At 30.5% G+C, this 135,358-nt stretch overlaps 7 protein-coding genes across 12 annotated transcripts; 3 read left to right on the forward strand and 4 right to left on the reverse strand.

Moving 5' to 3' along the window:
* Nucleotides 1-32,934: 32,934 nt before the first annotated feature.
* On the forward strand, nt 32,935-46,854 carry LOC119689721 (ras-related protein Rab-9B). The gene is made up of 4 exons (XM_038104610.1): nt 32,935-33,158; nt 33,322-33,530; nt 45,960-46,154; nt 46,213-46,854. The coding sequence occupies exons 2-4, from the start codon at nt 33,339-33,341 to the stop codon at nt 46,570-46,572; spliced, it is 747 nt and encodes a 248-aa protein (XP_037960538.1). The 5' UTR covers nt 32,935-33,158; nt 33,322-33,338; the 3' UTR covers nt 46,573-46,854.
* A 6,638-nt stretch (nt 46,855-53,492) lies between these two features.
* On the reverse strand, nt 53,493-87,671 carry LOC119687994 (alpha-tocopherol transfer protein-like). 5 transcript variants are annotated; one of them, XM_038102582.1, is made up of 6 exons: nt 72,475-72,628; nt 67,963-68,083; nt 65,473-65,652; nt 57,731-57,825; nt 54,598-54,751; nt 53,493-54,524 (listed from the first exon to the last, which is right to left on the reverse strand). In XM_038102582.1, the coding sequence occupies exons 2-6, from the start codon at nt 67,964-67,966 to the stop codon at nt 54,031-54,033; spliced, it is 927 nt and encodes a 308-aa protein (XP_037958510.1). In that variant the 5' UTR covers nt 67,967-68,083; nt 72,475-72,628; the 3' UTR covers nt 53,493-54,030. The 5 variants fall into 5 exon arrangements, with proteins under 5 accessions (XP_037958510.1, XP_037958509.1, XP_037958511.1 ...); XM_038102581.1 differs by having other exon boundaries at nt 67,963-68,101; XM_038102583.1 differs by lacking the exons at nt 67,963-68,083; nt 72,475-72,628 and adding an exon at nt 87,528-87,671.
* A 17,773-nt stretch (nt 87,672-105,444) lies between these two features.
* On the reverse strand, nt 105,445-108,200 carry LOC119661979 (heparin sulfate O-sulfotransferase). Its single transcript, XM_038071505.1, has 7 exons — nt 107,732-108,200; nt 107,413-107,672; nt 107,252-107,337; nt 107,049-107,187; nt 106,885-106,982; nt 106,692-106,814; nt 105,445-105,804 (listed from the first exon to the last, which is right to left on the reverse strand). The coding sequence occupies exons 1-7, from the start codon at nt 107,877-107,879 to the stop codon at nt 105,561-105,563; spliced, it is 1,098 nt and encodes a 365-aa protein (XP_037927433.1). The 5' UTR covers nt 107,880-108,200; the 3' UTR covers nt 105,445-105,560.
* A 630-nt stretch (nt 108,201-108,830) lies between these two features.
* On the forward strand, nt 108,831-111,197 carry LOC119661980 (ran GTPase-activating protein-like). The gene is made up of 6 exons (XM_038071507.1): nt 108,831-109,084; nt 109,145-109,826; nt 109,892-110,093; nt 110,162-110,431; nt 110,498-110,740; nt 110,805-111,197. The coding sequence occupies exons 1-6, from the start codon at nt 108,976-108,978 to the stop codon at nt 111,123-111,125; spliced, it is 1,827 nt and encodes a 608-aa protein (XP_037927435.1). The 5' UTR covers nt 108,831-108,975; the 3' UTR covers nt 111,126-111,197.
* Nucleotides 111,198-116,203: 5,006 nt separating this feature from the next.
* On the reverse strand, nt 116,204-127,735 carry LOC119661982 (DNA topoisomerase 2-like). 2 transcript variants are annotated; one of them, XM_038071510.1, is made up of 5 exons: nt 127,645-127,735; nt 127,463-127,550; nt 116,751-116,911; nt 116,326-116,682; nt 116,204-116,269 (listed from the first exon to the last, which is right to left on the reverse strand). In XM_038071510.1, the coding sequence occupies exons 2-5, from the start codon at nt 127,533-127,535 to the stop codon at nt 116,219-116,221; spliced, it is 642 nt and encodes a 213-aa protein (XP_037927438.1). In that variant the 5' UTR covers nt 127,536-127,550; nt 127,645-127,735; the 3' UTR covers nt 116,204-116,218. The 2 variants fall into 2 exon arrangements, with proteins under 2 accessions (XP_037927438.1, XP_037927437.1); XM_038071509.1 differs by having other exon boundaries at nt 116,751-116,899; nt 127,451-127,550.
* A 196-nt stretch (nt 127,736-127,931) lies between these two features.
* On the reverse strand, nt 127,932-130,453 carry LOC119661981 (heparin sulfate O-sulfotransferase-like; the record flags this gene model as incomplete). The annotated part of the gene is given in 8 exon segments (XM_038071508.1): nt 127,932-128,020; nt 128,595-128,717; nt 128,788-128,885; nt 128,952-129,090; nt 129,155-129,240; nt 129,316-129,575; nt 129,635-130,068; nt 130,331-130,453. Coding segments are annotated over 7 exon segments (882 nt in total). The 3' UTR covers nt 127,932-127,992.
* A 271-nt stretch (nt 130,454-130,724) lies between these two features.
* LOC119689152 (ran GTPase-activating protein-like) lies at nt 130,725-133,112 on the forward strand. The gene is made up of 6 exons (XM_038103916.1): nt 130,725-130,987; nt 131,048-131,729; nt 131,795-131,996; nt 132,065-132,346; nt 132,413-132,655; nt 132,720-133,112. Exons 1-6 carry the CDS (start codon nt 130,879-130,881, stop codon nt 133,038-133,040), a joined length of 1,839 nt encoding a protein of 612 aa, XP_037959844.1. The 5' UTR covers nt 130,725-130,878; the 3' UTR covers nt 133,041-133,112.
* The last annotated feature ends 2,246 nt before the right edge of the window (nt 133,113-135,358 follow it).

The following is a 135,358-nucleotide window of genomic DNA, read 5'->3' on the forward strand; positions in this document are numbered from 1 at the left end:
TAATAGTTATGTATTTGTGCAAATACTCTATTAATACAGTTAATAGTTATGTGTTATACACAATGTGCTGTGTAAGTTCCCGTTTTATAATCATCAACGCTTTCTTTATCTTTATAAGTAATGAATATGGAGTATGGAACATGAATAATGTCTCCGATTGGAGTTTATTATTCTGCTAATATAATCTATAAAAGATATCCTAGAAATCAATGATCGCATCTTACGGATACAGTGGGTGAACGCAGCGGTTAATATTATTTAGTTATCATCTAAATTAAATTTAACTAACGAAGAACAAGAAACATATACTCTATTACTTTAGTTAATAGTTATGTATATTGTGCAAATGCTCTAGTAATACAGTTAGTAGTTATGTGTTATGTATAATGTGCTGTGTTAGTTCACGTTTTAATCTTCAATGCTTGCTATATTTTTATAAGTAATGCATATGGAGTATGGAACATGAATAATATCTCCGATTCGAGATTATTATTCTGCTAATATAATCTATAAATAATATATAATCTTTAATAGATATCGTAGTAATCAATGATCGCATCTTACGGGTACATTGGGTGCACAGTAATAGCACTTAATAATATTTAAATATCATCCAAATTAAATTTATTTAACGAAAAACTAGAAACAAATACTCTATTACTACCGTTAATAGTTATGTATATAGTGCAAATGCTCTATTAATACAGTTAGTAGTTATGTGTTATGCATAATGTGCTGTGTTAGTTCACGTTTTAATCTTCAATGCTTGCTTTATTTTTATAAGTAATGCGTATGGAGTATGGAATATGAATAATATCTCCGATTCGAGTTTGTTATTCTGCTAATATAATCTATAAAAGATATCGTAGTAATCAATGATCGCATCTTATGGGTACAGTGGGTACACAGTTTTAGCACTTAATAATATTTAATTATCATCTAAATTAAATTTTACAAACGAAAAACAAGAAACATATACTCTATTAATACAGTTCATAGTTATGTATATTGTGCAAATTCTCTATTAATACAGTTAATAGTTATGTGTTATGCATAATGTGCTGTGTTAGTTCACGTTTTAATCTTCAGTGCTTTCTTTATTTTTATAAGTAATGAATATAGAGTATGGAACATGAATAATATCTCCGATTCGAGTTTGTTATTCTTCTAATATAATCTATAAAAGATATCATAGAAATCAAGGGTCGCATCTTGCGGGTACAGTGGGTGCACAGTAATAGCACTTAATAATATTTAATTATCATCTAAATTAAATTTAACTAACGAAAAACAAGAAACAAATACTCTATTAATACAGTTGATAGTTATGTATATTGTAATGGAAGAATGGAAGAATGGACAATATTCAATCAGTAAGTGAGGTAGGTCCACTACAATATTGTGCAAATACTCTATTACTACAGTTAATAGTTATGTGTTATGCATAATGTACTGTGTTAGTTCACGTTTTAATCTTCAATGCTTTCTTTATTTTTATAAGTAATGAACATGGAACATGGAACATGAACAATGTCTCCGATTGGAGTTTATTATTCTGCTAATATAATCTATAAAAGATATCCTAGAAATCAATGGTCGCATCTTGCGGGTACAGTGGGTGCAAAGTAATAGCACTTAATAATATTTAATTATCATCTAAATTAAATTTTACTAACGAAAACCAGAAACATATACTCTATTAATACAGGTAATAGTTATGTATACTGTGCAAATACTCTATTACTACAGTTAATAGTTATGTGTTATGCATAATGTGCTGTGTTAGTTCACGTTTTAATCTTCAATGCTTTCTTTATTTTTATAAGTAATGAATATGGAACATGGAACATGAACAATGTCTCCGATTCGAGTTATTTATTCTGCTAATATAATCTATAAAAGATATCCTAGAAATCAATGGTCACATCTTGCGGGTACAGTGGGTGCACAGTAACAGCACTTAATAATATTTAAATATCGTCTAAATTAAATTTAACTAACGAAAAACAAGAAACATATACTCTATTAATACAGTTAATAGTTATGTATATTGTGCAAATACTCTATTACTACAGTTAATAGTTATGTGTTATGCATGATGTGCTGTGTTAGTTCACGTTTTAATCTTCAATGCTTGCTTTATTTTTATAAGTAATGAACATGGAACATGGAACATGAACAATGTCTCCGATTGGAGTTTATTATTCTGCTAATATAATCTATAAAAGATATCATAGAAATCAAGGGTCGCATCTTGCGGGTACAGTGGGTGCACAATAATAGCACTTAATAATATTTAATTATCATCTAAATTAAATTTAACTAACGAAAAACAAGAAACAAATACTCTATTAATACAGTTGATAGTTATGTATATTGTAATGGAAGAATGGAAGAATGGACAATATTCAATCAGTAAGTGAGGTAGGTCCACTACAATATTGTGCAAATACTCTATTACTACAGTTAATAGTTATGTGTTATGCATAATGTGCTGTGTTAGTTCACGTTTTAATCTTCAATGCTTTCTTTATTTTTATAAGTAATGAACATGGAACATGGAACATGAACAATGTCTCCGATTGGAGTTTATTATTCTGCTAATATAATCTATAAAAGATATCCTAGAAATCAATGGTCGCATCTTGCGGGTACAGTGGGTGCAAAGTAATAGCACTTAATAATATTTAATTATCATCTAAATTAAATTTAACTAACGAAAACCAGAAACAAATACTCTATTAATACAGGTAATAGTTATGTATACAGTGCAAATACTCTATTACTACAGGTAATAGTTATGTGTTATGCATAACGTGCTGTGTTAGTTCACGTTTTAATCTTCAATGCTTGCTTTATTTTTATAAGTAATGAATATGGAACATGGAACATGAACAATGTCTCCGATTCGAGTTAGTTATTCTGCTAATATAATCTATAAAAGATATCCTAGAAATCAATGGTCACATCTTGCGGGTACAGTGGGTGCACAGTAACAGCACTTAATAATAAATAAATATCATCTAAATTAAATTTAACTAACGAAAAACAAGAAACATATACTCTATTAATACAGTTAATAGTTAACTATATTGTGCAAATACTCTATTACTACAGTTAATAGTTATGTGTTATGCATGATGTGCTGTGTTAGTTCACGTTTTAAACTTCAATGCTTGCTTTATTTTTATAAGTAATGAACATGGAACATGGAACATGAACAATGTCTCCGATTCGAGTTTATTATTCTGCTAATATAATCTATAAAAGATATCATATCGTAGAATCAATGGTCGTATCTTGCGGGTACAGTGGGTACACAGTAATAGCACTTAATAATATTTAATTATCATCTAAATTAAATTTAACTAACGAAAAACAAGAAACATATACTCTATTAATACAGTTAATAGTTATGTATATTGTGCAAATACTCTATTATACAGTTAATAGTTATGTGATATGCATAATGTACTGTGTTAGTTCACGTTTTAATATTCAATGCTTTCTTTATTTTTATAAGTAATGAATATGAAACATGGAACATGAACAATGTCTCCGATTCGAGTTATTATTCTGCTAATATAATCTATAAAAGATATCCTAGAAATCAATGGTCACATCTTGCGGGTACAGTGGGTGCACAGTAATAGCACTTAATAATATTTAAATATCATCTAAATTAAATTTAACTAACGAAAAACAAGAAACATATACTCTATTAATACAGTTAATAGTTATGTATATTGTGCAAATACTCTATTACTACAGTTAATAGTTATATGTTATGCATAATGTGCTGTGTTAGTTCACGTTTTAATCTTCAATGCTTTCTTTATTTTTATAAGTAATGAATATAGAGTATGGAACATGAATAATATCTCCGATTCGAGTTTGTTATTCTGCTAATATAATCTATAAAAGATATCTTAGAAATCAAGGGTCGCATCTTGCGGGTACAGTGGGTGCACAGTAATAGCACTTAATAATATTTAATTATCATCTAAATTAAATTTAACTAACGAAAAACAAGAAACAAATACTCTATTAATACAGTTGATAGTTATGTATATTGTAATGGAAGAATGGAAGAATGGACAATATTCAATCAGTAAGTGAGGTAGGTCCACTACAATATTGTGCAAATACTCTATTACTACAGTTAATAGTTATGTGTTATGCATGATGTGCTGTGTTAGTTCACGTTTTAATCTTCAATGCTTTCTTTATTTTTATAAGTAATGAATATGGAACATGGAACATGAATAATGTCTCCGATTGGAGTTATTATTCTGCGAAGATATATCTATTAAAAATATCCTAGAAGATCCAATGGTCGCATCTTGCGGGTACAGTGGGTGCACAGTAATAGCACTTAATAATATTTAATTATCATCTAAATTAAATTTAACTAACGAAAACTAGAAACAAATACTCTATTAATACAGTTAATAGTTATGTATATAGTGCAAATACTCTATTACTACAGGTAATAGTTATGTGTTATGCATAACGTGCTGTGTTAGTTCACGTTTTAATCTTCAATGCTTGCTTTATTTTTATAAGTAATGAATATGGAACATGGAACATGAATAATTTCTCCGATTCGAGTTAGTTATTCTGTTAATATAATCTATAAAAGATATCCTAGAAATCAATGGTCGCATCTTGCGGGTACAGTGGGTGCACAGTAACAGCACTTAATAATAAATAAATATCATCTAAATTAAATTTAACTAACGAAAAACAAGAAACATATACTCTATTAATACAGTTGATAGTTAACTATATTGTGCAAATACTCTATTACTACAGTTAATAGTTATGTGTTATGCATGATGTGCTGTGTTAGTTCACGTTTTAATCTTCAATGCTTGCTTTATTTTTATAAGTAATGAATATAGAGTATGGAACATGAATAATATCTCCGATTCGAGTTTGTTATTCTGCTAATATAATCTATAAAAGATATCATAGAAATCAAGGGTCGCATCTTGCGGGTACAGTGGGTGCACAGTAATAGCACTTAATAATATTTAATTATCATCTAAATTAAATTTAACTAACGAAAAACAAGAAAAAAATACTCTATTAATACAGTTGATAGTTATGTATATTGTAATGGAAGAATGGAAGAATGGACAATATTCAATCAGCAAGTGAGGTAGGTCCACTACAATATTGTGCAAATACTCTATTACTACAGTTAATAGTTATGTGTTATGCATAATCTGCTGTGTTAGTTCACGTTTTAATCTTCAATGCTTTCTTTATTTTTATAAGTAATGAATATGGAACATGGAACATGAACAATGTCTCCGATTGGAGTTTATTATTCTGCTAATATAATCTATAAAAGATATCCTAGAAATCAATGGTCGCATCTTGCGGGTACAGTGGGTGCACAGTAATAGCACTTAATAATATTTAATTATCATCTAAATTAAATTTAACTAACGAAAAACAAGAAACATATACTCTATTAATACAGTTGATAGTTAAGTATATTGTGCAAATACTCTATTACTACAGTTAATAGTTATATGTTATGCATAATGTGCTGTGTTAGTTCACGTTTTAATCTTCAATGCTTTCTTTATTTTTATAAGTAATGAATATAGAGTATGGAACATGAATAATATCTCCGATTCGAGTTTGTTATTCTGCTAATATAATCTATAAAAGATATCATAGAAATCAAGGGTCGCATCTTGCGGGTACAGTGGGTGCACAATAATAGCACTTAATAATATTTAATTATCATCTAAATTAAATTTAACTAACGAAAAACAAGAAACAAATACTCTATTAATACAGTTGATAGTTATGTATATTGTAATGGAAGAATGGAAGAATGGACAATATTCAATCAGTAAGTGAGGTAGGTCCACTACAATATTGTGCAAATACTCTATTACTACAGTTAATAGTTATGTGTTATGCATGATGTGCTGTGTTAGTTCACGTTTTAATCTTCAATGCTTTCTTTATTTTTATAAGTAATGAATATGGAACATGGAACATGAATAATGTCTCCGATTCGAGTTTATTATTCTGCTAATATAATCTATAAAAGATATATAATCTATAGAAGATATCGTAGGAATCAATGGTCGTATCTTGCGGGTACAGTGGGTACACAGTAATAGCACTTAATAATATTTAATTATCATCTAAATTAAATTTAACTAACGAAAAACAAGAAACATATACTCTATTAATACAGTTAATAGTTAAGTATATTGTGCAAATACTCTATTACTACAGTTAATAGTTATGTGTTATGCATGATGTGCTGTGTTAGTTCACGTTTTAAACTTCAATGCTTTCTTTATTTTTATAAGTAATGAATATGGAACATGGAACATGAATAATGTCTCCGATTCGAGTTTATTATTCTGCTAATATAATCTATAAAAGATATATAATCTATAGAAGATATCGTACGAATCAATGGTCGTATCTTGCGGGTACAGTGGGTACACAGTAATAGCACTTAATAATATTTAATTATCATCTAAATTAAATTTAACTAACGAAAAACAAGAAACAAATACTCTATTAATACAGTTGATAGTTATGTATATTGTAATGGAAGAATGGAAGAATGGACAATATTCAATCAGTAAGTGAGGTAGGTCCACTACAATATTGTGCAAATACTCTATTACTACAGTTAATAGTTATGTCTTATGCATGATGTGCTGTGTTAGTTCACGTTTTAATCTTCAATGCTTTCTTTATTTTTATAAGTAATGTATATGAAACATGGAACATGAACAATGTCTCCGATTGGAGTTTATTATTCTGCTAATATAATCTATAAAAGATATATAATCTATAGAAGATATCGTAGGAATCAATGGTTGCATCTTGCGGGTACAGTGGGTGCACAGTAATAGCACTTAATAATATTTAATTATCATCTAAATTAAATTTAACTAACGAAAAACAAGAAACAAATACTCTATTAATACAGTTGATAGTTATGTATATTGTAATGGAAGAATGAAAGAATGGACAATATTCAATCAGTAAGTGAGGTAGGTCCACTACAATATTGTGCAAATACTCTATTACTACAGTTAATAGTTATGTGTTATGCATAATGTGCTGTGTTAGTTCACGTTTTAATCTTCAATGCTTTCTTTATTATTATAAGTAATGAATATGGAACATGGAACATGAACAATGTCTCCGATTGGAGTTTATTATTCTGCTAATATAATCTATAAAAGATATCCTAGAAATCAATGGTCGCATCTTGCGGGTACAGTGGGTGCACAGTAATAGCACTTAATAATATTTAATTATCATCTAAATTAAATTTAACTAACGAAAACTAGAAACAAATACTCTATTAATACAGTTAATAGTTATGTATATAGTGCAAATACTCTATTACTACAGGTAATAGTTATGTATATTGTGCAAATACTCTATTACTACAGTTAATAGTTATATGTTATGCATAATGTGCTGTGTTAGTTCACATTTTTATCGTCAATGCTTGCTTTATTTTTATAAGTAATGAATATGGAACATGAAACATGAATAATGTCTCCGATTCGAGTTTATTATTCTGCTAATATAATCTATAAAGGATATCATAGAAATCAAGGGTCGCATCTTGCGGGTACAGTGGGTACACAGTTATAGCACTTAATAATATTCAAATATCATCTAAATTATATTTAACTAGCGAAAACTAGAAACAAATACTCTATTAATACAGTTAATAGTTATGTATATAGTGCAAATACTCTATTACTACAGGTAATAGTTATGTATTTTGTGCAAATACTCTATTACTACAGTTAATAGTTATGTGTTATGCATAATGTGCTATGTTAGTTCACATATTAATCTTCAATGCTTTCTTTCTTTTTATAAGTAATGAATATGGAGTATGGAACATGAATAATGTCTCCGATTCGAGTTATTTATTCTGCTAATATAATCTATAAAAGATATCCTAGAAATCAATGGTCGCATCTTGCGGGTACAATGGGTGCACAGTAACAGCACTTAATAATATTTAAATATCATCTAAATTAAATTTAACTAACGAAAACTAGAAACAAATACTCTATTAATACAGTTAATAGTTATGTATATAGTGCAAATACTCTATTACTACAGGTAATAGTTATGTATATTGTGCAAATACTCTATTACTACAGTTAATAGTTATGTGTTATGCATAATGTGCTGTGTTAGTTCACATTTTTATCGTCAATGCTTGCTTTATTTTTATAAGTAATGAATATGGAACATGAAACATGAATAATGTCTCCGATTCGAGTTTATTATTCTGCTAATATAATCTATAAAGGATATCATAGAAATCAAGGGTCGCATCTTGCGGGTACAGTGGGTACACAGTTATAGCACTTAATAATATTCAAATATCATCTAAATTATATTTAACTAGCGAAAACTAGAAACATATACTCTATTAATACAGTTAATAGTTATGTATATTGTAATGGAAGAATGGAAGAATGGACAATATTCAATCAGTAAGTGAGGTAGGTCCACTACAATATTGTGCAAATACTCTATTACTACAGTTAATAGTTATGTGTTATGCATGATGTGCTGTGTTAGTTCACGTTTTAATCTTCAATGCTTTCTTTATTTTTATAAGTAATGAATATGGAACATGGAACATGAATAATGTCTCCGATTCGAGTTTATTATTCTGCTAATATAATCTATAAAAGATATCCTAGAAATCAATGGTCGCATCTTGCGGGTACAATGGGTGCACAGTAATAGCACTTAATAATATTTAAATATCATCTAAATTAAATTTAACTAACGAAAAACAAGACACAAATACTCTATTAATACAGTTAATAGTTATGTATATAGTGCAAATACTCTATTACTACAGGTAATAGTTATGTATATTGTGCAAGTACTCTATTACTACAGTTAATAGTTATGTGTTATGCATGATGTGCTGTGTTAGTTCACGTTTTAATCTTCAATGCTTTCTTTATTTTTATAAGTAATGAATATGGAACATGAAACATGAATAATGTCTCCGATTAGAGTTATTTATTCTGCTAATATAATCTATAAAAGATATCCTAGAAATCAATGGTCGCATCCTGCGGGTACAATGGGCGCACAGTAACAGCACTTAATAATATTTAAATATCATCTAAATTAAATTTAACTAACGAAAAACAAGAAACATATACTCTATTAATACAGTTAATAGTTATGTATATTGTAATGGAAGAATGGAAGAATGGACAATATTCAATCAGTAAGTGAGGTAGGTCCACTACAATATTGTGCAAATACTCTATTACTACAGTTAATAGTTATGTGTTATGCATGATGTGCTGTGTTAGTTCACGTTTTAATCTTCAATGCTTTCTTTATTTTTATAAGTAATGAATATGGAACATGGAACATGAATAATGTCTCCGATTCGAGTTTATTATTCTGCTAATATAATCTATAAAAGATATATAATCTATAAAAGATGTCGTAGAAATCAATGGTGGCATATTGCGGGTACAGTGGTTCGAGCATATGAATTTGACACATTGCTCATTGTGTAGTTTAAAATAGCCTGAGAATAGAGTTTACTTTATTAGGTTATCTCCAATTTTGAGTAAATTTCACTACATATGCTACTTGGAACACACTCTAACAGCACAAGAAATATTAGATGCATTAAATGGGGAGAACTTGGCCGCTCTCTCTGGCTTTGACAAAGATGCAATTAATTACAGGCAAAGAATAATAGATGAAAGTTTTTTGATTTAAATAAAGTAGAATAAGAAGTAAGCATTAAAATATAGTTAATTAGTTCAAACCGTGCCTTTAGTTCAATATTTAAGAATATTTAAATTTTTATTTTACTTTACAATATTTTAAATTTATTTATTTATATCATAAATTAACGTGCAAAATTAGTTGTAAGATTGAAATATTAAATGGTTTTTGAACTAAAATAAGAAAATACTATACTATACTGTATTTAGTTTTTAGGTCGTGTGCGAGTTAGGCTAAGTTGCGTTCTAAATGAGGGAAATTCTAAGTTGTGCCGATAATGTAGTGATGTGTCGATACATGTTGATAAATGGCTAAATGTGTGCAGTGCAAAAAATCCCAAAAAATGTCCCATTTGGTTTAGCATCAACTTAGCCTAACTCGCACACGCCCTTAATAACATTTATAGAATTTTTGAAGATTGGGATATAAGAAAGGTGACAGAAACTAAGTTTACAAGATGTGTTTTTTTGTACGAAATTCCTACTAGCTAGACTGCATCAATAGTTTAGAATATTGAATATGAACTTTATTATGCATTGAAGAGAAATTTGAGTTCTTTGGATTGTATATTGGTGAAGTACAAACAAATGGATAAATATTTATCTTCTGTTCTCGTGCACAGCGATTGTTGTAGGCAAGAACTAAACAATACCTTTTTCTGAATTTTCCGTAGCAGAAAAGGTCTGAAAATTTAATCCAGTTAATATTGTAAAATTAAGAGACTGAATTCATGTTGGAATAGAAAGCTTTCTCCTAAGATAGCAGAGATAGATGTTATTCTGCACTATGCACTATTATGGCTTCTAATTATATTATTATAATTTGTTTTCAGAACACACATTTATTTTTTAGTTTATTTTAGTTTTTGAGTTTAGTCTTTCAGAAGGCAATTATGGACCAAAGTTTTGGCAAAAGATATAACTTAAACTGCTTTACAGATGTATTAATATTATATTTGGCTACGTGTTTATGCTATGATCTAACAGCAAATAGTTTAAGATGTGCAAATTTCAATACTAAATCGAGAAAGTTTAATAGTAAATTTAAATTTTTTATTAGCAAAATAATGCAGTAATTTTAAAATTTTATTGGAATTTTATTCATTTGATATCGAGAATTTTACAAAATTTTGAAGACTGTGGTATATGCAAATAAATGAATAATGAAAATTTTCATTATTCTTAGAAAACAGTCATATTTATTCAAAAATAATTTCATGGCGATAAATATTTTTCGTTTCTCTAGTTTTTAAATTGCTCATTATATGATATAATAAAAAAATTACAATGAAATAGTTTTATTCAAATGCATTTTTAGTCACGCACTTATTTTCAACTATTTCTGATGCTTACTTGTTGTTGTTGTTAAAGCAACATGTTTATAAGTATTTGATAAGGTCATTCGATAAGCAAGAGCAATTATTATTGAATTGAATAGTCTTCCATTTTGCATGTGCAGATAAATCTATACAGTACAGAACCCATTTGCCTATACCAATTTGACTTTCTAACAGACAAATTAACAATTGATCAGATCTTCACACTTAGCCAGGCGATGAAAAAGAGCATTCCGTTTCACCATACATGGAGATTAGCCTATGATAGCATAGGCATATACACAAAGTAATATTATACAAAGCCATCCAAAAATTCGGAATTCCTAATAAACTGCCACAACTATCCAGGTTAACTATGACCAACACGACAAACCAAGCGAAAACTACCGCATTACTAATCAAGAATATAGCTTGTCAATATATCTATTTACTATTCAATCTGAATATTATTCAGATTATATATTCAATATATTCAATATTATTAATATCAATGGGAGGTAACGGATCAGTTATACAATTACCCAATAAAGTAAGCGGTACGCAAAAGAAGCTACACGTCATCAAATGAAGGATGAATATATGGTTATATCGTCTGCAATAAGAACATCTAGAGTGGTCAGTCAGTGCAGTAACACATTAATTTGAAGTTGTGCAATTCATCAACTAATATAGATCGATCAGGATATATCAGGATGCTAAAGGCACTCAACTAACCAAACAATACCGAATATCGGCTGTAGTGCTGACAATTTGTGATTTTTACTTAACCTTCTCTGCATTGTTCACAGATGCTTTATTAAGTTATCTTTCTAAAATTTTATTCAAAATTAAACTACAGACCTTGTTAATCATAGCGCTTTAACACTGCATTACATTATATTGAAGAGCGTAGTTGAATATATGAAAGAAGGGTGAATCAAAGCCTGTTGCCTGAACTTGAAAATGTAATTAAGAATTAAGAATAATTAATTAAGAATATATAGACACAATAATTTGTTAAGCTGACCATTAAAATGAACAGAAATATAAAATATTAACACATAAACCATTCAAGGTAGTTATTTTCTGCTTTCTTCAGTATCAAATTGAAAATTCACTGCTTGCCTTAGTGTCTTCGAAACCCTAAATATATATTACATATATATAAACACAAGCCCTTTTTAGCCGTTCTACTACATTTTTCTCTTTTCTTCCTATTTTTTGCACTCGACTTTTTTGTCATTTTCCTATAAAGTAACTTTCTACAAACAACATAAACATACATATGTATATGTATAAATACTGACTTCATGCAGCTTTGTAGATACTCGTATTGCCTTTGATATAATTTCGTGCTCTCTTTTATACGTCATCTACTCAAGAGTTGAAAAACGGTTTAAGACATAATAAATTCTAAGTTATTCGACTTCCAATAATTGTAAGGCCATATCAGACTGAGGTGTTCTTAAGTATAATTTTGATTCATTCGTTCATTCGTTCATTCGTTCGCTCGTTGGTTATTCTTCTTATATTCAAACCGACTTCGAATCCATGTAACGAAACTGTTTCAAGGGAACTCGTTCTCGTTTGTGTTTTCTTTTAGCTTGGATTGTTGCTTTCTTGTTATTATAGATACACGTAATCTACGTCAGTTAAAATTTTGCGGCTAGTTCTGCTTATGCGTCATACAAGCCACTATAACATATTTACTCATATAGGTGAGGTGTCCAGAGTGACGACAATCTGCAAGCTAAAACAACAATTTACCTTGTTAATGTTGTTAAAACAAATACGACGTGCTTGCAATTCATATAAGAAATTATTGCAGTTATACAAGGAATTCATTTAAGCCCGTACCTCACCGAAAGAACCACACAAACGAAGTCATAAGGCCAATTTCTATGAGAGATGCGAATGTATGCATTGTGTTGTGTGCTGCTTATATTTTTTGTATTTCTAACTGTAATGACATCTACATTGTATGTTTACACCCACTTCGCTGCAGTCAACTACAGTTTCAAGTTGCATACAAATAAGCTGCACATAAGCCCAGTGTGCACGCGGCCTAGAGTGAAACACGTTTTCACCAGCAGGCAAACAATACGAGAAGAGACCATCAACTTTGTAAAAAGTATTTACCTTAACTTACTTTACCTTACCTTAACGAAGTCAGTCGTTAGTTGGCAACTTTTTATTTATTTTGTTATATAAACATTTAATGTACTCGTTACAGTTGCCTTTTATTCTTGAAAAACGGCAACAACAGCAGCAACAGCAACAGCAGCAACAGCAACAGCAAATCAAAGAGCAACCATTTTAAGACGATTAGTCATCAATGCCGTCGTGTTTTTTTTTTCTCTTCTAATGTTCAGAACATGTAAGCTTGGCTTTGATTTGCCTCATTCGCTGCAATTTCAAGGAAATGTGAAGAAGACAGCTTCCCTTCATATTTTTGAACATTGAAGGCTTCGAAGCAATTAGTTTACCTAATGCAAGTATTTGTTTATAGGGAATATAAAAGTAAACTTAAGAAGATTTTTCAATACGATATTACGATCTCAATCCAGATACAGTTACACGGGCAATCGAACTTTAACCTTAAATGTTAACATATAAACATTTAGAAATCTTAGAATCAAAACCTATGGAGCTATTGTTGGATGTGTTGTAGGCGACACGACTTAAAGACGTAATTTGATAAAATCTATTATTTTGTACAACTTTTTCACTACTTTCTACATCGATATACGATGGTTCTTTGATATCGGACTTTAGAATTACATATAATTTTTTTTTAAATTAAAAACACCAACAATATTAAGATCTCGTGGCTCTTGCCATTGTTAATGGTCAACGCATTGATATTGATAATAATTCGTTTCTAAATTTTAGCGGAGCAGAGATTTTAACCCATTAAGTACCAAGCAATTTCAGACTTGAAATTTTACGGTGAAATTTCTATAGTAAATACAAAATAAAACAAGTTTAAATAAATGAGAAGAGTTTAATATTTATTTGAAAGTTTACTCCCACTTTCTGTTTACCTTAAAAATATTAAATATTGTTTGAATATTAAAAAATATTCAAAACCAGCCGTGCGGTCAACCACACGGTGGTCCGAAATGGATTAAGACCAGGGAACATTTTGTTAGAGATGCACATTCTATTATATAATCTAACATTATTAATATTAAATATATATATTTATGTACGTATATATTATAAATAAATTTTATATAATATATAAAATATATATAAAATCAATAATAATTATATAAATTTTTATACAATTCTGCTTCCATAACTCGAACTTCTATAACTCGAATTTCTCTATAACTCGAACAAAAATAGAAATAGAAATATGATAGAAATATGGGAAAGTGCATTCCATAAGTCGAATTTTTGTTTTAAGTATAAAAGTATTTTGCTGTTAGGGGTAGTCCCTTTTTCCAAATCAAATGTTTAAGCGCGGTGTAAAGTAAATAAAATAACTTCCAATGCTACTCTTAACGTTTATAATGACCTTGACAATGAAATGTGTACATCAAACTTTCCTACAGATGACGATAGTATTGGGCACTATAGCTCTAAATTACTGGATCCTATTCTAAGCGCAACGCAAAGTGATGATGAAGGTTCCGTGGATGTAATTGTTTATCAATCTTCCAAGTATGAAGTAGAAAACTCATTCAATATTCGGAATTTATATTTGCAAACGAATGATACTACAACTGATGATCACTATAAGGCTTTAAATAAAATGGAATATCTTTTTATTGAAAATAACAAAAAAAAATTAAAATCCCAAACACCAATTTCTCATTATTTTACTTCACTATAACTTCTCTGTTGTATTTGATTTTAAATAAACAAATAAATATCTTCAAATTTAATTCTAATTTCTTTCAAAAATAAAAAAAATTCTCTAACTCGAAGTCTTCATAAGTCGAACCTTGTCTTAGCAAGATTGGACTTCGAGTTATGGAAGTTTGACTGTATATTACTTAGTTAAACACGAAATTAATGTGACCAACTTTAAAATGTATTATTTTTAAATTTTTTTTCTGATTCTCTTATGAGTTTTTATATAAGAATATTTAAACTTTCGTAAAAAGATCGGTTTTCACCTAACTAATCTTAGTTTATACTACATAATATATTTAACTAGCAGTTTATAGTTAACTCAACTTCAATAAACATTATTTTATTCTTTATATTAAACTGTTTTTATTCGATTTTTATTTTTATTAATATTTTTGAAAATGGCAGAACATCGTTAGAAATAGGCGAAAACTCTGATGACCGCAAGAACACATAATTCAGGCTATAACCTAGAAATCTTCAGAAAGGTACTATTCACTTTACAAAATCCTTGATTTTCATTAACTTGATATTTGTTCACTTAGAACACAAAACACATACACACTCACTTTCGACCTGTCCAGGAGTTTCTACAAGCTAGTATCACACTGTACACTAATGATCTCCAAAATGTCAAATCTAGTTTCAACTATACAACTATACCAACTATATTCAGCCAACTATACACATGTATTAGATGGCTGGCTTTAACATTTTTTTATAAATTATCAATATAAGTTATAATATGCCACTGAAAAAAATTGAAATTCTTATAAGGTTCAAGTTTAAAAATTTATATATGTCACACAAAAATGTAAAGAATGAGTTCAATTTAATGTTTTGGCTAATAATGTGGTAAAATTTACAATATTGGTATATAATACTTGTTTAGATAATTGTATTAGTATGTTTGGAGCGGATTTTATAGTCTTAACATAAGTCTTAATATAGACCAATTAGATTTTAATGAAAATATACGCAAATATAATAAAACGTTTAACACATCTGTATGAATTAACAGTATAAGTGCTTAGAATATAATAATTCTCATAAGGTTTGAGTTTAGAAATATATAAATGTGACACTAAAAATACAAGGAATCAGGAACGACATAGGTCGGCTATTATTTAATCTATTAGGTATGTGGTGAAAAAAATTTTATTGGGTATTGAGTGTATAAATTATTGGTACATTTATTGTATCGAAAGCTTTGGAAAAATGCAATAAAAAGAAGAAAATTGATTCATATTATTAGTTAACAAAAATTTGCGACATTTTCACAGTTTTGTAGGTTTTCGCATAGTGCAAAGCATGTATTTTGAAAATTATGTGATCATTTTACATATTAACATCCTTACTTAATACATAATATACATGAGAATTCAACAATTTTTTTCAAGGAACTTCAAGTCAAGTTACAGCCGTACCCTAAAACTATACACGGTGTTTTAATAGAAAAGAAAAGTGTAAACAAACTTAGTTCATGTTATTCTTCTCTAGAGGATTTTTTATTGTTAATCATAACATTATTATTGTTATCATTATTTTTATTATATGGAATTTTTTATACAGTACAGGTCAGCGAGTTAGGTAATCTAGTTGACTTCAGCGAACCGTGGGCTTTAAAGGAAGTTGAGCTCCTGCATATGTAATGTGGTATATGTGAATAAATCTGTCCCCATAAGAGATAACCTTACTGTTACTTAGTTTAAGATATTTAAAGGGAATATGTTCAAGCATTTTAACATCAATTTTGCAGAAACGGATTTTCTTCTTTAAAAGAAAAACATTGTCAAAATGACAGGTTTTCCTAAAGTGTCTTGTTATAAATAATAAGAGAATTTCAATATTCCTGTCAGTACCAGAGTGTTCCACAAAACACACCCTCGCAAGACTACAAAATCGCTCATGTCAAATTTATTGACGTTAAGCAAGACAGACAGCCCTTTTGTTGGGCTTGTGTCCTGCAATCCTCGAATTTCAACACAAAATGAATGACGCACTTGCACCAGATACGTAAGTATTGCAACGAGGACACATAAAATGTGTTCAGGCATTTTTTTAAAGCATTCTTTAAAGCACTCTTTTATTAAATCCCGTTAAACCATGAAATCAGAAATTGTTTCACACGATTGTTCACACCAGAGTTCGTATTTGCGTACCCATGGGCGGCTCTATTCGGCTCATTCTGCCCACGGCTCATGAGCCTGCAAGAAACTCTTTTCATACGATAGCTCACGCCCACAAGCGAGCCCACTTGCAGAGCTCACGCTCGTGAGCGAGAGCCACCATTAAGTTATAAATTGGTTCACACTCGTGAGCCAGACTACGAGCAGAGCTTCATGAGACCTCATGCGCTCCTTACAAGAAGATGGTGCAAGCTAGAAAATGAAAAATATATGACATTGTTGTTGTCTTCATTGCATAATTTGGCACGTGCCACTATTTATTTGAATTTTGTGCATTTACTTAATTAATTAATATTAATTTAAGACTATAAACTATATTATATTGTGTTTCGGAAAATTTGAAAATAAAAAAATAAATATTTCAAAGTTTTACATGAGTGTAATAACACAATTTGCTTAAAATGCGAAAAACAATGTATTATTGTTTCATTATATTGTTTTAATATAAATAGTAATAAGGTAACTTAATTTCAATTTATATATTTTCACATAGCAAGTGAGCAGTTGAGCTCTCGGCTCGTAAGACCTCATGAGCAGCTCTTTAATATGAGCCAATTTTGGGCTCACGCTCATGAGCCAATTTTGGGCTCGCGCTCATGAGCCAATTTTGGGCTCACGCTCATAAACCAATTTTGGGCTCACGCTCATAAGACAATTTTGGGCTCACGCTCATGAGCCAATTTTGGGTTCACGCTCATAAACCAATTTTGGGCTCACGCTCATGAGCCAATTTTGGGCTCATGCTCATAAGCCAATTTTGGGCTCGCATAATAATTGGCTCTTGCTTATGAGCCTGAGCTGTACATTACTGAGTAAATACGAATCCTGGTTCACACGATCCAGAGTGTGCCAGCAACATAAGTGGGCGAACTTCTATAAGTAGTATATATTGGTTATATCCAATATAAAATATTATATTAAATATTATGTATATGTGTATGTATTATCTTATTTAGACCAATAACAAAAGAAATGTGCAGTATATCATGAAAGTTAGAATTTGGTTCCAAAGAGACAAAGACAGAATAGTTCCAAAATATTAGAACGCAGTGAACTAATACGAATGAATCTATAAGAAACTTATTTCAAATTTAATTTTAAAATCTGAAACTCTTTTGTACGTTCATAAAGTTTCTGATTAATTTATTTTGATATTTTTATAAAACTTACAAACAATTAAAATTTATTTACTTCAAAATCGCTGCTAATTTATTAGTTAAATGTTCAATTTTCCTTTGATTAATTTTTTTTTTATAGGAATTATTTATAAATTGCTTGACTAATAGTAATCGTAGATTTGGTTATTGTTATTGTTGCTATTTCTGTTGTTGTTGTAGTTGTTGTTATTGTTGTTATTATTATTGTTAAGTTAAAATTTGACAATTCATTTTTCGGGTTTTAGATTGTTGACTCAGTTGTTTGACCTTCAGTGAAGTATAAATTTCTGTTTGCCAAGATGAGCTGCCGCAACAAGTTTAATAGACATTTTGGAAACATTTTTGGCAGCGTTGGATAAATAACAACAAGAAGTGTTAATAAGATACTTTAGTTGCATATATGTACATACACATATGAACATCTTTTTGGATAAAAGTGAGTACAATTGTCTATATATACATATTTAAAGAACTTATAACTTTTATATATACAAATAAATAATAATTTAGTAAAAACAAAATAAAAACTATTCAAAAATAACGTTGAGATTTAAGAATAGCAAAAAAAAAAAAATAAGAAGAACAAATAAGAAAAGTTGTTAGATTTTTGTTGAATACGTACAGAATAATCGCAGACCACAAGTTTATATGAATAGTAATAGAACTAAAAGTACTTAAAATAAACCCTTTTTTTAAAGAACATATGTTCTTCATGTTCGAAAGTTCTTGCGAAAACAGAACAAAGAGATACCGACTTCGGCAGTTTTTGTTATAGGTTTCTTTTATCTTTGCAACTATAAAATAGTTAATATTTACAGTACTGTGTCTACATGTAAAATTATTGTCAATGTGTAACTTTAACACACAAATTTACTATACTTCATACCACACGTAATTAAAATTACGTGTAAAATTATTGTCAATGTGTAACTTTAACACACAAATTTGCTATACTTTATACCACACGTAATTAAAATTTAATGTATACAATTTCACTTTAAAATGTTTAGCCAACGCTCAAGAACATATTTAATTGGCTCCCTATATAAACATGACCTTTCTAACCACATAATAAAGGTGTAAAAATACTTATAATGGCATTATGAGTAAATTGTTTTACAAAAGTTTATCACTATCAAAAATCATATATAAATTATTAACCCTGACAAATTTTACTCAATCACTCAATTTTTTGTGATTCTTTACAATCATTCTCTCTATTCCAAATCAATTCATTCTATTGCTATTTATTTATAAATTCATTTGTATAAGTATTCCCACATAACTAGTTTTTTTAATTCAACTACAGGCTCTCTGCAAATATGTGCTATTCATATTAAGTATTTAACTGGATTAAGTTTACTGTTTAATACGTTTTTATTTTATAAACAACGATTACAAATAGTCAGTTTCCGGTGGAATCTAGCACAAAATTTGAAAAACAGTCCCCTCAAAGGAGCTACTTCTCTACAATGTGAAGACTTTCGTATTCACTATAAATCCCTATTTCAATGCAGTTCTGACCTTTTCAGCTATCTCTTGGTGTATTCCGCCTTTTGTCAATTGCTTTCTTGACCTTCCTTGATCTTCCTTGACCGCATTCCTTATGAGTTCTACAAAAACGCTCTTCCTGGTTTCCTCAACGAGTTACTAACGCTATATAATTTTTCACACTTCTTCATGGTGTCATTCCATCTTCGTTTTCAAAATCGATAATTCAACCCATGTTTGAAAAAGGATATCCCAATATAGTCACAAATTATCGTGGACTATCATTGCTTGACACTGTCTATAAAATATTTTCTGGTATACTACTTTCGCGTATGAATAGCTGGGTTGAGCTCAATATCATCTTAAATGAGTACCAAGCTAGATTCCGGAGATCTTACTCAATTGTTGATAACATTTTCAATCTGACCTCTATAATACACTTAAATTCAAGTAACAATAAAAAAACATATGCCTTTTTTGTGGATTTATCATGTGCATTTGACACTATACCTAAGAATGCCTTATTTTTTAAATTAGCTAATTTAGGTTTGTCTCACAAGTTTTTGACCACACTCATGAAATTATACTGGAACACCAGCAGTTGCGTAAGGGACGGTAATCTTATGTTTTCTCTCTCTCATTTAAAGTCAATCAAGGTGTAAAACAAGGATGCCTGCTCAGCACGATTTTGTTCTAACTATATTTAAATGATCTGCATGACTTTTTAACGGGTGGAGTATCTATCAACTCAACTCATACAAAAGTGCTTTTGTATGCTCAAGATGTGGTTCTACTTGCGGACTCACCTGATGTATTGCAAATTATGATAGATGATCTGTTTAGATGAGTAAGTAATTCGTTGTCGTGAAAGTTTGGGGAAAGACAAGTAGAAATTGTCAATGAATATAAGTACCTCGGAATATTAATTACGTTTAACTTCTTATACAATAAACACTTGACCTCTAAACTGTCCTTAGGTAAAAGAGTAATTGACTCCACGTGGGTAAAGTACTTGTCTAATCCCAAAATAACTTTTATAAATAAATTAAAAATTTTCTACATGGCGGCACGTTCAATTGTAGTTTACGGTGCCCAAATTTCGGGGTACAAACACTATGATCAAGTGGAAAAACTATTTAGATTTTTTATAAAAAAGATTCTATTTTTTCCCGCTAATACCCCAAACTATATGCTCCACTTAGAAACGGGTTTACCAACGCAGTTTGTAAACACAGTGCAGACACATTTCGCCTATGTAAGAAAAATTCTTGATCTTCCCTCCAAAAGGCTTCTCCGAATGCTAGCTGAACTTACAATTGACAAAGGCATATATTGGGCCACAGATTAAGAAAATATGTGTTTAGAACTGTGTCTTTTAATAACCAGTTGTCAGAGTATGGATCTTAAATTATTGCACAATAATATTATAACTTTATACAAAAGGAGTGAACACGAATCCTTTGTCGCGAATGCTAGGTCAGGATCTCATGACATGTAACCACAGCTGCAATATGACATAACACATAGTTTTTATTACGAAAACACTGGGCACATATCAAGAGTACTTTTTAAATGTAGAGATAGTCTCTTCAAATTGAACGCCAGAAAATTTATTATATCTGAACGTGATTGTTCTTTGTGTAATCGTCATAAAATAGAAAATATATGTCATATGATTGGTGTATGTCCAATTTTCAGAGAACATAGTCCTATTTTTTTGTTTTAAAAGCACTTCTGTCCAAAGAAGAAATTAAAGTCTTGTTAAACGGTAGAAATATTTATAACCTGTACAAATTTATGAAAAGTATTTTAATTTACACAAGATTTATTATTGATGAATTTAGATTTTAAGTAAAATTCTATAATTTCTGTAGGTGCGGTATGAATTATTGAATCAATAAATAATAATAATAATAATTATATATCATAATCATATTTATATATTTGTCTGAAAATACCGATCGCCGATTAAATCCGGATTCTAGAATCTCGATTTTCGATATATGAATAGGCTATTAGTATTTAACGAGTGATAAAGTTATTATATACGAATACGATAGACTTTTAATATAACAAATACTCAATTTTACGAATGTCCAATGTAAGAAAGCTCCTTTGTGGGAGAAAGCTTTTTTATGAGACAAAGCTGTTTTGTAAAAGAAAGGTTCTTTTTTGAGAGAAAGATCCTTTGCGAGAGAAAGCTCCTTTGTGCAAAAAAGAACATTTTAAAAATTGGAAACAGCTTTTATATATGTTTACTTTGGATATTTATATCATTCTGTTATCTGTGGTCTAACACATACCAGAACACATGAAAATGATATTAATCTTTATTGGAAAATGCACCTGTAATCCAAAGCACTTTACAATCTTAAGCTTATTACACAAATGACTTGTTCAGGTTTTTCATAGTTTCAGGTACACATAGATACACATCATACATACGTTTCTGTAATAATTCTGTAAACAATAACTGAAGACTTCTCGCGTTTTCCTTTCAATACTAATTTATTTTAATGTGTTTTATATTTAAATAAAGTTAGATTATACAGTTTAATGCAAAATTTAAGATTATGTGATTACAATCTCAATATATTGTGCATAAAAAAACAACAAAAAACAACAACAAACAAGAACAAGAATGCACATATACAGCAATAACCAGTGCAACTTAGTTTATTGCAAGGAAGTCAGCGATGACAGCGTCATGTAGCTAAGGAAATGACTTAGCAACAAATGTTGCAAGAGTGCTCTGACAAGCAACAAATTCATATGTTGCTGTTATTCTCACAAAATTTAATACAATAAAAACATACATACATGCATAGATATATGAAATGCAATTCAAGCAAATTAAGTGTTAGGCAAGGTAACGGTTCTTGCACTCGTTTGAGGCGCAATTATTTTAGGTAATAAAGTGTTAAGCAAAAAAAAATGGAATTAAAAATTAAAAATTAAAAATTATGGCAAATAGCATTAGAAGAAAACAAACCAGCTGAAAAAATTAATTTTATTGATTTTTCAAATTTATTTTTAATGATGTTTGTTTTTACTTTAATGTTGTTCGGCCTGTTGATTAAAGTATTAAAGTATGCAGGAGAGAATTACAAAATGCAATGCAATAAAAACGTGGCACTTAACTTGATCAAACTGCAACCAGCCACGGCTAATACCTGCCAACCGAAATCGGCAGTTAGCGTTGCGAGTGAGTCAGCTGCATTAACGGTTCGGTTCGGTTAGGTTTCAAACTGAGGAGAACAACAAGAAGAAGAAAGAGTAGAAGAAGAAGAAGAAAGAGTAGAAGAAGAAGTAGAAGAAAAGTGAAGAGACGGCCAAAGCACCGGAAATCATTTGGTTTGAATAAATAAAATAGAAAGATACTGTGAAAATAAAATAAAAAAGTCGCCGCTCTGCTCTCCCTGTATCCAGCGCCAGCGCGATTGACCTAAAAACCAACCAGAAATTTAACAACTTTAACCCGTTGTATGTAGAAAATGTGTAGAAAAATATCCGCAATTTGTATTCGTATGTATATACACCTGGTAGTATCTGTTGCTGTATCTGTTGCTATATCTGTATCTGTGACTGTGTCTGTGTCTGTGATAAATTTTAAATGTTTTTACTTCGTTAAAATTTTAAATGATTTTTGCGGTTAAAGCGTTATTTTATTAATAATATTAACAATACGCCAAAGAAGATACGCCAAAGACGTGCTGGAGTGACTAGCCAAGAAATCGCACAAACCATAAAATTACTTAGACTTTCCTTGCTTGAGGTTAAGAATTTGTTTTCGCAAGCCAACAACAAATAAACCGCAAAGTTTGTGCATTCACATTTTTTTATTATTTCCATTTAATAAATTGGTAGACAAGTCTGTATCTGCTGCACTTCATAATTATGGCCTTTGTGGGCAATAAATTTTGGACCTATAAGAGGCGCACTTGCAGATAGTTTAACCTTAGCGAATTATAAGTGACAAATTCTTATTTGTGGACAGTGCCAAGGGTCAGAAAAGATGTTTGCTTTTCTGATAGCTTTCAGATAAAATACAGTTGCTAAACTACATTAAAATTTGATCTCTCTAATTGCAATAAATAAAAATCAATTTAAAGAAATAAAAGAAATAATTTAAATGAAAAACTAAAACCCGTATAACCAAAAAATAGGTTGTTACGTCAAAATTTTGTGTTTCTGTAATAAAAAATATATTTCTAGGTCACTTTAACGGAAAACCGTAAAACAGTTGTTAGTTCCAGTGCTGACAATCTACAAAAGTACTCAAATTAGATGTGTTGGGTTGTGATAACGTCCAATTAGAGAGGATATTCTCGAATACTCAGTATATTTTGACAGTATTGATGGTGGTAATTACCAGGGAAAAATGACGTTGAGCAACACCACCAGCTCCGTTAGAATTGGAAAGAACCTCTCCGAGCCGTTTGATACCAAACGAGGTTTCAGACAGGGTGACTCCTTGTCGTGTGACTACTTTAACCTAATGTTGGAAACGATAATTCGAGCAGCAGATTTAAACCGTACTGGCACAATATTCTAAAAAAGTGTAATGCTGCTTGCGTATTCCGACGATATTGATATCATTGGTCTGAACACCCGCGTCGTCAGTGCGGCATTTTCCAACTTAGAAAAACAAGCAAAACAAATGGGTCTTGTGGTAAATTAGGACAAAATAAAGTACTTTCTGTCAACAAACAAATCTCCTGAGCGTCTTGGGACCTACGTCACTGTTGACAATTATAAGTTCGAAGTTGTGAAAGACTTTGTTTATTTAGGAACCAGCTTAAACACCAAAAATGACGTCAGCCTAGAGATTCAATGAAGAATTACTCTTGCCAACAAATGTTACTTCGGGCTAAGTAAGCAATTGAGAAATAAAGCCCTCTCTCGACAAACAAAAATCACGCTCTACAAATCCCTTATCATGCCTGTCCTGCTGTATGGTGCAGAAGCTTGGACAACTACCAACAGTGATGAGAAGGCGTTAGGAGCATTCGAGAGAAAAATTCTTCGGAAGATCTATGGTCCCTTACGCGTTGGCGACGAGTATCGAATTAGATGGAACGATGAGCTGTATGAGCTTTACCGCGACATTGAAATAGTTAAGCGCATAAAAATTCAGCGGCTACGCTGGATTGGTCATGTCGTGCGAATGGAAGAAAGTGCTCCGGCTAGAAAGGTATTTGATTCGGTACCCGCAGGTGAAAAACGCGGTAGAGGACGTCCGCATCTTCGGTGGAAGGACCAGGTGACCAACGATTTGGGGGCGCTCGGTACTACCAACTGGCGTCAGAAGGCAACTAATCGGGCTGACTGGCGGAGGCTACTCGACGCGGCCAAGGACGACACACGTCTGTAATGGCCAACTAAGTAAGTAATTACCAGGGAAATTAATGTTCCCAAGTTGTTTTGTATTTGAAAAACTTTTACTGCAGATAGTTTTGAAGTAAATGAGCAGTATTTGTTTAAGAAAAAAATTTGTAAATAAAGATCAAAAAATAATTAAAAGATAGAGCCCTGAAATTATTTGCGAAATCTGATAAACTTACCATTCAAATCTCAGAATGGTTACAGGCTCCTCGAGGAGGTATGCAGATCTGAGGTCAATTATTGCTTAGTCTGATGAAGTGATAAACAATAATCTCGTCAAGGCGCAAAGAGGGGTTTTGAAGAAACCTCGCAGTTAATAGAGAGTAAAAGTGCTCAGGTGCACTGACTCAACTAGCTTCAACATAATATATAAAAATCTAAATTCGACAACATATATTTTAAATTTGAGTTTCTACAAGTGTTAAGGCGCTTTTGGTGTATAATTATTGGTAGTTTAGTTACCAGTATAACTATCGCAGCAGTTTAGCTATAGGCTGCCTTAAGGCATGCTTGAAAACTATATGGATAAGTTTTATTAATATTAAAAAAATTTTTTTTAATCTCCCTAGAAGTGAAAGATTAGTAAACTTCCCTAAGAAGTAAAAAAACGGGTAAAGTTTTCTTACCCGTTTTCTTTTTTTTTTCTTATGAAAAAAAAACAAGATCATGTACTAATCAATTACTCATATCCATATTTAACAAAAGTTTTTTCTACTTTACCATGACTGTTTAAAAACCACTCCACTAGTATTTAGCGCATTCTGAGACCGATTTAAGAAAGCAGACATTACACACAGACTGTTTTATAATCTAAACATACCACATTTGCATTACTTTGCTATGGTTTTGTATATTTTTTAATAACAGAAGTTGTTTAAAGAAAACTAATACTTTTTTTATAGGCAATATGTGTAAACAGAATGTATCTGAAACTGTTTTCGATTTGCTACCAGCTAATCATTGTTTATATTATTTTTATTAAATTCTCAGTCAGTGCTATAAAAAAATTTACAACTATTTAAATGAATCACACATTACATAAAAGGATCAGTAACACGAAAAACATTTGTGCACAATCTTATAAATGTCGATTTTATGTGCTCCAGGTCCAGGAACGTTGAGAGAAAGCCAAGTCCATTACTAACCTCAAATTGATTTGAAAATTTTAGCACTATACTAGTACTAATTGATTCCAGTTCTTATAATTGAAAGTTCATACTTCTACATTTTTTTCTAACATGGAAAACAAGTGTTCTATTATAAGCGTCGGATTCTTCAAGTGGCTGTAAATTCCTTTACATTTGATTGTTAAAGGGGAAGCCTATACTTTTGCTATCTACAATTTTATAGTAGTCTTTTCAGCTGGATGCAATATGACACTGTCAGACCTGCAGATAAGAGTGATCGAAAGTTGGTAATGTCAGGCTTAACTTTAAGTAGTTATTATAATTTATATATTTTACTTTGCTTATTTGTTCTCATAGTTTTAAATTCATTTATTGTGGAAAAAATCAACTTAGTAATTATTCAGGGCATAGGGTTTTAATAGCAGTTAGAAAGTTTACATCATATAATACGATATAGGAATTAAATTAGGAATTAAAAGATAACAATAATAAATCCATTCACATTCTTCATTAAATTTTAATCATCCACAAGTAAAGCATTCAAACGAGCTGTCCTAGAGAAGGTTCGACTGTACGAATCATAACAACAACAAAAAATCATTATACTATTTTATACATCGAAATTTCACTGTTTACGTTTAAAACGAACTAAGTGGGATTTTCAAGGACTATTGAAAGCTTAAGTCGAGTTAAAACAACAGCAAACCTTGTCATTACTAATATAATTAAATGTCTTATATCTATCTTGTTGGGTATTGAATCGACATATTTTTAGTGATATAAGATGTCTTTAAGATATGGAGATATAGCTAAAGACTGGTCGAACTAAAATGTATTTAGTTCGATAAATATTTAAATATTTTCAAACAGAAGAATAAAGTGCTTCCAAAGATATCTTAAGAACTAAAATGTTCAGTGTCATTTTACTACCTAGAATTAATTGTACAACTAACTAGGAATGCAGATAAATCTTGAAGAAGGAGGACAACTGAGTAATACTTTAATATATGTATATGCATTATAATTAAACAATTCATTATCGAATTTCGTCGGCATTACACACTTCTCGAGAAACGAAAATCACATAGCTTACCCCATAAAACATGAGCTATACGTTATTATTATAGACAATATATTAGAGACAATGTGTTCGTGGTTTGGATGAACGCAATCTACAAAAATAGAAACTTTATCAACTTCTTTGATCAATCTAGGTAAGCAAATACCCTTCAGAAACGAACTGAGAAGAAATATATTAGTTTTTTGCAATATAAAATCATTTTTTTTTTGTTTGTATGTCTGTCGAATACCATGCAAACAGACGATAATATATACATAAATATTTTTTAATTAAGTATTTAAAAAACACTTCTTTGCGTAAATTGACTTTCCTAAAAGCGAAAACTTGCACAAATCGTTCTACTATCTCAATAAAAAGCGACCAACCTTATCTAAAGATATCATATGTGCATGTTTTGTATGACTTAGGAAAAATTGAACCCAAAAAAGTATAACAAAATACAGGCACTTATAGTATATGTTATATACATTTCATATATAATAAATGCAATTCAACGATCAATAATATTCTATAAAAAATATATAATATTCACAAAAAAAAAAATACCAATGGAAAATCATTTCCATTGCATTGAAAAGCCAAAATAAACATACTTTCCTAATTATATTTATAGTATTATTTAATGAGATAATATTAATCAAAGACAAAGACACACACAAATTACTATACGGTACCTAATATGGATTCAATGAAGAGTTAAAATTGTTTAACACCCAAATAAAAACTTCCTCCACACCAAAATCTAATTGTAATAAACTGTATTGTATTGTTGTATGAAGATAGTAAAGAGTATAGAAGCAGTATTGCTTCTATTATTTATGTGGACCATCTTGAAACTCACTGATTTGATTGACTTGCTATTATTTTTGTTTTTATCTTGATGTTAGTGTACTTGCGATTAGTATCATTTCACTGCTCTTACGGAATCCTATTAATCAGAAAATACAAATGACTCACGACACACCACAAAAGGGGAGGAACAGATATTAAGGTATGATTAATGGGAAAATGGGCAGAAAGTAGGAAAATGGGAAAGATGTAGATGTAGGTGACAAGTCTAATTACAATAGACAAGTCAGGAATTTCGCCACCGCAATGGAGCTGAGGCAACAAATCTATGGAGCTTAGCTTAGTTTGTGCTATTCAGCAATTATACACATGGATGTTATGTCCTAGATAGAGTTACAGTTGTGAAACATATTTAGAATTTCAAAGGTTATATGTGACAAGTAGCTGTTATACACGTAGCTATACTTTGATCAAAGTTAGATTAAACTAATTTTTCTATCATGGAGAATTTCTCTTTTCTTTTAAAAAGTTTTTTTCACCCTGATAAATTCTGTGGGTATCAGTTGCGGTGCTACGTTATTAGTCGTACGGACTAATTAGCTTATTAAGACTTATTTTGAAATACACGTAGATTATTTAAATTTAAATTCGATTTGATTTTAAATTTGCTCACATAAAACTCATACAAAGAACACTTCCTAAAAAGTGAATGTCCAAAGACACTTCTATATATTCATTAAGTTCTACAGTTGGTCGTATCAGTTGAAAGACATCCTTTCTACCTGATAAACTGTCGGATTTAAATATGTTAAATGTTTCATGGAAAATTTTTTGAATAATCCATCTAATTTTATCGTCTCATTTTAACAAGTTTTTGCGATTTTTTTGTTTGTTTTCGTTTATATATTTTCTAATTTAGTAATAATAAAACTAATAAAAATCTTACCAAAAATCAAAATAAATTTCCATTCTATCAATTTTGTTTAATCGGCATTTCGGTCGTTTTTCTATTTTTTGTTTCTGGAATTGGAATCCAGAGTATGAATTTTTCTGTTTATTAACTGAATTTACAAAATTTGTACTTTGTTTTTACCAATCTTAACGTTGCTTTTTTACCTTTGCAGAGTTTATTGACATTAAAACATTTCAAATACTTATTTAGCGCTCAGTGCCGCCGTGCGCTGCTCTCTCATTTCTATCAATGCAATTAGAATATGCGTGTGGGTATGTATGTGTGTGATTTGATTTTTTGGTTTCCCTTTTTCTTTTCGTATTATTTATGTACCAAAGAAAACATAATAAAATATATGTGGATTTGTTGGCTTTTAAATAAAAGAAATTAAAACAAAACAATACAATGTTTGATATGGTTGTCTTCCTTATACATAATTCAAATCGAAGGGCCTATATTTAAAGAGAAAGAGAGAGCGCGATTTTTTAGTTTTTGTTTACATTGTTAAGTGTTTGAGGTGCTTGCAGTTGTTTTACGCAATAACAATAAAATTTCTCTCCGTATACAAATGCGCGCGATGAAACAAAAAAATAAAAATCGTAATGAAATATAGCACGAAAGAAAACATAAAATAACCTTCAAATTTTTTTCATTTGTTATTTTTATTTTATTCATGCGGCTATGAATATATTTAAAACTTTTGTACACGACACAAATGCACATAATTTTTTCACATTTTTTTATTACAGCACTTAAAACAAGTATTATTTTCTGTTAAGTTAATTAATTATTATTATTTTCATATGGAAAAATCATTTCTACAATGTAGAATATAATTTTGTTGAGCTACTTTTCATGCCACCATCCTACACACAAATGACCTTTACGTTGAAAAGAGATGCAGATACGTGCACAAGAAATCACCCGAAAACTTTCAACAGTCGGTGGTTAAAACCAAGAACAATGTTAACTTAAACTTTTCATATAATTTATATGTAAATATTCACTTTAAATTTCATCAATTAAATTGGACAACAAACGTGTAGGTTTCGAAAAAGACACAGTTAACGAAAAAAGGAATTTCATTTATATATATATTTGCTGAGAATTTTTTCTTCGCGCAATATATTTCACCAAAAACTTCTCAATATTTTTTTGTTTTCGCTTATTGGCGGCGGAATCCTACATTGGACAACCGACCACGGCCAACACCGACGGAATCAAAATATGAAGTGATGATCAACTGTGAGAACACAACAAGAATTGAACATATTGGTGTGAACAGAGCTACCAACTCACAACGTTTAAACTTAGTGTTGCTGTATAATTTATGTCAGAACACGAGTAACCAAAAAATCGTGAATATAATCAATTATTAGAGTTGTTATATTAGTTATAACTGTTATATATCATAAAAATTTACAATAACAACGAAATTTCTCAGTATATCATATTATTATAAAGAAGGAATTAAAACTTTATTATTACCTATGACGAGGATATATGTACCTATGACAAGTACCTATCAGTTCATATCGTATAGTGACGCAAATTCCAATTGAATTATTTAATTTTTAATAGATTTAGTTTTTTGGACTGACCAAACAGTTGTTTCAGATACCGCCAAATATTATTATAAGTGGTTTTTGGAAACATTTATGGCTTTAATTGTCAATAACAAATGTTTGAAATGTTAGTGTTAAAATTTCAAGTGATTGCAAATTATATGTTGATTTTTACGTTTTCTCACTATTACCTCCTTTTCCTCCTTTAAGCAAATTTTATTTTGATGTACTGGTAAAACACCATTTTTTATTTTTATGGTATACCAAATAAATGAATTTAAATTAATAAAACTAAATTTAACATTATAACTGGATTTTATTTTTTTCAAAAACAACTACGAACGTATGTGTTAGTTTCTGTGGCCCTCCAATCTGTGCAGTGATTTATATTGACCCGCTATTGCATCTGGTCTGAACAGCCCTGATATATATTAGGTCTGTTCTACGAGCTACTCGTAGTAAAACTCAAGTGAAACACAAATGAAATTTATGCGAAAATTCGCTGGTGGAACGCACTTGTGTATACACAGTGTTACTTAAAGTTACTACGAGTAACTCGTGGAACAGACCTACTAATTATAACTATTAAGTTTTAAAAGAAATTTAGCTTTTCTCTTTATATTCATAGTATATTTTCAATGTAAAAAATTACAAAGTACCAATGAATATTTACATACATATGTGCAATAATAATTGCATGGCTTTTATTGCCATTCATATTTTCATTCCAATAAATATAGTTTAACTTAACAAATATGCATTAATTAATGCCACTTTTTAATACAAAATCTATTTAAAATCCCTTTAAAAAGATTCGACACTTCCAAGTGTAGATACAGTATGACTCATTCAAAAGAAGTATGTGCTTTATCTTAAAGCTGGATTAGTTAATATAAATATAGACAATGTAGATATTATTAGAATAAATAATTATTAGTGAATCAGTGCTTAAAAAACTATTAGTTGTGCTAATAAGGCATGATATAAACATTGCTACATGTATGCAAACCAAGCATGCGTATTACCAAATCGCACTGTGTATATTCAAGTATGCCTACCAAATTTCGGTCTGCAGACATGTATACGGTAAAATCAAAACTTCAATTATTTATTAAGTGTGCATACATGTCTGCTTATGTATATCGAAGTTTGAAACTTCGCATAATTTGAGAACAAAGAATATTATTTCTTTGAGAATTTTGGTGAGCGCATACTTGATGAGCAGACATGTAGCAATGTCTAAATCATACTTAACATAAGCAACAAAATAAAACGTAAACAAACCAAGTTTTCTCCGAACAATAAATAGCTGGTACACAAAATAATGCATATTCTGATTAAAATTAATGCAATTTAAATAAACGACATAAAGACCAATTTAATCGGTCTTTATATCTTATTGAAATATCATCCTTTTTGGATTATTCATATAAATTAGACATAATTGCCTATGACAAGAAATTCTCTTAGTTTGGTGTTTTTATGCATATATGTAGTTTAACTAAACATTTCATATTATTTCAGTGTTTTAATATTTGTGTTTTTAATATTTAATTACAAAAAGAACTGCCTATGCAAACACTGCATGTGTGCGATATAATACGTGTTCCTACTGCAGCTAAATTAATTTATGTCAAATTAAAATAATATTCGGTCGTTTTCCATTAGAATATGTTGATTTATGTATGTGAAAAAGCTTTATGAATCAGAAAGTTTTAGTAGAGTTTTATTTGTTTACGTTTTAGTTAAATAATATATGATATTGTATATTGATAGCACAAATGTGTTTGATGAATAAAACCATTTATATAAACAATAATTTTAAAAAACTTTTAACTCTTGTTTGTTTGATTTATTGATTTTTTCATTTTCATTTTGGGAAATATATATTACAATGTTACATTCGACATTTCTGGTCTAATTTTTTTTATTTTTTTTAAGTTATAAGCACGTAAGCTCTTCGTATGATTAACAAAAATTAAGGAGTGGAAACATACCATAAATCAAATATTACATGTATTATTATATTAAATAATTATATATTTATTTATATATTTATATATACATATATATATGTAAATAATTATTATATAAAATTATATTAAAAGCGTATAAAAATTGGTTATGACAAATGATATAATTATATTTTTTGTAATATCTGTAATTAGACGTGTTGGCAACACTTTTTTTTGACACTTCACCTTAAATTTGACATATAATTGGCAATGCAATTACGCGACGCTATGTTTTGACATATTTATTTGTTGCGCTTGATAGGCAGTAGTCACTTGCTGGTGCTTGTGCTGTGTGTGTGAATTTGTTTTAAGTCCAAGCTGTTTGAAAATTGTTTTTAATAAAATATAATATAATATAAAAAAGTATTTTCTATTGTACTAATGCAAATTTGAATTTGGACACAAAATAAACCCTACAGTACCTGAAAAGAAAGTAAGTAAACATAGTAGAACACGAAAAATATAATTGAAAAAATGGTTTGTTGTTATGTGTGAATTAAGTGTGAAAATATTATATATGTTGTTGTATTGAACGATAAGTGTTTGTATTTTGTGTGTTTGTTTTGGATTTTTTATGAAACTGAATTTGTTTTTAGTTAAACAAAGTGTTAAGATGACAAACATGAGACCGCCGAATAAAACCATACTTCTGAAGGTGGTAATTTTGGGTGACGGAGGCGTTGGAAAGTCGTGTCTGATGAACCGCTTTGTATCCAATCGTTATGATGAAAATAATTTTCATACAATTGGCGTAGAGTTTATGAACAAGGATATCGACGTCGATGGAGAGAAATACACACTACAGGTGAGGTTGAGTTAGAAGTGTGACCACTATTATTTTTAATAATTTAAACGTTCACTGTTGCTAGGACTACTAATCAAATTTAAAATTTTTGTATATCGATTTCATTAATATTAAATATCCAACATTCTGTGGTTCTTCATGTTAAAGTTGAATATACATTCCGCCTTAAATTTAAAATTCAATATAAACTCAGTATAAAAATACTAGCCTCTTGGTGTTCTTGCTGAAACAGCTCCAGTTTTGGCGTTAATTTATTTCTATGGTAATGTTTAAATAAATAATTTTTCATATCTCGACTGTCGGCTAAAAATCTAATAAAATGGATTTGGTTGTTTCGGTAGAAAAGTCATTAGTTGCGAAGCTTTCTCAGAGATTCGTATTTGCTTTGTGAGCTATTCAATACATATATACGAATAGATAAGTATCTGTAGTATATTTGTATCCGATACAGATATCTATGCTACTCAGTAATTTGAAGTAAACAAAGACAACGAAAAATTCGTTCTAAATTACAGCTTCATACCCGCATATTCCCCTAGATGGACAGCCATGCAGTGCAGGTTGGCAAATAAATTGCAGCAATTGTTTCACGTTTAATGCAAAAAATACTTTCCAATTAAAATGTCCCACGAAAGTATTCAATACAATTTACAATTTCTCATGAATATAGTAGCGGGTATACTTCAATGCAAATGAAAAGCGTGTACTCGTAGACGGGAAAAATATCACCCGGTTTCCATGCTACTGCATTTTTGTATATAGAATTTTTCAAATAAATTTAGTAAATATTGACTAACATCGCTAGCAATTGTTGCTTTATGAATTATTAATCGTAAATATTGAATTATATATATATATATATATATGTATACATGTATATGTGGCTTAGACCTCCAAGGTTGTTTACAGTTTCATACTCAATACACCTTTAACAAAAGTACGATTCTGATATACCCGTCCATATTCTACACTGTAAATACGTATTCAACATTTAAATGACGTACAGTAGAAAGTTCGGGGATTTTATAAATAGTACAGGTAATTTATTCCAGTTTACAAACAATCTATTATTGTCAATTAGAAAACATAGTCATAAGCGTTAATGTTATTGCATATTTTTAATTTAAAATTTATTACATAGTTGGATTAGATTGCATTAGTTTTGAATGTAATTATTTATTTATGTGTGTGCATTGAAACCAAATAATAAATATATTACTAGTAAAATAGCTAAGTATAATAATAAATAAATTTTATATATCTTATATGAGGAAAAATATGTATATTTCAGACCGAAGCCTATATGTCTAAATACACTATTTCAACGACTAGTAATGACATCTGAATCCAAAACAACACAACAATTGTCTTGTTGTCGTTTTATGGTAGATTGAAAGCATCAAAAGCCATAGTTAGAGAGCGGTTGAAACCCTATTCCAGTACTGAAGCGCAAAGAGGACACCATATAGGCTTAGTATTAAGCAAGCTAAATTTATAAAGGTCAAAATAGCGTAGTCGAGCTTGTTTAAGGGAAGAACGTTTATAGGTGATAGAAGAGGGGTTAGCAGAAACTTGTGAAACGACTAAGTTAGGAATAAACTACGCTAGGTTCATAACAATCCCGATTCTCTCTTGAAGTAATATTTATTTTACAAATGTTTAAGATTGACAAATTTTATGTTTCTTTAATTTTTCGTAAATAAATGATAATATACCTTAGAGTTATTAATTTTATACGTCATTAATATATAACATATATAGAATTAATTTTTCGAAATGTTAAATTTTTATTGTTTGAAACCACTTGATTTTTATTCTATGCTCCATTTCCAACAGACGAAAACAGATCTATCGCCAGAGAAGAGCAATGTCTTCCTCCAGCAGCAACAACTGTCCTATCGCAATTAAGGTTAGATTATAGCCATGTGGTAAACAGATATTTATCCGGTATAAATACGTCTCTGCAGGAACAGAACAATATATCTGATATGTAATATACTACGAGGGTGGTTTGATAAGTCAGTGATTTTTTTAATTTCCCGCGCAGTTACTCCAAATGCAACAGTGCTGCCGTCAGCGGTAATCTACCAGTGGGCAACTTTTTAATTTTGAGCAAGCTACGTCGTTCAGTTGATGTTTGATAGACGTTCAAAGCAGACAACCTCGTGAAGGTTCCGACTTCTCATCAGTGTGACTGGCTCCTTTCCTAGGTAGCATGCGTATTCGTTTCCGCGTACGCCAGTATATCCTGGTACCCAGAGAATCATCACCTGATTTAATTCGCCTAGCAGATTTGCATCAGTCTTAAAGTCACCTGATGCGAGTTTAGTGCCTTAATCGTCGCTTGGCTATCTGTCAGTATTGTGATATGTTTTCCCTTATAATTCCATTTAATATTGAAAAGTACGCACTTGAATATTGCGTAGATTCTCTCTTGGAAGATGCTAGTATTTTTCCCCAGTGCTTCCTAATGCTTCTTGCCCGATCCGACTATGCCCGCTTCTATGAGTTAATAAGTCAATGATAAATTACTCAAAAAAGTTCACAATTTTTTATTTTGTTTAACTTTTTTCTTGAACTGCTGTTATTTAATTAGTATTGTTTGCTGCAACAAAAATAACCTATACAGCTTAAAAGATCTGATTCAATCTGTGTTGGTTAACACACTCATTTTATAACTCTTCCATGCAGTTTCTAAAACAAAGTAGATCTCTTCGCATATTAGTTTTATATTTCTTGCTATGTAATTTGATATATTTTATTTATTTTTATTGTTAATTTTATTTGTTTGTAAACAAATAAAATAATTAACCTTAATAATCACCGAAGCAATAATTACTTTTGTAGTTTTTAATCATTTTTGAAGTCAAGTGATTATCTGATCAGTCGTAGAAAAAATTAAGAAACGGAGCCGTTGCTTACTGTCTGGCCTGTAAACAAAATTGTCTTCAAGTTTTTTAATCACATTCTTTAATATATTGGGAGATGTGTTATTGCGGTACTAAGGTAATTAATCTTCTCATTATACAGAAACGACCATTACTACTTGATTATTGTCATATTTTTACCTTATTGGTCTGCAAAACATTCTATCGCAGTTCAGTCAACTTAGGAGAAATCCATGGGTCCATGGAATAGATTCCGGCTCCTGTGCCGCGAACAACTTTTGACTTTTTGGTGTAAATCGCTATCTATTCTTGCATTATGAACAATTCTGTTATCCATTCGTTTGTTTTGAGAGCGTAATTAACTAAGTTTAAACGGGAACTAACTAATGCTGGGAGTACTGGAATGTGATGGAATATATATAATCTCTTAAATTTTATTGTTATTAGACCAATTGACCTATATTTCTCAGAAATTAGAAAATAATCTTATTATTATTAAAAAATCTTTGTATAATATAAATTTTAAATAAATTATTCAAAATGAACTTATTCCTACAATAGTAAAATTAAAGGAAATAAGCTATTTTTTATGGGAGAGCTAGTCGATTTCCATAGTCATATATGTTATTAATGTATTTATATTTATAATTGATGTTTTTTGTATATAATTATGAAGCATTCCAGAGGCAGTGGTCTGATCACTACGTTTGAAATATTTTGTACAACCAAACAAAAGGTTGGTGCGACAAATAGGATTACTTGAAGTTCCAACGAATATCAATTTTTGTATTTCTAATAAAACTGTTGTAATAATTAATCTTGAGAGTGATTACAATTTATTGCTTAAAATATTCGCGTTTTCAATTCAGATTATGTTTTATATTTTATTGGGACAATCTATACATGAGATGAAATAATAAGTGTCAATTTGTACTCTTGCAATTCAGGTCATTTTATGACTTTAAAATCAAGTTTGATTTTGAAATTCAATTTGAAATATAAAATTACAATTCATTGAAAACAATAGACAATATCACTAAAATTATTTTAAAAATTTTGTATATAAGTGTTTCAGTAGATCTCATGATCTCAGAAACAGCAGGGCTTAAATATAGGCTTAAATAGCTAAGACGTCACTCGTCATCACCGAACAATTACTTTTACCAAAACTTTACCATTCACAAGAAAAGTGAATCAAGCAGGCTTCTACAGAAACAGGGAAAATATCCAGACCGCAGTAACAAAGTCTGTAATCTTAGGTTCGTCTAGCTGGTTATGGATGATAAAGTCGGACATGTTCTTTTAAAACAAAAATTTTAACCGAGGAAATTTAATGTATGTTTGTAGTAGCTTTGAAGTAATTGCTGAAGCAGTGATGTATTGGCAGGAGTATAGAACTCTATAATCGATGTTGTAATCCATTGTGGAGTCCCACCAGTTTCATCGAGCCCAAAAAACACACTTAGTATACCATATTAAGTTGAAGTTACAATGATTTTATTTGGAATTGGAATTGACATTTAATAAAGTGTGAAGAAAAGATATTCACTGGCACATTGCCAATAAAACCATGTTAAAGTTACCGACAGGCACGAAAACAAAGTATCAAATTTTTTATATAATATTTTGTATAGATCATATGAGTGTAAATTATGTACACTAAAAGATTCCAAGCTGTCTCTATACTGGGCATAGGCTATCTGCAAATTGCCTCTATCTTTGCCTTCTTCTGGATTGACTGTTGATTTCGTTTAGTGTGCAGCCAAACTTTCTTTTGCGGATATTTATGTTGATGTCGTCTGTATGCGTTCTGTTCCACAGTTGTTCGTTTGAAATTAGGTTTGGTCAAAAGATGCGTAATATTTTCCGAAGGCACCGATTTCCAAACGCACGTACTTTGTTCTAAATTATCTCGGTTACCACAATATGGAAAGCTAGATTTCCATATTGTGTTCATCTTTGTAAACGTGCCAATCGCCTTTGGTATTCTTGCCCTCACATCCTGCATAGTGTCACTATCAATAGCTACTGTCCTACGTAAGTATTGAAATTCATTCACTTGTTCCACAATTTGGCCTTGAAGTTGGAGTCGCACATTGCATGTTCTATTAATTCGCATATTATGTATTAAATAATATACGAAATAAAATTGAATCAAATCTTCTTAGATATCGTCGTATCATATATTAAAAAGCAGGACAACTAACCAGCCCAACATGAATTATACATGATTTTTATAAGTAGCTACGTGTTAAACAGTTTCGTGTCACGAAATAACACGTCTATTTTTGATATGTGCCTCAATGTTACTCTCCACCATATGATGTGGTTTATATGGTATGCTCAATTCGGACACTGCACATACAAATATTAGTTTAATAACTTGGTCAATCCGTTCAACTGTGGTAAATGTCATGGATTTACTTCTACTTCTCTCTGCCCTGTGCTCTCGATGGAGCACAGTATGTTTCTTTCTGTAAGAATTCCCCCAGAACTTCCGGGGATGTGTTGTATGAATACAGTTATGTAAATAGCAATGAAATCACTTAACTCGTATAACATTATCTATGAGTTGCACTTCAAATCTGTGCAGCCCTTACTGGCCAGCCTGATGGACAGACAGACTAACTGTTTGTTCTAGGCATTATTTATAGTCATATGAAAAACTTGAATATTTAAATAATTTGTAGCAAGACTCATCACGTGTAGATATTTTTGTTTTATTAGTATAGGGGATTTGTAGGCCACGCTCATACGTGGTATAATTAGATTTCAAGACATATTGATGTTAACGGCCTTAATATATATAGTGTAGCGTGTACGCAGCAGTCGTTGATAACGATCATTTTAGCGTTGACTGGCGTTGTGAATCAAGCCGTTTGTTAGCGAAATTATTGATAGTAACACATAGCACGGTAGGAAGTTAGTCCATAGCATGTGAGTTTAAATTGTTTGTTGCCGGCTTAGACGCGGTAATTAATCGACAACTTGTTGAACAGTGTAGATGATGCACATCATTCGCGATTTGAAAACGTTTATTTGTTGTTGAAATTATCTCTTGCTTTTGTTTATTTATAATTTAAAGTTTCTCACTACAAATACAATTTTGCGGTAAACAAATGTTTTGTTTATTTTTGTATTTAATTTTTATTTGTACTCGTATTTTGCTTATCTTTTAAGGTTGCTTTTGTTCATCAATCTTTTTTTTAATGTACTATAAAGAAATAGATAATTTGTTTATATTTACCTTAGTAGTACAGATTTTCTGTTGAGCTCCACAAAATTGATCAATATTTACATTTCCATGTACGCTTATACCTTAAAATTTGTGTAAAAAAGTTGCTTTCAATCAATAATACAGTGAAATCTTGCACAAAGGAACGTTTTTAAACGGAGATCTCTCTCTTTACAATGCAATATTGTTAGTCTCAAGTTTTTATTTTTGATACTAACCACGTTCTTTCAACCGGACTGATCTGAGCTTTTATCAGATAAAATTTTCGATCGCTTCTGGTACAATAACCTTTAAAGAACTGAACTATGACAGAAGTTCAGTTCTGTCATTTAAAAAAAAACTTATTCTGTTAACTTAGTCACAACCACGACCGTATATTGCGACTTCGTCCTTTTGTGCTAGCTATCAACCCTAACCGAACAATAAACATCTAGTTCTTGAAGGCCAAATTGTCTCCAATTGAGGGTGTCCTAATATCAAACGAGGATACAGCACTCCACAGCACTAGACAGATAAGATTTACAGTCTTTACCAGCTTCCAAATAGACCCGCTATTCTATTTCCTTACACAGATGTACGTTATGTAGTTGACTATTATTATTTTGATGATATATTTTCAAATAGTCTAAAGTGCACTACAGATTTACAGTCTTTACCAGCTTCCAAATAGACCCGCTATTATATTTCCTTACACAGATGTACGTTATGTAGTTGACTATTATTATTTTGATGATATATTTTCAAATAGTCTAAAGTGCACTACATAGGTAAAAAATTTGTCTCGAAAATTGACTAAGAAAATTTTCGAGACAAAGCCAGAGGGGAGTAGAAAAAAGGGACGACTGCGACGAAGATGGTTACAAGATGTAGAAGGCAACATACGAACGATGAGAATAACACAACACAGAAAGAAAGCGAAATGCAGAGAAAAATGGAGGCGTATTGTAGAGGAGGCAAAGATCCATCCTGGACTGGGATGCCAAAATGATGATGATGACATAGGTAAAATAAGAAACTTGAATAACTTATGCAAAGTTTACATGTATCTCTTACCATAAATCCTAAAGAATTACATGATACTAGTTTCATTTGCCATACTAATCATACATCGACAGTATATTAAAGAAAGTTTAGTTTATTGTGCAGTGTCTGTTGAATTTTAAAACTGGTTATCATTTACTCTCTGGAAGAATGCTTGATGTAAAGAAGTTACTTTCGAGTTTCTCATTATGCTAATTACATAATCTGCTAAAAGTTAATTTTAATATTAAAGAAACTTTCCAAAAATAGTGCTTAGATATTGTTTTGTTACCAAACATCTAAAAATAAGATTAAAGGATATTTTCTAGAACTAACTTAAAAAGTTGATTAACGACTCCTTAGATAGATATTTGGGATGTCCTTCAAGATCATGAACGATTCAATATTGACATACCATAATTTGAAACCAGAGTATGTGCAGCATAAGTGCTCAGTAGTCATTTTTTTTTTAGTTTTCCTCTCTGAATCTTCACAGTTCTGATCGAAGGGAATGTTCAATTTTTCAATAAAAAATCAATCTGTCAGTTATGTGTAAAACAGGCAAAAATCTTGCCACTGTGATATTAATTTTGGATTTTCTTGAAAGTGTTTGGTATAACTAGAAAATAGTTTTAAAACTGTTTTTAAGAACTTTTTTTTTCGCACAATATCCACTATAATTTCATGCATATATCATCATCATCATCAGCGTTACAGCTCGGGGTGAGCTTTAGCTGCATCAACCAGCCTTCTTCATTCTGCTTTGCATGATGTTTTAGATCTCCACCCATTTTCCTGATGTCTTCAGTCACGTTGTCGAGCCATCTTATACGTGGCCTACCTCTGCTGCGGTCAGTATACGGCGTGAAATGGAGTATTCGCTTTTGTGGTCTATCGTCCGGCATTCTCATGACGTGTCCTAACCATCTCAAGCGTTGCAACTTTGCGAACTTCACATGTTGACTCATGCATATATATTGTGTTATAATACTGATGTGTTTCTGTGATTTTCAAATCCAAGTTCAAGTTGATGAACTTCTTAATAATTAAAAATACCGTCTATAGTTCTAAAACGAACAGTCTTTGCTAAATACATTGTGACCGAAAAGTTTCCGGTCACAATGTACAAACGCAAAATTCTTAATCTTCATCAATATTTATTTTATCTCCTTCAAAATATGCTCCATTAGAAGCGATACACAAATGCCAACGTTTCTTCCAATCATCAAAACATTTTTTATAGGCGCTTTCCAGTATGGCTTTGAGTTCCCTCTGCGAATTCTGTTTTACGTCTTCTATGGATTCAAAACGCGTTCCTCTGAGTGGTAATTTGAGTTTGGGAAAAAGGAAAAAGTCACAAGGTGCAAGATCAGTGAATACGGTGGCTGTTCGATGGTATTTATTGAATGTTGGGCCTTAAAATCGTTGATAATGTTGGCTCGGTGCGAGGGAGCATTATCGTCATGAAAAATCCATGAATTATCCTTCCACAATTGAGGCCGTGGTCTCACGACCGATGCCTAGCTCTCGTGCTATCTCTCTAACACTCACATGAGGATTTTGGAACACGATTTCCTTTGCCTTTTCAATGTTTTCGTCGGTGGTAGAGGTCGAAGGTCGTCCAGAACGCGGCATGTCTTCGACGGTCGTACGACCGTCCTGAAAGGCTTTGTACAACTCATAAACTTGAGTTTTCGATAAAACTGATTCCCCATAAGCCTTTTGTAGCATTCGCAACGATTCTGCACACGAAATTTCGTTCGAAACACAAAATTGGATGCAAACTCTTTGTTCAATATTTTTTTCCATTGTTTTTTTCGCAACGCACTACTGAGGTGAACTGGTTTCAACAGCTGCCGTAAACGAACTGTCTGACAGATCGCGCTCATTTTTGGCATAGTAATTAAGGACAGTGCTGCCAAACTACATAAACTTAAAATATCGAAAAATATACAGCGCGCGAATTTTAAATGAGAACTTCCGAAAACCTTTCGGTCACAATGTATGATATCAAGCATTAAACGAAAATCTCTAAGGGAGCAGACAGATGAAACTATCCAGAACAACATGGAACCGATGCTTAAAATAAGAGTTTGCTGAGTGTGAGAAATTGTTGGATGACATTCAAACGGAAGTTAAAAGATCATCATCATCGATATATAAATATAAAAGAGGACTATTTGAATTAGTTTGAAGCATTGCATTTAATTAATTAATTAATGTTTTAACCAATAGATAGTTTGAGCACTTGAAGTTGTTAATTTTTAAAAAAAATTAATTTATTAAGTGAATCACGATAAATTCTAATTAACCCAAACTTAATGATTTTATTGTCAGCAGTAATTAATGCCACAAATGTTTTTTAATGAGATTATTGTGTTGTCTGTTTTTTCTAGAATTTTTTTCTAGTAATTATTTTTATTTATATACGAGTATCTTATATAAGTTTTACAATGCAAAATTTCTCACAATAAAAATATTTTGCACAACACAAAAAAAAAATTTCCCAAAAAGCATATATCATTTATTTTCTTACCATACAAGTACATCATTACAGCTATAGAAACGCGATGACAACAGTCAGTAGTGTCAAGTTGGTTCTTTCTCTTTCATTCTTAAAGAATATTATCTTATTATGTACCGCAAAATTCGCCCATTCTCCCAAATTTTTTTTGTCTCCCATTCAGACAACATGATTTTTTGCTGTTTAACTAAATTCATTGTTACACTATCATTTATATGTATATACATAACATTCATTATGTTCCATCAGGACAAGACCACTGCTAAGTCTGGTTGTAACGACACGGGCTCGTCGTTTGGTTTGCTGAGGTAACACACAGCCGTCGTACGGGTCCTTCTAATAAATTTGTTTATTGATTAGTTCGAAAGTTAAGTACAAAATCAATGAATAGAGAAAAGTGTAGAGAAAGAGAAAGAATAGAGAAAGGTTTATTTTTAATAGAATATGTTTATTATTATTATTATCAATATTTACAGAATTTCTTTCATAAGATAAACCCTTGGGCGTTATGAGGAAGAGAAATATATGTAATGTTAGAAGCTGTTGGTGTTATAAGTTAATTGCTATACAATAAATTCAGCCTTTGGTATTAATATACCGGCACTATGAATCAATGATATACAATATCTTCAGCCTGTATCAGTATCAAAATACTGTTGGCGTTATAAGGTTTCAGTCTGAAGTATCAATATACCGGTGGCATTTATAAACTACTGGTCTACAATTGATCTAGGCTGTGGTATCAAAATATCATTGGCGTAAAAATTTCCATAGAGACTTAGAGATAGCGTGCAGATTGGGTTAGCATTAGACTCCGAGACCAAGATTGGGAACGGGGGTAGAGACGCCTATGAATGCCATGGATAGAATTTACGTTGTTTAGAATGATGCTTATATCATTTATCTCAGGATAAATAATCAAAATAATATATATATATCTATAACTATTATTGTTGTGCTGTTGTTGTTATTAAATTCATATGTAGGACGGAAATGAGTACAAATTTCGGTACTTGCATGGTACAGCTGTAGATATTAAGTAGAAAGAATGGTCTTTCATTGTTGGTTTATTTCGCCAACGATTCCGTACAATACAATATGACAAACAAAATTTATAATACAACATATGGCTTGATGAATCCGTAACATTACACTGGCAACGTCACCAATTAAAAATCCATATAAATTTTAAAAGTTTATATAAAGTTGGCAGATTTCAAGTGATACCATCTGGTAATGATTTCATAGCATTTGAACAATTTTAGTGACGCTATTTTTTATATTTCCAGAGCAATGCATTCAAAGCAGTTTCGTGTCTTAATTTATCATTACTTTTTGATTGAAAAGAATATTACGTTAACTAAATCTTGGCTTGGTAAGTTCTACCCAGACTCTGCTTCATCGAGACAAATGGTAGAAAAGTAGTTTGTTGATTTTTAACGCGACCGCAAAAACACCGATGATGCCTAACGCCACAAAGATATGATGACATGAAAAATATGAAACATCATAAAAGTCCGCAAAACCGTCGGTGTTGGCTTCTTTTCGAATGAACATTTGTCCATGAAGTGAAAGCCCCATTAGCATACAGTGTCCAAAAACAACAACGTGTCTATATTTCTGAGAGCTTTTTGAAGCAGTTGAAGCGAGATAAAAATCATTATTGGCATCAGTGTAATAATAAACGAAACTTAAATCCACCACTTCATTCTAGCTGAATTGACAGCAGTCGAATCGATTCAACTTCCAGCGGAGTGGATACAAACTAGAAGCCAACAGACAGCTGGCATCTATATTTTGGGATCTGCATGAAATTTTGATTATCGACTATTTTCACCTGGCCAAACCTACAATTGCATTTACACCTGCCATAATCGCCAGATTTGGCCCCTAACGGTGAATACTTGTTAGCTGGTTTCAAAAAAATATTCCAGAGAAAGACATTTAGCTGCTATGAAAACGTCTGCCGCAGACGAGACATATTTCAAGATCACGAAAGAAGTATCGCAATGTGAAAGAAGCACTGGAATGACTATATTAGTCTTAAAGAAGACTACGTGACGAATGAATTTAATATTGCCAAAACGTTGTTTTTTGCATGAGAGTTGTCAGTCAATATGTTTTAAAGGATTGATTTTGTTTGTTACGATTAGACAGCAATTGACATGAGGTTGCTTAGAATGATTTTAAATACTTAAATATTAATATTAATGACCAGTGTCATATAACATTTTACCATTAAAAATGTTATTTCTGTGTCTTACTGTGTTTAGTCTTTATCATATTCTCATAGAATATGATAAAGTTAAGCGTACATAAATATGGTTTTTATCAGTAATGTTACCTTTGTACAACCTACATATTTTAAATAATATGTATATAATAGATTAAAGAAGGAATATACAACGACAGATTATGTCAGCATATATCACTCTCAGACCCCTTTCCATTTTCAACCAATAAATAAAGTTGAGCATCAGAATAAATGCGTGGAGTTTCCTTATTCAATCCTACGTCATTATCCTTGAACTGTTGCTTTAAATCTCTTATTCACTAAAGCTTCTATCATTATATTTATAAAAAGATTTTGGAACAGATTTAAGACTAATCCAATTAAAATTAAAAATTAACTGACGTTAGACGAGTTAGTCAATTGTATAGTTTCATAGATCATTAAAGATGTTTGTTTAAGTGCATCTTGTCTTATTTTTCTTATGAATTTTGAATATTTAGTATTAATTTCAACTTATTTGTCATTGCAGATTTGGGATACAGCGGGACAAGAACGATTTCGAGCTTTGCGTACACCTTTTTATCGCGGCTCTGATGTATGTATATTATGCTATGCTGTAAACGATCGCGATAGCTTCCGTGGTCTAAAACTTTGGCGTGATGAATTTCTTGCTTATGCTAATATTAAAGCAGACAAGTTCCCCTTCATTGTAGTTGGAAATAAAGTACGTATAAACAATATATATATTCTTTTTAAATAAATGTATAAGTTTGTTTTGAAAGGTCGATTTGGCATTACACGACCGTCAGGTTAGTTTTGAGGAAGTACAAGAATGGTGCGACAATAACTCAATTTCCAGTGTTATCGAAACATCATCAAAAGCGGCTAGTAACGTAACTGACGCTTTTACCCTGGCTGTGCGGCAATGGAAACATATGGAGCGAGTAGCTGAGATTGAGTTAAAGCAACAAAACGACACAATTGACTTAACGAAAACAATACGTTTAGCACATAATCGACTGTGCTGTACGGGTAATGCAGTTGGTAGCGGAGAATTGGAAGATGAATCAATGAGTTCCTCATCGCCTAGACGTTTTGGACGACGTCAACAAACATCACAACAAACAAATTTTCAACTCTAAAAAATCGATTTATCTAAAAAGCCTTATTAGTTTCAAAGATCACATTGTTAGTTTGAAAATAAAACATCTTATTTGCTTTTCAAATATGCTGTCAAGAAGCACTAAAGAAATTTCTAGTACTACGTATATATATTTTCTATATACGAGTATATAAAAATACCAGCTGTCGATTTTTAACTATTTCTAACCACTCAGTTGGCAGCTTTGATTTTAGTTAATAAGTTAAGCATAAGTTTATACATAAAAGTAATTAATTAAGCAATGTATAAAAAATTTTATGTGAATGATGACGTAAAAATGCTTTTTTTAATGCTACTTATTGTTGTTGTTGGGAATATGTACAACATTATATATAACTAAATACATAAAAATATAGTGCATACAAACGATATTATGATGTAAAACAGAAAAAAATGATTATTTATAAAAAGTAATAATATATTTTTTGTGTGAAACTTTATACATATAATGATGATAAGTGACAACTTTAAACATTCCATTTTTTATTATTTGTTAGACTTCTTGCTTAAACAATTTATAAGTTTAAAATATTTTATTTAAGAAATTGTAAGAAAAAATATATGTTATGTTTTTTTAAAAATTATTCAATTAATTAAACACTTGCATTGGTAGACTTTTCGAAGCCCTGTTTTCTACATTTTCTTCAGCCCTCTTATTTGGCATTTTGGTTGTATTTAATTTTAATGTATATGTTAATCTAAATTGAGAAACTTTACAAGCGAAAGTGACTTCTTAATTAATCTGTGTTGAAATAAAACTACTGTAATATTAGGAGTAGTTTTTTTTCAAATTATAGTTTATAGTTAAAACAAAATATTCCCAAGTAAACCCATTTTCTTACAAGGATATTTTCAATGTAAAGTTTAACTTCTTTGTACACAAATTTGAATGAAATTTATTTGTTTAAGCATGAAGCAATCTTTATCTTTATGTGTTATGGAATAGTGAATATAAATAATTTCTTAAAATTATGATAAACTTAAACTGTTGCAATTTAGTTAAAACCATGATTATAATCTCTAATTTTAAAAATAAGTTTAAGTTAAGTGAGAAGTAACTGCATTAATTGAACTTATTTTTCAAATTTTTAAGAAACGTTTTGATATATTTTATTTATATTCATTTGGCTTAGTATTTTATATACAAACTTTTTAAAATTAATTTATTTTTTTTATATTTTCAATTTAAAATTATAGTCGACATTTAAGTTTGTATAGCAAAATATTAATATTTTTTTTTTCGTATTTATATATAAACGCAAAAACCAAAGAAGACGTTAAAACCAAAGCACATATTTAGCTAAATGTGTACCCCTTCCAGTGATTTCAAAATATTTTATAAATTCGTATATAAAATTATAAAATAATTTGTATTATTTTCAATAAATAATTCATAAATCGGACATTGTTTAAACGAGAATTAAATTTTAAAAAATTTCATTTTTATTTAAAGTGTTTAATAAGCGTTTATTGTTTCAAAATTAACATTTATTGTTATTATTAAAAAATTTAAAAACAAATAAACCAATTTTATAAACTAGCATTTAAATTTAAAGGCATTTTTATAATTCAACGTTATATTTTTATTATTAAAAACTACATTGCAACGTAATATTAATTTTGTAAATTAATACCTACATGAAAAAAATATTTCAGAAACATAAAAATATTTGTATTATATATTTTATGATAGTATCAAAAATGAAACAATAATTTTTTATAAAAAATGTATTATTTGTATTGTACTCTCAACTTATACACATTCCAAGAATTGAATGATATCATAAAATTTAATTTTATTTTTACACAATTAACTCAAGCACACACCTTAAGATATACTAACAGATTTTATATTATTCTATTAGATCCTTCTAACAAGAATCTATTAGTCGTATTTTTATATTGATTTAAGAAAATTTATATTATTTGATTAAAAAAAATAATACTGTGCCTTTCTTTGTCAATTAAATTGTTTAAATTGATTGGTTAAAAAGTTAAAGCTAACACCGAATTAAATCTTTAAATCTTTTAAGAAATGTTGATTTATGTATTAAAATATTATTAATAATTAAAATGTTTATAAAACGCATTAATCTGGCATATGATTTGTTGAAAAATATCTAAAAGCAAAGTTTATTTTCGAACACCAAACACAAAATTAGATAATTAAGCATTTACGAGACTTTTGAACTAAATTGGCACTCAATATAATAATTATTTTAAGTAAAAAATTTTAATAGCTCTTTAATTATTAATTGGTTATCAATATATTGTTATTAATATTACATATAATATATTACGAGCTTAAGCAATTCATTGCACTTCAAACTGTTGCATCAAATTGCACTCAGGAACTCAATAATGATTATAGATATAAACTTTTTTCACATAAGTAAATATTTTGTATAAGTAATTTTGCTTATATAGTACACGTATCACGATGTATAATTAAAAACGATAGAATAACTGAAGGAAACTATGATATTAAATCTCAAAAGATACCACTTTTAAAAATCTCAAATAAAATCTTTGCATAGAATACGAGTTACACCAAGTGAAATTCAAAACGCCAAGAAGAATTAAACAATATAAGATATTGTAAATATTTTTATTTTATTTGCAAAATATCCTATTTGAACAAGAAGTATTTAATTTAATTAATATTAAAACTACAAGAATTAAAGCATTTTATATATCTTAACAACAGTGCGAATACGTTTTATGTGCTAATAATTTTTACACCAAATATATTTTTTTATTCATATAAAACATAGTATATTGAACAAGATTTTGCATTAAGTTTATAGTGTGTAGTGATTTATTTAAATTCAAATAAATGAATATTGTTTAAAATAAACAAAAAGGATTTTTTCTAAATATACAACCTTGTTCTCCTATGTGCTTATAAAAAAAGTGACTAATAATCATTATGAATTTCTTTAGAACCTTGGCATATATTAGCCCATATTGTAATTCTTGCCGATTTACTGGGACGAAGCAAGTTCTAGTCATGTTGCCCCTTAGGTTGCTTCTAATGGCCGGAATTGAACCCAAGCCGGGTTCTACCAGACCAACAAAATGAGAAAAATAATATTTCCAATTTATTTGCATTTGTTAACTAATATATTCACCCCTATTCTGAATCACATGGGAATGTGAGTTTTTTTTCTCCAATTTTGCACCAAATTTTTCGTAAGCAAATTGTGTGAAAGATAAGTTAAAAAAAGTTTAATTTAATATGTAAGTAATGATCAGATAATGATCAGATTTTTGAACATATTTTATTAAAATTATTATTATAATAAAATTATAATAATAAATTTAATATTTTTAAATTTTAATTTTATTCACACGGATTTATCAGTTTTTCGAATATATTTTAATAAAATTATTATAATAAATTTAATATATCTAAATTTATATTTATTTATTTTACCCTCGAGTTTTTTCCACAAATTAAAGCGTCGACTATTGTTGTGTAGTGAAAAAAAGGGATAGTGCACTGTGATCTAAAAGATCTATTGTGATATGGTAACATAGCTTCATCAACTTTTTTGGAAACGTTCGTACTTTGCAAGGAGAAGTGAATTTACAATTTTTAAATCACTGAGTACTTAATCACTTTTATCAAAACACTTCTTCAGAATTTGGGATCTATCGTTTATTTAACACTATTATCTAATATGTTTGCCTTTTCCTGATCGAAGTCTTCTGAATTATCTAGTTTTAGCAATTTCCGATGTGTAAGCTGTTATCTGTCATTTCTTAAAACTGATGGCTGATATCATCTATAATGTAATCAGCAAAACCAACCTCTGTCGCCGTTTTACCAACATCATCTTTTACATTTTTTTAAGAGATAATATTTGTATTTCCTTCCACGATTGATTTATGTTTACTACGGCATCTTTAACGTTATGTCTTTTCCAGAAACTTTTTTTGGCACCTTCAATTATCTGTTAGTTTTATGAGCATTCGAAAAGATTTTGTAAATAATGCGTTATAAAAGTGTATATAGCACCTTGATCCATTGGCTAAAGTAAAGCCGTGGTGTCTTTCGGCAAAAACTGCCATTGATTTTTTAGCGAACTTATGAACGGCATATTGGGTGTCATGGCGCGTTGTCTAAAAGGAGCATAGCTTTGTAAGATAAATTGTTCTACTCTAAATATGTTTTATGTTCTGTATAGAAATATGTATGAAACCATTCTTTAAACAAGTTTTTCCCATTTTCAATTTAGTACTGAGTCAATAGGGTATAAGCAACTTTCAAGTCAAAATCAAGTCATATATACTATACATAAGCAGAATAAAATAAATAAATTGTATAATTTTTCTTCCCCGTTAAACGAGGTATTTTTTTGGTTGTTAAACGAAACATGATCACAAATATGGTTGGGCCGTTAAACAAGACCACCGTAAACCGAGGTATAGATGCATTTTCTCTAAAATCGCTACATAGTATCAATTAATTACTTAAGTACCTCTTGCATTGCATCTCATCGTGACACTTGCTTTAAGGCACAATTATTTATTAACTTTCTTTTATTTCATTAAAAAAAAAAAAACCAAAAAAATATTTAATTTTGCAGGGCAAAATTATTGCCACATTGAAGTTCTAATGAACTTATAGAGATGATTAACGAGTGAAGTAAAACACAACTTTTAATATTAACTTAGATATAGATATTGATTTTGATATTAACTAGGATTTTAGTGCTAGGCGATTTAGTGCAGTTACAGAAGACAAGTGTCGAACATGAGGATTTGATGCGACTTGTGTCTCTTTCGGAATATAGGTGTACATTGGCAAATAACTTCTTCAACAGTTGACAAAAGTGTTTTATATAAATACATCAATATTTAATCTTCTGTAACTTAAAACACTTTTCATAAATTTGTACAGGTTATAAATATTGCTACCGTTTAACAAGACTTTAATTTCTTCTTCGGACAGAAGTGCTTTTAAAACAAAAAAATAGGACTATGTTCTCTGAAAATTGGACATACACCAATAATATGACATATATTTTCTATTTTATGACGATTACACAAAGAACAATCACGTTCAGATATAATAAATTCTCTGGCGTTCAATTTGAAGAGACTATCTCTACATTTAAAAAGTACTCTCGATATGTGCCCAGTGTTTTCGTAATAAAAACTATGTGTTATGTCATATTGCAGCTGTGGTTACATGTCATGAGATCCTGACCTAGCATTCGCGACAAAGGATTCGTGTTCACTCCTTTTGTATAAAGTTATAATATTATTGTGCAATAATTTAAGATCCATACTCTGAAAACTGGTTATTGAAAGGCACAGTTCTAAACACATATTTTCTTAATCTGTGGCCCAATATATGCCTTTGTCAATTGTATGTTAAGTTCAGCTAGTATTCGAGGAAGCCTTTTGGAGGGAAGATCAAGAATTTTTCTTAGATAGGCGAAATGTGTCTGCACTGTGTTTACAAACTGCGTTGGTAAACCCGTTTCTAAGTGGAGCATATAGTTTGGGGTATTAGCGGGAAAAAATAGTATCTTTTTTATAAAAAATGTAAATAGTTTTTCCACTTGATCATAGTGTTTGTACCCCGAAATTTGGGCACCGTAAACTACAATTGAACGTGCCGCCATGTAGAAAATTTTTAATTTATTTATAAAAGTTATTTTGGGATTAGACAAGTACTTTACCCACGTGGAGTCAATTACACTTTTACCTAAGGACAGTTTAGAGGTCAAGTGTTTATTGTATAAGAAGTTAAACGTAATTAATATTCCGAGGTACTTATATTCATTGACAATTTCTACTTGTCTTTCCCCAAACTTTCACGACAACGAATTACTTACTCTAGGATATTTTCTGAAAGACATTATCTAACAACATCTAAACAGATCATCTATCATAATTTGCAATACATCAGGTGAGTCCGCAAGTAGAACCACAAAAGCACTTTTATATGAGTTGAGTTGATAGATACTTCACCCGTTAAAAAGTCATGCAGATCATTTAAGTATAGTTAGAACAAAATTGTGCTGAGCAGGCATCCTTGTTTTACACCTTGATTGACTTTAAATGAGAGAGAGAAAACATAAGATTACCGTCCCTTACGCAACTGCTGGTGTTCGAGTATAATTTCATTAGTGTGGTCAAAAACTTGTGAGACAAACCTAAATCAGCTAATTTGAAAAATAAGGCATTGCTAGGTATAGGCATAATGATTGAATTGCTAGTACTTAGTAATAAATAATAAAATTAATAACAGTAGTCGTGTATTTTCTTTCGCTACCAACTTGATATTTATCAACCTTCATATATAAGTCTAGCCACATCTAAACCTTACGACAACAATTAGAATAATAACAACGGTATAGGCAGCAGTACGTACCGTAGGGTTAGTACTTAGCGTTAAATTTGTCTATGCAGAAGAAATACTTGCAGTCAGCACGGTCATGACTATATTATCTGCCGAGGTTTTGGTGCATATGATGTGGAAGTTTCAAAGGTCATTGATCTATGCTAACCCTGCGGCACCATTCGTAAAACATGCCTTTAAAGATTCGAAAAAATTAAAATTTAATTCTGTAGTATGTAACTTCTAAGACTTTTTCCTTAAGACAATATGTAGAAGATCTTTCTTATCATTGGTGCCATAAAATGATATTTCGAATAAAAAATATTTTACTTCTTTCCTAAACCTGTGCCTTGTTTTCGTTACAAAATAGAGCTTTTCTAAATATAAAAATGCGCTTTTTCATAAATAAAATATTTTTTTATTGTGTTTAACAAAATAAAATCAAATCAAATAACATAAAATAATATAAAATAAAATAAAATAAAATAAGATACAAAATTAAAAATATTAACTTGAGCAAAATGTGTTGCTTTTTTAAGAATGGAATTATTTTGATAAAGCTTACATTTTATTTTTTTAATAACATATTTTTTTAAGTTAAAAACATATATACGAATATGAAATCTACAATAACTCACAAATCTAAATAAACTGTTTCTCCCCTAAATTCTGCACTTTAGCAGTTTAATAAAATCCCAAATATAGCGCATAAAATATATTTGCAGAAGCTACAAATTCACTTAAAAACAAAGGTAATTTACTTAAAATGAAGAGAAGGAATAACTAAGTACCCTTTATATATATTACAATATACATTAAAATATAACAAAACACAAACTTAGTCACTAACATAAATGAGTAGCATGAGATACCGATTGAGTACTTAAAGTGGCAAGGGGCCACAGTGAGACAATTAGGCAATAAGAAATTTGTGCTGATATCAACCAAATCTAAAATAGATAGTTAGATAGTTAACATGGGTTACATATATATTTACAAAAAAAAAGTATCTATTGCATTAATTGATAAATAATACGAAACACCAATATTTTGCAATTTGCATAGACGTTGGTCAGATATGGTTTACTTCTTTTTATTTTTGTAACCGTAAGAATTTATGGCCTCATACTCCAGGTCGCACAAAAGCAATAGCTTGTACCATTGATCGCCATCGACTCGTGGAATCTCCAACACTCCTCCATAAATTGCTGGCAAGCATTTGGCTGATATATGTTTGTGGAGTGAGTCTCTGTCAGTGCCGTGGAAAATTATACGTGAGCGCAGTTTTTCACGTAAGAATGGTTTGAATAAAGCAAATACCACATTGAAGATCTTTGGCTGATTGATTATATGAATGGCTTTAATACGCAGCGGGACCGAATCTTGTAACCAGTCGACAATACGCTTAGCAAAAGGTGGTGTAAATTGCCATGTTTGTTGCAGACTCAAACCATCCATGTCAAATATAACTACGGCTCCACTTATTTGTGTTTCTGGTTCTAACATGGCGGCTTCAAGGAACAAAACTGCACCTTTGAAAACTTCGTCGAGTGTGACTTCCTTGTGTTTCCAGCGTTCTATAAAAAGTAATAACATCATATTATTAATATGTTCTAAAAGAAATATACTAGAATATAAAATAATACTTACTGCCAAGTTCAAGTAGTAGGATACGTCGGCCGAGCTGATCGCGATTAGGAAATACAGTAAGTATATTATGCTTAAAAATGTTAGCTTCTTTAGTCGGACGGAGCCCATCATAAACATCGGCGTGTTTTACTTTAAACGAATAGTAGCGTTTTATCTAAAAAACATGTTAAGTAAGATCATTATATTTCTAGTTTTATTCTATTCTAGTGACTCTAATTTCTATTATTTAATTAGTTTGATAAGATTTTTAGAATACACATGTTCTGGTTATGGTTTAATGAAAGGAATTATGAAACTTTAACAATTCCTATGAAGAACTAATAAAATACTAATAAAAAAGATTAGTTTGATTTTATATAATAGAATTGGGTAAAGAAATTAAAGAAAATGAATTGATTGTAATTTGGTTGTTTTCATGATTCCATGTAGACAAAAGAAGATGATTTGAAAACTCATTCGACATTCTTAGCTAACATAAAACTAATATAATATTGACAATTTGTTTCTTATCGATCGCTTTCATATACCGAAAAAAAATTATAACCAGAACATTAAATGAGCATTGGCCAATCAACAATGAGTTGCTACGTCAGAGCAAATTTTCCATAGTCAGGTTAAAACTTACAGAAGAGAAGCCACTTGGAAGCTATTTAAATAAAAAAATTGATATATATTGACAGTCTTAAGTAAGCATAAAATTGCTAACAAAATTGATTCTGCAAAAATATTTCTTTGAAATTATACAACTTTATGTATCAATTGCTCTATAAAAAAACAAAAGCAAAAAAATAATGCTGAACATAGCACAAATTGCTAGCTAATAACACTTATTTCTTCGCATGTGACGAAATTCCCAAACAAGTGATTTCGATACGAATAAAATATCTTATAAAATATCAAATATTCATAAAATCATCAATATTCGCATATGTATATAAATACATCAAGATTAATATAATTTTTAATTTAGTTTTCTAATTCTATTTAATTATATAACTGCCAGAAGAATATGAGTATACAGACAAAAATTAAACTATGGCTTGTTAAGTAATGCAAAATGTACTCATATGTACTAAATGAATAGTAATGTAACTGCAATAATACCAGATATTTTATGCAAGACAAAACCATCTTATGTTTAATTGTAAAATCTAAACTAGAAATTATTAATTAATATATAAAACCGATTTTACTGTACGGTTGCAGTAGTGGAGTTACTAATGAAGCTCGACTTTTTCTAATCGGTTTCTACTGGCTGCTTCTGTTTTACATTGGTTGGTTTCAGTGGCGTAACTACAGGGAAGCGACTGGAAGCAACGCTTTCGGGCCCCCGAATTTAGGGGGCCCCAATTTAAATTTATGTATTCATTATATTTATTTTTAATAAATTCTCAAAAGTGGGACGAAACGTTTTTTGTTGAAATATCATAAGTTTTGGTTTTTGAACAAAACCTTTAAAAATTTCTTTGTGTTGACATTTAAGTGGAGCCAAGAAAAGAGAAGAGCAAAACGAACGAGAAGAAACATTAAAGAAATTACCAAAACTAGACAATTTTTTAAAAATAAATGAAAACAAAAGTGAAGAAGTGAACGATTGAAATGATGTCTTTTCTAATTGTGATACACAGAATAAATTGACCATTGTTCAAATACTAAAACAGACTCCAAAAGCATTGATGAAACAATAAGCAAATCAACTGATATTGGGCACTATATTGATGTCAAAATTACTGATGGTATTAAACGCTTATTAATTAATAATTCTTCCGACCATCAGAAATCACAAGGGCCATTTCCGAAGGATTCTATTCAAGAAAATAGAAGTTTCAATACTTCGTACTATAATTTAAAAACAAAATATGAAACAGAGCCACGACTTTGGTTATACTATTTAAAGTTATTGGATTCAGTATATTGTAAGCCGTGCTGATTATTTTCTAATCAAACAAATCAATGGTGTTCTAGATTTCGTGATTGGAAAAATTTGTCAGGAAAAATAAAAATACATACATCTATAAGAATTAGTGGGCCAATTTCAATCAAATCAAATGGTGAACAGGGTGCGCTCCCGAAAAGTATGTGTGTAAAGTTTCATTCGAAGAGTTCAAAGCTGAGAGAGTAGTTTGAACTGAAAAAGTATATACCTATATACATATACTGATATATACTTTGGTATTTTTGACGTTTCTTTTAATCAGTTACGAAAATCTTGACAAGTCTAATATACCCTTTTTACACTTTCTCGTGTAAAGTGTATAAAAAAATGTTAGTACCATAGGAGGCCCTTAGTTAGAATTTGCTTTTGGGCCTAAAAAATGTAGTTACGCTACTGGTTGGTTTATTGTTGAATTTTATTCTACGATTATCAAATTAACCGATTTTCATTGCTGTTATAACCAGTTGTCTTATTATCATATAATCAATTCATTTCAAAACCAATTAGATATAAAGCAAAATAAATTAAACAACGTAACCCCCATAAGCTTAAACCTATATGAGAATAAGCCTAGATAATGAGTTAACAGACGTTTTATATGTCTATCTTGACCTGACTGCTAAAGAAATTCCTTTGAGTATTACAAAAAGTCAATATATGTCAGACTGCCAGATGCCAGATTTCATATGGGAGGTTCTATGGAAGAAGCACTGAGTCTAGCTAAGGCCAAGAATTCCAAACCAAAATTACCTTAAAAGTACAACTTAATAAGTTGATAAAATATACAGTAGTTGAAGTGTGTTCTAAATGTTAGCTTTCGCAGGCTAAGGAATCAGAAACCAATGTTTATCCAATTGAAATATCAGAAGAGGAGATGAGTTGAACATATACTACGCAAATTTTAGGATTTTAAGATTTAAATTTTCAGCACTACAAACATAGGATCGTCCAAAAATGACATGGAGAAGAACTCTAGAACCTGACATTCCTGCCAATGGACAAAGTTGAGGAGATATAAACGGATTAAAGTGAGATCGTGTTAAATTGAAAAGATTTGTTGAGAATCTAAGCTCCACGATGAGCTTTAGAACACTGACGATTGACAAGAAAAGAGTTCTATGGCACAATAAATAAATTATTTTATATAATATGTTAAGAATGTAAATTTTAAAGTTATTTCTTATGTTTATGTCTTACCAAGTCTTTTGCACTCTCTGGATAAAATTTGCATGGCCTCAAAAAGCGCACCAACCATTCTTCATTATCTTTTGGAATTGTTAAATCTGTTTCATCTGAAAAAATATTTCATAAGAAAGTTTTTATATACTTGTTATATAATAAATATATATTTTTATATATTATATATGACATTATATATTTTTTATTTTTACTGCTTTAAAAATTATTGAACTGTGATTTCCTACACCTTAAAAACTTCAATGTTGTATATCACCCCTTTCAACAGGGTTTCACTCTTCTATACTTTCTATGTTCTTTTCTTTCTATATTTTTTTTATGAACAATAATATCTTTAGTGCGCCCTTAAAAAACTATTAACTTTCGTAGTGAATACGCCACTGTCTAACTGTCCGAACAATAGCAGAAATACTTACGTTTTCGAATGTTGCCTGAAGACTTGACTCTCCTCTATGAGCCATTCGTTTACTTTCGTACCTAATTAGGGTTAAAGTCCAGAAATAGAGTTAGCAGCAAGAAAGACAGAGGTAGTCAAATAAAACAAACCAACGTCATATTACTTCCGTATTTACAAATTTTTTATTATTTATGGATGGTTTTAGCGCTTACGCCCTTGAACTTCTTTTATGGAGAAAAAAATAATGATGAATGAGCAGAAATACTACGAATTCGGCATTACAGTTGTAGTCTTTGAAGTTACGTTCGTACTGACAAATGAACACGGTTTTTTGTCTTTTTAACACGTTTTAAATTTTTACATACAATTTTCGGTTGTAGCACTTTAATAAAACAAAATATTAAAAAAATATAGCTGTGTAGATGTGTAGCCAAGACGACAATTGCATAAATACTCGAATATTGAAGATTAAAGATTTTCTTTATAGTGTTGTGTTTAACACTCTAATGTGATCTCCCATGGCACAACATAAGGTTAACAATTATTTAGCAAAAATAGTATAATTATGATTTTCACAGAATATTATTCCAAAATACATAAAATATATAAAACAAAGTTACTCACATTCAGTGAGAAATAATCCTGAGTTTTGTTGATCAATGGAGCAGAGGTGTATTCAGGGAAGATTAGAGATTTTTTGTCTATATATATTCTTTAAAGAAAACTGTGCAAACTTGACTAAAAGCGTTGAGATATTACCGACACTTATTTTAATGGTACTTGACTGATCAACTAATTGATTAGCAGTGTACCACATATATAGCTTTCAATAGCCTACATTAACTACCTTACACAGAAAACCTGTGCACATTTTCATAAAGATAATAGTTCACTCTCCTTCCAGCAAAGTAATCTCATAATACTAATTAATCCGAGAGAAACGGAGAGGCGTGAGAAAAGTCTCACACTTCAACTTTGAATGCTAATTAATAGTATTTAAAAAAAAAAATAAAAAAATCGTATCTTATACTCAACTCTAATTTTAATCTGTTATCTTAACAAACCTTAGTAGAAGCCCATTTAAAAAACAGTTGTTTCTAACTTAATTTTTACAAAATTCTTAAGCATCAATTATCCACTATTGTAGATATATAAATTAGACTAAATCTATAATTAATAACAAAGATATGTAAGTCTTCTATCACAATAATTAACTTAAAGTGCCTAGACAACTGAAAGCAATGAAAATTAATAATTCAGATCAGATTACAATTGTAATTAATTACGGAGTATGTGGTTAATAAGTCCAGTGACTGCAGTCACTGAAGTCCAGTAATAACTTCGACTTTTAACGTTCGTAATAGAAATAAGCTTTCTTATTGAGTAATGAGAAGCTCATAAAACAAGAATACTCCAAAAAAGATATGTGGTATCTATATTACAGCTCTATAGCTCTAGTGCAACAAAACCAGGTTTCTAGTTGAAGAAATCATAAACACATTTATTAATTAATAAACATATTTATTTAATTTATTAATTTATATTAATTTAAGGAAAATTTACTAATGAAAATTTTATATTAATTTAAACTCTTCTGAAATAAGATAACAATAGGTGTATTAAAAAAGCTTAAGCGCTGCAAAATAGATCCTAAACTAAAGAAGTATGACTTTCAGCATATGTACACAGAATGAGGTCTATTCTTATAGCAATATGAATTTTTTTCCACTATATAGAATTATATAGCGACTTAAGTTAAGGCACATATTATGGTCATAACTAGAAAGGTATGTTATGCAGACAGTTAAATTACAATTCTCAGTTCTGCTTAAACACAACAGATTATTTGTTTTTTTGGATGGATATATAAACAGAATTTGACATTTATTACTGAAAACCTCGTCGTTGTGACCAAAGTTTAATAGAATTTGTCCCTTGATCTTATTCACAAATGTTTACTACTTATTAAAAACCATTGTTATTTATTTAAAATGGCCCTAACTCATGAGCTCTTGAGTGTAGCCAAGACGCGTGGGCACCTTACTACACGATGAACTCCAAGAACTCGTTACGGTTAAAATGGTAATAGGTAAATTGCAACAGTTTTTCTCATTTTTCGCGTTCTTTATAATTTAAAGAGTTTGAAAAAAGTTACTATTGGAAGCAGTTCAACTTGTCTCTATTTTAAATTTATTAACGATTACATTCCAGATTACATTCATTCCATATGCCAGAGTTATTGCTGTTCAAAATTTGAAAAGAAATTAACATAAGAAGAATAAATATATAAATATTTTGTCAAATTAAATAATAGCTAATTGCTTCGATACACTTCTCTGCCAATGGCAAGCAATTTAAACTAAATCAATTGTTTTTAATAAAATAAAATCAATTAACACAATTTTAAAAAAAGTATTTAAACCTCGAAACTATTGAGTTATTTTAGTATAATTAATTTAATAGAATTTTTGAAACTCATTAGCAACAACTAACTAGTAAAGACTCGTTCAATCACACCCTTCGTCTAGCTGTCATACAGATTCCCATTTTGATTCTCATATCAACTCTCATTCAGATTTCATGCGATTCGATTGATCGATTCGATCGTTTTAGGTTTGTGCAATGGAACGTTAAATTTGTGTCTTTCGTGTTAACACCTTTCCTGCTGTTTCAACAACAAATTAAGTTCTAATCACTCTTATTAAATGAACAATTAATGCTAAAAACACACCAGCAAAAACAAATTATTAACTATAATAAATTTGTTTTTTCTATTGCTTATTAAATGGGAAAAAAATGAAGTCATCGTGTATGACCAGTAGGCTAGTAAAAAGTACGAGTTATTTAAAATTTCAGAGAATCTACTTAAATGGCGTAGACCGCTTCGATAATCGCTTGTCTCAGTTTTAAGATTTTGTTTTATCAAAAATTTGCTTGTCATCATGAGTAAAAAGATTTTATCAATTCTATTTTTGCTATAATTAACAAAAATTTATTATTACTTAATCACTTGTATTTAGATAATAATTGCTCAATCTACTTTAAGCACATCCATTTTAATGGAGGTTCATTAGGTTCAAGACTTGAGCAACTATATAACTCAACTGCTTACATTTTATGAATATTTTTTGCAAGATAGCCGTAATTAAAAATTTAAGTATTCACGTACCTTTGTCCAAGGTTGCTTCATAAAAGTTAAATGCCATTTAGGGCCCTCCGTATTTTTAGTTACTTCCAAAGATATCATACAATTTTAATTGACTTACGAATATACAAAAACTGTCACTGGTTAATAAAGGCTTTTAGTTTCAGTAAGAATATATATATATATATATATATATATATATATATATATATATAACAAACTTTGCATAACAACCATAGTAATGCTACATAAACACATCCGTAACTGTGCTAGTTAACCCAATACTAATATCACCATCATACTAATATCGTGTTATATCCTGTATAAAGGAAATGATAAAGGAAACTATTGCTGCGTTCAAATCGCCACACCTTTACAGTATCTTATCTCTTATCTTACTTTTAAGTTAAACTGCAGCATTGCTGTCATTGAATTTCTAAACAATTGTAAAATTTATTATAAAAATTAATATTAAAATTTTAATATTTGACTGTAATTGTAACTCGAACTTCTATAACTCAAACTAAATAGAGTGCAACAGGGTTTACTCAGCAAGTTACATACAATTCTTTAACTCGAAGTCTCCATAAGTCGAACCTCTTCTTTGCAAAATGGTGCTTGAGTTATGGAAGTTTGACTGTATATTAAAAAATTAAAAAAAATTGATATATTTGACAAAAAAACGTGACAACGCAATTTCGGCTAAACAGCTAAGCCAATATATAGTCTATGCACTTAGCTATAATGGCTTAAGTGTCTTTTTACGCTTAGGCTAAGTAACTCGCCTAGTAAATAGAGAATTTGCTTAGCCAAGATAGTTGGCAAATTGAACACAGCAACTGAGGCTTATCGGTTATCGATTTTCACTGGCTTAGTTGCTCTTGTATTCTCATGTTAAGTGATTTGCCTAGTGTCAAGAAAGCTGACAAATCAAAATTAGATATATATAGTTGCCTTGGTATTTGTGTTGAAATATAAAAAAAAAAATTAAAGCATTAAACCTAAAGCATTGTCTTCATTTTCATACGATGACAGTCCGCAGCAACTAGTGTATTACAGTTTTGGTATCGACTTATCGATAGCATAAAACTATTGAGCAAAACCGAGAGTAATAAGTTAAGAATTGCAAAAGATTTCTGTATATAGAAAATATTTTCTGAAATAATGTTATTCAAAAAAATTATCGGAACAAGATTTAACTACAGTGAAATTCCTCTAACTCGAAGGCCCCTAAGTCGAATTATTGCACAACTCGAACTCCTATGTACGAACATTGAATATTCAACAACTCTTCCTTTGTATTTTTTCTTTGTCTCCAAAAGTCGAATTCCCTCCAATATTTCCAATATTTCCGTAACTAGAAGTAAAAATTCACATAGCTTTTTAGCACTTCCCTTTAAATTTATCTCCACAACTCGAATTTTTTGCTTTGCCTTTATATTTTCAAACACTTTTGTCAGTTACTTTTCTAACTTGCGCGACATTATTGGATTCTACCTTTCAGCGATACTAAGATGGCTAACAACTGCTCTTATTATTGTAAATTTCCTTAATGCGATGATGGATTTGTGCTTATTATCAATGAAGCAGTAGACCTTCAATCACAAACATGAGTAAACTTGAAATGTTTGTGAACCCCGGAAAAAATTAATTTAATTATTGAAGTAGAAAAAGGTAACAAAAAGAATATAGCCGAAAAATATGGAATTTCTTGTGACATCTTATCAACGATTTAAAAAAATAAGGATAACTGAAAAGAGAGTTCTGTAATAATAAACGTAAACGGATTACAATATGTAAATAAGATTACGTGGATGAAGCTATGTTACAATGGATAAGTGCTGCAACAGCAAATATCTACCTCTGTTGGGTAGTATTATTAGAGAAAAGATAAAGCAGTTTGCAGACACAATTGCCGCAAATAAAGATGCGATCAAGACAATTTGAACATTTATCCATTCCAGAGCAAACGCACGGGATGATATATTCCAATTCAATAAAATAAAAAAATGTAACAATATTTTAAATAAAAAAAAAAAAATGTTTTCTCTATAACTCGAATTTTTCCTAACTCGAAGTTTTTTGCCGTTCCCTTGACGATTCGAGTTAGGGGAATTTCACTGTACCTATATATAAAACATATGTGATGAAATTTCACTGAATAAATTGCGCTAGACAGGGTATATTGGTGTCTTAAGAAGTGGCTGATTCTGCTCAACAACGATAACCAACTGCCGCACAATACTAACGTTACTCACTCGAAAAGAAAGCTTAAATTGGATAGATGAAACCACACAACTTACAACAATTATCGCCCACAATGATATAGAAAATTTGAAAAAAGAAATTAATCTAAAATAAACTGTGCCAAGCAAACATCATAACATATAGTTAGCTATATGCATTACCTTAACAGGGTTCCTGACGAAAATTACAACAAACTCGCACCGATTTAGTTGTGAAACCAATAATGATAGTTAATTCATTTGAGTTCATTGTCTTGTTTACAAGCGAACGAAGGCATTTTGATTTTTGTGTTGTAGAAAAGAACACAAGTAGCTATCGTTCCAGTCCCCCCAACTTAGGTGTTGTGAACAAATGACTTGTATCTTGTACCATAGCTCGATACCGTGATACTAATAGCATTGCCTGATGCCCAGAAAGTGGACCAAAAAAAAGAGTAACAACACCAGTAATGATTCGCAAAACGAAGAAGCGAACTGAGCGAAACCCACTCCGTAGCTGCAATTAAATGGCAAATGAGCTGAACGTATCGCAAGAAAGGATGCCACACATTTTGAAAAATGATTTCAAATAAAAGCCACCGATGAACAAATAAAAAAAGAATGTTAGAATCGAAAGTGCCAAAATGTTGGTTCGTTTTGTCAAAGTGGTGAGTTACGTAAACAACCAAAATGATCCAGTTTACTTGTCCTAGAAGTCAAAAGAGGTAAAAATTTAAACATACAAATGCCCACCAGAAAGCATGCGCCACCGATGCCGATTGTGTGGGCCGCCGAAGGTCGCTTTCCGGTCGTGTTTATGCACCGTGGGGTAAAAATAAATGGAGAAATTATTTTAAAGAGAGCAGTAAACCCTTAGGCGCCGAAAGATATGCATTTCGGTCGCAGCATTTGGACATCCTAACAGGACTATCAGCACTATCGCACAAAACACGCGTCAACGCTTTATTCCATCGTATTCACCTGATATAAACCCTTTAGATTACTCGGTCTGGGGTATTTTAAAAAGTAAGGTTGGCACTGAAAAATAGCAAAATATCGATCGTCTGAAGCAAGCGTTATACTCGTATTTCATACCAGAGGTGGCCATATTGAACCAAAATAAATCAACTTTAAAATTTTAAGTTCTTTTCATATATTTTCATTAATCTTTCATTAATTTTAACAGAAATAAAGAAAATAGAGCTTTTTACTTTGTTGCAATTTTCGTCAGCAACCCTGTATATTTGGATCATATATTTAATCAAGTGAAGACAGCCACCTCCGTTTATTAATAGGTCTGTTCCACGAGCTACTCATAGTAACACATAAGTAAAACAGAAGTAAAATTTACACAAAAATACTTGAAAATTTGCTGGTGGAACGCGCTTGTGTATACACAGTGTTTACTCAAAGTTACTATGAGTAGCTTGTGGAACAGACCTATTATAAACTCAAATGAAGAAGAAAATAATGCTGCCAAGGCTCCCATGTTCATATTTTCAATTTTCCTCACATTCCATTGTTATATTCATGCAATTTCTATTGAAAGATAATATTTTCTGCCATAATATTTTCAAAATAATAAATTCGATTCATTTTGAGCGTATATACGGTACAAATACACACCTTATGCATTTTACTTTATATAAGATATAGAAGCAAGCTCAACACAAATATTATGTTATATATTGAGTCACATGCGATAAGCGACATACAATAGCTTTATACAATATTAACTTTAATATAAATTTCAAAATTTTCAAACAATTCTATATTCGTCGTTTCATTATTCAACTTTTTCTAGAGCTTCAAGCCCTTGAGTACTGAAATATTGCCAATTACTCTTAATCAATATTTGTTTAATATATAGTTTTTTCCTATTGTACTCGTAGGTAGAATATTTGTATGCACACAAGCAGATTTTGCTATTATAGTGAATTATTGTTTTTATAACGAATTTTAAAACATTTCTTACTTTCAAGTAATTTTTTCAAATCTTCTACAGCTTTTTTCTTTATTTCTGGAGTTTCTCTAAGTTCTTTGATTGCAACCTCCTTTGCAAAATCAGTCGGCTCTCCCAATTCAAACTGCAGCTTAAAGTCACCCAATTGAATGGATGGCAATTCAGTTAGTTCCGATAACATGGTAGGTACTCCTGAAAATAAAAATAACATATAACAATTACTATAATTATATTAAAAACAAATGCTTTAATGCAAAGAACTACAAATGCATATAATATGAATATGTTTTTATAATATAATTAATAATATCTACAAAATAATATATATGGGTGCTGTGGAAATAATAAGAACCGCAATAAATTGCTAGAGCATCAATAAAAGAAGTATCTATAAATAGACATGGCATATAATAGCTGTATAAGTGCCTATCGCAATTAAGTACGGTTACTTTAGTAGATTTTTTGTAATGCTATAGAACTACAATTATAGCGTTTTTTACTTAAGAAGGGAAATACTAGAGAGGAAAATCTGCAAAATTCACAAAACTATATCATAGTTGGATCCACAAATGCTTAAGCTAACTTTAGTAGATTTATAAAAGTGGAACTCAATACAAAATCATCTAAGACGAGTTGAGAAGAGTTTAACATGTATTAGCTTAAGATGTGTCCTTATATGACGATAAGCTTATAAATAATAATTTATAACATCGTCGTTAAAAAGAAATAAGAGCAGATTAAAGCTCAGTAAGATTGCAATCTTATTTATAAGATGTGTTGCTGTGTTGCTTCTTCCAAATTTTTACCTTTGCTAGAGAATAGAACCACATGACTGCAAGCAAAAGAAAATAAGGAATATTCCGTCTTTACTAATCTTACTAATCTTCAGTTTTAATTTTTAATTGTCAGAAATAGATAAAAACTAAAAATTAACTTCTAAGCTTACTTAGATATTTACAACAACAGACCAGATACTTGTAATGGTATTGTAGCAAAGATGATAAAACCACACTAAAAACACTCTAGAGCAAAGTTTTATATAAGATCTTTGCTCCTCCATATTTAAGCCATGAGGTAAGTAAATTTTACTATGACATACCGTCATTTAACTTTCTTCGTCGTCTTTAATACATTTTTTATTTTATCGATGCGGATTACATTTCTCTAATCTATTATAAAATATACAATTTTAAGTCTAACAAGAGTTGAGCGTATTTACTTTCAAGGCCTTCGAAGTTAAGCTAATAAATACAAGTAGTCTAACTTAAATATGAAAGCTTACTAATGGATTAAGGACGTGTGCGAGTTGGGCTAAGTTGATGCTAAACCAAATGGGACTTTTCGTGGGATTTTTTGCACTGCACACATTTAGCCATTTATCAACACGTATCGACACATCACGACATTATCGGCACAACTTAGAATTTCCCTCATTTAGAACGCAACTTAGCCTAACTCGCACACGACCTAAATACATTTCATTAAGTTACAATATTTAATAAAGTCAACTATTTTGTTGACATTCGATTCAGATATACATAGTATTCAATAAGTAATTAAAAATTTTGGATTGTTGATATCTGATATCTGCTATATGGATGTGCAGTTATATAGAATTTAATTGACGCTTGTTAGTTACTGCAAAAATTACAAATGGATAGTTCGGAGTCTTTTATTAACTATCAGTATTAAGATAAACTTTGATATCGCAGCTTCCACTTACTTATGGTATATTGGCATAACGGTGTTTAAATAAGCATTATTCCATCACTTTTTTTGTAAATAAATGCTGTTTTTATTTTTTTTTAAGTTCTTTACATTATTTGGGAGAAAAATTAAACAGAGAGCTAAACTAGAATATACAATGTGTTTTGCAAGAAAAATTACCGATATCTTCCCAATCACAATATCAGTTAATTCGAATATACAATATATTATGGCCCAGTGATGATAATGAGAGGATCGTAAATATATAACAAAAAAATTAATTTTTTTATAGTTTTTTAAATATATTGATTAACTTTTGTTGCTGTTACTTTTGTTATTCTTCAATGAAAATTGACAAAAACAATTGATAATGAATAATTCTTAAAAATCATATAACAAAGTATGGTTTATTTGCTCGAACGAATTATCTTTTATGATCCATTGGATTTAGATTAACACTTTAGGAATTCTTAAGTAAAGTGCATAATTAAAAAATTCAATGAACATTTGACATCGTGACTAATGAATATATCAGTGCTTAGCAAACTAATTCTAGAGGCTTCCATAAAAACCGCATCCGACAGATTTACGGATAAAACTTTTACTTTACTACTCGCACGAACTTGTATTTGAAATTTGATGTAATTGTAGGTTACGATTTGTAATTATCGTCGCTTTGCGATCGATGCAGATTTACAACTTGTAATCAATTTTAATTTCTGGTTAGTTCGGTAATAAACTTTACTTTAGATTGATAAAATATAATTATATATATTTAAAGCTTAAATTACTTACTCATTTTGTTGTTTTAATTACTGCGACCTTGCAAAATAATAGGTTTGCTTTACTTATAGAAGGTGGTTTAGATAATTTACGATCGGTTTTTTTTATATATACTTTATATATACTTTATATACTGGAAATATGGAATTTCCTATTTAATATATGAAAATATATTAGGTACTTACAATGCAACATTTTACAGTACAACAATTTAGTACGTACTGTACAATGTTTAATCTAAAGTATCAATATCTTTTCCTAAATATTGTATATATTTAATTATAGGTTCAAAAAATATGTGCATTTAACAGAAAAATGTTAAATAATTTGTGGTCACTTTTATTCAAATTAGCGTTTTTTCTCATATAAAAAAGATAAAATTAAAAAAAATTTCTCGTTGTGGCAAAAATACAAATGTAACCTTGACATTAAATTTTATAAAAATATTCAAAAATAAAAACAATTTTTTATTTTAATTTTGAGAAATAAATTAGCAATTAAATGTTTAATTTAACAGTTTGTGTATTTTTTTCCAAACAAACAAGGTTTCTGCCTTAACACGAAAAATGCATAAAAATATTGCAAATCATTGCTTCGCAAATAGAAACTGCAAATATTAAAAATTTTGCAAAAAATCGTTCTTAAGAGCCGAGAAGATTTACAATTGATATTGAGACCTGCATAATTGCAACTGTCACTGACGGAAAGTACCTACGTTCCAAATACCTATGATCAGATAAGCTGCTTTAGAGCGTATTTAACTGATTTGTGATTCATAATCACTTCATAATAATGCTAATCACTGAACAAAGGGCATTAAATATATTTTATACAATTAGTTAAGCTCATACCTCTATTCCAGTAAACATACACTCATTATTTGTATATATACTCATTTTAATTCTAGCATTAAGATATAAAATACTAGAATTCCTTTCTATCGAACTGGTCAGTAGTATATCTTTATTCAGACATTTATATTCATTCCATATATACTTTCAGCTAAGAATTTACAGCAATAACTAATATAGTATAACTAGTATATCAGAGGTTTTGTTTGATTCGTAATTGGTTTAATATTATTATACATACTGTGCTTCATTTTAGAACTTAAATTTATTCAGTCATTATTATTAGTATTTTTTATATTTAAATAATTTAGCAAATATTTATTTACTATGATTGAGAAGACTTGAATTCAAATAATTCCTTCTATACATTTACAATTTTCCCTAACAATCAATTGTATTCAGATTTATATTATTTTTAGTAATATTTTTGTATATATTTAAGTAATTTAGTTATTATTCCATTATGATTAAGAGGATTTCATTTAAAATTATTGTTAATATACATTTACAATTCTCTTTACTTCATAATTGATTAGATTTCACAGTTTTGTTTAAACCACAATTGATAAGTCACCGTCCCCTATTTCTATATAACATGTCCGTTTCAATAAATTTAGCTAATCTTTTGCAATTATATCCATTCAAAGTTCCTACCATTGAACTGTATACAATATATTGCCACAGTTCGATTCTTATTAATTGGCAAATATTTAAAAAGAAAAACCCACAGTATTATTTAAAAAGCCTGCTAGATATGATTTAGTATGGCTTTTATTGCTGTATCATTTTTTTAAGATGAGACGTTACCACCACCTCCATTTGTTCTGAGGAAGTGAACAAATTTAAATTTGTGTCGAATCTAGTACAAGGCTTAAAATCAGAATGTGTTTTTGAGATATATGAGATATATGAATAATCATTAAGTTCGATAAGGGTTTCTTGACATCCGACATGTACACCCCAGACCAATCTCCTAGTTCTTTGAACGCTCCTTGTGCGTTTTATTTAGGGAAGACATAAGGATTCCTTCTTGCCTTAAGTAGTGCGTAACACAAAAAAGTTGAATACAGTGCTTCAAATATGAATAGTATATATTTTTAGACAACTAAATATTTTTAAAAGATTTTTGAAATAGCTATATGTAGAATTCAAAATTAATAGTTCGAATTATTGCAAATTTCAAAAATTCAAAAAAAACAAAAAGTATGAATTAAGAATTTAGGTAGTGCTCAATTTAATAGTAATTACTTTAAAAATTGTTTGGAATAATTGTATTTCCCTATAATCATACAAATACAGCAATATACCATAGATGTGACTTATTCAATTACATTGATAAAATTTTTTTATTCTCAGATAATACTACTATTTTTTTTATTATTTAGCTATTTGTGTACATTTTAATATTTTTTTTATATTATAATTATTCAATTTGTATACGATGTTAATAATCTGTAATAATATAATCGTAATTACAATTTAATAACACGTAATTAGCGCAATTAGTGATACCCTAAATGCGATCTGCACATGGAAGAGGGTTCAAAATTTCCTAACGTATAGTAAGGGTTTTCAAACACTATATCAAATAGTGAAAAAGTTAGTAACTTAGGGCGTGTACGAGTCAGACTAAGTTTATGGTAGACCAAATGGGAGATTTTTTGGGATTTTAGGCACTGCACATATTTAGCCATTTATCAACACGTATTGACACATCACTACATTATCATTACATTTAGAACGCAACTTAGCCTAACTCGCACACGTCCTTAGTATCGTACTGGTATAGAACATCTACTGAATATAATTAAAGAGGTTCTTGATTTTTTTTAATTGAAAAGTATTACTATTTTTCATAAACTCACATACTAAAGTTTTTTTTAAATCATAATTTGTGATTAAGGAATACTTGTATCATTAACAATAATTTATTTATATTAGTATAGTAATTGATAAAAATGTACAGATAGGCAGTATAGTATATTATGACACCCTTTAAAATATTACTCTATATATTAGTATTATTATGTTAAGTAAAAAGAAGAGGAAGTAAGTCTGTAATTAGGAACAACCAATAAAAATGTTGAATTTAGATCTAGCTTAGAAAGTATATCTACTAAAGAGAAAAGAAGGAAGGTACATAATGTTAACTATTGAGAAAAAAAATAGAAATAAGTCCCGAACATATATAATAATTAATCGTTTGAAAAGTCTGGATGCATTTTGAGAAAATTACAGCTTCGGTTATCAAAACCATGGCCGATTTCGATCAGGATTTAAATCGAAAGAATCAATTTATTCTTCTTATATCCAGTACAAATAAGGTTTTTAAATACCATGAACAGAATTATTTTTTGTAATATGGTTTATATAAGAATATCTAATTTTGCGCCTATTAGGAAACACCACAAAATCTTGTAATAAGTCTCAGATAAGGAAAATGTCACATTAAAGGAAGAACTGAAATGCGTCACTTATCTCATGTATGCTCCATATCAGGAGCATAACAATACCATATACATAGTATGTTCCTACTAAGAGGATATGGTCATAATATTACAACTCTAGTAAAGCTAGCTTATATGTTTCGTCTATCTATAATAAGTGTAAATAAGGTAATAATATTTATTTCATGTTTAGGTTAAGGGTTCATATCTGATACGGCTATGCTTGTAGTATTAAGTTTCGTATTAAGTAATTTAGTTTTGAGTTGGTATCCCAATACGATGTGAATAATGTTACATATACCCCAAACAGTTTCTAGTCAGGTAATTGTGATTATTGCGCTGATTAAGTTTTCCTAGATATCAATTAAGTATCATTAAGTAACTAATTCATACTTAAACTTCATGCGGACTGTAATATACGTGTCAAAAAAGTTATTTAATTAAACGCTCTTTGATTACAGTTATTAATCAATGCAGTATTAATTAAGTTCTTCTTTATTTTTGCCAAAAGTATTTGAAAAACTGAACGAGAACTTGAACTTGGATGATACTTAGCTGTAATCGAAGAGCGTTCATTTGAAATAGTGTTTTGATTCCCTAACATTTTGTAAAGCATTCTTTAAATAAAATATTTAATAATACTGCATATGATAAATGCATAAAAATCAAATCCTTCTAACATATATTTCTGTAACGATAAAGCTTGGAAGTATTATTCCCAAGGGAATATGATAATAGCTCAATAGTTTAATAATATAGACCAAAGCAAACTTCTTGAAAATTATTTATACACTACACACAGGCACAAGTACTACTAAACTTTAAGCAGCATTTTATATTTTATAGCCCTGTAAATGCTATACTTTTGCAATACTTAGTATCTTACTTCTTACCCACTCGAAAATAAAATTTCTTCAAAAAAATAACACAAAACAAACTTTCGGCAAATTTTCGACACCTGCGTTTTTCGCTGTACGTGTAACATAACACTGACCTATTGTAGGCTGTCTACAATAATTTTTTCGACTTTCCTCTTTATGGTTTTTCTGATCAGTGGAGATATCAATAATTTTTATCACAATATACTCAATAACCTGTTTAAGTTTGGTCAAAAAAAAAACAACAATAATAACAGAAAAAAATGCACATGTTTTTTGTTATAATCTTCAGTTTAAACAAATTCAAAGAAAATAATAATAATTTTAACGAATTCGTTTGATTTTTACTTAAAAATCGAAGAGGCTCACAAACGCGGAGACCGATAAAATGTTCGAAACGAAGTCTCAAAAGGTGAAATAAGCTCGACGGAAACTCAGAACTCGCAACGCTTTGGTCCGTTCGTGGTTACAAACGCGCGTGTGCACTTGGCATAAAGGTTAAGCTAAGACTGATTAGACTTGAAGTGAGATTCTGACTTTTTATGGATTTTTCTGTTTTCTGTCTTATAAAAATGCTAAAATGTTAAACTGCTACAAAGCGAAGTGTGGAACCTCTTTCATTGCATCATTTCATCATTCCATCATTCCATCATTCCATCATTTCAACATTTCAACATTTTATTAGTATTCATTTTTTTTATTTTATTAGCATTCATTTTTTACCATTTTTATTTTACTTTTAAGAAAGCAGCGTTGCACAGCGAATGTTACTTAAACTCCGCTTTGAAGTGCAGATAGCGAAGCGATCCGAACTTAACTTATGGGCTTGTGACGCAGCGAATCCAAAATACGAGTACAATATACAAAGTTCACTTTCAAATGAAACTATGAACAAACTTTTGAATACCTAACGGATCTATTTGTTTCCTCTTCATTCACCCGTCTTCGTCTGCCCCCTAACACCCACTGCTTTTCTTACAATTACGAACGGCAACTCTTTCTTCTAGACGGAAAATTGGGGCATGCAGCGGAACAACTGAGCGTGTGCTTGTTACACAGCAAAGCGATTACAATCGTGAAAACCCATAGGCAACCGAAAGCAAAAACTCTAAACAAACAAAAACAGATTTGTAGAGCTTTTCTACGCGTTTAAATTGTGTTAAATTCACGTGCTTCTCTCTGAATCATCGGAGCACATCTGTGCGGTCAGACATTTAATTGCTGAACATCAGTAGATAGTGACGTATATTGGCACTTTGATTTCATAATTAGATTTCCTATTTAGTGTACAATTTCGTAAATAAGCACCTTGCAGATACCAATGACACTTCTGTTAAGAAGCTCAGTAGCGGAGTTAGGTTGGGGCAATCATATATCAGTAATCGATAAAATATGGATTCGCCAAAGTGATAATTTGGATTAGGCGTATATACAATAGATTATATACAATTGATTATATGCATATAGATTATATACATATATTCATTTTTTTTGAGTATATTCATATCCTTACGGTAGCTCTTAAGACCATATCACTTCATATTTTTTGATATTAACGTCGCGTCAACATAATATATAGCACTATAATATATAGCAAAATATAATAACTAGCAAAATATGGTAGCTTATTCCAGTTATTTTCCCTGTTTAAAATGGTTACTTCAAAGTATCTAAATCACACTTTCTTGTGGCGGAAAGGTATTTACCGCCCATGCATTTACATATATACGACAATCTAAATATTGTAAAACGCACAAATACATTAATCATGCATACACTATTCATACTTCCTAAAACACATTGAAATCATGGAATTATTCATAAAAATGGCTTTATTTTAAAGATGATTGAACGCAACTAACATCTAATTTTAAATAGATTGTAGGAGTATTCATATTTCTATGTCTATTTAAATATAGTACTATGGTCGTGTGCGAGTTAGGCTAAGTTGCGTTCTAAATGAGGGAAATTCTAAGTTGTGCCGATAATGTAGTGCAGTGTAAAAAATTCCAAAAAATCTCCCATTTGGTTTAGCATCAACTTAGAAATCTGATTTCTAAAATGATATAAAACACATTGGAATCATGGTATTGGTCCCAAAAATAACTTTATTGCAAAGATAATTACAGCACAACAAAAATCTAATTTCGAAAAGACGATATATGGTATTGGATAGGTTTGTGCACTGGCTCAATAATAATTCATATTTTTGTTTTTTTTTGTTTAACTTTGATTTAAAAATTTTTTATTTTTTTCGGAGTCTTCTGACATTTATCAGCTATAAGGGTAGATCATTATACTTCACCTTTAACATATATCAGTATTATAGGGGTTTATTTTTTGTTTTGTCGTTAATTCTACATCAGCAAGAAAATCGTACAGAAATTTATATATGTATATACTATATAAAAAGGTCTGACAATGTCACGTCAAAACTAAAAGGTAGATAATCACATCTCTAAATTTTAATAAAATACCAGTAGAATACTTATTGTTTTTACATCATTGCAGTATATTTTACTAGCAATTGATGGCATTTGTATTCCTTTACCTTACCTCAATATAATTATTTTAAGCTAGTAGGTCGCCGTTATTTCCTTATGAAAAATACTGAGAAATGTAAATAATTTTTTTTTAAATAGTTTAAACCCTAAATTCTAATATTAATAACATATTCACCAATAATAAACTAAATTGTCACCAAAAAAAAAAAAAAAAGAATACAGCAGCCATTTCTAATCAATATTTGGAGCTATTTCTTTGTTTATAACTCAATAGCCCTTATTAATTTATTAATTAGAGCAGGGCTGTCCATAGTACGGCCGTGCAAAGCAGACAACCTCGGGAATTTTTACGAAAATGGAGAAAAATGAATTTCGTGTGCTGATTAAGCATTCGTGGCCAAAATCCACGAATTGGGATACAAACAGCTACCCCATCCAGCATATTCTCCAGATTTAGCCCCCTGCGACTATTTTCTGTTTCCAAACCTAAAGAAATGGCTCGGCGGTAAGAGACAAATGCGTATTTTGAGAGCTTTGAGAAAACCTATTATTTGGAGGTAATAAGAAAATTAGAAAAACTCTGGACTAAATGTATCGAGCTAAAAGCTGGTTATGTAGAAAAATAAAATGTTTATTTGGCGAAAAAAATTTGTTTTATTCAAAAAGTCACTGACTAATCAAACCGCCCTTATCAAACGTATGTATTTGTTTCTGCGGGCCTCCAATCTGTACCGCTATCGCATCTGATCTGAACAGCCCTGTATTAGAGCATAGGAGTAGAACTAATATAATATGTTATAGCGAAAACAGTATATGGTAGAGGCTGCCATAAATAGAGTAAAGGACCAACCCAGTTGGAAAAGTGGTTTTTCTCTCGTTTTCTTCGAGATGATCTTTGATATTGCGTCCGTGTGTTTGAGCAAGTTTGCAAAACAATTGCTCAAAACATGAATGTTAAAAGTTCCTCTTTAACTTACAAACTCTCTCATTTGCAGTGTTTACAGCAACCTATGCCTTCATTAACATATTATCAGTGCCAATTTGGAATGAAGTGAGGTGAAATTTTCTATTCCATTTAGATTTTTTAATTTTTATTTAATTCTAATTTATATTTATAAATACATTTATAATTATCTAAATATAATGTATAAAAAGGGTTAAAAAATTAAAAAGCAGCTATGCAAGACATGGATGCATCTATTCTTCGAGACATGTACACAAAATGTCTTTGAACATATTCGGCTAACTTGTTCGAAAATGTCTTCGAAGACCGTCATACATTTGGATCGATCGGTTTTCAGGTATGTATCCATGTCATCAAGACATCTTCCTTGACGGATCGATCCGTTTTCTATTGGGAAAGTAAAAGTTCATGTGAATGTCCATACAGTTAGTGTACCAATAATAGAGTTTTTATTATATTATTAGCTTTCAGGTTACATCCAGGCCCCATTCTCTCACTCACCTACTTCCTGCCTACGCCAATGCTACACAAATAGATTAATTAATTTTACTCTAAGTTTACTTAGCCGGTCACACTGGCGCTCATACTTAAAGTTACCTTTCCATATAAATTTATTCAAATGCTAATCACTTGTGAGCAAAATGCATTTGTTTATATGTTGGGGACTTATGTATCGCAATACTCGTATTATAATGTTAATGTAAGTAAACAAATGATTATGGTATGCTAATCACATACAGTAATTGTATCTAATAACGCAAATACGCTCAGTCTCGAAGCTTGTGTAGATGTAGCACGTGTTATATTGAACCTTTACACTCTTAAAGGTGGGGCTTCATATATACATACCTATATATGCATATATAAATTGTGAACATATTATTTTCTGATGTATGTAAATAAATTATTTCACTTTTGAAGAGCACTGAACGCTTTAATAAGATTTTATTAATAAGACTATTGAAGGGCAACGACAATTTTGTTGCAAACCGACATAATCAGGAAATTTTTACTTTTTATTTGCTAACTTGATTATGAGTAATAATTTGCATTGAAAAAATTATTTATAAAATACAATGTTATTTGTTTAGGGATTTTTTAAGAAATGTGAAAAATTATATATATTTGTATTCTTGTTAGACATGATAAGACAAATTAATATGAAAAGGCTTGCCCATCTCAATGACGATTTTTGAATTTCGGTGTTTGAAATTATTATAATGTGTGTAAAGATACTTCATATGAATCAAGACGAAACAAATCGACAAATTGAATTGAGTAGTATATCTAACTACAACACGTTTATTAAATAATTTCTTTGAAGTACTATAAAGTACCATTTTCTGGTAATAAAGCTATAACTCATATCTGCCACATAAGCTATAATATGTTTCTTTTATAAACAACTAACTGACCCGGCGTACTTCGTGTCGCATTGGTTTAATGGCGGTTTTTGTAATTTAGCGAGACTCTCGTTTAGTACTCATATTCAGTCTGTTGATTTGTTCGTCAACAGGGGGATTGTAATTGAAACCACATAAATTCAAATTAGCATGTATCGTTCGAATTCGATTCCTTTGCAGCGTTGCTTGCCTCTATTCACTCGTTTCTAATGATCGAGCAAGAGCAGTGTGAACTCGATCTCTTTCTTGCCTTGCTTGCCTCTGCTCACTCGTGTCTAATGATCGAGCAAGAGCAGTGTGAACTCGATCTCTTACTTGCCTAGTTTTTCTATGCTCACTTGTTTCTGAAGCTCGTTCTTCTCTTCTCCTTTTTGCTTGATTTGTAGTTCGATCAAAGGCACTTCGATTTGGTGGCATAGTTGTGGTGATAAATAAAACGTATTGCCCTCTGATTTTAATAAATTTAATTAAATAAATAATTCTATTTCACTTAATATATTTACTCAAAACTAAACTAAAACACACACTGTACAATGTAAAAACCAAACTGACTTCTCACAATCCAACAATCTAGGATTGCTAGAGTGTTTTAAGTGATATTGGAAATTATATTATAGAACACACTTTTACCAAAATATTACTAACCTAAAACCCCAACTCTGATTTTAATAAAAATTTGTAAAAACCTTCCCGGGTATATACCTAATAATTTCTCAAATTTTCACGGTGATTGGATGTATGGTATTTGAATCCATCGAGTACAGACATACAGACAGACAGACAACATTCATTTTTTATATATATAGATTCTTTCTATTATCTTAAAAAACATAAAACGAATTAAATACGGTGAGAAATTTTTGCATGTGGATTTCGCATTGGAACAGATACGAAGGTAGTTGAGAAAACAAAACATCCACTTGTCAGTCTCTATTTAAATTTACTTAGATGAAATTTAAACTATATATTGGATTAATATCAGGATCTGCTGATGTTGACCGCACATTTCAAAAATTGGCCCCACAGAGGCATACGTCCTCTATTGTAAAGTGATTTCAAAGAATATAGTTCGTATTTCGTCTTTCGAGAAGAGCTAACTATTTGAATGATTTTTTGTTGATATTGTATTTTGTTCGTTAAACTATTCTTAACACTAATGTGAAAACAGTTCGATATTTAATTTGTTTAGATATTTAGATATTTGCTTTTGAACAAGTTCATTAATTGAAATATTGTTACTTTTAAAACCCTTTACACAAAAAAGTATACAAAGAGTATTTTCAGTTTATTACGATTTTTGTAACGCATTAAGGAAGAGTTGATCAATGCAATGAACTGAGTTCATGTAGCCCTGTCCGTCCATACGTCTATGCGTCTTTCCGTCTGTCATTTTGTCCATCAATCTATTTCATCCCAAACTCTCTCAGTTTTTGATCTATTTGTATAAAACATCACAGGCACATACTTCGAAAGCAAAATCTAATCGTTTGTAGAATTGATCAATGTCGGATTACTATATTCCATAGCTTCCATACAAATAAAAATATTCAAATGGAATAAAGTACCGAATTAGCAACAGATTTTAGTTAGAAAAGCCTTGTTTATTTTCCAATGTATGTACTCAAAGTTTAGACCTTAAACATGATTTCTAAAAATCAACCTCGTTTATTGGATTGGTCGAAATCGGACTATATGCACTATATGCTAAAGCTTCTATTAAAACTGGACAGTCAATCAGATTTTATTGATCTGAATTTTTAAGAAGAATATTTTTAAGAAGAATAAAATTTGATACAAACTAAACTGCCAAATCAATAAAACTAACCAAATCAAGCATTTTTGTTTTGTTTGGGAAGTACTTCTAAGGTTCTATATTTCGAAAACTAATAAAAATGCTTTTGACACTGTTTTTTGGAAGCTAATTTTATAATTTAGAATAAATGATAATACCGAGCAACAAAAATGAACTTAAAGCTCAAAACTACAAACCATATTTCGCCGGAAACTACCGGGCCTTTGCCAATAATGGATTGAAGTTTAAAATATTATGTTAAGGGGTTAATAATATTTTCTTTGAGACACAACGTAATCGGACAATGCAATGTAAAGACTGTACATTAAATACATCTGAATTATACAATTGAAATATGTTAATGTTGTATAGTTCAGAAAAAAATTACGTGGTCTACTGTTATTATTTGTATATTAATATAAATAAAATATAATAATATGTAATATAATATTCATCAGATATAAATAATACAACTTCAGCTTTATTATCGCTTTAATAGATCAAACAAAATATATGTATTTCTTACAGTGATTATGTTCAATTAAGAGCATTTATATCGTACTCATTTTTTATTCGTTACATTAATATCAAGGGAAAGAACATAGGTATAATTCGATTAGGCACTTATGACATATATTTGATCAATTTCAGTATATTAGAAAGTTTATGTTAAGTGGTATTTATTTAGTACATAGATAGATCAACATTAATTTGTCAGATGTTCCCTTCATATGTTGAAATATTCAAATATCTTTGTCATAATAAATGTGAAGACAATAAATTACAAATTAGAGATTATGGTCTCGATGTAGATAGATCAATATGCAAAAGTCGACCTTTTTAAAAATTCGGAAATGTCGAAATGTTTTATAAATAGTAAATGTAAGCATACCTACGTATAGTAAGCATGGACACGAGTAAGGTTAAACTGGCTGGTTATAAGCCCCACATAAACGTACCGCTTCCTAAGCATCGTATAAGATGTTAACATTCTTTGTAAATCTAAGGAGTGCTTAAAGCTTGATTCGGAGGCCCATATTCTTGAAAATGCTAGCCATAAGTTTTAAAGATGTTCCAAAGTTTCCTATGTTTCTAACTACCAGCATGTCCTGCATATTTCATATATTTTTCATTCGTTCTTATAGATTTTTATTGCTATAAATATAACAATTTTGTTTTTTAACAAATCTATTAAGTGAAAATTGAGTTTCTTAGAAAATTTGATGCGAAAAATCAAATTACTTTTATAGTAAATTTTCACAGCTTTAGAATGTTCAGCGGTTAACAACGATTGATATTGTAAAACGGCAAGTTTTAAACTGAACATATGATGTATTGGATGACTGTACTATTTACATATGTCACTGAAATAGTGTTGCCAAATCAGAACCACGAAATGGACAGCCCTTAAGGAACATAGCGTTAGTATTAAAGCATTAACAGACGGGAACTAAATTATCATTAAGGGGCTAAATTATAATTTATTTACTCATTTAACACATTTAAATGATCATCATGTATGGTCTTTAAATGACCGAATTTAATCTAATTTATTCGTCATTTAGGTTTTTAGAAATGGTAATGCTGCATATGCAATTGAAATAAAATAAAAAATTGGAACAAAATTCAAGAGTTATTTGGTTGTCAAAGTGTAAACAATACAGATTTGCGAACAATGTTCTTCTTGCTATGAATTTAGTTTTCATAGTAAAACGTATATTTATAATAACATTTCTAGTTTTAAATTGAACGAACGGCGTCTTTTTTCTTTAATTTTTCTTGCTTTTCCATTTTAAATTTAAAATTCCCTCGCTTTTTCAATAACAAAAAACATATGATACAGCAACTTCTTAATGATAATTTGTATTTATAATTTATACCGTCTGTCAGGGTATTTCTAAAATGATCATTTGAGGCTGCATAATGATAATTAAGCGCGCTCGTCTGTCAATGCAATTACTGTACTAATACTTTACTGATACTTTTTGTTATTCTTCGCAGGCAATGAACTCAATCTTAACATTAATTATGAAGTTATAGTTATGGTTATAGAAAAACAATTCAAACAAAGCACATTCTTTTTCTAATTTCGAATATTAAAAGTATCGATTGTCTCCTCAAAATGCAAAGAATTTTGAAGAGACATCCCTTTACAACTCTCACAAAAGAAATAGTTGTCCAGCAATAGTGGTTGGATATCGTTTGAGCCTGAGAATCACAAAACTTTAGTCGCTTACCGGGGTATCCATTTAAGTGACTTCGAATGCCAACCAGACTCGTTGCCATTGTACCGTAATTAACTTCACTTGTAAGTCAAAATAACAAAAGTTCAAGTCAACAAAACACGAAAGAACCGGTAAGTTAAAATTTTTGTGATTATTTAATTGTCTGAAAATAATTTGTAAATAAAATTTACAACTTTTAAAATTACAAAAAAACGAGGTTACGTTAAAGAAGTTAACTGTGCACAAAAAAAAACGACACAACACTGTTTTTATGCAATACTCGTATAAACACAGAATAATTCGAAACTGCTTAACTCATAATTCGAATTAAAAAAACAACGACTTTTCCGTTTAAAATGCATTTCTCACGTAAAACATTTTTAGCCTTAATTTTTTATTTTCGAGTCAAACCTTGACTTTCATGTTGCATTGCACGCACTTTAACTGCCGTTCCCTCAATGTTCTGTGGCGAAACTGGGTCAATGTCTTGCTTTGATTTTCTCCTCATCTTGTTCTATTTCCTTTGCACATCTTTGCCACAACTCTTCTTATGCACTTTTTGCTCCAACTATTATAAGGTGACCATGCCTCATACAGAGCTTTAAGGTGACCCAATGCTTGATATGCAATAATAAACTTATACAGCGTTTACATTGGCCGAAAATGGCTCATTTTGGTCAAAAATCGAAAATGAGTATCGAATGGCTCATTCTTGCATATAAAATTTCAAGCACAAAATGAGCAATTTTCTCACATTCTGTATGAATGACGTTCGAATGCATTCCACATATGTTCCAAATGCAAAGGAATCTATTGAACATACCCTAAATAAAAGCTCTTCATGGCATTTTGACAGTTTGTAAAAGCTGTTTTGACATATTTAGAAAAAAAGATAAACAAATGTTTAGTAGTTTTATTTCAGTTTGAATTGTTACCATGAGAACGAATGAAATACAACGAATGTAAACACTTTCAAATGAGTCATTCAAAATGAGCCATTTTCGGCCAATGTAAACGCCGTATTAAGCTTGAAATGCAGTAGAGAGCACTGCCCTAAATTGTTGTGCTATCGATAGTGTGTAGGTGTGCTCAATACACCTAATATATAAATAGAAATGCATGGGTCGCCTTGTTAATGACTAACATAATCAAAACTTAAGCTTACTTTTTTAATAAAATGCTTTTAAATTTGTTTTAAGCAAATTATTTCAATTTAACGTTAAAAAAATTACAACGAGGTTGTGCAAATAAGAATTAATGTGCGAAGGATCTAAATGGTATATAAGAGTTGTTCAAAATTCTCTTTACTTTTAAGTTTTAGCTACATACTTTAAAAGATATAAATTCAAATTCGATCAATATTATACCTTGTTAATGACTAACAAATCAAAACTTTATGCATACTTTTTTAATAAAATGCTTTTAATTTTGGTTTAAGCAAATTATTTCAATTTAACGTTAAAAAAATTACAACGAGGTTGTGCAAATAAGAATTAATGTGCGAAGGATCTAAATGGTATATAATACGGCGTTTACATTGGCCGAAAATGGCTCATTTTGGTCAAAAAATCGAAAATGAGTATCGAATGGCTCATTCTTGCATATAAAATTTCAAGCACAAAATGAGCAATTTTCTCACATTCTGTATGAATGACGTTCGAATGCAGTCCACATATGTTCCAAATGCAAAGGAATCTATTGAACATACCCTAAATGAAAGCTCTTCATGGCATTTTGACAGTTTGTAAAAGCTGTTTTGACATATTTACAAAAAAGATAAACAAATGTTTAGTAGTTTTATTTCAGTTTGAATTGTTACCATGAGAACGAATGAAATACAACGAATGTAAACACTTTCAAATGAGTCATTCAAAATGAGCCATTTTCGGCCAATGTAAACGCCGTATTAGAGTTGTTCAAAATTCTCTTTACTTTTAAGTTTTAGCTACATACTTTAAAAGATATAATTCAAATTCGATCAATATTATACCTTGTTAATGACTAACATAATCAAAACTTATGCATACTTTTTTAATAAAATGCTTTTAATTTTGTTTTAAGCAAATTATTTCAATTTGACGTTAAAAAAATTACAACGAGGTTGTGCAAATAAGAAAGAATGTGCGAAGGATCTAAATCGTATATAAGAGTTGTTCAATTCTCTTTACTTTTAAATTTTAGCTACATATTTTAAAAGATATAATTCAAATTCGATCAATATTATACCTTGTTAATGACTAACATAATCAAAACTTAAGCATACTTTTTTAATAAAATGCTTTTAATTTTGTTTTAAGCAAATTATTTCAATTTGACGTTAAAAAAATTACAACGAGGTTGTGCAAATAAGAAAGAATGTGCGAAGGATCTAAATGGTATATAAGAGTTGTTCGATTCTCTTTACTTTTAAGTTTTAGCTACATACTTTAAAAGATATAATTCAAATTCGATCAATATTATGCCTTGTTAATGACTAACATAATCAAAACTTATGCATACTTTTTTAATAAAATGCTTTTAATTTTGTTTTAAGCAAATTATTTCAATTTGACGTTAAAAAAATTACAACGAGGTTGTGCAAATAAGAAAGAATGTGCGAAGGATCTAAATCGTATATAAGAGTTGTTCAATTCTCTTTACTTTTAAATTTTAGCTACATATTTTAAAAGATATAATTCAAATTCGATCAATATTATGCCTTGTTAATGACTAACATAATCAAAACTTAAGCATACTTTTTTAATAAAATGCTTTTAATTTTGTTTTAAGCAAATTATTTCAATTTGACGTTAAAAAAATTACAACGAGGTTGTGCAAATAAGAAAGAATGTGCGAAGGATCTAAATGGTATATAAGAGTTGTTCGATTCTCTTTACTTTTAAGTTTTAGCTACATACTTTAAAAGATATAATTCAAATTCGATCAATATTATGCCTTGTTAATGACTAACATAATCAAAACTTATGCATACTTTTTTAATAAAATGCTTTTAATTTTGTTTTAAGCAAATTATTTCAATTTGACGTTAAAAAAATTACAACGAGGTTGTGCAAATAAGAAAGAATGTGCGAAGGATCTAAATGGTATATAAGAGTTGTTCAATTCTCTTTATTTTTAAGTTTTAGCTACATACTTTAAAAGATATAATTCAAATTCGATCAATATTAGTATCAAAACATCTCGTTTTTCAAGATAATTCCAAAACGTTCAAAACAAAAACGTAACTATGATCCTTAGTTTCTTTAAGAAAGATATGTTAATTAAGGTTTGGTTAATATTAGAATCTTAATATCTAGCTTTACGAAATAATGACAGTAGATTCAAAAATTGCAATCCCTACATTCATTTGTGAAGACAAGGCGTTATTTTTTAAAATCATGATATAATACATAATACTCTACAAGAAAACTAAACTATGATTCTGGCATACTTTTGAAAAAATTATTAAATTTATATCACTATTAGATCCATAAAGTCTTACCTTTCAAAATATAATAGAATGCTCTAAAATTAAACTTAACTATCATTCTTACTTTTTTTTTGATAAAGTAAAAAAATTAAAATCAATATTAGGCTCTTATATTCAACTTTATAATATATTGTCAAAGGGTACGAAAAGTTATCTTAGTTGCGATACTTACATTCTTTTGGAAAAATAATCCAACTTATATTAATATTAGTTTTATAACATCACACCTTTTAAACAAACACTAAAAGGGTCTAGAAGCAACTAAGCTATGACTCTTACACACTTTTGATGAGATATTTAAATTAAAAGCAATATAAAATTTATAAACTGACTTATTTTAAAATAATGTCAGAAGGATTTTATAAATTCTTAACATATTTGTCTTATTTTAAAAAGATAGATAATTTTAAATCAATATTAAGTTCATAAAATCTTACTTTTCGAACTAATGCCAATAAGATGGAAAAGGAACTAACTATGTTACTTACATTTTTTGAAAAAGTAATTAAAATTAGAACAATATTAGATTCATGAGATTTCAAAACAAAACTTTTCAAAAGATTATATATTATTCTAAGTTTGTATTATATTCTGTTAAAAATATTATAAAAATTCCCTACCATCTTAATAAGTTAAGTTTGTAACATGGGACGGAATATTGTCTCTATGTGGCCTGTCATGAGACTTGTTGTCGCATCACGTTTGGGTACTTAAATTTGCACTTAGCCAAGAGAAGTATACAAGTGTAATCAAATATTCCATTAGAAAAAGTTTCCTGCCTTCATTAAGCAGAACATAATCACTATTCTAATACCGCCTTACTTATGATATGAAATTTTTTTTAAGTTGCAATGTTTCTACTCTAGATTGAGAGTTCTACACTCTTGGCGTCTTATCAATCTCCTACACTAATCTTTTTACAGTGTATATTCCGTAGTACTTATGAAGACGACCCTTCGAAGGGTTTTAAAAAGCAGTAGCAAGCTAATTAAAGTAAAAAAAAAGTGGTGGTCTGGACACAAATCGAAAATAACAAGAGCGTACCTTGAAATGCCAACATAAAAGAGACCCTCGTCGAAGTAATGCGAAAGCGGTTTCGAGGGGGAATGAGTGTCGCTGAAGAGGGAGTCAGACCATTTCGACGACGGTCGGTTTGATGGTGCATAAAGCATTCCACCTCCTCACCACAAAAAAAAAACGAAATAATGTTGTGTAAAAGCAAAATTTTCGCTGACAAGAAACTAGGATTAAATATAGTATTATCAGCAAGATTACATGGATTTATGTTCTAAGCAAACATTATAATAGCAAATTCCAATATTTTCATTTAAAATGTTATTTCTTTGGTGATTTAAAAAATAAAATAAATAATTATTGTCCATTATAAATGCATGATTGTAAAAGATCCTAGTTCTTTAAAGCAGGAAAGTTAATAAGTTTCTGATGTATTTTAAAAAATAACTTTTTTGAAAAAAATGCATTTCAATTCCTTGTGTATTTTTTAAAAATAGACTGTATTTGCTGGTATGAGATTGGAATCTTATGGGATCGTATAAGTATTATTAGTAGTACTGATACCTAGTACAAAAGGTATTGGACTTTATCTAGAACCAATACTAGATACAAGTTGATTTATATGTATATTATTATCTTAACCACCCCTAATAAATTATCTGGTTATAATTAAATCATCTGGTTTTATTAGATGAATTGCACGCAGCTACATCAATGCGTCAAAGTGTAAATCTTCCACTGAGTTAACTCTTTGTCCGAAGAAAGCATAAATGCTCAATATTTTCATCTTAATAGTTTTCACAGAAATCTCTATTGAGGATACCTAGTCAAATTATGTCAGCAGATTGACAACACATTTTGTTAATCTGTTATTCTGTTAAACTTGTTTAATAATCAATCTGGCGGTATTTGTCAATTTTAACAATTATATTTTGTCTTATAAAGCTTTTACTGAAGAAAACTACAATAAACATTTCCGATACTATCCGAAAGAGTAGGAAGGGAAACTATCCGAAAGAGTGACATTCTATTTTTTTTAAATACTAAGGACGTGTGCGAGATAGAGTAAGTTGCGTTCTAAATGAGGGAAATTCTAAGTTGTGTCGATAATGTAGTGATGTGTCGATACGTATTGATAAATGACTTAGGACGTGTGCGAGTTAGGCTAAGTTGATGCTAAACCAAATGGGAGATTTTTTATGATTTTTTGCACTGCACACATTTAGCCATTTATCAACACGTATCGACACATCACTACATTATCGGCACAACTTAGAATTTCCCTCATTTAGAACGCAACTTAGCCTAACTCGCACACGACCTTAATATGTGCAGTGCAAAAAATCCCAAAAAATCTCCCATTTGGTTTAGCATCAACTTAGCCTAACTTGCACACGTCCTAAATAATTTTTAATTACTTTTTAAATTTTAAAAATTTTTCCATAAAGTCTAAATATTGAAAAGTAAAATAGTTCTGAACTTTTATTTTAGCAGTATTAACAGAATTAAAAAAATTTTAGAGAACTCAAAATTTGTGCTTGACAAATATTTACATATTTATACATATTTTTACATATCTTGATATATATTTAAAACTATGTATTTTAAGAGGATTTTTTTGGAAAATTTTGGATCATAGCATCTAATATTTTTTCAAAAAACCATATCTTTAATAGTTTCAACCATATTAGTCAAAGTCCGGCTACATGACTATTGTCCATATTAATACAAACCCTGAAGTATGGTAGGGTCGTCACATGGGTCACGTACGTGGGAATGTAAAGTATTTATTTTAGAGATATATATGATGACTAAGCAGGATATTAACCAAATTATTATGTTACCGGTATGTTATGTATAATAACAAAAACCGTGCTTAACATACTATCTATACTGAAAGCCTCACAACAATAAGAAAAAACGATTGGTGTATTAATTGTTTATTATATGAATTTATATACAGTTATTAACTGTTAATACAAAGAAAATTTTTACTAGTTATAACAAGTATTATAATCTTTTATGCTTACCACTACTTTACACTGCAACCGCAATTCCAATGCAACGAAGTAATTATTTATTGTATTGATTGTGAGCTTTAACGCTTTTGAATTGTTTTTCAACTACGAGTATTGATTCAGCAAACTTATTGAGAACTTAATTATTTATTTGCTTATTTATATTAACTTTTTGCATTTATTTTATACAATATTTAAATTTTTGACACACTTTTTACTGAACTGAAACGGAAAAATATTCGAAGTTTGCGGTTTGGATTAAATTAATTTGTTTCAACCTTCACAGTTAATCGTATGATACTGATGCTAATTAAAACCGTTCCTCAAAAGTGTTTAATTAAATGAATTAAGCGAAGTTCAATTAATTACTTGTATCTTCGCAAGTACTCTATTTTCGAAATGTCCGATTTCTTAGTTAACGAGTTACACACAACGACTAAAAAACAAAATTAAATGTGAACTGATTTTATACCAAATCGCAAAAAACATCCGCACTTGTCAAATGTTAGATTGGCCAATCAATTATTGAAGTAAAGTTAAGTATGTAAAAGCTTCAGTTAAATGTTTCATTTACAGCTGCTTATTAGCAAAAATACAAACGCCGGATAAGTTTGCAGTAAGTACCTAGAAGCTAGAAGCTAGCACTAAGCAGTTAGCAGTTAGCCAATGGCAATAGCTTCTTACTGACAGCGCTGACTAAGAGAAAAAACACGTTTTAATATAAATAGTTTATATAATTTATTTATATAAGTTATTTATATAGCTTTTATTTTAGTTTATATAAATAATCCCTCTCATACGCACGACTCTGATTATCTCATGAGCGCTGAAACCAAGATACATACATCAGCAGCTTTAGTACATCAGTAATTCTTCGCTAACTTCTGATGATTTGACACATTTTAAGAAATTCTGTATGGTTTTTTTTTAAATGTTGGCCTTTGAACTATATTTTACTTGAAAATAAAAGAAAAAACCAAATTTATATACATTTTTCACAAAGTGATGGATAATGGATTTCTTGTTTATTCTAACTACTAATAAACTTCATACTTTAGTTAAAAATCCAAATATAAGAGTAAAAAATCGGGGTTGTTAGGCCAACAGTCTAGCAAAGACCGTAGAGATCATTGCAGACGCCTAGTTGCCAAGTTAGATTCTGAAACTATAGTGAAGGTTAAGATACAACTGTGTCGACAAATCAAATTTTTATAAATAAATTAATTCATAGTAGCTTAATGAAAAATTTTATATAGTGTTGGTTTTAATAAAGTGAAAGCTTCAGAACATTTCATAAAATTATTGAAATTTTTATATTAGAATCCAAATAGTTAATAGATTTTTAGGTAGATAGATCCGTAACGATAACCGATAACAGTTCTTAAAGCAGTTAATAATGGTTTACATTATTTGAGAGAGGTATGAGCAGAGCTCAGTATTAGGAGTGAAGCTTAGCCCCTCAGAAAAGCTAGCTTTAGAGAATTTTAGTCAAAATTTTGAGAAAGCCGCATAGAAATAAAGGTCCCAAAGTTTCTTTAACAGGCTTAATACTTAACCGTTAATGTTAACAGTTAAAATGTAATGATAATGTTATCCCTGAATGATGACTTGGTTAGGTAGTAACTATATACCACTTCTTTAATTAAAACTTTGGAATATGCATTATGTACAGATAAATCGAAATCTATTTTGTTGTTGTCAATATAAGCTCTATCAAGTGCAATTAAAGCATGTTTCACCCAAATCTTCATATAGTTTTCGTATATTGTTTGCGGTATGCCCTTCAACTTAACTCCTTCAGCAAATTAAAAGTTGCAATATTGTTACAAGCTTGATGATTACATCTGACCCTAGTCAATTTTCAAATTACTCTTAAAAGGTAAAAACTTGTATTTATTATGCATATAAGATATTAATGTAAGCTATTGTAAAGTAAGCTGAGAAAGAGCTGCAAAATCGTTCATTTATTTTAAAATTTTGGAATCAACTATGTAGAAATAGAAATTTAAAAAGATTTATAGAGAGAACGCGTTAGACGGTTACATTGCATGCGAATTTTGTCTTGCGTTTTCGTACATATGTTTTCTCATGCGAACACATCGCATTTTGTGGTTACATTGCTTGCGAATTGACAGTTCTATTGGATACAAATAGATAGAAATGAAAACAAATTGGATAGTAAAGATGATATACCATATATTTTGCGGAAAATTCGTTATCAAATTATTTATTAATTTCAAATAAAGAAAGATGAATTTGAGTGCATGATTTTTATTTTTCAAGATATAAAAATAGCGAATTTGTCTGTTATTCAAACAAAGAAATTAGCAAGTCACAAATCCATTTCCTAAAAGTAGTATATGTTTTCAAATTTATTTCCATTTATAAACTTAAAATTACGTGAAAACAACACATACCTGTCAATTTCACTACTTACACCTTTGATTTTGCACGAACGCATGAATTTCAAACAAAATATGTTCTTTAATCAAATATTCGCATAAGAAAGACAAGACGTCCCGCGAAGTTCTCAGCGACTGTAACCACTTATATATGAGTACATACATCTGATTTGTACGTACGAACATGCAAGACAAAATTCGCATGCAATGTAACCGCAGCCTAAATAACTAACTACAAATATTTAAAAAAAAAAATTTTGACGTGAAAAACACAACGACGATGCCCATTCAAAACAACTAACAGAAGATGCTACAATTATATAGCATTTAAAAAGAAAACATCTTGGAATGGATGGGAGATGTTATACTTATCTAAGGAAAAGACACCAACACGAGTATTGAATTTATATCAGCAGAAACACTAAAAAGACTAAGAAAGAGAGAAGTGATGACATTCTCAGCGTACATCTCAGAGAGATGAATATTAGCAACTGAAAAAAAACATAGAAACAGACAAGGATATTGAAGAACAAGTTTGGGTTCTAAATAAATTGTATAGATTTTAATCAGTTAGTTAAGGTGCGCTGATTCTGGGTTTCACATTTGGCAGGACACTAGTTCGATTCCTGGTACTTGCAGTCTCAAAAAATAATTATTTACGCTTAATTAAATACAAGAATTATTTCCAAAACCACTGATGATGGGTATTGCCAAAATACTCGAAACAGCTGTATGATAATATAAAAAATAAAAATTTTTGTTGTTGTAGTTCACTACTGTTCGAAAAAACCTCTTTATAAATTGAATAGCTATAATGATGATGATGACATATAATATTACTGTATAATTAGAAAAACAAATTCCTATATCGCGGTAAGAATATGATCATCCCCTGTAAGTTGTTTAAAATTTTAAAAGAATCAATATATAAGATATAATATAAGATTCTAAAACATATATTTAAAGTAAGTTTAGTACAGAAAGAGTTCATATCTGTTCTATGCATTGAAGATATTATCCGTTACTGTGAATTACCTATAAAAACTGCAAAATCATTTATTTATTACAAGACTTTCGGATAAAGTAACATCTGTGGGTAACATTATATAAATAAAACTATCTTATGTACTCAAAATGTTTATGATGTAAAACATTTTAAATGATTCATGATATTACGCAAAAGTTTTTTAAAATTTTTTATGTGAATTCAATGGCATTGTGAACTAAAAATGCTTTATTTTCACATTCAAGTACATCAAGCACATACATAAATACCATATTAAAAACTAATGTTTTGGTAAAAAGAATTGCACCGGAAATGCTTATCCAATCTAAAAAATATTATATATGACATAGAAGTAAATAAAAAAGTCAAAGGGTTTCACTTCTGATAATAAAATTAAAGTTCTAAAAGCACTTAACATATAATAAAAAATATAGACCTATTAACAAAATAAAAATAATTTTATAGAACTATTTTGATATACCATAAAACTAAGACTTCCCAACTAAGAATTTATATGAATCAAATTCAAAAACTAAATTTAAATAATTAATATACCATGAACATACTATATATATGCCTATGTAAACAATTAAATTATTTGATCGGCGGGTAGGAAACTAATTCCCAATAGTACGACATCTCTAAGTGACATTAACGACACCATTTACGAATGGACGAATATACAAATACACTGAATTGGATAATAAATGTCGACAAGATACGATATTTGAGGATACTACTAATAAGCTCTTCGCCTTACTAACGCTTACATCAGTCAAGGGCATCCCGAGTATGTCCATTCAAATCAAAATATTTATTTCATTGTAACATATAAAATATAATTGTCTAGAGAACCATTCTACTTCCTTCTGCTAATGACAACCGGGCATGGTAGACTCCCTTTTTCACCTTCGCTATACTACTGATAATACTATCAGTCAGAAACTGTATAATAATTTTTTATTTTATATTAGAAATCAAGGTCTTATATATAGAAGATATATATAGAAGATATATATAGAAGAACTTAAGTCTCTTAAATATATGTTATAGTTGCTCTTCAAAATTTCTAAGTATCACCATTTACGAATGGACGAATTCGTATTTTTTAATATTGTTAAATGAAGAGTTAGCGACGGCAATATGAACGTTAAATTCCTGCTCAAGATCCCTAGATTTTTCATTCACTCTAAGTATTATCGGTAAAACTATTCATTTAATAATTCAATATACAATAATACTAACAAAACTTTATATACTTTATATACCTTTCATAGAAACCAAATTAAGATTGCAGACATTAAAATATTATAGAATATTTATATATACCATTCTTTCAGCATTATTATAACATGATGAACTTTGTCTTTTTTTAATGTCCGAGTTTAATATTTTTTTGGAGCTAGTTTCAGACATAGACTCTTGTGATAGCTCAACTGATCGCGAAAGATTACCTTCATGTGAAGACAAGTAAAAATTTAATATAAAAATATATAAAATGGGTGAGGCACAGATAGGTACTGTCATTTAAAAAGATACTTAGAAAATTAAAATATATAGTACTTATGAAAATATATTATGGAAAATATTTAAAGGATTGATATTATATTTAAAAATACTATTCAACGGTATAATTTTTTCATAGTTGAAATACCATATAGTCAAAAACCGTAAAGCTTCTATTAGAAACTATAGACGCCATATATTTACATACTCGTATTTATATAATAAATATGTATTAGTTTTAACAGTTTTTAAAATAATCGGTATCCTATTTCTAACAACTTGATTCTAAACTATTACATTCATACATACATAAAGAAATAATTCGTATATAGGAACATATATCACACATTTGCAAGTATTTATCTGAAAATAAATTTAAAAAAACATGTTTCATTCTTACAGTAGGTCGATATCGATCATTGTATTAAAAAAAAAGTGAAATAGTACAAGAAAAAATGTGAACATAGAGCAACTAACTTGCCATTCACAAGTACCTCAAATGTGTTATATATCTTATGGACAAAGGGCACAAACCCCTTGTTTTTATATATAAAATACCACATCATTCTCATGCAACTGTATTATCACAATGGGCTGACTTTTAATCCATACGTAATCCGCATCTTTAGATCTACCATATTTAATTAATATTAATGGAGTCCTCCATTAAATAAATAAAGAGAGCCCCAACGAATTTTCGGCTTTGAACTACAGATATCAATAAACTAATCATTTTTATTCCAATATTATTTTGATGGATTTAATCTCCTGAACATTTTACATTTTACCGGTAATATGAGTTTTTTTTTAAATTTTACTTTACGTTTGAAAGAAGGATTACGAATTCAGGTGCAAATATGAAATATATATTTTAGCTTGGAATTTTAAAACTAGATTAACTATATTTTTTAAACTATGCAACTAGTCTTATAAAACTACTTGAACTTTTGTTTGTAGTTTTATTTGCATTGTTGTTATTGATATAACAATCCCCCTTTGCTTAAAGTTAAGTTCCCTAAACAGTTAAGTTTTCATCTGAATTGAGGTAGTAACTGCGTTTCAAGAACATGAAGACAAGAAATATGAAAGGGTAATATGTGTCTGTTGTTGAGATTCGCATCTGCAGCCAAAATATTAACACTTAAAATCATTTCGTTGAATTAATCCTTTTAGTATATTCTTGGCATTCCGATTTCTAGATTTTGGAACATTTAAAGCCCACTGTGCAAAATAGAAAAACGTCCAGCACTACTTAAACTTGCAGTTCTTTAGGTCAGCGCTGCAGCAAATCTTAGAGATAAATTATTTTAATCGTATCTAAAATTATATAAATTTTAACGAAACAAAAGTTAAAGGTTATTTTTAATTTTCGCATCGAATTAATTATACAGAAATTTGTAGTTTGAGATCTGTCAGTGCTCGCACCGCTTGTCCGTTTATCCGCATGTACGCTAATCTACTTACGAGTCATATTGACAGTGATTGCGACTTGATGTATACAATTTTTATAACTTAATTACTTCACTTATATATTTAAAAGTTGATACTAGTTGTACATTTAATTACAAATTCACTTTAATACTGCGAACAAGATTAATTAATATCTAAATGGCAATACAAAATATACATGCCGTCGTAAAAGGCAACAAATTTCATACAACTTTTAAGCATATAATCTGTTTTGCCAATCTGTTTGTAACCGACTTATACATTTTGTAGATATTATTTTTAAATTTGTTTTTATTTATTATTTTCAATACTTAAGTTTCGAACGTTCTGTTTTCAGCGCTTCCGATATGTCAACTGCAAAATTTAGTCGCCGTTTCATAAAAATAAAAATGCGACCGCAAAAAGCAAAAATATTTATTCGTATTTCTCAAATATAGTATATTTTTGCTTTTCCGATACTTTTATGTTAAAAGCTAGCCTTTCCGCCAGCCATTGTCCAGCTTATGTACGTATGTTGCAATTCAATTAGTAAAACAATCAACACTTTTGTACTTTACTGAAGTGCTCTACTCCTCCATGAGCAATTATATTTCATGCCCAGCATTTACTTCACAAAACACTACACGCTTTACTCACAGTGGGTAAATAAGTCGATATTACCAGAGCTAAGCTAACCTATAAGCAATAAATCAACTTATCATCAATTATTATTATAGTGACAATATATTTAAATATAAAAATTAAGAGATAATTAAAAATTGCATTAAGTAATTAAAAAAGTTTTAGAGCCTCCGTAGGCCCAGAAATCATTGTTATATCATGGGGATGTTATTCACCTTCTCACCCGGCTCAGAAACAAAAATGATCAAAAATAATGAACTGAAATGATGGACATGAGCAGATTTACAATACTCCTTGTTAAAGTTAGGCGATTATTAGTTTTTTATGGCATATTTTTGGCTAAGCAATATAGGTAGATTTCATTTGGTACATATCGGTAGACAGCGGCATAAAAAATCGCACACCCTCTTCAAAAGAGCCACAACTCGAAATTCGTGAATTTTGAGTTAATGTATGGAACTTGCTTACCTACCAATTTACCTATCTACCAACACGCAAAATTCCACTTTGTTTTTATTATTGCAAATTATCGAAAAAAACAGTTATATATCTTTTTTTGTTAGAAAAACATTTTTTGCGTTTTCTAAAAATTAACGAATTTCGAGTTGTGCCTCGAGAGGGTGCGAGAAATGTTCAATCAATTACTTCATGCCCTCATCCTAACAACAATAAGCTTTATATGACGGACGTAAACAGATCAACTGCTTGTTAAATGCACGAGAATATTAGCTCTAATTTTTTATCTCATAAGCGTTTTTAAAGAGATTACGGGAATTCGTATCTCTGGTAATATTGTATCCGTTGGAAGAGTGTAAACAGTGCATGCCGAGCTCATCGGTGCTAGCATATCAGTTTTCTGTCATATTAAAGTAACCTAAGAGACAGGTTATATGAACATGCTGAACTTATCCCATCAAGAGAAAAGCGGTACAAAAATACCACTCTTGACCTTGACTCCACATTTGTGAGTGTTTTAATCACAACTTTCTTTACTATCTTTGTTGCCTTTTAAATGAATTTAATATCATCTTAGAAAGCACTACAATAGTTCAGAAGAAGTCAGGATTAATTTCAAAGTTTTGGAAAGTTTGTATAAATTTGGATTGGATCGCCACTATTTAGCAATATGGATATTCAATCTTGCCTAGCAGGATTTAGAGTATTGAATCCGTTATCTAAAGTTGTGGTTAAATTGGTACAGTCATCATTTGTATATTACATTACAATATTTTAAAAAGATTGATTGACTACTACTTTGGAAAATACATATTACATATAAGAGTAGACCTTTCTAGAAATAGTTCCGTTATAGTTTAATTAACTTTCTTTCATGTTTTTATTAATTTTTTCCCTTTTAAATAATAAGGTTTTACTAATGACGAAAAGGGTTTTTTACTATGGGCTTCAAAACTGTAAAACAGAAAATAGTTATTTGTAGTGCATTCTTTCGATAAAAAAACATTTTTTTGAAACACGTAGTCGTCATTAATAATTTTTTTAGACAAAAAATAATCGATTTATTTATGATGGCCAATTTTTCTGAACAACTTTACGTTCTTTGCTGGTCTTTTCAAAACTGAAATCTTTTTTTGGTATTATTCCGTATGCTATCTCTGATGTTTGGTAAGAAACCAATGTTTATAGTGATGAATCAAAGTAGTAGTTTAGCTATATTTTTTGACGAAACACGTTTTAAAAATATCATGTGGTTCCGCTTTTGGTGTTCAGTGATTTAACACACTACCCATCTTCTCGGTAACTTTTTCATACCGAATAATCTTCCACACTTTCTTCCACACTGGTTCATTGATCAAAACAAAAGTGTGGACTTTATCGACCATTTTTATTCTAGTAGTCTAACTTAACTTTTTTTCTTTTTTTACCGTTAAGTCTGCTAAAAATAATATATAATAATAAATATATGGTATAGAATGATAAAACTTTCACTTCCAAAAAATACAACATGTACTCTTATATTTTGTTAAAGAATATAAAAACTTATTCCACTGTCCGTAAAAACACCACATCGAAAACAGAATGTTAATTTCCTAATGGACAAGATACAAATACCCTATTTAGTTAATTTTTTTGCTCAATACACGTAATATTTATGAATCTAATTCATTTGCATTTCATTTATTTACAAATGTTATTTAATTTAGTTCAAATCGAGCAATTAAATACTCGATTCGAAAGGTCATCCTCACCTTGTGACACGTCACACATTTATTAAGAATTCGTGGAGAGCAAATGATGACGTTTCAAGAAGTTTGCATACCTTCTGACTATTAAAAAAAATATAGGTTCCACCGATTGGAAATCAAAATTATGTGAACAAATATTTTTAATTTATAATTGCAATATTTGCGTCCAACCACTTAATCACAATATATACTTAACACAATCATATAAACTTGCACAGATATTTCAGAATCGCAAATTTTAAAACCACATTTGACGAAGAAAAATTTGTTGTTTTCGCAGGATAATGCACCCACTAACACGTCAATAAAAGCCATGGCAAAATTAAATGAATTACAGTACGAATTACTTCATCAGCCACCTTATTCTTTAGATTTGGCTCCCAGTGACTATTACCTGTTTCCAAACTTGACCTGTTTCCAAACTTGAAAAGACTTCAGGAAAAGAAATTTGCATCAAATGATGAACTGAAATGGGAAACTGAGGTATATTTTGGAGGACTTGATAAATCGCATTATCGATATCTATTGTCGGATAGCTCGTCGGTGTGTCGAGCTAAAAGGGGACTATATTAAAACATAAAATATAATTTTCCAAAAGAAATACGTTTTTAATACTTACGATGGGTATTTACCAATCCTGATAATGATAATGCCTGATAATGGATTGATAATGCCCTTTTTAATGTAAAGCATGTACCATTTAAGGGACCAGTTTTTACTAAAATCCTTTTTCAGCAAGAATATAGGTTAATGGCGTAGCAGAGCGAGACATACTGTTGACAGAAAAATATAAAACTTTTTAAACCAAGAAAAAGATAAAGATAATTTATATTGCATATATGTTGGTAAAAAATATATATGTCATTAAAAATATACTGGGAACGCAATCATATATACGTAACTACCTATAACTAAAAAATCAAATTTTTGTATAGAAGTTGGTCCAAGCATTGAAGATGAAAACTTTTAGATATAAATAGTGAAGTTCGGTTATAAAATATTATATTTTTATCAAAAATGTAAATAGTCTTTTACTTTAATGTCAAAAACAACGTTACTTTCGTATGTGTGGTGATGTGAATTTTTGATATACTATTATTATTTATTATAAATAAATCTATAGACGAAGTATTGTTTAAAAATAATATGAGCCATGAGAACAGTTGATCCCTTTGAAATGACACGCTTCTGGTTATTTACAAAATACAAAAATTATTCCTGATTTTTAGACATTTCAATTATAAAAAAAAAATATGTACAAATTGAAGGAGTTTTCCAATTCAATTTCCGATCCAATTTCAGAGAAGTAAGAGCCATCCTAACAAAGCATGTGTATGATATGAAAGCGAATAAATGTTTCACATTATATTCTATTCTATAATAATATTATTCTCTTTAAGGAAATGATTTTATTAGAGACACAAAGTTCTTAGTAATCTTTTCAGCATATCACTATTCTTTATCTGTGGTTTCAACTCCTTGGCATTATCATCCTGAACCAAGGGGCTCTAACCTTAAAATATTGATAAATATTAATAATTACTTATTTTCATCAAAATAGAAAATCTTGACTACAACTCACTTCAAAGCAAGATTAACTAGATAGACCGCATGTTCTATATAAGAAGAGAAGTGCATACTAATAAATTAGTTAATTTCACAAAATCAACTATATACATAAGCATAGAAGTAAATACCTTCCGGCTTTAATATTTTTTTTATATCAAGTCAGAGATTAACTACTTTCGTCATATTTTAAACAAAATTCCAAGCTTACAGTCACCTCGGATCGGACGCAGCTCATGCAAATGAAACTTATTTTCTATTAAGTTTTTAGTTGAATTTGCATTAATGATTTATAATTTTTTTATTTTTGCAATATTTTTTTTGTTGACATCGAAATTGTATGAAAACGACAATGTCATGGCAAAATATAAAATAATTTTTTTTACTCGAATTGTGCATATAAAAATTTAAAAGTTCAAGAAATATAATTTTCGACGATAATAATTTTTTTTAATTTAAAAGATAAAAAAGTTTTATTTTCAGTTTAAAAACAAGCGTTTCAAAATAATAAAAAAACTCAGTTTTCAGTTCTTATACATTATATCCTTATCTCAGACATACCACAAAATCATATCACACAAAGAATTAGCTTGGACAAAAAGTATTCGCTGTTTTTTGTTAACATTGAAAACATTGAATTATTATTCTAAATAGAGGAAACTCTATTAGCAAATCGTTATGCCCTTCTTGTACAGTTCTGAGGTTTTATCTTTAAAAAATGTTTGAAGATGGTTTTTACAGCTCTCTTTTCAGTTCAATTTTACATCAGCAAGAGAACTTGAGAACTTTTTAAGAGCTTGAATAAATGTTAATATAACCATACAACTTAACCATACAAATTTTTCAATTATGGTCTCTCCACTTAATAGTACTATAAGAGAAAAATTTATGGTTTTTTGAACCTGATGAAGAGAGCTTCAATATGACAAATAAAGTTATTCAGTTAATACCAGTTGATGCTACCTTTACCTATAAAGTAGTTGAAGTTATGGCATTTTTATATGCTTTAAAACCATATTTAGATATATTAAAAAAGGATTATCCATGTTTTGATTCCGAATTGATTTCAATTAAATCTCTATTTCAGTGTATTACACTGTTCAGGACCTTTCCATTAGATGTAACACATAATATCACTCACATGTCCACCACTAGAAGTCTTACAGTACTAGGTCCCCCTGAGGTAATTTTCGATGGCTTGTCGATTCATAGCTATAATCGACAATAACCCAGCCATACCTTGACAGGTGTTTATTTTCAAAATGTTTGGAACTTAAAATATGTCTACATGAACACGATATCCAATATGACAAATTAAAGTATTTTGGTGGTCAATTTAAATCTTCAAGACGTGGAATTACACGTCTCAAAAAATATCTTCCTCAAGAGAAAAGAAATTAATAATCATTTAATAGTAGCAAATGGAATTTATAGTCTGTCATACTTTGTTTTTTTTTTGTAAAAATAAGGAAGGTAAAATGGTCTTTTATTTGTTACTTAAAGATTTTGTTTGTTTATACATCCATCTAGCAAAAAACGAGCCTTATCACTGAAGAAATTTCGTGCGAAATATACCTGTTACATAAACACCATATTAGGTTTACATAATTTTTACTAGTAAAGCAGTTATTAAACGATTCATATTGTAAAATGGCAAACCTTAAGATAAACGTATAAAACTATGGATTACAGTTTTGAGACAGATGTATAGGTTTTCATTTTTGTTTATCTTGAAATTAGATTTGATGTCTATACTTTTTTTAACTGACCGAAATCTTTTCCGCTTTGCTGACTTCAATATATATATCCTCTGCAGATCCGCCATTGACATTCATAGTACAACTCAGCTAATTGAAACAGCTAATGTCCTAGATTGTGCTGTTATCTAAAGTAAACGTACGGGAATTTCATGCATTTAGACGAAAGCTTTTATTTTTACGTAAGTTCATTTTTAGGTCCATCTTTGCTACAAGTAAATGAATCTCGTTTTGTTTGATATGCATGTCGTTAAATGAGGTGCTTAAAAAGCATATATCGTTAGCATAATCAAGATCTTCTAGTTTGCGGAATGGATTCCATACTATGCCTCTCGCTCAACGACTAACTCGCTCATGATATCATCTAATGCAGTGTTGAAGAGCAGACGCGACAAAACACAGCCTTGCCTAACTACTCTCTTGAATTCATTGGGTTGTTAATATTGTTATTATGCAAAATTCGACTGCTTGAGGCAGCATGCATTGCTTCAAATATGCATATTACTTTTTCTGGCATTCGTTTATTGCGCAGCGAATTCCAAATAACATTATGTTCAATGGTATCTAACGATAAGGACAAAGGATTATTCCATTCAAAAGATTGCTCGACTATTACCTTTAGTGTGTTAGCCTGATCTACGCAGGTATGAACCCAGTCTGTTTCTTGATAGATGTTCAAGATGCCGTTGCAAAAATCCCTCCAATTTTGACTCAGATATGTATACTATATATACCTAACACATAACATAATCTTTTCTGCAGTTAGTCTAGACTTTGCCTCCGTTTGTGGAGCATCATCTTTATTTGACCAAGATTTGTTTCATATAAATTAACGTATGTAAATCTATTTTTGTCATTTGAATACGTATTTCATTTGGTGCTTTTAGTTACACCACCTTTACAGAAGCGAGGTTCATCCCAATACAGAATAACACGGACCCTAAAGTTCCAATTTAAATACGAAGCTTCTTTAAATGAATATGCTCTTTAATTTAAAATAGGAATATTTTTTATTAAACACAATAAACAAAATTGCACCCTCCTAAAGGAGAGACAGACATAGTAATACTAGTATTTCCTTCTCCCTATACATATATACACACAGATTGGTTCTAATCAAAGCGGCTTAAATGCGGTATATGATTATTTGATTCAGGAAACAAAAAAGCTAATAAGAAAAGAGAAGGAGCCCATTTTTAACATTCCTCGGTATACAAAATGTAAAGAAAAAGGCTGATCAATAAAAACGGTAAGACCAAAAGTCTTTCATTTACTACCTATTAAGTCTTTGTATTAAAATGGGTTCCAAAATTATATTGAAGTTTTGCAAAAAACTTTGTATCAAAAATCAAAACAATAGTTTTTATTGATTTTTCGTATACCAATCAATACTTTATTATCTTGTGAAGTTTTTTTGTAAGAGAATTTTCCGACTATATGGGACCTTCTTACTACATATGAATTGAAGTAGAGAATTCTGTTTCACATCTCAATACTAAAAATACGTTTTAAAAAACATTAAAAAAATAACATAGTCTAATGTGGATTTTAGAAATAGATTACACATTTAATTTGTTGAAATAATTTAGATCTGTTCTAGACTGCGACGTTTTCCTCATAGCATAGTAACATGCCTCATACTAGATTTCATAATAACATGAAATCTAGAAAGTTTAATGTTTAATGGGAGCAAATCATAGAGTGTAATTAAACTATTAAAACTTATTAGCAGTCATTATATAATTTAATTTTATCTCAGATAATAACTAAAATTCCTTAATGATGATTAGTTCATTTAAGAGTTTGTACTTAAAACGTTCTATTGAAAATGTATATAATGTATATGATTTTTAAGCATCTGCCACTTATGAAGCAAAGCCGAAGTACATGGTACATCTATAATAAATAAACAATTCGGATAACGAGACATGAGTTTAAAGTGATTTAATTTTTTTAAAACCTTAGATGAATTGTCACAGCTAATAAAACTATATGATGACAAATAGGCAAGCTGGTTATGAAAACAAGGGTACAACAATGTTTATAGAGCTTAGCTTCACGTCCCATAATCTGATCATTAAGTCTACTCCAGTACTCACGTATGGATTTGAGATTTAATTGTTTAAGAAAAAGTATTTTCAGATCTCAGCAACGATCGATCGATGATTTTAGAGACGCTACAGCTACCAAGTGTACTATATTCAGTTTCATCTACCTTAAGCATACGCAAAGCTCGATAGACGCCGATGGGCGGATAATCGTTTGGGTGAAGTAGAGCAAACCCTGTATTATTTCCGGTATGATGATGAACAATCTTTCTATCATACATCCACTCCCATAGCGAGAAAATCAAAAGAACTTCTAAAGTTGTTATCCAAACTATTGACGTATATTGAATTATTTTCATAACAACGAAATCTCTGTCACCATTATTATTAATATGGGATATAGCAATGCGACCGTCGGGTCTATTGTACCCCGTGCTGGGCTAAGCTCTGTTGTTTCGATAATGAATAGTGTATAACCTACTTTACAGAGTTTAATTGCCTCTTTCGTGAGCGCATGCATTCCCATTAGTCTATTCAGGGCAATGTAACAGTACATGTGCGGCTGACTCTTCATTTTCTTTATGTAATCTACAGTTTTCATCCGTATATGTGCCCAGTGTCGTAAGGTGGTATTTCAGTTTACAGTGACTTGTTAAGATTCTTGTGCTGATTCTAAGTTTTTCTTTTGATAAGTCCATACAATCCTGGTATCTTCTTTTGTTATAGATACCAATAAGTGATTTGGATTGTTTTAATATATTCTTGCTACAATCTTGAAGTCACCTGATGTGAGTTTCTATCTCACATCTCTTGATATCCGCTTGGCTCTCTGTCAGTATTGCGATATTTTTACCCTGGTAATTCCGTTTAATATTGATAAGTTTTAAATTTTAGCTTGAAAGATGCTAGTGTTTTTTCCCAGCGCTTTCTAATGCATCTTGTCCGATCCGACTAAGTCCGCTCCGGCACCTTCGTCCGTAACCGAACCGGCAGTAAAAATGCTATTGTGCCGTCCATGCTTCTTTGTTGCTTAGTTCAGTTTTAAAAAGTTTTGTAAGGCTGATCTATGGATTCATTATGTCCTATGGCATTGAAAATTTCGGACACTGTTTAGCAAGATTTTCGAACCTCTTGCGATCTCTGTGTTATACAACGTAATTAACTCGATAAATTTGTAAAAACAAGCAAATTAATTTGTACTGCATCCATCTATACAAGAATTTTGAACATTTAAACTTTAATAACTGATTAAAGATAAGATTAAAGATAGTGTCAACAGTTTGCACACATAATTATCTTTCATTTTGATTTAAAAAACTTGAAAATGCTCATCAATGTGTAGAAATGATATACAATTGTTTACTGATTTCATCTACCAAACGGACAATGCTGGGAATTGCACGAGCATTCTTTTCTTGGAAGAATTGAATGATTAAAATTTCTAATTATCGAATCTTTGCAAAATTTTTGTCATTAATGTTGTATTTAATATAGATTCTAGAATCTGCAAATTTTTTTTACAACCCTTTATTTAAGTTAGTTCAGTTTTAAACTATTGAAAATTTTAACACTTACCGTAGGCTTAACTTTATCTGAATCTTCAGGGGTTAAAATCCCAGAACCTAGAAAATTAATTCTGAAATTAATCACTAAAGAATATGTGGATACGATATTGTTTCTGATTTCTTGAAGCAGAGTCCACGGGTATCATTGTCAGCTCAACCAAACCCACAGCCAGGGGAGTGACTTTGCAAGAACAAGAACAAGCTCACAGCACCGCATAAACGCTTTAAACAACTAAAAAGTGGAAGCTACAAGCTCGTAATAACTGTCCGGAAGCCGGTCCCTAGCCTGGTTGACAAACCAGGCTGCACGGCTACCCAACGGCAGCAGGCGCATCGGATGTGGAGGCGTCAAATTTACGATTATATCCAAAAAAAGAAAAACATGATCAAATCCAGATAACTGAAACCGAAACATCAAATTTCAAATCTAAATCCATGTGGGCCTAGAATCATCATACTTAAACTCAAAACCAGAGTTAGGAAAAAGGTTTAAAAGAACGTATATGCGTATTATATACGTTTATACAATACAAGACAATACGTATTATATTCTCATTTTCTCGGCAAACAAAAATTTATGTTTAGTGCAAAAGGGAGAGTGTGAACAAAAGCCTTGCCAAAGATCACGACGTGTAGACGCATAGTTAGTAACCAGATTAAAGATTTTATATCTGTTTGGTTGTCTGAAAAGTAGCAAATGTCGGTTATTTTCATTACATCTGCGTAGATATTATCTTCTGCATAACTAATCGTCGCATTGAGAATATGATATGATCGTATTATTTTATTTCCTCTAATTTTTAGAAGTGAACTGTAGTTGAATATGACATAGATAGAAGTTGTGAAAATATTTATTTAGTTTTAAATTAATTTATAACACTTTTTGTTCTTAACAAGTTTGCTTTTATTTCAATTATTTATTATTATATTTATTTATAAAAATGAAGCTACTACTTTATCTTGCGTAATGAGATAACTCAACTAGACACTTACTATTGTTTCACTTGCTAGACATCATGTTAGAGTGCGAAGCTAAATATCTTTAGCTGCTTCTAGGTTTGATTCTAACAAAAGGAGTCTATCTAGTTTTGTTCTATCAATATCGCAGGCTTATGTTTTTGGTTGGCAGTATAAACAGCATAATTAACTTCACCGCTCACTAAAATATATATCTTTCTAATTAAATTATAAAGTTATATAAAAACCCTCCATTTCATAAATAGTTCTTAAATATGAATATTAATTTGAATCTTGCATAATATACGTAGCTTCTATTTTAATATACGTAGCTATTTTTTAAGTATTGTCAGTAAAAAACGTGTTACTAGTCATTAGGTGAAAAAACAGTTTTTGTTGTTTGCGTATATGTTAATTACAATTTTTACTACATTACAAATATGTATATATTATAGTTACTTTACATTTCTATTATATATAACTGATTCTCTCTTATATTTTATAATATTAAAGTTATAATAGAGTTTATAAAATTATGAAACAAGTGCTTTGCTGATATGCTACAAAATTTTGCTATACGTTTCTATAAAAGATACACTAATTTTATTGCTCTTATTCTTGTAATTATGCCTACAAAACAAATATGTATTAATAAATGAATGTCTTTAAAGGATGGCATACAATGTCTTTAACTGTTTGGTCACATAAAAGTAAACACACATATGTCTTCATATATCTATGTGTGCTAAAGTACAAGTAGAATTTAAAACTAATTAAGTACATACATTTAAATAAATACAAAACATAATTATTATGTTAACATTGACATGTAAGTTTCGAAAAAAAATACAATAAAGAACATTAGTCAAATAAAATCATTAAAAAGTTGTTTAAATAAATAATAAAATACACATATAATACACTGATAGTCGTTTAAAGTACCCTGTACTATGACCAAGCAATCTTATTTTGGTCGAATTTTCTCGTACATGTATTTCTGCAAATGTTTATTATCTGGAACAACTAACTTTCGTTTACTGAATTCGAATTGCGCTAAAGCAAATTCGTAGAGCTCGTTTTCCATTTGCCATATTTTGGATTCCATTATAGCACCGATAGTCTCTTCACTTGGTGCTAATTTCCACGATGTCTGACGCAGATGTGATTTGTTGGAATGTTGATAATGTTCGCGAAATCCTTGAAATATCCTGCAAATATAAACAACCCAGTTAATATTAATTATTTATACCAAATAATAATTATTTATATTTATAATATAATACACAAGAAATATAATATGTATATAAAATACAGCACAAATTAAGCTATCAAGTAGAGCCTTTATAATTCAAATCAAATAAAATATATATATATGCAAATACTTTATACGCACATATAAGTTAGCAATACAAATATTGAACCGCTCTAAAGTATGTATAAGGTTTTATATGAACTTAGAAAGGCTTAAACTAATAGGCTTTACAAATAATGCATGCCACAATTTTACATTAAATATTCTGACCTAAAATTTTGAATCATTTAAAAAAGTTTGTAAAAATTAAATTTTAAAAGAAATAAAATTTACCAAACTTTGGTAAATATTAAATTCTAAAGACAAAAATATAAAGTCGTGCCTCAAAGTGTTAAAGCAGTTCAAACTTTTCATCGAAAATATTCGACTCCTTTCAACAGAAAATTCGCTTTATTGAAGCTCTAATATAAAATTACGATATATTCAGAAGTAATACAGGAAATTACAGTGTACCGAGACTGTTAAAATACATATTCAACAATTCGCTTCCCAATAAGTACAGAGAATAATGAAATTAAAATTGATCAAAAAAAACAGTTTAACACAGAATTATAAAAAAAACTTAATTTGGAGGAATGTCGTGAAATAAGCTCAGACTTCAAGGGGACTATGTATCACTAAACAATAATACAAATAGAAAGCACTTAATTCTTTTTTCAAATATTAGCAGAGTTCTACCAAAGTCAATAGCAGCAAATTATACCAGAAGTGACAATTGATATTAAGCAATTGATAGATTTGGTAACAAATTTTTTCTTTTTGAATTGTCATAAATGTTCTTACCGCGGTAAAGATATTTCCAGTAAGTCCACAAAATCTTCCATTTGCTCTGTAACACCAACAAGAAAGTATTCATTGACCAAATTACGTTTAGCTTGGTCAAGTGCCCATGCATTGCCAGGTTCCCTTTAAAAAGTAATAAAAATAATCATAAAAGAAATCTATTTGTTAATTAACTGCTCATAACTGCACATACCAGCACTTGGCGGCGTGACCACAAAAAAACGGTATTTGCAGCCACATATTCTTAGGATCACAGTCCGGTTGCTTAAGTTCAACGCATTCGTCAAACGTCTTAAATAAACATCTCACGTTACAAATAATACAAGTACACTTATTTTTCATTTTTAAAATACTTACAATTTTATTACCCGCTTTTTTGCGTACTAAATTCGGTCGATAATTATCACCAGAACGTAAAAAATAATAATACGAAACTAATCTGTCGAGCGGCTTACGAACTATATTAATATAGATAGGTTTATGCGATATTTGAAACCTAAAATATGAAAACAAAAACATATTAATAAATGAGAATTGCATATGATGAGCATTTTGTATACTTAGAGAAATCTAAAAATGCCATGTGTCCATGATACAAAGCTGGTTTCATTTCATGCCATTTCGTTACATTACGTACGAAGGAAATCTGTGGTAAGACAAAACAAAATTTTTTTGCATATTACTCTAATATTAGGCAGACAAATTTTTACACTGTTTTTACCTGATTAGGCAATGAGAGCACATGCATATTTGCAGTGACATTAATGTGCAGTACATGAAATTTGTTGCGCTTACACAGGTCGTAAGCAATGTTGACAAAACTGGTGGAACCTGTCTTTGGTACCCGATTATACAGCACAACCAATTGGTTTTCGTAATCGAAACCATCACCTCCAAATGAGACCGTGCTCTGTGTGACATATTGAACTGAACCACCACTAGGTACACCAGGTGCGGCTATTTTCGCTAAAGGCTTAATCGCTACAAACAAAATACAAATTAAATTTGCTACAATCACTTGATATTTAAAATTGCGCTACCATTGTGTAATGTCTCCAAATGCTCCTCAGACCACAAAAACCAATATCCTCCACAAGTGAATAAGCACACTGCACCTAGTATTAACCAATGCAATGGTCTTGTGGCTAAAAATATTTTTTTGAATTTTTTGTGCAACAGCAACATCATGCCGAAATCTCTGTGCAAATATCACATTTAGCACAAATTTTCATTGTTTTATTTCGTTAAATGCTTTCTGGTTTTATGTCTGATATTATTATATGGTGCTTAAACTAATTTTGTTTCCTCTTGATTTTTCGTAAGCAACGCAACGACATTAGTATGCAAATACTTTTTCTTCATATGCAATTAATTGTACGTGCGAAGCAAACTATTTTTGTTGTGCTAACTTCTCATTGATTCACAACAAATTTGACATTTGCCCGAAAACATTTGTGTACAGCGGCTATCACGCCTTTTAAATTACAAGAAAACAATTCAGATTTTTTCAAAAACAAATTGTGAAAATGAAAAATACTTTATTTTTGTTTTTTTAATTAAATACTCTTTGTATACTCTTTGCTATTACTTCATTATTCTGTAAATTAAGCATCAGAGATGACAAGTTGATTATAAATATGAAAATCCATTTAGCAAAATAAACAGTAATAACTTTGTATAGAGTGTTGAATGAATGTACATACATATATAAATGCAAATCTTATATGAAAATTTACCAAATCATGTTTGTAGCTTTCTACCAAAATAACCCTTTTTCGGTTATTTATAAAACAAATATTATATGTAAATTACTATTTTGACTGTGTTACGTTTACATAGTCACTGCATCCAGGCAAATTTCTTGCACTGCACTTATGTAAATATTTATTTATTTATATTTTGCACCTTTTTATTGGTTTTGGTTAAAAGTTTTCAAATTTATTAATTTATTTATTAAATGTCTTATAAATTTCCAAAATTTTTACTCGAAATTCTGGTAAATACCAACATTGTTGTCATACCGACATAATTTACTATTTCTCTTAATTTACCATCAATTTACTCGAACTCGCACACGGCCTATGTAATGTAACAATTTTTTTTACGAACCTAATTTTAAGTTTTTTAAATTTTTTTATGGCAACACCAAACTTTATTTTCATCGCGCGAAACACAAATATGTGACAGCATTAATGTGGTGAGGGCTGTTGTCTTGATGGAGTTTTGAAATAGTTTTTGTTTTTATAAGTAACCGTAATTATTAGTGCCAAATTTTTAATTAAATATGTCACAATTTAATCTTGGTAACTTGGCGAAAGAATTGCCCACAATTCAATATGAAACTGGACTGTCGTTTGAAGATCGTCAAGAGACATGGGACAAGGCCAGCGATGGTAATTTAAAGATGTGTATCTTTTGAATGCAGTATTTAGTATAACTGATGAAATTTTTAGTTCAGTATGTAGTTGATGATTTGACTAATAGTAAGGTAGTGCATTATCTGAAGTTAGGAGGCAACACTATGGGGGTTCCTGCAGCCGAAGCTATTGGCAATGCTCTAAGATGTCATCCTGAATTTAAAAAGGCCATGTGGCCTAATATGTTTACTAGAAGACTAATAGATGAAATACCAGCGGCTTTAAAACATCTTAGCAATGGTTTGATGTTCGCAAAAGCACAGATTACTGTTTTAGATTTGAGCGACAACGCTTTAGGTCCAAATGGTATGGTCGGATTAGAAGATCTTTTGAAATCACCAGTCTGTTACAGTCTGCAAGAATTGCACTTGAACAATTGTGGTCTTGGCGCTGGTGGTGGTAAAATGCTTTCAAAGGCTATAATCGAAGGTCACGAGAACAGTTTACGCGCCGGCACTCCAATGCAAATGAAAGTTTTTGTTGCCGGACGCAATCGTTTAGAGAACGAGGGTGCTGCAGCACTTGCACAAATGTTTGGTACACTCAAGACATTAGAACAAATTAGTTTGCCGCAAAATTCTATCTATTATGTTGGATTTGATGCACTAGCCAAAGGCTTCAGAGAAAATACGAACTTACATGTACTAAATGTAAATGATAATAACATTGGCCGCAAGGGCGCTGGATATTTGGCTGAACTTTTCGCTTTCATACCAAAGTAATTTTGTTTTCAATCCTTAGCTGTAAACATATTTAATAAGATAATTTTTTTTTTTTTTTTAGAATACGTGAAATTAACTTTGGCGATTGTTTAGTTAAAACGGATGGCGCCTACTTATTTGCCGATGCATTAGCAGATGACCACAAAAATCTAGAAGTTCTTGATTTAAGCTTTAATGAAATTAATGGTGAAGGTGGCATATGTTTGGCAAACGCTATGCTCAATAAACCAAACTTAAAAACTTTTAATCTTGATGGCAACGTTGTGAGTTATAAAAAAAATGAACTTTAATTATTTGAGTCTTGAAAATATTTATGTTGTATTTTATTTAGCTCGGGTCTGATGGTTTAAAAACCATTATTGAGTGTATGAAGGCTGCCATTAATCCTAACGCATTCGTTGAGGTTGAAGAAAATGAGTCTGAAAATGAAAATGATTCACAAAACAATGATGGAGAGGAAGGATCAGATGACATTTACGATAGCAATGAGGAGGAAGAGGAGGAGGAGGAGGAAGACGACGACGACGACGATGAGGATAATACTGACGAAAGTAGCAATGCTAGTGCATACGTAACCTCAGTCAGCGCCTTTCAAACACCAGTATATAATTTCTACAATTTATTTAAATTCTTTTAAAAGAGTAATTTTTTTTTCAACTAATTTTAGCTAAGTGGCGAAGAGAATGTATTTTTTCAAACTCCAGCTAGTTTAAATACGCCAACTAAACCGAAACCAATAAATCAAAATCAGCTGAGTGCAACTGCTTCTATATCGGCAGATAATGATAAATCACCAGACATACAATTGAATGCTGTAGAGGAGTTCTGCTTTGAATTAAAACCACCTTCTCTTGAAATGTTTTTGAAAGCAATAGCAACCCCTGACATGAACTTTTTCAACTTTTGTGAGGTATTTTCTACTTATTTTATACATTTTTTCACTTTCAATAAAACTCTAATTTTTGGCACAAAAGAGCTTCAAGGAATTAAGCGAGAAAGATTACGTTGATATCTTGTACTACACTACACTGAAAGTTGCTAATCTATCCCGTCAGTCTGTAGAAGCTTTAAAATGGGCCGTGCGGCTATTTAAGATTTGCTTCAAACATGCAACTGAAACTGGAAAGGAGAACATTCTCGTCGTTTTCTTTGCCAATAAAATTGGTTTGATCGAACATGACTGCGGAATTAAGACAGAATATAAAAACGATGCTTGCCGTCATGCTCTCAAAGAAGCTGTTAAAGAAACTAACAATGAGAAAATCATCATGCATTTCAGCAGCCTCTCGTTGTAGCTTTATCTAAATTGTTTGTTTTAAAACAAAATAAATTTATATTAATAAATGAAGTGCTTAACTTATAATTTATTTTTAATTTCTTGATTTTATGAATAAATAATTATATTGTCAATTGGGATTTAATGTGAAAGAAGGGTGGGATTTATAAGTTTAACCTTAAGGAACCGTAATTTTAACTAAAGAAAACGCCAAAATAGTGAATTGATTTATTTATATTGATTTAGTTTAGATTTATTGATTGATTTAGATTTATATTTCTTAAATAGACTGAAAGTTAGATGCATACATCAACTGCAAACCAGCCTAGTGACGGACAATACGTTTTAATATTGAGTTGAACTACATAAAATATCATACGTTTTAAATTCATTTCTCCAGCTTATTTATTAATTGAAATAATGCATTATTTCCAGTAACCATAAATCTTCATTTATGTTACATTTCAAATAACGATCGATTTAGACCAAAACATTTAACCAAAAACACGGTCCAAACTCTATTCCCAGTTATATTTCTGTCAGTTTTAAAAGACTACATATTTATAGGGCAATTTCTCTTCTATTTTTAAAAATTTCATTTTTAAACATACAAAACAGGAAGTAGTAACCAACGCAATACAAGTCCGACTACCCAAGCTGAAACAAAAACTTAACGAAAATTTAAAAAATAAAAGAAAAATTGCTTAAGAATTATGACATAGAACGCGAATGGTCTGCTAAAGCACCAATGAGATCTAGAAATATTACTGACCATGGAACAAATCGATATTTGCCTTGTGAACGAAACACATTTTACTGCACAGTCTTTTATAGCATTCAAGAATTATTTCATATATCATACTATACATCCAGATAACTGTGCGAGAGAAGGAAGTACTGAAATTATTCGGAAAAGCATGGATCATTATGAAGAAAACAAATGTAGTACACAAATGTTTTAAACAACAACTGTCACTGTCAACCATTGTCAATAACTGCTTCTTACAGCCCCTCAAATAATCAACCATTGTCAATAACTGCTACTTACAGCCCCCATAACATCACAGATTAGGAATATAAACAGCTAATAAGAAGACACAAATTTAAGTTTATTGTAGGTGGAGATTTTAATGCGAAACACACTTATTGGGGTTCACGCATCACAACAACAAGGGGAAGAGAACTGTATAAGGCTGAAATAGAAACGGGATGCGAATTCATTTCAGCAGGAAAACTAAATTACTGGCCGACCGATCCAAATAAATTGCCTGACATTATAGATTTCTTTCTCATTAAAAAATATCATCAAACTACATGCAAATCAAACAAGGTTTAGATCTGCACACCGACCATTCGCCCATATAATTAAATTTAAGTGACACAATCATAAAGAAAGGTCCCGCTCCATACCTGACTAATAAATCTACAGATTGGAGTTTTTTTGAAGCATTGCTTGAAGACAGTGTAAACCTCTCAACTTCACTGAGCACTTGTGATGAACTTGAAAGAGACTTCAAAGAGCAGCTTGGATCAGTACCCCTGAATATAGAAGAAAAACTGTAGGGGAGAACTATCCAAGAGAAATTCTGAGTCTATTAAAAGAGAAGAAGAAACTAAGAAAAAGAAGGCAACAAACTCGATATTCTCTAGATAAAAGCAGGCCTAATGAAGCTACTAAACGTTTAAAAACTGAGATTCGTCTATCAAAAATGAGTAAATGACTAAAAAAAACAGAATACTCATTGTGGAAATCGACAATCCTTTACATGCACACCAACGATCAAAGACAGCAATGGAAAATGGACTAGAAGCAATGAGGAGAAAACCAGATCTTTCGCAAATAACCTGACAAAAATATTTCAGTCTAATGATGTATAGTGTGATGAATTACTGATTGTCACAGAGAGAAGAAACCAGCAAATCGATCGAATAACAAAACGCGAACTAAAATGAGCAATGAAAGACCTGAAAAATAAAAAGGCGCCTGGCTTTGACCTTATAACATCCGAAGTTTTAAAGCAGTTACCAGATAAATCTGTTCGCAAATTGCTAATGCAATTCAATGCAATAATAAATCTAAAATGTATTCCTAGACTATGGAAGATCGCAGAGGTAAAAATGATTCCAAAAGTAGGCAAACCGCTAGAATGCATATCGTCATATAGACCAATTTCAATTTTACCAATCATTTCGAAGTTCTTTGAAAAGCTATTCTACAAGTGACTAATGTCTATAATAGGCTCCGAAAAGCTAATACCAATCCATCAATTTGGATTTTGTGGCAAGCATTCGACTATAGATCAAGTACACCACATTGTCGATGAAATTGAAAGGGCTATTGAAGGTAAAGTGCGTTCTGTTGTATTCTTTGGTGTCACACAGGCTGTCGACAAAATCTGGCACTTCTGGTCTGGTCTTCTGAATAAACTAGAAACATGTTTGCCGTCGTCATATTCTGCGATTTTTAAGTCTTGCATTATCACTATGTTTTTTTATGTAAAACACGAAAACTGTTACTCAAATCTATCTGAGATAAAAGCTGGTGTACCTCAGGGGAGTGTACTCGGTCCACTACTATACCTGCTTTACACTATGGACTTGCGAATAACATCTAAAAGTAAAATTGCTGACTCCGTTGAAGAATCAATACAAATCACAAATAGCTACAGATTCGTTAGAAAATTGGACAAAGAGTTGGCGTATCAAACTGAATTCTGATAAATCTGTTCATGTGGATTTTACAAATAAAAAATACAGTACTTTCCTATTTCGATTTAAGGTACTCAGATATCATATGCAAACACTCCAAAATATCTTGGCATAACCTTGGACGCAAAACTTCGAATGAAGGAACACATAAAACAGAAACGGGACGAGCTTGATATGAAGTTGTGAAAAATGGAATGGCTGATTGGCCGCAAATTCACACTATCTATGGTTTTATTCACACTATCAAATCTTAAAACCTATTAGCAACCTGCCTGCAGATGTGTGCTTACTACCGCATAAGCTAAAACCAACTGTTGAGAGATTGGTTTGATAATGTTTGACATTGCGTAGGCTTTCGATAAAGTACAACACACGGATTTGGTTGCCAAATAAGAGGAATAGCGAATTTTACAAGGAATACTAATTAAGAACCTAGAAGCACCATATCATTATGTGCAGACGATACCTGCACTCTGAATGCACTCTGAAGTACTCTGAAAAGAGTCTGAAAAGAGTCTGAAAAGAGTACTTCATTCATGTGAGACTATAGAAACATGTTAATGAAATAACAAATCTTTCAGAAAGTGGAAAATTAAGCTAAACGCTATGAACCGAAGGCAATGTTTATCACTAGGAAAAGGAACGAAAATGGCAAAAGACTAATTGTCATGGACAAGCTCAAAGAACGAGAGGACTAAGTTAAATATCTAGGCTAAACTTTAGAAAAATATTGAAAAAGAAAGAGCACATAAGAGTAAAAAAGCTCTCATGAAACGCAACTCTCGCGTTATCTTGGCTACTATCTTACAGGAAGCTTAGCATTATTCAACCAATAAATGAACAAACTAAACCGGTCCTCTGTCGACAATATAAATAGTATGCGTGTCATAATTGAGCAGTGCATCGAGTTCAACACAGTCCTGTATACAGTCTTTGTCGATCATGAAAAGGCGTTTGATTCAATCAAGAGAGAGGCCATCTGACCAGCACTACAGAGACTCCGCAAAAAATAATTAATACAATAAAGAAAAGCTATGAAAACACGAAGTTCTGTATATTGGTGAAACAAGTGAACCGTTCATTTCAACAACCGAAGCAAGGCTGCATTTTCTGACCACTACTATTTATTGTTGTGCATGATTGTGTGTTAGAAATGTTCGATTCGCAAAACCACGGCATCAATTGGAGGCTAAATACCAGAAATAGATTTCTTTTTACAGAACATAACAATTTTAATCACATGTACATAGAATATAGTGAATACATATATATATTTATTATAATAATGCAAATATTAGTTTTCAGATTGATTTATTACATAATTATAAATTTATACTCGCTAAGCTTATTGAAAGCTCTTGGGACCACTTTTTAGATAATAATAATGGTAACTACATTGCCAACAGAGCAGTAAACTGCGACAGAAGTGAGACCTTGTCTTATATCTTCATAGGCGCTATCTGAGGACAAGATAAAAAGTAACAACTGTAGCCGTAGTGGTATATCTTATATATTTAATGAATGACAGTTAATGAATATGTTTTGGAGTTGCAGAATTTGGAGTGCAACTATCCTAGAAGCGTTAAACTTTGCAGGCATATAAAATTTATGACGAGCTTAAAGCAAATAACGATTATCCATTTTGGAAATAATTGAGTAACTAATAAAGATGAAAAACATAACGAATTTTCTTCCTTCATATCTCATATCTCATATAAACAAAAACAGAACACATAATATTTTCATTAAAATCATTTATTTAGATTTTACGGATGTACGTACTCTAACTTATTTGATATTAACATTACTATATATACTAATGTTGATGTATTTGAATGTTTGGGTGGTGTGTATGGTTAATATTGTAACAATGTTTAAATAAAATAAACACACCGTTCATATTCTTAAAACAATTAAATACAATAATTAATTATTAATTTATTTCTACATGCAATAATTGAAAGGATCATATAAAAATTGTTAAAAATATTTTGAGAAACTTGTTGTTTGTTATTGGCTCTCTTAAATGTATGTTAAATGTAAATTTAATTTTTTCTACATATGCTTTAAGGTAAAAAGAAGTTTGACTAAACATGTTAACAATTTTACATACAATGAAATGACAAGTACATTTAAAGGTACTGTTTTCTAGCCAACTTTCAAACTAAAAAACTCAATACTAACTAATAGTCACATTTAAAAACAGCTAACATTTAAAATTATTATAAATGTCCAAGGTTAAGTGAGTTAAATTATTTAAAAAATTAAAAAATTTGTCGTTGCGTATGTATGCGTTGAGAAGAATGTGTTTTGTTACAGTAATGATTGATTATAATTGATTGAGGTTTAAAATATTTTATACTCTTAATTGTAAATTTAATTTTTTTTAAATAATTTTCATATTTAGAAGTCGAAGTCATCGGAGTCACTGCTGACTTTCTTCTTCCTCTTACCCTAAAATGCATTTATTATAGTTTATTTTTCCAATTTCAAGTGCAGAACGTATTTACCTTCTTATTATTATCACTATCACTGTCGCTTATATTTTTTTTACGTGGGCGCTTACCAGGAGCCTTTTTGATAGGAGTGTCTTCCTCGCTGTCTCCATTGCCATTGACATCGTTTTCGCTATCGCTAATTTTGGCCATTACTGTGGACTCTTCGAGAACTGCTTTATTATCCTTAAAAACCATTTCACCTTCACTACTTTGTACATCTTCATCCGAATCAAGTAAACCTGAATAGTTTATTTTTTTAGCAGTTGCACGACGTCCTGGTCGATCCGCACGTGGAGCAACACTAACTTGCATTTCAATATCGCTACCGGATAGTTCATCTTCATCGGAGCTTGTACTTTTCTTCTTGCACTAAAACAAGTTTTTTAATATATTCATTTTCCAATTCTTTATTATATTTAAAAACAAAAATTTCTTACCCCTTTAGATTTGAAGTTTAATTTAGTTTGTTTAAGACCATCGCTAGAAGTATCAGCGTTTTTCTTCTTTGGAATAGCCCTTTTCTTCGGTTCAGCCCCAGGTTTCTTTCCCTTTTTCGGCACATCTGGCGAACCTTTGGGTCCTTTATCTCCTTCCGCAAGTCTAACTTTTTTTTGCGCATCAGTAAGATCTTGCACTTTTTGGAACTTCAATGCCTTTAGTCCAAGCTCATTTTTCAATATTTGCCGAATGGCATATTGCGATATGTTCAGCTCACGAGCCATTTTTCGTCCACTGCGACGCGGATTTCCTTCAATTCGCTTCTTCACTTTTCGAACCATTTCTGCCGATGTTGCTGTTTTTTTTCGTCCACTTCCTTGACGTCGGGCTACGCTACCAGTATCATGGTAACGAGCGATGGTACGAGACACAAAAGATTTATTAACTTTTAAATGCTGGAGGGCTCTAACGATAGCCACTTGTGGTTTTCCAGCCAAATGCAAAGCAATCACACTATCACGCTTGAATTCCATCACAAATAACAAATAACTGAAAAATTCCCACCAAAATGCTTTTGTGCGCTTGTAAACAATATAATGAGCTGTCACTAGAATAAATCTGACAGCTGTGGGACGAGCGGTTTAGAAATGACAGCAGTCTGAAGTTGGTTGCAGTTTTTTCATCTCACCTTGTATTTTTAAAAACAAAAATTTCTTACCCCTTTAGATTTTTTTTTGTTTTATATTTATTCCATTGATATTGGAACTATCTTAGATATCTAGTAATACTTTTAACAAATGAAAATTTGAAACTTTGAGTTATCTTAAATTATCATTTAAGATAACCTATTAATGATAATAATGCATGTCATATAAATTTCAATACATTTTATAAATAAATAAATAAAATAAATAAATAAAAAGATAGATAGATATATAAATAAATAAATAATAATAATAAATTAATAAACATTACTAATTTTTTTTTTTTTTTTTTGAAAAAAAGAATTCAACTTAATTTAATACTTAAGTAGGTTGGAAGTGTACGTTTAAGACGTTTTTTGTGCCCTAGTTCCAAGGCTGAAAGTCTTCTCATTTCTAAGTTTGTGTGCTGAAGCAATTTAGATGAGTGGTTAGCACTGCTTTTTTGAAGCGTTTCATGTATAGTTGGGATATTCAGGTCTTTGTGAATATCGTCGTTTCTAATGTAGTATCGTCAGCAAACGTTACAGTTAGTATTTCTACACTTTTTGCCTAGGAATGTCTGTAGTGTATAACAGATACAGGATCGGGCCTAAAACACTCCCTTGAGGGACACCGGCTTCTATTTTTATCATGTGGGATGTGTCGTTTTGATATTGCACAAAGAAGTATCTATCTTTAAGGTAGCTCTTCAGTAGTAAATAAAAATCGGCCGGCAATATTCTTGATAGTTTGTAAAGCAATCCTTCGTGCCAGACGCTGTTGAATCTTTTGGCTACATCTAAAAACACAGCCACAGTGATCTTCTTAGAGTCTATATTCATTGAAATTTTCCTAGCCACCCGATGAATTTGCTGAATTGTAGAATGCTTTTTACGAAATCCAAATTGCTGATTTGGCAATAGGTTGTTTTCTTGTATTATTGGTTCCAGTCGGGAGAAAAGAAGATTTTCGAATAGTTTATATCAGATGGATAATAAGCTGATCGATCTGTAAGAGTTGACAATTGAAGCATTTTTGTTTGGTTTAGATATTGCTACAACCTTCGTTACTTTCCAAACAGAAGGGCAAATCTTATTGCTAATCATGCAGTTAAAGATGTTTCTCATGTCTTTCAGCCTCTGATAATTCTTTCAGCTCTTTTGTTAATTTGTTTAACTTTGTTTTTATTTATGGAGCTCTAGATTATTTTTTTTTTTTCTTCCCTTTATTATACAAGTGCCAAGATTTGAGCATGAAGTATACATTTTTACATAATGGAACTTCAAGTAAAAATTCAAAAACAAGATTAAGAATTACATGAGTGAACTATTAATAGTGGATAAAATGAAAAAGAAAACTTTTCTTTAAATTATATAAATTAAATATTATAAAATAATTAAAATTAATGGATGGATGATAAAATAAGTGAGTCAATTAAATAGACTGCTATGAATTTACTATGAATATATTAGTTAGATTATTATAGTATTGCTAGTTCTGATGGAAATAAGCGTTTCAATCTTCTGTTGTGTGTGGCTTCGTCATTAGGTAGCTGCCTCATTGTTGGGTTAGGATGGAAAAGTAATCCGTCTGTGTGCTTTTTACTATTTTTTCGGATAACGTCTGCAACAAAGGGTATCTTTAAATCGCGATGAATGTCATAGTTTGAGATGTACCATTCAGCGTTGATGATAGTCCTAAGTATTTTTGATTGTTGTCTTTGCAGTATTTGGATGTTGGATTTACATGCTGTGCCCCAAATTTCGGCTCCATATTTCCATATTGGAGCGATTACTGTTTTAATCAAAACTAACAGTGGAAAATGGAGCTCTAGATATTTGCCAGATTTTTCTCAGGTATTACATTTTTGGTTTTAGTTATTGGTGTAGATGCAGATGCTGCAGATAATAGTAGAATATAGCTCTTAGAGCTATATTTATAACTAACTGTTCTTCTATTAGCTCACGATATGTATCCCAACATGTTTGATAATTGTATGTATAATTGTTCGTATTGTTCATATAAAGAGTTGTGCTGCAAACTAGTACTATCGGTGGGGGGTCAGAGGACAACTCAAGGCTGTAATGAATGGAAAGGTTATTTACATTTATGTTTTTTGTTATAAAGAAGTCAATCAAATTAGGTTGCTTTCTTAGGTCACTAGACCAGTAGGTTGGTTCACCAATACTTATAAATTTTGCTTTATATTCACTCAGTTGAGTGTAAAGATTTTTACCTTTTGCGTTTGTTAAACGTGATCCCCATAGCGAATTTTTTGCGTTGAAATCTCCACCGACTATAAATCGTTGAAAAAGAGATTTGAGGAAATTTAAATACGTGGCTTTGGTATTTGAGGACTTAGGAGGACAATAAACAGCAGCCAATTTTAATAGACCATGAGAATCTTCAATCATTATTGTGGTCGCTTGTATTTGTTTTGTACTATGATTTTCTGATTCAGAGCTAACTATACAGTTTTTTATGAAGATGGCAGTTCCACCGTGTCCTTTTCCGTCGGGATGGTTGGTTTGAAATATTGTGTAATTATCTATTTTAACATAGCTTTATTCAGTGAAATGCGTTTCTGAAGGTAATAGTATGTCGATCGAATTTGAGTACAGAAAAGTTTTCAATTCGTTGACATGTCTACTTATACCGTTTGTATTCCATGCTACTATTTTCAAGTCATTCACTACGTTTACGCGAGCCTTAAAAGTTGTTTTAAGGCTCCTAAAATCGATTTTAAGATCGCGTAAACACCCTAAATTGAATTTTGCTTAAAAGCACTTTTAGCTTACTAAAAGTAGTTTAACATCACTTTTAGTAAGAAATGTCACTTTTACCCTTTGCGTAAATACCTTAAAAGCAGTTTAAGGTTTGAATTGTCAGCTGTTAACAGTGAATAGGTGCAAATAATTTGAATTTTATTACAAATAACACTAACTAAAAATATGGAGAAAAGGGAAATAAAAAGAAAAAATTGGATGAAAGAGGAGGAAGAATGCTTAATTAAAATATTTGCAGAAAAACAAATAATTAAATTGTAAGACGGCAAAAAATATAGAAAGGACACAATTTATGAAATTGTTCGCCAAGAAATGGAAATCAGTGGCTGGTACAGAAGTGTACAGCAAATAAAACAAAAGTGGCAGGTATTAAAGAGACAATACTCTGAAATAAAAAAACATAACAATTGTAGTGGTAACAGTTGCATGGAATACCATCCATTGATGTGCGAAATCCTTGACTCAAGACCATCATCAATTCTTGAAAATAACGGGTGCGATACTCTTGATATTGAACACCTAAATGGTAATTTATCATAGAAGTAAATATATTGTTACCGAACTTTAATTTTTTTAATTGCAGGCGAATGGAATGAAGAATATTTAAATGACAACGCAGAGGAGCACAATTCAGACTTTGAATTGCCTTCAACATCCGCATTTTTGAACCCGCAGAATAACGCAGATGAAACGAATTGGGAGTTAGGAATAGATGACTTGCCTTCGACGTCAACTTCATCGAATACCACCACAACTCAAATTCGACTAGATCGATCGAAGGGCAGAGGAAGTTACCCAAAGGCATTGTCCAGCTTTCATGAAAGTTGGTCTCGCGAATGCAAAATTATGATTAGCCGCCAAGAAAAATTCTTTAGCGAGGAAGCGGAAAAACAGCGTGAATGGGAAACGAAAATGCTGGAAGAGCAGCGTAAGCACAATGAAAATTTGCTGCGTAGTAGCAATGAGACAATTGAAAGTGCTAACAGAGGTCTAATTGCATCGCAGAATTTAAATTAATTAAAATTATTTATTTTTTATTCTCTATTTGAAAATCTTTTTATTTTTTATTCTCTATTTGAAAAAATATTTCAATTTAATATTAAATTTATTATTTTCAATTATTTAAATTTATTATTAAGCTTAAATTGTTATAAATATTTTATCTTATATATATATTTCTTCTGTACGTGTGTTGACAGTGAACTCCTCCTAAACGGCTGAACCGATTTTGATGAAATTTTTTGTGTGTGTTCAAGTGGATTCAAGGTTTAGATTCACAATTTTGCCCACTGGATAATGTCTTTTTAATTAATTTTTTATTTTTTGGTATCCATATACATTTATATTAGAAATTTAAAATTTATCCATGCTTACTTTGATTTGTTTAAAAAGTTTAAAATCTCTAAAATGAATCGTAAAATTGCATAGCTTAAATGCATTTAAATTCCGCAGTATAATTATAGGGGAGCCAATTTTTAATCTTAAGTTATGTGGTGGTATTCCTGGTAAATCCAGCGAATTCAAAAATTCCACAGGATAGTTGAACGATTCATTTTAGAGTTTAAACTTTTTAAACAAATCAAAGTAAGAATGAATAACTTTTAAATGTCTAATATAAATGGACCAAATTGTGAATCTAAACCATCCTTGAATTCACTTGAACACACACAAAAAAGAAAAATTATATATATAAAGATATAAATAACATACAAAAAACAATGCCACGTCTTCGTGGACAAGGAGAAAATATTGGTCGAGCGACTCGGAATTCACAATTACTCCAGAACCGTCGGTTAAATAGATCGGCAGAAAACAATGAGAATGTAAGAAACCAGGATACAATCACACGTGTTAATGAAAGTCAAGAGCAACGCAAATAACGCCTTCGAGCTAATGCATTGAGACAAAGACTGGCCCGTCCACGAGTCACCGACATATTCAGAACACGTGAACAACAGCGTTTGCAAGTGTATCGGGCATTTTTTTTTTTTTTTAAATATCTATTTTATTTATTGAATCTCTTTTATAAGAAGATTTACAATAAGTATTCAAATCTTAAAAAAACTAAAGCAAACAAATGAACTGACAATTATAACTGCAGTTAATTGATAATAATTAAAGTTAAAGTTATTTCATGAAAAGCAAAGAATAAAGAAATAAATAAAATAAAATAAAAAATAAAAAATAAAAAATAAACGAAAAAGAAAAAAAAAAGTATATTAAATTGAAGTAAATTAAAGTTTAAATAAGGTTGATAATAAGTAAATGTATAAAGATAGAAAAAGGAATCAGTGCGTTGGTACATCTTTTCTGCTTAATCTTGACGAAGGCCGCGTTAGCAATAGATTCCTTGCAAGGTGGTTCGGATGAATCGGGCATTGACACGTTCATCATTTCATCACCTTGCGTTTGAATATGAGTCGGTTATCGACTATTCGTCACATTCACGAATTGTAATCGGTGCTATGAACAAACAGTGCCAACACTGTCATGCACTCAAATACCAAGGTGAATCGGCAGGTTTCTGCTGCGCATCTGGAAAAGTTGTATTGCCACCATTGAATTCGCCGCCAGAACCAATGAAAGCACTATTGGCTGGAGCTACATCTCAATCTAAATTGTTTTTTCGTAAAATTCGCAAATTCAATTCGTGCTTTCAAATGACATCATTTGGAGCAACAAAAATCGTTCAGAATTAGAATGGTCGCAATTTTCAATCAACATTTAAGATTCAGGGCTAAGTGTATCACTAAATTGGTTCTTTAATGCCGATGCCCAATAACGATCCCAAATTTCTGCAAATCTACTTCATGGGTGATGAGAAGTAGCAAATAAACGCACGTTGCCAGTACAACCATATCGAGCAGATGGAGGAGCAAGAAATTGTGGGTATTTTAGAACCGTTTTTAAAAAATCACAACCAGTTGGTCCAGTTGTTCAATACCGTTTCAAACCGACTGCTAAACGACAACTATACAATCGTCATAAAAGCAGACAAAGTACCATCTGGGCAGCATGCGGGCCGATATAATGCACCGACTATTAATGAAGTTGCAGTTGTTATGGTTGGCGACGCATTTGAACGTCAAGATATATGAATACAACGCAGAGATAACACAGTGCATACGATTGATGACAGTTATCGCTCTTACGACGCTTTGCAATATCCATTGATATTCTTTTTTCATTTAAAATGCAGTGCTTATAAGGATTTGAAAATATTTGTAACATAAGTAATGCATGTGGACTTTTTGTAGTTCAAAAGAAAAAATCAATTCAAAATAATTTTCGTATTAAAATGCTAAAGGTTAAGTTGAATAACAACAAATATTATAACTCAGCTGAGCCAGGAAAATTAATTGCAAGGGGAAACAACGTTCGTCGGGTCAGCTAGTATTATATATATTATATTGTTAGTTATAAATAAACGTATAAATTAATTAATTAAAAATTGGTTTTTTCTACATTATTTTTTTAATTGCTTCTATGCAGAAGTGGAAATTTTCTCGCCAAGTACGCGCATATATGATCTCGCATAAGATGTCCAGACGACGAATTTTGTCGATTGTACATCTGTTCATTTTGGGGATATTTACTTTCACCGTGGATTCTTTCTACGTCCCATGAGGAATTATAACGTTGTTTAGATATCTCCACAAAATTGTGAAGAATTCCGCACGCTATTATCACATGCGGCATATTGTAAACATCCCGGTCGCTCTTCTTATAAAGTATTCTCCATCTTCCTTTCAAGCGACCAAATGCTTGCTCCACAACAATTCGTGCTTGATTCAAATGTAAGTTGAAGGATGTCTTTTCAACAGTTAACTCGTCCCTATAATTTTTCATAATCCAGTTACAAAGCGGATAAGCTGCATCACCAATAATATAATAAGGAAGTTTAAAAAGCATAGCTTCATTTGAGGCGTTGTAAATTCCGTCGATTTCCCTATGGCTTTCAGGACTTAATGTATTATGGTTTTTGTATAGAGAACTGTCCCTAAGCACTGATGCATCGTGTGCACAGCCAGGATTTTGTGCTGTCATATTTTTAAATAAATATTGATCATCCACAATAGCTTGCACTGCAATGAAACTATAACCCTTTCTGTTACGAAAGTCTGCAGCACCGTTTTGTGGGGGTTTAATTGGCACATGAGTGTCGTTTATAACACCAATAATATTTGGCAGTTTAAATTTTTGTTCAAATCTCGAGGCTATGTGTTCACATTCTGATGCATTTGGCCAGAATAATATTTTGCCGACTTGGTTTTCAATTAAAACTTTACAGAAACTGTGAACACATAAGCAAACAGTACTTTTTGATACTCCAAATCGCTTTGCAATTACACGGTATTCAGCACAAGAGGCAAGTTTGTGAACTGCAATAGCTATTTTCTGTTCAACAGACAACCCTTCAACGAAAGTATTTTCTGCTGGTGCCATTTTATCCTTAAGCAAATCTACAAGCCTGAAGAATATTTGTCGATTCATTCGAAAATCAGCAATCCATTGTTCATCGTCATAGAACTGCAGAACTTCAACATCCCACCACTCCGAACTTCTCTTGCTTTTGCTAAAAGTTCTTATTCGTGGTGGAAGCTAAAAACAAAAATGCATTCTAAATATTTTATGAAAAACTTTATAAAAACATTTACATTCATTAAAGCCTCATTAACAGAACGTATTGCCATTTTATTAAAGAGCTGCAATCGCATTTCTCGTAATTTTGTAAATTTTTTACGGAATGATTTTAAAATTAGTATTGTTGCTTTATTATTATTTTCTACAATTTTGGTTATAATATATTTTTTTTGCAATAAAAGTAAAACAATTTGTAGTTTTACCATATTCATTTTTAAAATGTTTAAAATCAACATGTTTGCTGTTAAACAGCTGATTGATTGACAGTTACCTTAAAAGTGCTTTTAATTCTTGTGCGTAAACGCTCCAAGAACAAATTTTAAAATCAGTTTTAAAAGTGATTTTAAGACTCGCGTAAACGTAGTGATTGATTTTACCCATTGATTTTTGTAATTAACGCCGTAAAAATGTTCATCATTCCTGACATTTATGTTATCAATGTTTTTGTCATTTCTTTGTACTCTGCGAGTTCTGAGTTGTAAGAGTTAGATTCAACAGGTGTTTGGAGCGTAACTCGGGCATATGATAATGTTTGTGGGATGTTGGCATTTGTGTTTTGAGTGGTTGTATTGTTTGTTGTATAAGAAGATTGTTGATAACTTGTTTGAACGGGTGTTCCTTTTTCTCTCATGATTGGATATCGTTTGATTTTAAATGATTTGTACACTTCATATCCCTTGTAATTGGCTGTATGCTTTTCTCCGCATACAGTTTCCAGTATTTCCTTTTGTTGGACAGCTGACGGATTTATGACTTCCTGCAGCTTTAACACAAACCGGTGATTTGGTGCAGAAATTTTCTGTGTGTCCATATTTTTGACAGTTTGTACATTGAAGTATAACGTTTAGAGGGCGAGGTGGCTCAAATTGGATTTTGCAGTGAAGCAAATACTGAATTGAGTGAATTTCTTTGTTATTTACATTTTGTTTTAATTCTATAGAGAATAAATTTAATGGCCTATTAGTTCGTGGTTGTAATATGTTTTGGATATTTATGATTTCATGTGCGTTTTCATGAAGACGTTTTAATGCCACGAAGGAAGTCTTTAAAACCTCGTTCTTCCTTCGGTTTATACGTGTAATATTCGGTATTTTTTTCTTTTAGTATCTTTATTATGCTAGTGTAATGAATTGAGTCAAATGGTCGCAGTTTGACTTCATTTTTTGGTAGAACTTTTATATCATATTTACAATTATTTTCTATTGGGTTTAGTGCATTTATTAAAGTGCTTTGTTCGATTGTTAGACGTGAATTGGAACAGGTTTGGGTTTTTTTGAATATTTTTGTTCCAGTGTGGTTGTTTTCGTATTTGTTCCACTGTGAGCTTGTACAATTAGTGTGTCGTCATCTTCTCTAAGCAGTTCAAATCTGTCTGTGCTTGGGTTGCTAAGCCAATATTCTAGTAATGTTGTTTGTGCACTGCATTGTTTTTTAGTTTTATGTTTTCTGTTACTGTTGCTTTCAATCGAAGGTTTGAGTGGAGATTGATTATCTCGTCTTCGCGTTTTAATTTTTGTTGATCTGCATTTGCGTAATTGTTTGTTTTATTAGCATTACTTTTATATATTTTTTTTCACTAATTTGCCTGTTTTTGGACAAAATGTTGATTTCAACGGTGTTGTGATGCTATTTGTTTTAGTTGATGTTGTTTTAGTTTGTACAGAGTTTACCGACATTATTGGATTAGAAGATGTTGATGTTAATGTTGTTATAGTTGATGAAGTTGATGTTGTTGTTGTAGTTGTAATTTCCGCAGAGATTGGCATGCTTGAAGAGAACATTGCATTTATTGAAAAGGTCTTTGTTGGAGTTGAACATTGTTGGCTCCAGGAAAGCTTTTTATTTTAACTTTCCATTACAGGTAAAGCGGGAAGGGTTTACTTGCTCTAACGGTGGCGAGCGCTCCACCGAAATTTAAAATTTATTTGAAATGTTTATTGTTCTCAATCTTATACAGAATATTATTGAAGTTTATAAATTTTTGTATTTGATTATTATATAAAACGTTAAAATTTTTATAATACCATTTCAATAATTGTAACAACTTTTGTAATTAACTTTTCAAACTCGATGGCAAAAATCAAGCGGAAATTTTACAGTGAGAATTGGCAAAAAAAAAATAGATTCACAATATATTTGCAGTTTGTTTATTTAATTATTTAAAATTTTTAGTTTTATAAAGAAACAGAAATTTATTTTTATTTAAGTTTTTAAAGGCATATATAACTTACACTGTGGCAACGCCACATTTAGACTTTCTTACTTTCGTTAAGAAAAGCATATGTCTCTATCAGCTGTTTTGAACAAAACACAGTTTTTTTGTTTAATTTGCAAAATAAAGTTTAATTTCTTGAAATAAAAACATTTTTAAATTCACAAAACCGAATTTCACCGTTTTCAGGCACCGTTTTGATAAATTTCTTTTGCTTATGATCAATGGATCAAGTGTTTATAATTTTAACATTTGAAATTTAACTTTTCGGATTACAAACAATAGGGTTGTGATTTAAAGTTTAATTTAGCTTGTTTAAGACCATCGCCAGAAGTATCAGCGTTTTCCTTCTTTGGAATAGCCCTTTTCTTTATCTCCTTCCGCAACCAGTGCATCAATTTCATCCAGTACCTCCTCTTTTACCTTTTTTTTAATTTGTTTAGCTGTAACTTTCAACATAATTTCTTCAGTAACCTGATTAATAGTAATATAAAAATATATATATAATACAAAATTATTATATTAAATTATTATATAATTATAATACAAAAATTAACTTAAATTCTACCTTTTGACCATTTGGTTTCGGATGTATGAAAGCGTTTTCTCCGCCTTTAGCCAGCTTTCGCTTTCGCTGCTAAAGCTTTAGCAGTTTTCTTGTTAAGTCCTTGTTCCTCCAGACGTTCATGTTCTTCCACTTCATTTAGTTTCTTTTCTAATTCATCTAAAACATTTAACCACAATAACTCTGGGGTTTTTGCTTTCAAATTTGCCAGATCAGCTAACTTTTGATCTCACTGACGCAACAATTCGTTCTTACGCTCTTCAGTCAACATTCACATTGACATCCCAAGTAAATAATCAAATTTCTTTACAACAGTTAATTTCTGGAAAGCCTTTTCTGAATTTCTTCTTTTTAACAATAGCGCTGCAGCTTTCCACATCTTCGTGTCGTTTAAAGAAGTTTGTAACATGTAAAGATTAAATTTTAAAAGAAATAAAATTTACCAAACTTTGGTAAATATTAAATTCTAAAGACAAAAATATAAAGTCGTGCCTCAAAGTGTTAAAGCAGTTCAAACTTTTCATCGAAAATATTCGACTCCTTTCAACAGAAAATTCGCTTTATTGAAGCTCTAATATAAAATTACGATATATTCAGAAGTAATACAGGAAATTACAGTGTGCCAAGACTGTTAAAATACATATTCAACAATTCGCTTCCCAATAAGTACAGAGAATAATGAAATTAAAATTGATCCAAAAAAACAGTTTAACACAGAATTATAAAAAAAACTTAATTTGGAGGAATGTCGTGAAATAAGCTCAGACTTCAAGGGGACTATGTATCACTAAACAATAATACAAATAGAAAGCACTTAATTCTTTTTTCAAATATTAGCAGAGTTCTACCAAAGTCAATAGCAGCAAATTATACCAGAAGTGACAATTGATATTAAGCAATTGATAGATTTGGTAACAAATTTTTTCTTTTTGAATTGTCATAAATGTTCTTACCGCGGTAAAGATATTTCCAGTAAGTCCACAAAATCTTCCATTTGCTCTGTAACACCAACAAGAAAGTATTCATTGACCAAATTACGTTTAGCTTGGTCAAGTGCCCATGCATTGCCAGGTTCCCTTTAAAAAGTAATAAAAATAATCATAAAAGAAATCTATTTGTTAATTAACTGCTCATAACTGCACATACCAGCACTTGGCGGCGTGACCACAAAAAAACGGTATTTGCAGCCACATATTCTTAGGATCACAGTCCGGTTGCTTAAGTTCAACGCATTCGTCAAACGTCTTAAATAAACATCTCACGTTACAAATAATACAAGTACACTTATTTTTCATTTTTAAAATACTTACAATTTTATTACCCGCTTTTTTGCGTACTAAATTCGGTCGATAATTATCACCAGAACGTAAAAAATAATAATACGAAACTAATCTGTCGAGCGGCTTACGAACTATATTAATATAGATAGGTTTATGCGATATTTGAAACCTAAAATATGAAAACAAAAACATATTAATAAATGAGAATTGCATATGATGAGCATTTTGTATACTTAGAGAAATCTAAAAATGCCATGTGTCCATGATACAAAGCTGGTTTCATTTCATGCCATTTCGTTACATTACGTACGAAGGAAATCTGTGGTAAGACAAAACAAAATTTTTTTGCATATTACTCTAATATTAGGCAGACAAATTTTTACACTGTTTTTACCTGATTAGGCAATGAGAGCACATGCATATTTGCAGTGACATTAATGTGCAGTACATGAAATTTGTTGCGCTTACACAGGTCGTAAGCAATGTTGACAAAACTGGTGGAACCTGTCTTTGGTACCCGATTATACAGCACAACCAATTGGTTTTCGTAATCGAAACCATCACCTCCAAATGAGACCGTGCTCTGTGTGACATATTGAACTGAACCACCACTAGGTACACCAGGTGCGGCTATTTTCGCTAAAGGCTTAATCGCTACAAACAAAATACAAATTAAATTTGCTACAATCACTTGATATTTAAAATTGCGCTACCATTGTGTAATGTCTCCAAATGCTCCTCAGACCACAAAAACCAATATCCTCCACAAGTGAATAAGCACACTGCACCTAGTATTAACCAATGCAATGGTCTTGTGGCTAAAAATATTTTTTTGAATTTTTTGTGCAACAGCAACATCATGCCGAAATCTCTGTGCAAATATCACATTTAGCACAAATTTTCATTGTTTTATTTCGTTAAATGCTTTCTGGTTTTATGTCTGATATTATTATATGGTGCTTAAACTAATTTTGTTTCCTCTTGATTTTTCGTAAGCAACGCAACGACATTAGTATGCAAATACTTTTTCTTCATATGCAATTAATTGTACGTGCGAAGCAAACTATTTTTGTTGTGCTAACTTCTCATTGATTCACAACAAATTTGACATTTGCCCGAAAACATTTGTGTACAGCGGCTATCACGCCTTTTAAATTACAAGAAAACAATTCAGATTTTTTCAAAAACAAATTGTGAAAATGAAAAATACTTTATTTTTGTTTTTTTAATTAAATACTCTTTGTATACTCTTTGCTATTACTTCATTACTCTGTAAATTAAACATCAGAGATGACAAGTTGATTATAAATATGAAAATCCATTTAGCAAAATAAACAGCAATAACTTTGTATAGAGTGTTGAATGAATGTACATACATATATAAATGCAAATCTTATATGAAAATTTACCAAATCATGTTTGTAGCTTTCTACCAAAATAATGCTTTTTCGGTTATTTATAAAACAAATATTATATGTAAATTACTATTTTGACTGTGTTACGTTTACATAGTCACTGCATCCAGGCAAATTTCTTGCACTGCACTTATGTAAATATTTATTTATTTATATTTTGCACCTTTTTATTGGTTTTGGTTAAAAGTTTTCAAATTTATTAATTTATTTATTAAATGTCTTATAAATTTCCAAAATTTTTACTCGAAATTCTGGTAAATACCAACATTGTTGTCATACCGACATAATTTACTATTTCTCTTAATTTACCATCAATTTACTCGAACTCGCACACGGCCTATGTAATGTAACAATTTTTTTTACGAACCTAATTTTAAGTTTTTTAAATTTTTTTATGGCAACACCAAAATTTATTTTCATCGCGCGAAACACAAATATGTGACAGCATTAATGTGGTGAGGGCTGTTGTCTTGATGGAGTTTTGAAATAGTTTTTGTTTTTATAAGTAACCGTAATTATTAGTGCCAAATTTTTAATTAAATATGTCGCAATTTAATCTTGGTAACTTGGCGAAAGAATTGCCCACAATTCCATATGAAACTGGACTTTCGTTTGAAGATCGTCAAGAGACATGGGACAAGGCCAGCGATGGTAATTTAAAGATGTGTATCTTTTGAATGCAGTATTTAGTATAACTGATGAAATTTTTAGTTCAGTATGTAGTTGATGATTTGACTAATAGTAAGGTAGTGCATTATCTGAAGTTAGGAGGGAACACTATGGGGGTTCCTGCAGCCGAAGCTATTGGTAATGCTCTAAGATGTCATCCTGAATTTAAAAAGGCCATGTGGCCTAATATGTTTACTAGAAGACTAATAGATGAAATACCAGCGGCTTTAAAACATCTTAGCAATGGTTTGATGTTCGCAAAAGCACAGATTACTGTTTTAGATTTGAGCGACAACGCTTTAGGTCCAAATGGTATGGTCGGATTAGAAGATCTTTTGAAATCACCAGTCTGTTACAGTCTGCAAGAATTGCACTTGAACAATTGTGGTCTTGGCGCTGGTGGTGGTAAAATGCTTTCAAAGGCTATAATCGAAGGTCACGAGAACAGTTTACGCGCCGGCACTCCAATGCAAATGAAAGTTTTTGTTGCCGGACGCAATCGTTTAGAGAACGAGGGTGCTGCAGCACTTGCACAAATGTTTGGTACACTCAAGACATTAGAACAAATTAGTTTGCCGCAAAATTCTATCTATTATGTTGGATTTGATGCACTAGCCAAAGGCTTCAGAGAAAATACGAACTTACATGTACTAAATGTAAATGATAATAACATTGGCCGCAAGGGCGCTGGATATTTGGCTGAACTTTTCGCTTTCATACCAAAGTAATTTTGTTTTCAATCCTTAGCTGTAAACATATTTAATAAGATAATTTTTTTTTTTTTTTTAGAATACGTGAAATTAACTTTGGCGATTGTTTAGTTAAAACGGATGGCGCCTACTTATTTGCCGATGCATTAGCAGATGACCACAAAAATCTAGAAGTTCTTGATTTAAGCTTTAATGAAATTAATGGTGAAGGTGGCATATGTTTGGCAAACGCTATGCTCAATAAACCAAACTTAAAAACTTTTAATCTTGATGGCAACGTTGTGAGTTATAAAAAAAATGAACTTTAATTATTTGAGTCTTGAAAATATTTATATTGTATTTTATTTAGCTCGGGTCTGATGGTTTAAAAACCATTATTGAGTGTATGAAGGCTGCCATTAATCCTAACGCATTCGTTGAGGTTGAAGAAAATGAGTCTGAAAATGAAAATGATTCACAAAACAATGATGGAGAGGAAGGATCAGATGACATTTACGATAGCAATGAGGAGGAAGAGGAGGAGGAGGAGGAAGACGACGACGACGACGACGACGACGACGATGAGGATAATACTGACGAAAGTAGCAATGCTAGTGCATACGTAACCTCAGTCAGCGCCTTTCAAACACCAGTATATAATTTCTACAATTTATTTAAATTCTTTTAAAAGAGTAATTTTTTTTTCAACTAATTTTAGCTAAGTGGCGAAGAGAATGTATTTTTTCAAACTCCAGCTAGTTTAAATACGCCAACTAAACCGAAACCAATAAATCAAAATCAGCTGAGTGCAACTGCTTCTATATCGGCAGATAATGATAAATCACCAGACATACAATTGAATGCTGTAGAGGAGTTCTGCTTTGAATTAAAACCACCTTCTCTTGAAATGTTTTTGAAAGCAATAGCAACCCCTGACATGAACTTTTTCAACTTTTGTGAGGTATTTTCTACTTATTTTATACATTTTTTCACTTTCAATAAAACTCTAATTTTTGGCACAAAAGAGCTTCAAGGAATTAAGCGAGAAAGATTACGTTGATATCTTGTACTACACTACACTGAAAGTTGCTAATCTATCCCGTCAGTCTGTAGAAGCTTTAAAATGGGCCGTGCGGCTATTTAAGATTTGCTTCAAACATGCAACTGAAACTGGAAAGGAGAACATTCTCGTCGTTTTCTTTGCCAATAAAATTGGTTTGATCGAACATGACTGCGGAATTAAGACAGAATATAAAAACGATGCTTGCCGTCATGCTCTCAAAGAAGCTGTTAAAGAAACTAACAATGAGAAAATCATCATGCATTTCAGCAGCCTCTCGTTGTAGCTTTATCTAAATTGTTTGTTTTAAAACAAAATAAATTTATATTAATAAATGAAGTGCTTAACTTATAATTTATTTTTAATTTCTTGATTTTATGAATAAATAATTATATTGTCAATTGGGATTTAATGTGAAAGAAGGGTGGGATTTATAAGTTTAACCTTAAGGAACCGTAATTTTAACTAAAGAAAACGCCAAAATAGTGAATTGATTTATTTATATTGATTTAGTTTAGATTTATTGATTGATTTAGATTTATATTTCTTAAATAGACTGAAAGTTAGATGCATACATCAACTGCAAACCAGCCTAGTGACGGACAATACGTTTTAATATTGAGTTGAACTACATAAAATATCATACGTTTTAAATTCATTTCTCCAGCTTATTTATTAATTGAAATAATGCATTATTTCCAGTAACCATAAATCTTCATTTATGTTACATTTCAAATAACGATCGATTTAGACCAAAACATTTAACCAAAAACACGGTCCAAACTCTATTCCCAGTTATATTTCTGTCAGTTTTAAAAGACTACATATTTATAGGGCAATTTCTCTTCTATTTTTAAAAATTTCATTTTTAAACATACAAAACAGGAAGTAGTAACCAACGCAATACAAGTCCGACTACCCAAGCTGAAACAAAAACTTAACGAAAATTTAAAAAATAAAAGAAAAATTGCTTAAGAATTATGACATAGAACGCGAATGGTCTGCTAAAGCACCAATGAGATCTAGAAATATTACTGACCATGGAACAAATCGATATTTGCCTTGTGAACGAAACACATTTTACTGCACAGTCTTTTATAGCATTCAAGAATTATTTCATATATCATACTATACATCCAGATAACTGTGCGAGAGAAGGAAGTACTGAAATTATTCGGAAAAGCATGGATCATTATGAAGAAAGCAAATGTAGTACTCAAATGTCTTAAACAACAACTGTCACTGTCAACCATTGTCAATAACTGCTTCTTACATCCCCTCAAATAATCAACCATTGTCAATAACTGCTACTTACAGCCCCCATAACATCACAGATTAGGAATATAAACAGCTAATAAGAAGACACAAATTTAAGTTTATTGTAGGTGGAGATTTTAATGCGAAACACTCTTATTGGGGTTCACGCATCACAACAACAAGGGGAAGAGAACTGTATAAGGCTGAAATAGAAACGGGATGCGAATTCATTTCAGCAGGAAAACTAAATTACTGGCCGACCGATCCAAATAAATTGCCTGACATTATAGATTTCTTTCTCACTAAAAAATATCATCAAACTACATGCAAATCAAACAAGGTTTAGATCTGCACACCGACCATTCGCCCATATAATTAAATTTAAGTGACACAATCATAAAGAAAGGTCCCGCTCCATACCTGACTAATAAATCTACAGATTGGAGTTTTTTTGAAGCATTGCTTGAAGACAGTGTAAACCTCTCAACTTCACTGAGCACTTGTGATGAACTTGAAAGAGACTTCAAAGAGCAGCTTGGATCAGTACCCCTGAATATAGAAGAAAAACTGTAGGGGAGAACTATCCAAGAGAAATTCTGAGTCTATTAAAAGAGAAGAAGAAACTAAGAAAAAGAAGGCAACAAACTCGATATTCTCTAGATAAAAGCAGGCCTAATGAAGCTACTAAACGTTTAAAAACTGAGATTCGTCTATCAAAAATGAGTAAATGACTAAAAAAAACAGAATACTCATTGTGGAAATCGACAATCCTTTACATGCACACCAACGATCAAAGACAGCAATGGAAAATGGACTAGAAGCAATGAGGAGAAAACCAGATCTTTCGCAAATAACCTGACAAAAATATTTCAGTCTAATGATGTATAGTGTGATGAATTACTGATTGTCACAGAGAGAAGAAACCAGCAAATCGATCGAATAACAAAACGCGAACTAAAATGAGCAATGAAAGACCTGAAAAATAAAAAGGCGCCTGGCTTTGACCTTATAACATCCGAAGTTTTAAAGCAGTTACCAGATAAATCTGTTCGCAAATTGCTAATGCAATTCAATGCAATAATAAATCTAAAATGTATTCCTAGACTATGGAAGATCGCAGAGGTAAAAATGATTCCAAAAGTAGGCAAACCGCTAGAATGCATATCGTCATATAGACCAATTTCAATTTTACCAATCATTTCGAAGTTCTTTGAAAAGCTATTCTACAAGTGACTAATGTCTATAATAGGCTCCGAAAAGCTAATACCAAACCATCAATTTGGATTTTGTGGCAAGCATTCGACTATAGATCAAGTACACCACATTTTCGATGAAATTGAAAGGGCT

The sequence above is a fragment of the Teleopsis dalmanni genome, chromosome X (genome assembly GCF_002237135.1).
Source record: "Teleopsis dalmanni isolate 2A chromosome X, ASM223713v2, whole genome shotgun sequence".
Taxonomy (NCBI): Eukaryota; Metazoa; Arthropoda; class Insecta; order Diptera; family Diopsidae; genus Teleopsis; species Teleopsis dalmanni.

Bases quoted from the DNA above. Each gene is read 5' to 3' on its own strand.
- LOC119689721 (XM_038104610.1), top strand. From the start codon at position 33,339: ATGACAAACATGAGACCGCCGAATAAAACCATACTTCTGAAGGTGGTA. The intron at 33,531-45,959 runs GTGAGGTTGAGT...TTGTCATTGCAG, and splicing joins GAGAGAAATACACACTACAG to ATTTGGGATACAGCGGGACA. The intron at 46,155-46,212 runs GTACGTATAAAC...TTGTTTTGAAAG, and splicing joins TCATTGTAGTTGGAAATAAA to GTCGATTTGGCATTACACGA.
- LOC119687994 (XM_038102580.1), bottom strand. From the start codon at position 81,075: ATGGCAACGAGTCTGGTTGGCATTCGAAGTCACTTAAATGGATACCCC. The intron at 57,826-65,472 runs GTAAGAAATGTT...ATATTTTTTCAG, and splicing joins TTTGAAAAAATTACTTGAAA to ATGAAACAGATTTAACAATT. The intron at 54,752-57,730 runs GTAAGACATAAA...CATGTTTTTTAG, and splicing joins CAGAGAGTGCAAAAGACTTG to ATAAAACGCTACTATTCGTT.
- LOC119661979 (XM_038071505.1), bottom strand. From the start codon at position 107,879: ATGATGTTGCTGTTGCACAAAAAATTCAAAAAAATATTTTTAGCCACA. The intron at 107,188-107,251 runs GTATACAAAATG...TTCATATTTTAG, and splicing joins GCATTTTTAGATTTCTCTAA to GTTTCAAATATCGCATAAAC. The intron at 106,815-106,884 runs GTATGTGCAGTT...TACTTTTTAAAG, and splicing joins GGTCACGCCGCCAAGTGCTG to GGAACCTGGCAATGCATGGG.
- LOC119661980 (XM_038071507.1), top strand. From the start codon at position 108,976: ATGTCACAATTTAATCTTGGTAACTTGGCGAAAGAATTGCCCACAATT. The intron at 109,085-109,144 runs GTAATTTAAAGA...TGAAATTTTTAG, and splicing joins ATGGGACAAGGCCAGCGATG to TTCAGTATGTAGTTGATGAT. The intron at 110,094-110,161 runs GTGAGTTATAAA...TATTTTATTTAG, and splicing joins TTAATCTTGATGGCAACGTT to CTCGGGTCTGATGGTTTAAA.
- LOC119661982 (XM_038071510.1), bottom strand. From the start codon at position 127,535: ATGTTGAAAGTTACAGCTAAACAAATTAAAAAAAAGGTAAAAGAGGAG. The intron at 116,912-127,462 runs TTGCGGAAGGAG...AAAAAGTTAGAC, and splicing joins GGATGAAATTGATGCACTGG to TTGCGGAAGGAGATAAAGGA. The intron at 116,270-116,325 runs GTAAATACGTTC...AATGCATTTTAG, and splicing joins ATAGTGATAATAATAAGAAG to GGTAAGAGGAAGAAGAAAGT.
- LOC119689152 (XM_038103916.1), top strand. From the start codon at position 130,879: ATGTCGCAATTTAATCTTGGTAACTTGGCGAAAGAATTGCCCACAATT. The intron at 131,997-132,064 runs GTGAGTTATAAA...TATTTTATTTAG, and splicing joins TTAATCTTGATGGCAACGTT to CTCGGGTCTGATGGTTTAAA. The intron at 132,656-132,719 runs GTATTTTCTACT...TTGGCACAAAAG, and splicing joins ACTTTTTCAACTTTTGTGAG to AGCTTCAAGGAATTAAGCGA.